We start from the raw sequence: 144179 nt of genomic DNA, 5'->3' as shown, positions 1-144179 counted from the left end.
TTCAAGTAGGTGGGTTAATAAGCTCTCCGCCAACTGATATGCATCTTGCTTGTCAGTAGCATCATTGAACGTTGAAGACACCGCCTTCAGTTGGTGCTCTAGCATGCGCAACAATGGGATAGCTTTGCCCAAAGTACAGTCCTCCCTGCTGACTTCACGCGTGAAGACCTCAAAAGGACGAAGCATGTCTGTCAGGCTTTTAACTAGGTCCCATTTATCCACCTCTAGCCTCATGTCTTTCATAGAAGAACCCCGTGCAAAGACATACTCATTGATTACCAGGCACTGCTCAAACAGTCGCTCAAGCATGTAGAAGGTTGAGTTCCAACGTGTTGCCACCTCCTGGATGAGTCCTCTGACTGGCACTCTACGGACACGTTGAATGATCCTCAGCTGCTTCCAGGCCTTAAAAGAATGGCTGAAATGTGTGCAGATTCCTCAGCAGGTGGTCAGTAACTTGCTGACTTTGTTTTCTTTTTTCAAGATATCTTGAACATCAATGTTAATACTTTGAGCTAAACACGGCACTCTGAAATAGCCACCATCATTCATGGCCCTAACTATATTACTGCCATTATCCAAGGAAACATAACCAATCATGCACTTTCTTGGATGCAGCCATTTAAAGACCTCACTGTTAAACTCCTCAAAAATGTTTACTGCAGTATGAGATTTCTCCATGGCAACCATGGCTACTGTTGCATGTTTCCGACTAGCTTGAAAAATTGTGGCAATGTTAACACCTGCAGATATCTTGTCTCTAACCCCCGCAAAAGAGACCCAGTGTGCAGTGATGCACATGTAATCAAGGGCTTGGTAACTGGTCCACATGTCTGTTGTCAGGTGGATAGTGTGAACAGAACTCTTCTGCAAAGCTGCCCCAATCACCTCCAGCACATCTTGATGTAGTGCTGGAACCGAAACTCTGGCAAAATAGGACCGGCTAGGAACCTTCCATTTAGGGCAGACTGTTGCCACAAATTCTAGAAAACCCACCCCTTCCACGAAAGAAAAGGGGAGAAGGTCCAGCGCTAACAATTTAGCCAGCATTGCATTATAAAGATGTGCCATTGGGTGGTTGCATTCAAATGGCGCCTCCGACCAAAACATACTTTTATTGGTAGTCTGGACTGTTTTCATATGTGATGAGGAGGATCCAGACCTCTTCAACACAGTTAGGCTCATCAATGTACTTTTTCGCATAGGTGACTCTACCAGACTACTGTGCCTCCTTGATGTTGTTGGGGTAGAGGAGGGTGTGGGCGCTACCACTGCAGTGCTGCTTCCAGAGGTACTGTGTGTACCAGAAAAAATGTTTATCTGTTGTTCACCTCCCCCCTGCATGATCAGCTCCTCCTCGTCACCAGATGCAATATCAATTTCTACATTTTGATTTGTACTTTTGGCTTTCCGGATGTTACTTAGGTGCGCCTCCCACTGGATAATGTGGTGTTTTTTGAGATGACCTCTCTGGCCTCCGGTACCATAGTTGGTACAAAGCTTACCCCGACTAACTATTTGTTTACAAATCGAACAAATGACTAGGTTTTCCACCTTTTTGCTAATACTAACGAAGTCTCAAACTGGGGACTGGAGATTTCTGGTGGTGATGGTGGAGGTACTACTTTCAATGCCAGATGAAGTGGAGGATGGGGGTGGCTGAATTTGACTCTGTTGTGCACTTACAGCACCACTACTTGAGGTAATGGAGGTCGAGCTGGATGGAGGTCCCTACCGGCCCTTCTGACGAGAAAATATGGAAGCTCTAGGTCGTGTTGGTGTAGTAGTTACCTGTGTTTGTGGTGGTACCTCCAGTGGTGCCATGCCACACTCATCCTGCACAGCGGCATTTTTGGATAGGGTAAAAATGTCTGTCTGCTGCATGCCCGCTGGGGCTGGAGTGACGACTGTGATGACTGGGTCGTCATCGTCAGACTGTTCATCGGCAGCAGAATACACCACTTCTTCTACTTTTTGTTCGTCGTCATAACCCATAAGTGAAAGCCTTGCGGGAACCTTCCTTTTAGCTACCTTTGTCGGCTCATGGCGTGCCTCCCTCTCAGACTGCATTGGTGGGTTCCAATCAGGATCTAGATCATCAGAAGGAAGGGGCCTTGAAGAAGAATTTGTACTAGCCCTCCTTGACCTTTTTCTTGCTAGGGATCTGGAAGACAATGGATCGTCAGGAGGAGTGGCTTGCTCGGATGCAACCTCCGCTTGAATCTCGATTTCCTGATGTGCTCCTACTTTTGGAGGAAGCATTGTGGGCAGTTGTGCCTCTCCATGCGCCTCTATTTGCGCCTCTACTTGCGCCTCTACTTGCGCCACTCCTTGCGTCACTCCTTGCGCCACTCCTTGCACCACTCCTTGTTGCACCTGTGGTTGTCGTTGCGGCTGTGGTTGAACACTCGTCAGATGAGTTACACCCTGCGTTGATTGGATGCTACTTTGCCATGAGTCAACGCCAACATCACTGGTCGATGGTGAAAGAGCAATTAAAGAGGCTGCCTCTGCGGCACACATGGACTTGGGCCTAACTTGGCGTGGTGGCACTAAGACCAATGAAGCAGAGGTGCTACTCCCCGCTTGGTCCCCGGCGGACACCGCTGCTGCAGGGGTAGTTTATTTTTTCCCAAAAAAAGTGTTGTCGGCACACCGGTCTCCTTGGTAAGTGGCGCCACTTGCTTCTTCTACTCCTTCTGACTGGCAGTGGCACTGGCAACTTTCTTGGTAGAGGAGCTACGCCACCTTTCTTTGGGCCCATCTTCTTCAGATGTCAGAACAGCAGGAAGCTGTTGCACGAGTTGCAGAGTTGTCTGCGGCCACCACACGTGACGTCACGTGACGTTGTGAACACACCGCAGCAGGACTTATTCCTGGCCCTACAGCAAGTGATGATGATGAGGATGATTTTGTCAGTCTTAGTGCACCTAAAGCAAAGGAAGCCAGAGGAACATCAGTTAAATAAACGTTGCATATGTCGTGCTTCAATTCGAATTTGCAACTAGGCATTTATTATTATTAACACAACACACCCAAAAACGGAAAGACCCAAAATAAAAATTGCAATTCTAATCAAAAATGGATGTTTAAATTAATAGAAGAGAGAGAGACCACACAGAGAGAGTTGTTTCATGCACCACTGAGTGAGTACCCCTGGGCATAATGGATGAAAGCAAGGCAGACTGGGTGCAGGCCTATGGCACAACAAGGCACACTGCCTGGCTTCAAAATGGCCCCCCTAGACCCCCACCCACATAGCCAGGCCCTGGACTAGGCCTCAAAATGGCCCCCACCCACATGGCGAGGCCCTGGACCAGGCCCCAACAGCACCCACAAAATCAAAATACACACAAAAATCACCCCAATCCAATGGCATCCATGCCCTAAATGATGTTTAAAATCAAGAGAACACACAGAAGGACTTGGCACATGCACCACTGGCTGCCCCTGGGCATAATGGATAAAAGCAAGGTAGACTGGGTGCAGGCCTATGGCACAACAAAGCACACTGCCTGGCTTCAAAATGCCCCCCCTAGACCCTCACCCACATGGACAGGCCCTGGACCAGCCCTCAAAATGGCCCCACCCACATGGCCAGGCCATGGACCAGTCCCCAACAACACCCAAAAAATCGAAATACACACAAAAATCACCCCAATCCAATGGCATCCACCCCCTAAATGATGTTTAAAATGAAGAGAACACACAGAAAGACTTGGCACATGCACCACTGGCTGCCCCTTGGCATAATGGATGAAAGCAAGGCAGACTGGGTGCAGGCCTATGGCACAACAAAGCACGCTGCCTGGCTTCAAAATGGTCCCCCTAGACTCCTACCCACATGGCCAGGCCCTGGACCAGACCTCAAAATGGCCCCCACCGACATGGCCAGGACCTGGACCAGGCTCCAACAACACCCCAAAAATCTAAATACACACAAAAATCACCTCAATCCAATGGCATCCATGCCCTATATTATGTTTAAATTCAAGAGACCCCACAGAAAGACATGGCCCATGCACCACTGACTACCCCTTGGCCTACTGGCTAGTGTGGCTTTAAGTTAACACACAACCCAAAATAAATTTTAATAAATCCACATATAACAGTGAGTTACTCAATAACATGCCATAAATTATATTTAAGTTCAACAAAACTCACAGAAACAGTTTATCATGCACTCATGACTAACCCTGGGCCTACTGTATACTGTGGGTACCCATAATATATATTTTTTTAAGTTGTGAAAAAGTTTATAAATTGTAGTTGCAGCAACTGCAATGCCCCAAACAAACAACACCAACTTACTTGTAAAATCTCAAATACAAAAGTTATCCCCAAAAAAATCCTCAAATACATATATCCAGAAGCAGCCACAAAGAGTAATTCTTCCAGCTCCAGATCCAAATGAAAAGTGACGAGGACATGGACAAAGCACTGGGAGACTGTGGGGCAACTTCCTCCCTCCCACCCCCTCCCCAAAAATGGACTCCTTGCACAAAAAAAGGCAGCCAAATGTCAATCGGAGGAGTTATTATGATCCAAATCATCAATTTCAGAAGGTTCATGCTGCCAGCGATAGATTTCTTCTGCAGAATTTCAATTTTTGCTATTTCGGGAAAGCGAGCTGTTCAAATCTCCCGCCGGTTGTCAGCTGCGTGGCGCATCTACGTGATCGCGGGCCCTTTTGACGTATTCGCGTTCTGAAAGTCTCCCAGTGCAGGATGTCGGGACGCTATGACGTACTTGCGGTCGAAAAGTCTCGTGCGATCACGCAGCAATATCAAAATTGGCGCAGCTCACGCAAACCGTGAGGAAAACAACTCGGCGAACTCAGAATCACGGTAAGGCAACGCCTCGCGCGCAATATTGTATTTTTGAAGCGCAACCAAGCAAAAAAAATCTGCCAACCTGTGAATTGCAAAATCTTTGACAATTTTGCACGATTCGCTGTCCGCGAAATTGTCAAAAATTTGCAAATTCCGCAAACGGAACGGATTTTCAGCCCATACTCACTTATTACCCTTACCCCAGTACCGTGCAAAATTCTATAGTGCCTGATGATAAAGCCTTATAGTCTAAAGTGCATGACGATAAAGCACAAAATACTTGATAGCAAGAAAATTATATTGGTTCAAGTACTTTTTGATCAAAATGAAGAGGTATTTCCAGTTCAGAAAAACAAGATTTCTGTACCACCTTTGTCTATGGTCCTTTATCAGCACCCCTGAACCATACCTAACACACATTAGAACTAGTTTATTTCAGCATGAAGCTGGGCAATGCTTCCCACAATGCCTCTGGCTCCCTTGAGGCAGATCAGCTCGAATGAATCTTGTTCTGTAACCTAAGTTATGCGCTTGTGGGAGACAAACAAAGGACTGGAGGGGTCCAAACTGACAAGGTCATGACCACAGCCGGCGATGCGCTGTCACTTCTCATCATTAGCAACCCCCTGCTCTTGCAAATGTCTGCCTGGGTCGGAGAGGGGCCAACTCAAACACATTACAGAGCAGCAGAGGCCATCCAAGAAAGCTATTTGAATATCCACCTGCAGGACTGGGACCGCTCTGTTCACAAGGGGAAATCATAGGCTGGTTTATTGCGAATTGTAGCAGGCTGCCAGAAAGCAAACCCGCTGTTTTTCTTTGGTCTCCTCTCCTCCATGGACTTCCTGCAACGAGTCTGTGTTGAAAGAGTGCCTTCCCACGAGGAGCTGGACTGTGAGAGCACGGCTCGTTCTCTGTTTCAGTACTTTATATGCACCCTGCAGCAGTCTTAACCCCACTCTGTGTACACTCCATGCTAAGGAAACAGACATCTGCTCCTTTTCTCTCGTCAGCATGGCATGGATCCCATTACACGGATTTAATGTTAAAACTGGTCCACGACCCCACGTGCCAGCTGCATCCTCGTTCTTGAAACACAGGGGGTGGTAACGTTGGACAATGCACCAAGTCTCCATGTCGTGCACCCACCTTCGATAAAGTAATCGATTGGTTTATTTCTTTTCGGGTTTGTATAAACTGCTGTATCCTGAATTCAGTAAACTGAGAGCACTTTGAGCGCGGACAGACAGGCGTGCAGGATAGCCAATCAGACTAGATGGGAGTGTCCCAATGTTCCAACGGGATGACAAGAAGGCCCAGTATGTTAGCATCTGCGACCTAGAGAACTCTTCCTTGGGTATAATGGATCAATGGGAAAGCCTGCGGGTGTGGGATCCACACTATACACACACTTCTTATGATGTTGGGAGGTGGTAAGGGGCAGTCATTTGCATCTCCCTGCAGCTTGAGCATGCGCAGTGGGGTGGAGAAGCGACAAGGCTGGGGCATGCAGCAAGAGTGGGGCCTTGAGTTTAATAACCACCCCTTGTCTCTCTGGATCTGATGGAAATTAACCTTTAGACTTCAATAGTGAGGTTGGATGTTCCAAAGGTTAAAACCATGTGCTTGAATAGACCCCCTGATCCTTCTCTTCTAGGCCTGCCCGATGAAGAGTAGTGGATGGCGCAGCAGAAACTAAGTTAGGGTGCTGCCAGGTCTAGTACAGGAAATTGAAAGAATGGTGTCACGCTGGGAGAGAAACACAGGGGCCCCCTGAATCATAGGCTCCTCCCAACCCTGAAAAGTGAACGCCGTGATCCATCTTATTACATCTAGGAGTGGGCTGAAAGTTAAAGGGACAATGCAGCAGAGATAGCATGCATGGTGGGAGGTAAACTACCAGGGAGAACATAGATAATATAAAATGAATTAGTATAAATGCCTATGGATGGTTCCACTGTTTCTGTGCATCCAGAACCAGGGTCGGATTGGTAACATGGGCACTCGGGCAATACCCGAGGGGCCGGTGTCCAGTTCCAGCTGTGGGTTGCTTTTTTGAGCAGTCTGGGGGGCCGATTTGGGTGGTTTCTGCATTGTTCGGATACCCCCAGCGGCCCAGTGGGTGCCACAGTGGCCTGAGCAGAAGTGGCCCTACTTGCTTTCAGGTATGTTTCACGAATGTAAACAAATCAGTGCATTTTTTCACCTTCCCCTTTTTTAATAAATTTTAGCAGTGTGTTGCAGAAAGACAATATGCAAATGTGGGCCACTTTCTTTTAGCGTGCCCAGGCCGATTTTTAATCCCAATCCAACCCTGTCAAGTTCAAGTTCAGGAATTTGTATAGCGCACTACTCACCCAGAGGGTCTCAAGGCGCTTGGGGGGTGCATTATTTATCGAATAGCCAGGTTTTAAATTCCTTCCTGAAGGAAATGTGGTTCTGGGTGAGGCGGAGGTGAGTGGGGAGAGAATTCCAGGTCTTGGCCGCCAAGTAGGAGAAGGATCTTCCTCCCATGGTGGATCTTTGGATGCGTGGAACTGCAGCGAGGGCTTGATTGGAGGATCTTAGTTGGCGGGTCGGTGTGTAGAAGGACATTCGTGTGTTGAGGCATTCGGGTCCTAGTTTGTAGAGGGCCTTGTGTGCGTGGGTGAGGAGACGGAACGTTATTCTCTTGTTGACGGGAAGCCAGTGGAGGTCTTTCAGGTGACCGGTAATGTGAGCTTGACGCGGGATGTCCAATATGAGTCTGGCTGATGCATTTTGGATGCGTTGAAGTTTTTCTGTAATTTGGTAATGGTTCCGGCGTAGAGGGTGTTTCCATAGTTTAGTCGGCTAGTGACCAGAGCGTGGGTGACAGTATTTCTTGTTTCGGTGGGGATCCAACGAAAGATTTTCTTGAGCATACGAAGTACGTTGAAGCAGGAGGATGAGACGGCGTTGACTTGTCTGGTCATCGAGAGGGAGGAGTCTAGGATGAAGCCTAGGTTACGAGCGTGGTCTGTGGGTATGGGTGCTGTGCCCAAGGCTGATGGCCACCATGAGTCGTCCCAGGCAGTGGGGGATAATCCTAGGATGAGGACTTCCGTTTTGTCTGAGTTAAGTTTTAGGCGGCTGTTTTTCATCCATTCGGCTACTTCTTTCATGCCTTTATGAAGATTGGTTTTGGCGGTGTTAGGGTCTTTGGTAAGGGAAAGGATCAGCTGGGTGTCGTCAGCGTAGGAGATGATGTTGAGGTTGTGTTGTCGAGCGATGGATGCGAGGGGGCTCATGTAAACGTTGAAGAGGGTGGGACTGAGTGATGATCCTTGTGGTAGTCCGCAGATGACTTCGGTGGCTTCTGATTTGAATGGGGGAGTCGGACTCTCTGGGTTCTCCCGGCGAGGAACGAGATGATCCAGTCGAAGGCTTTTCCTTGTATGCCGATGTTGCTGAGGCGTTGTATGAGGGTGCTATGACAGACCGTGTCCAAGGCGGCGGAGAGGTCGAGTAGGATAAGGGCAACTGTTTCTCCGTTGTCCAGTAGTGTTCGGATGTCGTCTGTCGCTGCAATAAGGGCGGTTTCGGTGCTGTGATTGGTTCGAAAGCCGGACTGTGAAGAGTCAAGGGAGTTGTTGGATTCAAGGAAGGCGGCGAGCTGTCTATTGACGGCTTTCTCAATGACTTTGGCAGGGAATGGGAGGAGGGAGATGGGGCGGTAGTTCATGAGTTCAGAGGGGTCCGCTGTGGGTTTCTTCAAGAGGGCGTTGAGTTCGGCGTGCTTCCAGCTTTCTGGGAAGGTGGAGGTGGAGGGGCAAGGGAGGGTCAGCTGAGAGGCGGGGGGGTTGGTGTACAGACGGGCCAGGAGGCAGAACAACAAACAGCAAAATGGATGCAAAATAAACAAACACCAAAGCAGGACGATATTGGGTTGCGGAGTAACGCTATGGGCAGTAGTGGTACCGGCACGATCGGTCAAAAAGTCGGTGCGAGCCAAACAGTGATGGAAATGGGCAATAGGGCAGTGCGATTGATTCCAGGCGCAGAGAAATTATAGTTACAGCAATGAGCACTGGGAGCAATGAAGCGCTATGACTATATTAAAGCACTGAGGAATATGTTCTACAAAGCGAAGCTTACGATTTTATACAGGCACAGCACATGCGATTATAACATTGAGCACTGATCGCAATGAAGCGCTGTGAATCAGATCAGGCAGAGAGGATTTGAGATTAAAAGCGCCGCTTACGATTTTATCTTAAACACAGGAAATGCAAAAACAAGCAGTGCGCGATGAGAGCAAACAAAAGCACTGATACTTAAGTGGCCAGGGAGCGTGGTGGAGCGACCGCTTCTGAGTGAGTCAGGACACATTTGATGGAGAAGAGAGCCCAACCAGCAGCGTGACTGATTATATATGGGTTTATGTTAAGCACGTTGTGACCTGAGGAGCGAGCTTCCTGGATCTTTGATGGAGAGTACGCATATTTTGCTTCTGGAAGTCAAGTGTGTATGTTGCCGCTGGTGAGACTATCTAGAATGCTCGAGGATCATTGGGAGTGGCAGGCAGTGCAAGGCTTGAGACTCTTCTAGGCTCCTGGAGACCCTACATTTGTGCCCCGTGATCGTGCAAAGGTCCAGAATTTCAATGATAAGTTGGAGTGTCACGGGGAGAAGGCTGAGAAAAGCTAAGCAGGTGATAGGGCAGTGCCTGCAAGGGACCAATGAGCATGGATTATATCTGTTGTATTAAAACCAGTGTGTCCTTTTACTGTGAGGACCACAGGGTTCCTGGTGACAGGATTGGGTCACAGGCCGGACCTAGCATGCCCAAACAAACAGCTGCATTGAACCGAACATGATCAGAGGAAAATGCAGCCCCATTGCAGCCCCCCTTATGGTCTGTGCGCAGCCTTGAAGACAGTTGTGATTGCCAATTTGTGTCAAGCACATGCTTCATTCCTTGAAGGTTACTAGTAAATAGTGACACGTCTGTTGAGACTTGGCTTGGTTGAGGTAATTGTGGAAAAGAACTCCTCACTTGACGCAAATTTTGTGGGACTTGTTCTGGCGGTAAACAACTTAAAAAGGGATCTTGAGTTCAATAGAATAAAGAAACAGAGGGCTTCATTTACAAATAATTGGCACAGGCCCGCACTGCAAGTCATTTTGCTGTTGTGACCTACATCAATTGGAAAGGGCAGGAATGCACCGTATTCACCAGATGTGGTGCATTCCTGTCCTTTTAACCAGTGCCAGTGCACAATTTGTAGCCAAGTGCCAACGCAGGCACCCTTGCACCATGGTTCCAGGGCGTCTGTGTTGTTGTCATGATTGTTTTTGTGTAGGAAGTGGCACCTTCCTGCTCAAAATCAATCAAGAGAGGCATTTTCCTCATTCTACGTGTACTGCAGAATGCAACACATGTGGAAAGAGGAAAAAACGAGAAGTGTAAACATTTCTCCTCATTATGCCTACTCTAGGGAAGCGTACGTTTTTGGCGCTGCCCCAGGTTTACATGATTTGTAAAACAAAACTTTATTAATGTTTCCATTTCTTACACATACAGCATTCACATGCTCTTGTGGATAACTAAAGCAGGTGCGCATCTGTGTATCCCCATGAGATTATAACAAATCATAGTCCAGCTCCATGCTAGATCATCAATCAATCAATCAATCAGGAGTTTGTTAAAGCGCGACTACTCACCCGTAAGGGTCTCAAGGCGCTAGGGGTGGGGGGTGTGGGGGGTGCAGGTTCCATTCCATCAAGGAGGGGATCTGTCGAAGAGCCAGGTTTTGAGGTTTCTTGCAAAGATGGGGAGCGATGTTGTCTGTCTGAGGTGAAGCGGAAGGGCGTTCCATGCTTTGGCCACGAGGAAGAAGAAGGAGCGGCCTCCCGATCTGGTCTTTCTGGTGCGAGGGACCACGGCGTAGGAAAGCTGGGCTGATCGTAGGGTCCTTTGGGGTGCGTGGAATTTGAGTCGGCTGTTCAGGTATGCTGGTCCGGTGCCATGGAGGGCCTTGTGTGCGTGGGTGAGCATCTTAAAGGTGATTCTCGCCTCGACAGGGAGCCAGTGGAGTGTGCGCAGGTGCTGGGAGATGTGGCAGTGTTTTGGCAGGTTGAGGACCAGTCTTGCAGCGGCGTTCTGGATGTTCTGTAGCTTGCGGATGAGGTTTTTGTTTATTCCGGCGTAGAGTGCGTTGCTGTAGTCGAGTCTGCTGGTGACCAGGGCGTGAGTGACTTCTTTCGGTGTTCGAGGGGGATCCATTTGAAGGTCTTACGAAGGAGGCGGAGGGTGTGGAGGCAGGAAGTTGAGACAGAGTTGATCTGGCGGTCCATTCTGAGCTCGGAGTCCAGGTCCAGGATGATTCCCAGGTTGCGTGCGTGGTCTGTGGGGGTTGGCGGGTTTCCGAGGGCGGTGGGCCACCAGGTGTCGCTCCAGGCATCGGGGTTTGGGCCCATGATGAGTACTTCTGTTTTGTTGGTGTTTAGTTATAGGCAGCTGTTTTTCATCCATTTGGCGACGGCTTCCATGCCTTCTCGAAAGTTGCGTCTGGCGGTGTTGTGCTCGTTGGATAGGGAGAGGATGAGCTGGGTGTCGTCTGCGTATGACACGATGTTGAGTCCGTAGGTTCTGACGATGGGGGCAAGTGGAGCCATGTAGACGTTGAAGAGGAGGAGCCCTGGGGGAATCCGCAGGTGGTAGGTGTGGGGTCGGAGAGGAAAGGGGGGAGTCTGACCCGCTGCGTCCTGCCGGAGAGGAAGGAGCAGATCCAGTTGAGGGCCTTGTCTTGGATTCCTGCATCATAGAGTCTGCGTATTAGGGTGCGGTGGGAGACTGTGTCGAACGCCGCTGATAGGTCGAGGAGGATGAGGGCTACTGTTTCTCCTTTGTCCAGTAAGGTGCGGATGTCGTCTGTTGCAGCGAGGAGGGCGGTTTCCGTACTATGGTTTTTTCTGAAGCCGGATTGGGAGGAGTCGAGGATGTTGTGTTCTTCAATGAATGTGGCGAGTTGGCTGTTGATGGCTTTCTCGATGACTTTCGCTGGGAACGGGAGCAGGAAGATGGGTCTGTAGTTTTTGAGGTCGGTGGGATCCGCTGAGGGTTTCTTCAGGAGGGGGTTGACATCAGTGTGTTTCCAGTCGTCGGGGAACGAGGCGGTCGCCAGGGAGCGGTTGATGGTGTGGCAGAGCATGGGTGCGATGGTGTTGGTGGCTCTGTTGAAGATGTGGTGGGGGCAGGGGTCCGTGGGGGCCCCTGAGTGGATTGACTTCATTGTTTTCAGTGTGTCTTCGGTGGTGAGGGCTGTCCAGTCATCAATCGCTGGTTTCCGGGTGTCGGGGGTGGTTGGTGAGGGTTCAGTGTGTTGGTTGTCTTCGTCGAAGTTGTTGTAGATGCTCTTGATTTTGTGGTGGAAAAAGATGCTGAGTTTGTCGCTGAGGTCTTGTGAGGGAGGGATGTCGGTAGACTCGCTGGTGGGTTGGGCGAACTCCTTGATGATGCTGAAGAGTTCCTTGCTGTTGTGTGCGTGGGTGGAGATTCTGTCTTCAATCGCTTTTTTCCTCATTTCTCTGATGAGTTGATGGTGGGCGTTGGTGGCGGCTCTGAAGTTGTTGTGGGCTTCTGTGGATTTGGTGTTTCTCCAGGTCTTTTCGAGGCAGCGGCATGTGCGCCTGGACTCTTGAAGTTCGGTGGTAAACCATCTGGCTTTCTTGGCATGGGTATTGTTGTTTTTCTTGAGGGGGGCTATGGTGTTGGTGCTGTCCGAGATCCATCTATGCAGGTTTCGGGCTGCGGTATTGGGGTCGTCATTTTCCGCTATGGTTGGGGTGGAGTTTGCTGAGTGAGGAGGTGGGCTGGTCGGTGATTTTGGTCCAGTTTCTTTGTGGAAGCAGGTGCTGGTGTCTGTGGATGGTGGGTGTTCTGAAGGTGAAGTGGATGCAAGAGATGGTCGGTCCATGGGAGTTCGGTGGTGTGGCTGAAGGTGATGGAGTTTTGTGTAGTGAAGAGGGGGTCGAGGGTGTGTCCTGCTGAGTGCGTGGGCTCGGTCACTATCTGGCGGAGTCCAATGTTGTGGAGGTTGTCCAGGAGGCATGTGGTGTTGGGGTCCAGTTGATTGTCGAGGTGGAAGTTGAGGTCTCCCAGCAGGGTGTAGTTGATGGATGCGATGGCCTGCGGGGAGATAATGTCCGTGATGGAGTTGGCGAAGGGTCCGCGGGGTCCAGGGGGTCAGTAGATGAGGGTTCCTCAGAGGGCGGAGGTGGGGCTGGCCAGTATCTTGAAGTGAAGGTGTTCCATCAGTTTTGTGGACTCGTCAGGGAGTGTGCTCAGGCGGAGGCTGGATTTGTGGACGATGGCGATTCCTCCTCCTGGGTGGGTGGGGCGGTCCTTCCTGGAGATCTTGTATCCTTGGGGGATGGCGATGGCGATGTCCGGTCCCGAGGTGGTGTTGGTCCATGTTTCGGTGAAGAATGCTACATCTGGGGTGGTGCTGTCGAGGAGGTCCCAGATTTCTGTGGCGTGTTTGTGGAGGGATCGGACGTTGAGGAGGATGCATTACAGGACCTTCGGTTCGGTTGTGTTCTTGTGGACGGGTTGTGCTGGATCCGTGTTTTTGGCGGTGCTGCAGGTGTGCCGGCAGCGGTGACAGCTGAAGGGTCCATGGGTGTCGGCTGGTGATGCTAGCTTGCAGTTGTTGTTGCAGCCTGGGTTGAGTGCGTGGAGTGCTGCTGGGTCGTAGCGTTGGGGGGGCGGAGGTCCAGGGTTCCTGGTGCTGGTCGCAGACGTTTTGCAGACGGGCGCAGACGTGCTTGCCTTTGACGCGCCTTCGGTGCAGCAGCGGCACGCCCGCAGCCCGCGGCCGCGCAGTGGCCGCCATTAAGTAGGGGCCGGGGAGGGCTGGACAGCTGGGAGGCGGGAGCGGGGAGGGGAGCTGGATTGGGCCGGTCGCGCTGGGGGGGAGGGGCCACGGGGGCAGCAGCGGCGGGGAAAGGTAAGGGAGGAAAAAAGGGATAAAGAAAAAAGGGAAAATAAGCAGAAATAAGGCACAAAAGAGTAGAGATGCAGAAAAGAGCAGAAAGGTGAAAGATAGAAAGGGTAGAAAAACGAGTGAAAACGAGTGAAGGAGCAGAGGGAGAGAAAGGGAAAATGGGCAGAAATAAGGCACAAAAGAGCAGAGGTGCAGAAAGGTGAAAGATAGAAAGGGGAGAAAAACGAGTGAAAACGAGTGAAGGAGCAGAAGGAGAGAAAGGGAAAATGGGCAGAAACCTCAGGTTTTTTGAGGAAACCCACACATAATCCCCCGCCTTGTATAGCAGACCCGGCCACCGTCGCTTGTCCGCATACACTTTATAGACCTTCTTGGCTTCCTCCAAACACCTCCTAGTGTGTACGACCGTTTCCTTGATGTGGGACACCCGTCTGTTGGTTTCAGGCATGCCTGTCTTGGTCGAGGGGTGCACCAGCGGGAGGAACCCGGGTTGATGCCCGTAGTTGCTGTAAAACGGTGACACCATCGTGGAGCTATGCGTGGCGTTATTGTACGCGATCTCGGCAAGCCACAACTTATCAACCCATTCTTCCTTGCCCTGTTCAACGAAACAGCGGACATATTGCTTCAGCGTTTGGTGAGGCGTTCGGTTTGGCCGTCCGTTTGGGGGTGATAACTGGTGGATAATGCGGTAGTAACATGTAGAGCCAAACACCAGGTTTTCCAGAAACGCGCAGTGAACTGCGAACCACGGTCCGATACACTTACACTGGGTAGGCCATGGACACGCACCACCTCTTTTAGGAGTGTGATAGCCAATTACCCTGCCAACGGTACTCCCTTGCAGGCGATGAAATGACCCATCTTGGTCAGATAGTCGATTACCACGAGTATGGCTGTACACCCTTGGTCCACGGGCAGTCCTGCTATGAAATCCAAGGAGATGTTGTCCCACGGTCTTGCTGGGGTCGGAAGTGGCTGTAGGAGTCCTTGAGGGTGGCTATGATCCGATTTCATGGCGGCACATACAATGCACGAGGCTATCCATCCACGAACATCAGCCCTCACCGACGGCCACCAGAACTGACGCAAGACGTAGTCGACCGTCTTCTCCAGACCTAAATTCCCCGCACAGGGCGACTTGTGACACCATCTGAAGGCTTGTTTCCTCAGTCGTACGGTGGGCACTAAGATGCAACGGCCATTTACCGGAATCCCGTCTTTAACCTGCCATTCGTCGTGCCGACAAAGCCATGTCTTCCATTCGAAGGTGCGGATGCCTCTTTGTATCGGAGGAAGGCCCCCGGCTGGATCGCTCCCACCACCGCACCGGGAAGGATGATGGACTTGTTGGTCCGCGAAGGATGCTCCGAATCAGTGGACTGTCTCGAAAGAGCATTCGCCTTCCTGTTTTCAGTACCCGGCCTGTATGTGATGGTGAAGTGGAACCCGGAGAAGGACAGCATCCACCTCAGCTGACGGGAAGACAGCTGCCTGGCTGCCGTCATGAACTGGAGGTTCCTGTGATCGGTAAACACCGTTACCACGTGCTTGGCCCCCATCAGCAGATGTCTCCATTCGGTGAAGGCGTCTTTTATGGCCATTAGCTCTTTTTTGCCGACGTGGTAATTCCTCTCCGCCTCGTTCAGCTTCCTAGACATGAAGGCTACAGGATGTAGCAACCCCGACACAGGGTCCCTGTGCCTCGGTGGTCCACAGAAAAGAAGACGATTTCCTCAGAAGATGGGTGATGGGAGCCACCAGTCCAGAAAACCCCTCGATGAACCTCCGGTAAAAGTTGGCAAAGCCAAGAAAGCTCTGCACCTCCTTAATGTTCTTAGGGGCCGGCCAGGCCACAACAGCCTTCACTTTCCTTTCAGCCATCGTTTGTCCTTCAGGACTCAGCATGACCCCCAGGAATTCCACTGTTGTTACGTGGAAGTCGCATTTGCTGAGCTTGCAGTATAATGAGTTCTCCCGTAGGATCTGTAGGACCGTAGACACATGCCTCACATGGTCCTCCAAACTATCCGAGTACACCAGTATATCATCGATATAGACGAACACGTACACGTCCAGGATGTCACGTAGCACGTCGTTCAGGAAGAACTGAAACGCCGCAGGGGCGTTACAAAGCCCGAATGGCATCACTCTGTATTCGAACAAGCCGAACTGCGTTTTAAAGGCCGTTTTCCACTCGTCACCACATTGCATGCAGACAAGGTGGTATGCCCCCTTCAAATCAAGCTTGGTGTACACCTGTGCACTCTTGACTTGTTCCAGGAGCACGTTGATGAGTGGCAAGGGGTACTGGTTCTTGACTGCGATGGCGTTAAGCGCCCTAAAATCCATGCAAGCGTGAAGTTCTCCGTTGGCTTTTGGGATAAAAAACAGAGACGAGGCCGCCGGTGATCTTGATGGCCTTATGAATCCCAGACTCAGCATTTTGTCTAAATAGGAACGGAGGTGGATGTTCTCGGGCTCGAACAAGGCGTACAGCCTCCCGCCAGGTATGTTAGCACCAGGGACCATATCGATCTGACAGTCATAGATCCTATGGGAAGGAAGAGCCTCTGCTTGTTTGTCGTCAAGCACGTCCTTGTATTCTTGATATGCCCCGGGAAGGATCACCTCCTTCGCTACTGCTGTGGCTACCTCATACCGCTGGCTCTCCTTCAAAGCTGGATACTCCGAGGACCACCCGCAGAAACGGGAACAATAAGGGGAGTCCATTCGTATAACCTGGGATTCCCAGTTGATAGAAGGGTTGTGTTTCTTCAGCCACGGCAACCCGAGTATGACACCGTACTGAGGTGCACAGATGATGTTGAAGTACAAGACCTCCTTGTGTTGTTTTACGTAACCCACCTCGATATCACTAGTGTGTTGACTGATGGGTCCTGAAACCAACCTGCACCCATCTACCGCATAGACTTCCTCCGGGACCGAACAAGGCAGGAGCGCAACCCCAATGCGGTGTGCCTCCTTCTCATCCATAAACAGCCCAGTGGCTCCTGAGTCGATCATCGCTGAGACCAAAACCCACTTGTTCCACACCTTTAACCGTAGAGGAATAAACATATGTCTGGGACTAGTCAATGCATGCCGCTGTACTGAAGGGATGTATCCATGACTCCAGGAATCCCCTTCTTTGTTCCGGGAGTTCTTTAGTTTTCCGCCCCCTTTTCCACCGTCGCTGTCGACAATCGGCTGGGGCGAGAACGACCGGTTCTTGGTTTCGCTGGACACTCGCGGACGTAATGCCCCTTCTTTCCGCAGTACAAACAAAGGCCCTGTTTAGTGCGGGACTCCTTCTCTGTTGCCATAAGGCTGGCTCTGACTGCCCCTATGTACATGGGTTCATTCTGAGGAGCAGGTTGTGATTCTGTGGTCACCGGATGGCCAGAAGCGGGCAGTGTTTTGTCCTTCTTTGGACCACCACCACGGCATTCGCTTAATCGATGTTCTAGGCAAAGGGCCAGGCTGATCAAGTCATCGCAATGCACTGGTTGTGTGTCGATCTGTGCTATCACGTCCTTCAGCTCCTCACTCAATCCCTGGTGGAAGAGCTCTGTTTGTTTTGCCTGTGGCCATTTGGTTTCCGCGACAAGGCGCCGGAACGCGTTCAGATACTGGACAAGACCTGAGGTGCCCTGTTTCAGCTCAAGTAGTTCTCTGTCTGCGGTATAGGAGTCAGCTCTCCGGTCAAACACTTTTACGAATTCCTCCTGAAAGGCTTCCCAATCATACAAAAGTGGGTCGTCCCTGCTCACCAAAGGCACAGCCCATTGTGCAGCGTTCCCCGCCAAATAAGAAATCTCTCGCCTGGTTTGTAGGAAAGGATTTTGGCTTGCAGGAGAAGTGGAGGGCCACCTGCGTTATGAAAACCTGGACTGTGGAGGGGTCCCCGCGGTATCTTTCCGGGGTGGCAAGCGGTATTGCCTTTGGCATTTCCACCACTACCGCAGCAGGCTGTCCTGTATTAAGAGCCCCTGCATTAAACGGATTCCTCTGTAGGTTGTCCATCCTAGCCCGTAAGTCCGCTGTTTCTTGACAGGATGCAGCTAGATCATTCTGAACATCGAGCAAGGCTGCCAACACGTCTTCCATCGCGGCCATGGTTCTGTACCCAACCGGGAGGATGATTAGAGTTTGTTTTGAGGTCGGATATTATGTAATCCCCTGTTCCTCAGGATCGGGTAAATACAAACACCACCCTGACAATCCTGTCAGTGCAATGACACTGGACAGACTTGTTGGGTTGCTTAAACCAGATTTAATAAATCAAAGTACTGCCATATGGAAATAATACAGCAATGATCCGTTACAGGGTTCAAAACACACTGTGGTGGTTACAGACCTATCCTTCCAACCGTCCTCTGCACGAATGCCGGTCCCGGCATTCACCAACAGAGGGCACTGTGCTAAGCAGTGGCCGACAATGCCACTCGAGTATTCGTGTGGGGCGTTCACCTTACTCCCGAGCTCATCCTCCGCATTAGTGTCGGTCCCGACACTATCCAACAGAGGGCAAAACAAGTAAACTATGGACAGCTCTGGTCCGGCTTGATTACCCTCGAGCTGGGGCTGTAGCAACAAACGAAAATAGTTAAGGCGTCCAACACGCGCGAGTAACCCTCGAGCGGGGACTGTGAAGCACTCTACAGTGAAGTTCTGCGTCCTATACGCTCGATAACCCTCGAGCGGGGACTGAGGCAGATTGTGCAATGAAGTACGAGTCCAGCACGCTCGATAACCCTCGAGCGGGGACTGCTGCGGCTTGGAAGCAATGAGCGAGAGGCTTGCTCGAATACCCTCGAGCGGGGACTGCGGCTCCGAAACTCCGGGTCTGAACAACGGATAGCGGGACCCTTAACCAAGAGCGTGCGTTCGCTTCCCCTGCTTCTCTAACCGTGGGTTACAAGAAGTAAGTCCAGGAATCAAGTTCTCACCTTGTCAGATACACTGGCGCTGTGTTCCGAAACCACAAACACGGAATATCCGACGCCGTCCTCTGCGTCCATGGTCCATTTTATGTCGGCGCGTACTGCGCATGCTCCGTGCGTTGCCCTCTGGGTAGTGTAGTTCTTAGCGTGGTTGTCCTGGGGGTTGTAGTTCGAATAACGGAACGATCCTAAAAGCGTAGCGTGGACGATCTGGTTTGTGTCCTAACAAGACACCACGGCTTAAAGAGATCTCCTTTCCACCTTCTTGAAGTAACTCATGATCTTGATAACTCGTCCGGGTGTGTTATTTTCTCGCGTAATGTGTATCTGCAATGCCCTTACTTCATCACCACCCCCTTTTGTACCATTTACTTCATGCCTAGCATTTTAACCCATTTTGCATTTGTTTTCTCCCCCTTTCCTCCTTCTATTCCTCCACATGTGTATTATGTAATTGTCATATAGGCAAATGTTGAAACAATCTTAAGACAAACATGACTAACACTTTTGTCCTGATGATGATGCCCTGTATTTAAGTTGTGGCATCGAAACGTCGTCGGCCAATGAGCACCATATGCACTAAATAATGTCATACAATGCCTCTTACAATGGTGTGTTAAAATAGAATCAAGTCTGTCAAACCGAATACAAGTACAGACCGCCTTGTGCGCTTTTGCATAAACCCTCCCTTCTTGTTTTGTCGTGCCCACTTGTTATGTTATTTTATGTTCATTCTATGAGCTATTTCAAAATATTGTAATTATTAAAATCCTGTCCGGCTGGACAAAGGAGATACGTACGATCCTGTGTATGCCTATCATTTCCCTGATCCAGAAAAACTAGGGTTCACTGTTCCTTAAAATAGATTACTGCCCAAGGGCCCTAGTGCAATTCCTTTGGGTTTCCCTTGTTTCTTGTAGCAGCAGCTCCCTGTCTGTCACTTCCTTCAGCCTGGTCAGTACCTCTCCCCAGAACCTGTGAAGTAGTGGGCAATCCCAGACCATGTGCCCAAACGCAGCATTTTCCATTTTTCATCGCAGGCAGGCAGTGTGGAAGCCGAAAGACTCTTTGTGAGGAGTGAGGTACGCCCGTTGAAACACGTAGAATTGTATTCGCTGGAATCGCGCATTCCGGGAGCATTTCCATGCTCGTTCCAGCGGCATCTCTCACGGCTTTGCCTCTATGGGTGTCCCCAAGTCTGCCTCCCATTTAATGCGCAGCCCCTCCAAGGGAGTCCTGGACCCTTGTGTCAATCTCCGATGCAGGCATGTAACCGCCTTAATCTTACCCGCCGAGGTGACCACGTACTGGCAAGGGAGGAAGGTCTGTGGCTCCTCCATTCCTTTTTTCCAGTGTTGACGCACAGCAGCCGTCAACGCCGCATGCAAATGGAAGTCTGAGCTGGCGGTTCATGTCGCTCCATGAGGTAATGAAATGATAAGAGGGTACCATCCTCGTACAGATCCCCAACAGTGGCGATCCCCAGTTCCTACCATTCCCGCAGTCTCTGCCAATCCCCACTTGTGGCAGCTCCTCGCAGAGCCATATTGGAATCTCGGGCGCATTCACAGGGCCCGCCTTGTTTCGTCGTAGGGCCCTATTCCAGCACTGCCACATTACCCAGAGATCTCCGGGCACCTCTCTTTCACGCACAGGTAGCTGGAGCAAAATCCTAGTCAGGTGGCAAAGCCCCAAGTCCCTACCTCTCTGGTCCATCTCTGCTCTCAACTTCCCCGCCATCCTCTGTGTGAACCACTGAAATTGGGACGCGTGATAATATGCCTCAAAATCAGGTGCTGCAAAGCCTCTTTCCTGCCTAGGGCGCATCATAGTAGTCAATGCCACTCTTCACCTCCCTGAGCCCCACAGAAAACTGGTAACCATAGAGCTTAATTGGGCAAAAAATTGCCCAGGCACCCAAAGTGGTAGCGTACCAAAGTAGTAAAGTAGGCGAGGCAGGGTTATCATTTTTAACAGCGTCACTCGTCCCACAACCGATAAAGGCAAAGTCCCCCAAAAATCAAAGTTACTCCTGGTAGTTCTCAGTGCCCTCCCTATGTTGCCCTCAAATAAATCAGCAGTTTTGTGATAAATTCTGACCCCCAAATAAAGCAAGCATCTGCCTTCCCAGAGCAAATCCAGCCCCTCAGGAGGGTCACCTCTGCCCCCTCGTACCGGAAATAGGCAGGTCTTATTCCAATTGACTTTAAGCCCCGCAGCTCGCCCCAGTCTCGCCAGCCTTTCCCGAGCACCACGTAACTCACCGGTAGCATTGGCAAGGAACATTAACAAATCGTCAGCATATAGAGCAATGTATTGCATCTGACCCATCCCCTCTAAACCCCTGTAATGCCTCCCCGTCCATCCGTGGACCGCCAGAGGCTCCATTGCCAGGTCAAATAGGAGGGGAGACAGCGGGCAGCCCTGTGTCGTCCCCCTGCCCACATCACAAGCCTCAGAACCCCCCCCCCGTTCAAACCCTGCCGTCGAGTGATTATACAGAATCTTCGTCCAGGTCACAAATTCTTCACCCAAGCCAAACATCCTCAAGACCTTAAACAGATATGGCCACTCCAAACTATCAAAGGCTTTTTCAATGTCTATCGATAGTACACATGCCTCATCTCCCTCTGCCGCCGTCCCGTGCAGCAATTGGCACATCCGCCATATGTTCATAGCCGTATTCCGGGTAGGAATAAAACCAGCCTGGTCCCCATGCATCAGAGTTGTCATATGTACCATCAGGCGACTGGCCAAAACACTGCTCCAGATCTTATAATCAATATTTAACATCTCCAGAGGGCGATAGGCTGTGCGGTCCCATTCCGGCTTGCCCAGTTTAAGGAGGGGTACGATTACTGCTTCCCTTGTTGAGCTAGGCAAGTATCCATCTTGTTTCAACCTATTGTAAAGGGTCACCAGTTGTTCTATTTCTATGCGGAATTTGTTAAGCGCGCCGACACCCAGGGGTTTCATGGCGCTAGAGAAACAGAGAAGAGGGTTCGGAGGATGTAGAGTTCTAGCAGTACGCTTGTTGAAATAGCCAGGTCTTTAATGCACGTCTGAACTCAATCAGCTTGGAGCAGCTCCTGATGGACAAGGGCAGAGAGTTCCAAGTCTTTGGGGCGAGGTGTGCGAAGCTGGATCCGTCGAGTCTTTTCTTTTTAAAGGTCGGCGCCTTGAGAAGGGATAGGTGGGCGGACCGAAGCTCACGGGTCGGGATATGTTTGATAATAAGTTGGTTGATGAATCTAGGGCTTTTTCCGTGAAGAGCCTTGAAAATTATGCAGCCTGTCTTAAAGATGATCCGATGAGTGATGGGGAGCCAGTGGAGAGAGGCTAACAGAGGTTTGGCTGACTGCCTGCGGTTGCTCCTGAAGATTAATCTGGCCGCTTGATTTTGCACAATCTGCAGGCGTTTAGAGATGGTGAGGGGGAGGCCGAGGTAGGTCGAGTTAGAGAAGTCTAATCACGAGAGGACTAGCGTGAGTACTGCCTGGATGAGGGCGGAATGAGACAACAGATGAGCGATTTTTTAAATTTTTCTCAGTTGAAAGAAGCAGGAGGAGATCACTGTTCCGATCTGGGTTTTCAGAGAGAGATCGGCGCTAAGAGTGACCCCAAGGCTTTTCGCTGTCTGGGATGGTGAGGGGGGAGTGCCCATGGAAGGTGGCCAGAAGTGGGGTCCCCAGCTGAGTGCGCTGTCACAGGGGGGTACTAACTCAGTCTTTCCTGGGTTTAGCTTAAGATGGTTCCGGTCCATCCAGCTCTGGATATGCAGCATGGTCTTTTGGAATTCCTCGACGGAATCCGGGGAGTTGAGGGGGAATATCAGCTGCAAATCGTCTGCGTAGTTAAAAATGATTACTTTTCTGTTTTTCAAGGAGTGCAGGAGGGGTTTAAGATAAAGATTAAAAAGTAGGGGGGACAGTGAGGAGCCCTGTGGGACACCGCAAGTGGTTGGTAGAGTGGGGGCTGTGAAGTTCTCCAGCTTTACTGCCTGATATCTGTCCGTCAGAAAGGATTTAACCCAAGAGAGGGCCGTGCCACTGAGGCCGGCTTGTTCGACACGGTGTAATAGAGTGGTGTGATCCACCGTGTCGAACGCGGCCGAAAGGTCGAGTAGTACGAGGGCCTGGTGGATTCCGTTATCGGCATTGGTCCTTAGGGTGTTCTGCACGGCGAGGATCACCGCCTCGATGGAATGTGCCTGGCGGAAGCCCGCTTGGTTGGGTTCGAAATAGTCAGATAACTCGATGAAGTTGGATAAATGGCTGGTTACATAGACTTCCAATAGTTTTGCGCAGTAGGGGAGGAGGGAGATGGGGCGATAGTTAGCGAGGTTGGAGGGGTCGGCACCTGGTTTTTTTATGAGAGGGACCAGGGTGGCGTTTTTAAAGGAGTCGGGTACCGTACCTTGTGATAGGGAGGTGTTCAGGATGGGGAGTATACTCTGAGGGAGTTTGGTGTAGACCTCTTTCAGGATGTGCGGAGGGCAGGAGTCGTTGGGTGAGCCCGATTTTACTCGGTTCATAAGTTCCAATAGTTTGGGTGGGTCAATGGGGGGGAAGTCTTGTAGGGTGTTGGGATTTCTGCAGATGTCTGACTCGTCTGCAGGGTGGTTGGTTTGGATGCTGTTTTTTATGTTGTCAATCTTCTCCTTGAAGAAGTTGTTGAGTTGGTTACACAGCGTTTGAGATACGGGTTGGGAGGGGGCAGTTCTGGTGTCATTGCAGAGGTCGTTGACGACTCTGAAGATTTCCTGTGATTTGTTTTTGGCGTTGGAAATTTTTTCTGAAAAGAAGGTAGATTTCGCCACTAAGATTGAGTCCTTGTATTTTTTGCGAGCTGTCTTATACAGTGCTCTGTCAGAGGCTAGGTAGCTATGTCTCCACTTCCGTTCGAGTTGGCGGAGTTCTAGTTTCTGTTCTTTTAATTCAGCAGAGAACCATTTGTGAGCGTCCATGCGGCGGGCGCGTGAGAACTTGGTCAGGGGGGCATGTTCATTACATGCGGAGAGGAGCCACTCGGAATGCGTTTTGTCCATCAGATTGATATCTGGTAGCTGGGTGGGGATGGAGTTGGACAGAGAGGAGAGAAAATCTTGGCGGTTTAAAGCTCTCCATTTCCTGACTGAGCCTCCAGGGGGTGCATGGTTTTTTTGATAACCCTGAGTGGTGATAGAGAATTGCAGTAAGTGGTGGTCGGACCATATGCATGGTGAGGCCGTGGGACAGGAGGTGGAGATGTTGTGAGACCAGATATGGTCTAGGGTATGTCCCTTTTCATGGGTGGGGGTCGCGACATATTGGTGAAAGTTTAAGTTGGAGAGGAGTTCAAACAGTTCTGTGGCGTGAGGTCCAGCATCAGCGTTATTATACCAGTAGTTGAAATCTAATAAGACCATAACTTTGTCGTGGTCGACGACTAGGCCTGCTATTTGTTCAGACAGGGAGGCAGGGAAGGAAGGCATGGATGTGGGAGGACGGTATAGCAATACTAGCACCATAGTGCCTGTCTCGGTGTCAGATTTGATAGCTAGGTTATCCGAGTCTGGTAGGTCTAGAGGGGGTAAGGGGGAAAAGGTGTGGTCTTTTTGAATAATAGCGGCCACGCCTCCCTCAGTTTTACCTGGTTTTCTGTTTGCAGACAAGATGTAATAGTCTGACGGTAGGGCCGAAAGTATATCTGGCAGGGAGTCTGTGGTGAGCCATGTCTCAGTGACAAAGAGTATGTCGGGGCTCTCCGTTTTCAAAAGCAGGAATATGTCATGTTGGTGTTTGACCAGGGATCTGGTGTTGAGGTAGAGGCAGCGAAGAGTCCTGAAATTGGGTATAGGGGGAATAAGAGTGTGAGTCGGGTCTTGTGAGTAATGAGGAGCGAGGATGCTACTTGCCTTTAGGCGAGCGTGCGTGGACGGGTCGAGTGGTTGAGGAGCGGGATCTTGCAGAGAGTGTAACTCAGAAGAGGAGTATCTGATGATTTCACCATTCTGCCTGGTCCCTGGGCCCGTCCAGGCGCGGACGGGCGCAGACGGGCTTGCCTTAGGCGCGCCTTCGGCGCGCAAACGGCGCTCCCGCTGCGCTCGTCCGCTGCGCTTCCTGCCCTGGCACATAATAAAAGATAAGGAAGGGGTGTGGCCTCAAGGGGGCGTGGCTAGCGAGCACGCCTGCGATGGCGGCCGCTGGAAATGAAGCAAACAATTACCGCGACAGCGCTCAATCGGCTGCGTGGCAAGAAGGTAGGATGCAAGTTTCAATCAGCTGTTTAGCAGGCTATTAATCAACACAGTAAAAACAAAGTATTACAATTTTAAAATTAGCGCGTACCACCAGAGCCCGGCTTCCGCCTCAGGTCTGGGATCTGATTCTGTGGGTCAGATCCCAGACTGTTGAGCTAGTAAATCTACATAGGTTACATAAAACTCGGATGGTAATCCATCGGTACCTGGCGTTTTGTTCTTGGCTATACGCTTTATGGCTCCCCTGACCTCGCCCAGCTCCACCGGTCAACCCAGGCTCTCCGCGTCCCCCGCCTTAATCTGAGGCAGTGCTATATCTAGGAAATCCCCTTCCTCCAGCTCTCTGGGGTCCAACCTGCTGCGATATAAAGTAGTGTAGTATTCCAGGAACTGCATGTTAATGGCCTGCTGTCCATAGTGTGCTGCCCCCATTCTTCTCGTAGCTCAAGGATCGGTGTATCGGTGTGCCGACACCCAGGGGTTTCATGGCGCTAGAGAAACAGAGAAGAGGGTTCGGAGGATGTAGAGTTCTAGCAGTACGCTTGTTAAAATAGCCAGGTCTTTAATGCACGTCTGAACTCAATCAGCTTGGAGCAGCTCCTGATGGACAAGGGCAGAGAGTTCCAAGTCTTTGGGGCGAGGTGTGCGAAGCTGGATCCGCCGAGTCTTTTCTTTTTAAAGGTCGGCGCCTTGAGAAGGGATAGGTGGGCGGACCGAAGCTCACGGGTCGGGATATGTTTGATAATAAGTTGGTTGATGAATATAGGGCTTTTTCCGTGAAGAGCCCTGAAAATTATGCAGCCTGTCTTAAAGATGATCCGATGAGTGATGGGGAGCCAGTGGAGAGAGGCTAACAGAGGTTTGGCTGACTGCCTGCGGTTGCTCCTGAAGATTAATCTGGCCGCTTGATTTTGCACAATCTGCAGGCGTTTAGAGATGGTGAGGGGGAGGCCGAGGTAGGTCGAGTTAGAGAAGTCTAATCGCGAGAGGACTAGCGCGAGTACTGCCTGGATGAGGGCGGAATGAGACAACAGATGAGCGATTTTTTAAATTTTTCTCAGTTGAAAGAAGCAGGAGGAGATCACTGTTCCGATCTGGGTTTTCAGAGAGAGATCGGCGCTAAGAGTGACCCCAAGGCTTTTCGCTGTCTGGGATGGTGAGGGGGGAGTGCCCATGGAAGGTGGCCAGAAGTGGGGTCCCCAGCTGAGTGCGCTGTCACAGGGGAGTACTAACTCAGTCTTTCCTGGGTTTAGCTTAAGATGGTTCCGGTCCATCCAGCTCTGGATATGCAGCATGGTCTTTTGGAATTCCTCGACGGAATCCGGGGAGTTGAGGGGGAATATCAGCTGCAAATCGTCAGCGTAGTTAAAAATGATTACTTTTCTGTTTTTCAAGGAGTGCAGGAGGGGTTTAAGATAAAGATTAAAAAGTAGGGGGGACAGTGAGGAGCCCTGTGGGACCCCGCAAGTGGTTGGTAGAGTGGGGGCTGTGAAGTTCTCCAGCTTTACTGCCTGATATCTGTCCGTCAGAAAGGATTTAACCCAAGAGAGGGCCGTGCCACTGAGGCCGGCTTGTTCGACACGGTGTAATAGAATGGTGTGGTCCACTGTGTCGAACGCGGCCGAAAGGTCGAGTAGTACGAGGGCCTGGTGGATTCCGTTATCGGCATTGGTCCTTAGGGTGTTCTGCACGGCGAGGATCACCGCCTCGGTGGAATGTGCCTGGCGGAAGCCCGCTTAGTTGGGTTCGAAATAGTCAGATATCTCGATGAAGTTGGATAAATGGCTGGTTACATAGACTTCCAATAGTTTTGCGCAGTAGGGGAGGAGGGAGATGGGGCGATAGTTAGCGAGGTTGGAGGGGTCGGCACCTGGTTTTTTTATGAGAGGGACCAGGGTGGCGTTTTTAAAGGAGTCGGGTACCGTACCTTGTGATAGGGAGGTGTTCAGGATGGGGAGTATACTCTGAGGGAGTTTGGTGTAGACCTCTTTCAGGATGTGCGGAGGGCAGGAGTCGTTGGGTGAGCCCGATTTTACTCGGTTCATAAGTTCCAATAGTTTGGGTGGGTCAATGGGGGGGAAGTCTTGTAGGGTGTTGGGATTTCTGCAGATGTCTGACTCGTCTGCAGGGTGGTTGGTTTGGATGCTGTTTTTTATGTTGTCAATCTTCTCCTTGAAGAAGTTGTTGAGTTGGTTACACAGCGTTTGAGATACGGGTTGGGAGGGGGCAGTTCTGGTGTCATTGCAGAGGTCGTTGACGACTCTGAAGATTTCCCGTGATTTGTTTTTGGCGTTGGAAATTTTTTCTGAAAAGAAGGTAGATTTCGCCACTAAGATTGAGTCCTTGTATTTTTTGCGAGCTGTCTTATACAGTGCTCTGTCAGAGGCTAGGTAGCTATGTCTCCACTTCCGTTCGAGTTGGCGGAGTTCTAGTTTCTGTTCTTTTAATTCAGCAGAGAACCATTTGTGAGCGTCCATGCGGCGGGCGCGGGAGAACTTGGTCAGGGGGGCATGTTCATTACATGCGGAGAGGAGCCACTCGGAATGCGTTTTGTCCATCAGATTGATATCTGGTAGCTATGTGGGGATGGAGTTGGACAGAGAGGAGAGAAAATCTTGGCGGTTTAAAGCTCTCCATTTCCTGACTGAGCCTCCAGGGAGTGCATGGTTTTTTTGATAACCCTGAGTGGTGATAGAGAATTGCAGTAAGTGGTGGTCGGACCATATGCATGGTGAGGCCGTGGGACAGGAGGTGGAGATGTTGTGAGACCAGATATGGTCTAGGGTATGTCCCTTTTCATGGGTGGGGGTCACGACATATTGGTGAAAGTTTAAGTTGGAGAGGAGTTCAAACAGTTCTGTGGCGTGAGGTCCAGCATCAGCGTTATTATACCAGTAGTTGAAATCTAATAAGACCATAACTTTGTCGTGGTCGACGACTAGGCCTGCTATTTGTTCAGACAGAGAGGCAGGGAAGGAAGGCATGGATGTGGGAGGACGGTATAGCAATACTAGCACCATAGTGCCTGTCTCGGTGTCAGATTTGATAGGTAGGTTATCCGAGTCTGGTAGGTCTAGAGGGGGTAAGGGGGAAAAGGTGTGGTCTTTATGAATATTAGCGGCCACGCCTCCCCCAGTTTTACCTGGTTTTCTGTTTGCAGACAAGATGTAATAGTCTGACGGTAGGGCCGAGAGTATATCTGGCAGGGAGTCTGTGGTGAGCCATGTCTCAGTGACAAAGAGTATGTCGGGGCTCTCCGTTTTCAAAAGCAGGAATATGTCATGTTGGTGTTTGACCAGGGATCTGGTGTTGAGGTAGAGGCAGCGAAGAGTCCTGAAATTGGGTATAGGGGGAATAAGAGTGTGAGTCGGGTCTTGTGAGTAATGAGGAGCGAGGATGCTACTTGCCTTTAGGCGAGCGTACGTGGACGGGTCGAGTGGTTGAGGAGCGGGATCTTGCAGAGAGTGTAACTCAGAAGAGGAGTATCTGATGATTTCACCATTCTGCCTGGTCCCTGGGCCCGTCCAGGCGTGGACGGGCGCAGACGGGCTTGCCTTAGGTGCGCCTTCGGCGCGCAAACGGCGCTCCTGCTGCGCTCGTCCGCTGCGCTTCCTGCCCTGGCACATAATAAAAGATAAGGAAGGGGCGTGGCCTCAAGGGGGCGTGGCTAGCGAGCACGCCTGCGATGGCGGCCGCTGGAAATGAAGCAAACAATTACCGCGACAGCGCTCAATCGGCTGCGTGGCAAGAAGGTAGGATGCAAGTTTCAATCAGCTGTTTAGCAGGCTATTAATCAACACAGTAAAAACAAAGTATTACAATTTTAAAATTAGCGCGTACCGCCAGAGCCCGGCTTCCGCCTCAGGTCTGGGATCTGATTCTGTGGGTCAGATCCCAGACTGTTGAACTAGTAAATCTACATAGGTTACATAAAACTCGGATGGTAATCCATCGGTACCTGGCGTTTTGTTCTTGGCTATACGCTTTATGGCTCCCCTGACCTCGCCCAGCTCCACCGGTCAACCCAGGCTCTCCGCGTCCCCCGCCTTAATCTGAGGCAGTTCTATATCTAGGAAATCCCCTTCCTCCAGCTCTCTGGGGTCCAACCTGCTGCGATATAAAGTAGTGTAGTATTCCAGGAACTGCATGTTAATGGCCTGCTGTCCATAGTGTGCTGCCCCCATTCTTCTCGTAGCTCAAGGATCGGTGTACCTCTGCGCGCTGGGTTTGCCAACCAATGTTATGTTATGTTAAAAAGTTTATACCGCGCACGTACACCGAGACGGTTTCTTGGCGCTCATAACAGACATAACAAACTGAGGCAGGGAGCATTACTCAAAGGCTAACTTAAAAAGGTGAGTTTTCAGGGTTTTACGGAACAATTCGTAGGTGGGGCAATGGCGAAAGGAAGAAGGGAGGGAATTCCAAAAAGTGGGACCTAAAAAAGAAAACCGGAGGCCGCCGTGTTTTTTTCGGCGGATCAGTGGAATGCAGAGAAGATTATCGGCAGAAGATCGAAGGTTGCGGGATGGGAGGTATCGCTTGAGTTTAGAAGAGATGAACTCAGGGGCGTGGTTGTGAAGGGATTTGAATAAGGTGCAACCGAGTTTAAAGGAGCACCGTTTGGCCACAGGGAGCCAATGAAGGCTCTTCAGAAGGGGGGAAAAATGCTGGTGTTTGGGTTGACGAAACACCGGGCGAGCAGCCTGGTTCTGAATTAACTGGAGTTTTTGAAGCTGGTAGGCGGGGATCCCCGCATACAGGATGTTAGAGAAATCAACCCTGGAGATGACCAAGGCCAAGATGGTTAGAATGAGTGCCTCTCTGGTTAAGAATCTACAGATCTTGCGAATCCTGCGCAGCTGGAAAAAGCAGGATGATGTAACTGCAGAGATCTGAGGTTTCATAGATAGATCCTCCGAGATGATCACTCCTAGGCTTTTCACGGTACTGACCGGGCGAGGGGGGGCGCCAAGGTAAGGGGGCCAAAAGTTGTTATCCCAAGGGTTGGTGGGGCCGCCCACCAGGACGAGTTCCGTTTTGGACGGATTCAACTTGAGTTGGCTATGAGCCATCCAGTCAGAGATTAGTAGCATTGTGGTTTGGATGTTAAGACGGGAGGTGGGGGAAGTGTCCAGGGGGAAAATCAGTTGCAGATCATCTGCGTAGTTATATATGGTGGCTGGGGAGTGACCAAGCTAGTAGTGCCCCAGATTTGTCTCTTTCAGCGTGGGCATGCGCCGCATAAGCCCTGTAATCAAAGCCCCTCAGACTCTCTACTTGAGTCACCACCTCTTCTTTCGCTCTCAACAGCTCCTCCAGTTTATCCTCCCGACCAGGTCTCTCCCTTTCTGTCTCCCTGAGCCGCCGCTCCGCCTGCTGTACCTCACTCAATAAAGTTCTACGAACTACCACGGCCTCCCCAATACATCGCCCACGTATCATTACCTTGAATGCATCCCACTCATTATGCAGATTAGAGGATGTGTTGATGTTCTGCTGAAAGTATTCCTCAATAGCAGTGCCTATGGTGGTTCGGAAGACCTGGTCTTCTAGTGCTTCCGTTTGGAGACGCCAACTAGGGATCGCCGTTCTAAGTCGAACTCAATGCAGGGACACCAAGAGCGGGTTGTGATCAGAGGTCGTCCTATCCAGGTACTCACTTATCGTGACCATCACATGGACATCAGGGGAGCACAGTATAGCGTCCAGCCAGATGTGCAGCTCATGTACAGCTGAAAAATAAGAATAATCTTGTCCCGGGATGATGAGCCCTCCAGGTGTCCGTCAGTCTCCAGTATTGTTGCCAGTCTTGTCGGGTCTCTGCTACCCTATGAGTGGGGGCATCAGGAAGCTGAGGATGAGAGTGATCCAGGCCTATGTCAGTCACACAGTTAAAGTCCCCCCTAGAAGGACAGGACCAGTCAACTCCCCCACCAGTTTCTTGGATAGGTGTGAAAAAAAGGCAGGCTGTTCAACATTGGGGCATAAATGCTTCCTAATGTAATGTCCCGCCCATCAAGCCGCCCTGTTACCACCGTGACTCTACCTTCTGTATAAATCATCTGTCTAACACATTGGAATGTACCCCTGCCCGCACCCATATTAAGGTTCCCCTGGCTTAGGCCGAATATGTGGTGTAAAACACCTGCCCCCTCCAACGACATTGCAGCGCCAACCCCTTCGGACTTCCTCAGGTGGGTTTCTTGTAGTAGTGCAATTTGCACTCCTCTCCGTACTAGATATGCATGTCTTTTGTGTCGCCGACCCATAGCGTGCATCCTCCTTACATTCCAAGACATAACTTTGAGACCTGCGGAGGAGCTCATGATTCCAATTCGTGTTCGCACTCTTCTAGAATCCCCCTAGCGACATGTCTGACCTTCCACCATCCCTCCCCAACTTCAAACTTTGCCCAGCTCTCACACCCCAAGACAGTTACACAAAGACAGGCACCCATCCAAACCAAGGTATTCATACAAAGAACCATAACAAGCAGGTAGCATGTAACTCACACTCAATGCCCCCCGAACCCCCCTTCCCATACTCCCCCCACCCTTGAGAACTTATACGGCCAACTGGACCCCCGGCATTCCTGTAGGGTCATCTCCCGCCGTGCTACCCTGCATCAAGCTGGCTTCTGGGCTCAGTAGTCACAACAGACATCTTACCAGTTTTCCCGCATACCCTCTGCAGACCCATCACCCAAACATCCCATCTGCTGTCTGCGGAGTGACGTCTGGCAGCTCCACGTCCGAGAGTCCCCGGGCACTACCTGATCTCGGGCTCTCTGTTCCACTCCTCTCAATGTCTGTATCATTACTAGCCAGACTAACCGCTCCCTGGCTGATGGCCTCCACTGCTTGAACTGCACTGTCTCGCTCCTGGCGTCGTTCCATTGGAGAGATAGGCCTCTGCGTTGGCGATGTGTTAACCAGCAGTCCTCGAGGTGAGGCCGCCTGTGGTGTGCGCACAGCCGTGCCACCCCGACTTTCCAACCAGCCCCAAGCTGCCTGCGGTGTAAGAAAGAAGTATGTTTCCGTATATGCAGTCACCCGCAGGCGAGTCGAAAATAGCATGGCGTAGGGGAGATGGAGCTGACGCAGCTTTCGTTTAACAGCAAGAAAGAATGTTCTTTGGCGTTGTACCTCCCTGGTGTAGTCGGGGAATATAAGCACCCTGCTGTTCGCAATCTGCAGATTCTGTTGCTCTTGGGCCCTCTGTACTATAAAGTCCCGGTCACAGTAATGTAGAAGTCCCAACCATATTGGTCGAGGCAGAGCTCCAGGTTAAGGCGGACGAGCCGGGACCCTATGCGCATGTTCCAGCGCATAAAATGGGGAGAGACCCTCCAGAGCTACCTCCGTTTTCAGCCATATCTCCAAGTACTGGACCGCGCCTGCTCCCTCTTCAAGTTCTGGAACTCCCACTATGCGGAGGTTGTTGGCCCCAGGTTTACATGATGTTGTAGATCTAGGGCAGTGTCAAATTCCATGGGTGTTGAGTGGAAACACCCACAGCAACGCACATGGCACACCTCCCTGATGCAGTGTGAGGCAATGCAACGACTTGCTCTGTGTTGCCTTACACCATGTCTACGAGGCCATAAAAAAAAGCCACGGAGAGTGGTTTTGCGTGGCTGCGCTCCACAGGAGCGTCATTAAAAGTTACGCTCAGACAATGCAGGCCTCTTGTAAATGAGGCCCAGAATTTTATGAATACTGGCTCACCCGGCGATAACTTTGGAAATGTATTATTATTGCTACAGTGGATCTGAAATGCACAGTGGCCATGGTAATGAATTGAGATATGCTCGCACTGTGGCACTTACATGTCATATCTTGTGAAGTTGGAATCTCCGGGGTTGCTACACTTGGTGCTAAGGGGACTGTTAGAGGAGACCGAAACAACATGGCAGGCACTTGTGAAGGACTGACCCCTAAAGGAACTAGAGCGCTGGAGTATGGTACAAGTAGAGTTACACACCAGGCGCTGTTATCCTTACTACTGCAAGCGTCTTGGATACCTTAAATGATGTAACAGCCAGAAGACTTATGACATCCATTTCCAAGTGATCAAAAGCAAAAATAAAATGGGGACGCAGACTAGTTAGTTTAGCCCTTTTTTCATATGTGTTTACAAAAAAATAGACTCTCTAATAGCGTAGATAGTTGTGCTCTTTTCATAAACAGTGATTTGTACTAAAGAAATCATTAAGGTTTCCAGTGCTCCTGTCTGATTACTCTATACTTTTGTGAATGTCTACTTTCCTTCCGCTGTGGGTGTATTTCTCTTTTCCTCTCCTTCTGCTGTAGGTCTCTTTCTCTTTCTGCACAGTGCAGCACCGATGCAAAGTTAGAAAATAAAGGAGAAATAAAAACATTTCTCCTCTTAACTCAATTGGAGTTAGCCAAAAATGCTATCCTGCATTACGTGACAGGATGGAAGCAGGAGAGTGCCGTATCTACAGAGATCTGGCTTTATCCCTAACGCCGACGCAGATTTCAGCTGCTGTGCGCCAGACTCACACCTTTGCGCTTTAGTGCAAGGTTGCGTGACTGAGTCTGCCATAGGTTTTCTCCTGGAAGGGTAGTTTTCCAGTACAAAATACTATGCTTAGACACACTTCAAAACGTTTCCTGCTTTAAAGTGTGCTGCACAGAGCAGCACACATTCAAAGTTGGAAAATAAAGTAAAAATGTTTTTCCTCTTAACGCCTCCTTTCAAATACCGTTAACGTTAAGTGCAAATACTTGTCTACTATTGTTTGTAGACAGGGTTTTGCATCAAAGGGCATGGGTGGCAGCATTGAAATGCCCATGTACAACCCATGTAACGCAAGGCAGCGCTTCACATTGATTTGCATTACTTTCGGGGCACTTTCCAGCGCAAAACAAGGTTTGCACTGGAAAGTAAATTAGGAAAACAAGAATTTGTGCTGGTTAGTGTCACTTAGCGTAAAATGTTTGCAAATCTACCCCACATTGTTTTAAATGTTATTCTGGAGTCAGTGGATTACTTGGAGAGCTCCCTTGCTGTGATTGAGTAAATTAAGGTACATTCTGGATGCCTTGATTTGTTTTTGTTGACGCCTAACAGTTTGATTTTTAGGTGGGCTTGTTTAGACTACGTTGTGTACAACACGTCTGCTATGATTCCGTGTATAATCACTGGCTCTGCTGTCATCAGTGCTATAATCAACCAACTTTGTTCTCTATTGGCCCTATATGCTGCCTCCATTCCAGGGGGCCTAATATTTGATATGGGGTGTCAGATGTAGAGTGGCTCAAATAATTAGTTACCTTTTCTGAAGCAGCAGAGGAGGTGCGAGACTATCAGGAACCATTGCAACATTTTCAACAAAGAAGGCAAACACACATGTCAGAAACCACAAAGATACGCTATGTACACTCCAATCCTATGAGTGGCATACATCCAACGTGAGATGCCAAGAAGCTACTGCTCCTATGCAATCATTCACTGACAGTCTCGAAATATGAGTGCAGTAATGTGTACTCAGCACCTTCACGGATGAACAAGCAATTCAACTGAGGATTATGTAGGGCTGTCTTTTCAGCATTTGTGAAAAGCAGGCTCAGAAAGCCTATTCCTTACACAAAAACACACTTGGGTGGGACTGAGACAAATATCCGTCTAAAAGCAAATTAGCAAAATTGAATCCATATAAAAGAGCAATGCAAGAAAACATGGGATCAGAATAACTGCAGAAGATAAAAAGTTAAGAAAGGTTAAAGGCAGGAAAATTGTAATTGTATTTATATAGCGCTTACTACAAATGAGGAGGCGTCAAAGCTCTTTTTGTCGAGCATCATGCTACTCTGGTACCCAAAAGCATTAGTGGTGGATTAGTGTAGCGAAATATGAGTATGGTATTAGTATCAGGAGGTACAAGTTATTTTGAGTAGAGGACTTGTGTGTCTGTTAGTTGGATTTAATAGAGTAATAGAGAGATAGAGAAGGGAAGAAAACTAGAAATGTTAATTGGGAAATCATAGTAGTAAATTGAGGCCTGGGATAACTAAAGGAGAGATGGAGGAGGGAAGAGCCTGTAGGGAGGGATTAGGGAGAAAGAGAAACAGTAGAAGTTTGGGGGGTTTGGGCTGAGTCTTGGTAGAGATAACATGAGATAGAATTTAGTAGAGTTGTTTGTGAGATCATAGTAGTAAACTGATGTTTTGGGTTGAGCCAGCAGGTGTAGAGGAGGGAGGAGTCTAGGGAGGATTATTTTGGAGATCATAGTAGTAGAAATGGTTTGGGATGAGAAGGAGTGAAGATAGAGGATACATTGATAGAGGTGTTGGGTGATGGTAGGACAGTAACGCTTTGGAGAAAGTACTTTTTTTCTTGTACAATAGGACTAAAATAATAAATATATAGATACATAATTACATAAAAAATAAATATATGTGTAAGGAATATAATATATTGAGATTTGGGTGTTGTTTTTATGGAGTAGTGAGAGAAGATATTGATGTAGTGGTTTTCTGTGAATGATTTGTAGGTGTAATACCGGTGGTGAGTAGTATTTGAATAGTTCAGTGGTGGTGATGTGTTTTGGAGAAGAGTATGTGGTGTGTACGGGGGGTTGACAAGAGTAATTTTCTCTTCATTTTATTTTTCACTGTTGCCTCTGCAGGGCAGCTGAGTTACAGGGCGGGTGGGGCGGGTGATCCAGGGCTTTAGGCGGAAGAGTTGTGGGCACTGCTAAGTGCTTATTTCAGTTTGGCTGGCCGTCTTAGGACACTCAAAACTACATGTGCACTTAGCATTTCTCCACCTGGCTGTGTTTCATAGCCATGTGGAGAACAGACACAGGCTCCAAGACCTGGTCTGAGCAGCAAACCAGGCAGCTCAGACCAATCCCAGTGCTTCTCTAATGCTGGGTAATAGTATTCCTAGCATAAGGGTAGCATCCGGATTGGCATCTGGGAAACTGTGCAGTGTGCATTGGTCGAGGATCGGGAGAGGAGGAAGATGGTGGACGGAGCATCAGGTAAGTGGGACCTATCTCCCTACTGCCCTCCCTATGCAAACTCCTAGAAAATCATGTCAACACAGTGCTAACAAACTTTCTAGAGTCCAACACACTTCTGTACCCTTCCCAGACAGGATTCCGCCCCCTCCACGGGACAGAAACCGCTCTGGTCGCAGTGACAGAGGAGGCCAGGAGGATCCTGGATAATGGAGGTTCGGCAACCATCATTCTCCTCGACCTAAGTGCCGCCTTCGACACTGTAAACTATAACATCTTACTGCACTGACTCAGCGGGAAGGGAACCTCAGGATTGGCAATCACCTGGTTTAGGTCCTTTCTCTCCGACCGCTCATTCCAGGTATTCGAGAGTGAATGTACCTCCCCAGCAAACCCCTGAATTGTGGGGTACCGGAGGGCTCTTCTCTAAGCCCTATCCTTTTTAATGTTTACATGAGCCCACTAGCCGAGATCGTCCGCCCCTTCGGAGTAAAAATCGTCACTTATGCGGACGATACTCAGCTAGTGGTGGCTCTAAATCCCCCCTAACTCACCCCATGGCCTAAAAAACTGTCTGGAAGCAGTCACCTAATGGATGACATCCTCCTACCTCAAATTGAATGTGGATAAAACAGAACTCATGTTCCTTGGGAACACCATTAATAAGACCATTGATCCACTCTGGCCCCCCTGTCGGGGACCAACCCTTGCACCCAAAGATTCAATCATAAGCTTGGGCATCTGGCTAGACAAGTCACTCAACTTTAACCACCAGGCGACCAAACTATCAGCCACTTGCTTCGGCCTTCTAAGACTCCTGCGCAAAATCCTCCCTCTCCTACCTTTTCACGCCAGACGGATAATGGTCCAAGGTCTAATTCTGTCCCGCTTAGACTTTGGGAATGCCCTATATGTTGGGGCTCCCCAGGCCACCCTAAACAAGCTAGAGATAATCCAGAACTGTGCCGCTAGAACCCTCCTTCAAATCCCCCGGTGAGTTTCTGTCAAATCCAGACTGAAGGACCTTCACCTTGCTCCCAGTAAGGGCAAGGATAGAATTCAAGGCAATGTGCTTTACACATCGATCCTACTGGGGAACAGGCCCCATCATCAATCGCCCCCTGATAACCGCCTACCATCCCACCAGACAGCTTAGGTCAGGGACCTCCTTTCTTGCCATAATACCCGGGTTCAGGAGAGCTAGGTGTGGATGCCGCTCATTCTCCCATAATCTCGCTAAGCTCTGGAATGCCCTCCCTCTCTCACTTAGATCAGAGCCCAAACTGCTCGCCTTTTGCAAACTCCTAAAAACCCTGCTCTTTAACAAACCAGAGTAGCTCTTATCGGCTCTGTCACAGGTGTGACCTCTGCAACGCTGGGTCGCCTAAGGGTAGCCACAGCGCTTTACAAATGGTCTTTTCGTTTCATTTCATTTCAAGTGGTAATTTATTTATTTTTAAATGTTTTTCTTTGTTTTTGTATTTATGTATTCCCTCTGTACTGCTGTCCTACCATGTGACATTGGTAGCAGCTGCCACTGGAAGTGTTATTCCATCATCCCAATCCACCCGAGTTACAAATGTAGGAAACCCCAGTCACTCTGGGGAGGGGGAGATACCGTGTAAATCTGAAATTCAGAGTTGTGCTCCCAGGATACTGATAAAATAATTATTTGCCAGAAAACTCAGGAATACCCAGGACTCTAAGTGGGATGAAAAAACTGGTGTCGGCGGGGGGAGAGGTCTCCTAGGGGGTGTGATTTAGCTTATGTGTTTAAGGTCATGGCTTAAACATGCAAATTGAAAATCTCTACTACCCATAGTACACTGCCCAACTGGCATTTTGCTGCTTCTCTGTGCTTTCCGTTATTGCATCCAGATATGTAACACGACAACTGGGACTAATAGCTTTGGCAATGGTTGTTAGCTGTATAAGATAAATGAGTAACGAAAATGATTTTGTTGTAAATATAAATGAAAATTTTTCCATTCTGAAACTATTCAACTGTGAATCAAATATTGCTGAGGTCTGGGGAAGGGGTAATGGTCTTCAGAGTTTTTCAATCACTTCGCAGCCACAGAGAACAGCCTTCATGCCTCGTAGGATCCCTGAAAAAACCTTGCCAATTTCTTCCAAGACAAGATCTCCACCATCTACAAAAACCTAAAACCCCAACCCAAACCTACTTCCTCAACCTACACACCCCCACCTCAAACACCACAGACCACCAACTGACCACATAGAACCTGCTCACCCCACAGGAAACCACAGCCTTCATGAACTCCATCTACTCAGTAGCCCACCACCACATCCTCAACCTCGGAAGCAAAAGAATCAGCCACAAAATCATCTCCCTGCTCATTACTTCGATAATCATGGTAACGTTCCCAGAAGATTGGAAACATTCCAAGGTTAAACCCCTGCTCAAGAAGCCATCAGCAGACCCAGAGAACTTAAGAAATACCTTCCCATCTCCTTGCTCCCTTTCCAGGCAAGTGACTGGAGGAAGTCATCAACAAACAACTCACCAAACATCTTGAGCAAAACCATCTCTCAACACCTCCCAGTCAGGACTCTGCAGTAATCACAGCCCTAAGAATGCACTAATCACAGCCAGCGATGACATCTGAACTCTCCTTGATGAAGCATGTCGCAGTGGGCTGTGTGTGAGGGTAGTTTTTAATACCCTTGTGGGTTTCCCCCACCCTTGAACACAGTGATCATCAGTGCACAGCCCCCCTTACATTTTGTGTGAAAATAGTTGTTGCAGGAGGTCAAAGCGGGACGTTCGTTCCTCCTAGCCATTACCTATATGTGAGTTGGTGCCTATAGCCCACCCCTATAACTCAAGGTGAGTGTTCTCAATCGGACACTCATTCAAATAATATAGTCAATTACTGAATTCATAGCACAATGTCCCTCATCCATTACTTCTTGAATAACACTGTTCAGTCCCGCACCGACTATCTGGAATTGCAGTTTGTGCCTGTGCCCTTTCTAGAGTTGCGTTGGAGAAACCAACCGTTACCAGGCCCTGTGGAGTGGTGACTGCAGTGACTGCAGAAGTACAATAAGTCATACAGACCAGTCCTCACATGGCGCAGCCGTTTTCTGCACATTCTTTTGGCAGGGATCTCATCCCCTGTTCCACTCGAGGCTCCTCTCGACCATTACGCTGACTTTGGTGATTCTTCTTGCCGGCTACACGCAAGCCCTCAAGCCAGTCTTATGCCTCTTCAGGAGTGACGAAGAACCAGGCCTTTCTCTCTGATTTCACTCTTTGTTTGGCTGGAACGTGCATGGCATATTTAACAGTCTTATACCGAAGTGCTTTCTTTACTTCTAGGAAGCTACGTCGCTAGCTTTGTACCTTGAGCATGAAATTCGGGAAGAAAGTCACGTTACTATTCTGAAATTCGATTGGAGGTGTTGCACACGCCATTTGTAGAATGAGGTCCCTGTCCCTATAGTTGAAGATTCTTGTCACTATAGGTCTCGGGGGGTTTGCGGTTTTGGTTTGCCCCCCGGTACTCTATGCGCTCTCTCAACAGTAAAGAATTTCTACAGTCTAGTAGGTTTTAGGTAATTCATGACTAGCTCTTCCACAAACAGGTCCGTTGCTTGGGCCTCTGCGCATTCCGGGACCCCCAGGATTTGTACGTTGTTGCACCATGAGCGCCCCTCATATTCATCAAGTTGAGCCTCCAGTCGCTCACTCCAAGACTGCAGATCATCCACCCTCTGTTGAAGGGTGTTGCTATCTTTAACAAGGGAACCCACAGCCGATTCAACGTCTTTAAGTCTAATGTTCATTGATCGCATGTCCGCTCTGATTAAGGATACTTCCGAGGACACAGAGTTGATCCTGGACTCCAGGGACATTCTCACGGATGTGATGGCTGTGAGGATATCCTGTAGGGTCGGTTCCTGTACCCCATCAGCATCCTGCTGTTTCTCGGGCAGGCCATGTGGTTCCTTTTGATTGGGAACAGAACCCTTGTCCCAAGCATACTTGTCCAATTTTGCCTGCATAGAGGCCTTGGTGCTGCGGCCACCCGTCATGCCGAAGCAGCATGAACCTGGGCACAGGTAAGTAGAATCCGGTCGGGTAGCCCTACTAGCTCATTAGGCGGGTGCCTCAGGGTTACGTCCTCTCTCAGGGAGAAGCCACAATCTGTATTGCTTGTTGCCTCCTGTATTATGCCCCTCCGGTAAATCCCCCACTTCTGCGCCCTTAGTGTTCCTAGGAGCAGAACGTCATCAGCGTTGCTGGCTGACAATCACCGGCCAGCACTTGATCTGCAAAGTGTACTCAGAGTTCCCTGCAGAGACACAGGGCCTCCCCGGTCTATCAGCAAGTGTTGGCGATCTTGCGACCGGTGAGTCTCAATTCCTCGTTGTCCCCCTACCGTCGTGGACGCGCAGCCATCTCACCACTGCAGCCGGCGACTGGTCCCAGGCCGGGACGCGAGGCGCCGCAACACCTGTACATGCTCAGGGCAGCACTGCGCAGTGTTGAGCTGCCAACCGGCCCCTCGGACCAACGCACAGAACTTTTTACTGTTAATGTTAATTAGGCCGCTCCCTGCAGCCGAATTTTCACTGTGGGCCCTGTGCCCTCCTTCGGACGCACCCGACTACGATCGGGTGATTAAGACCTATCTGTCCAATGGGGGGAACCACAGGGAGGGGGTGGACACCAGCAGCATTTCTCTCACGCTGCCCCCATGTTCACCTCCTCGGTGGGGGGTAGGAGGGGTAGGTACACTCTGCGGTCGGATCGCTTGCCCCCTCCTTACGTTAGTTAGGCCCCAGCAATGCAGACCCCTCCGCACCGCCTCCACTCAGTCAGTCCATCTCATTGCCGATCTCATTCGGGACCGCTTCCACTCCAGCGCGCTGCTCACCGAATGATACCTTGCTAGGATCTCTGCGCTGACTGTTGTTTCATGGCCTTAAGCTCAGCAATCTCAGCAGGATGCACGACGAGTGGGACAACCAAGACCAGAACCCGCTAAGTGCGTCGTACCTTGCTCACCCCTCCTACACCGCACATGCAAGCACTTCAGCGCAGCCGCGCCGTCGGGCAAATCTCCTGCGTCTCTCCACCAATTTGGTCATTTCACGGCTCAAAATTAGCCCACAGGAGTCATTGACACAGAGTTGATGACCACAGCTCAGCAATATGTGGACGGATGGCCTCATGAACGGGTGTACTCGGGCGGAGCCACCTCAAGGTGCAGCCATTTTCCACAGCAGTTGGTCACACCCTACCACATCAATCTTGTTGTGGCTACTTATGTTGTGAATGTGGTGATCTTGTACTTCCTGTTAGGTGTGTCGTCCAAGAGGCACAGTATCAGTTGCGCGCCTTCAGCGTAAAGGAGGATGTTTATGTTGTGAGTTTCTATGACATCAACCAGCAGGGTCATGTTGAAGAATGTTGGGCGAGCGAGGAGCCCTGCAGGACTCCACAGATAAGGTCTTGTGCTTCAGAGGCGATAGGGTTGGCGTATTGACGTTTTAGGTTCTTCTGGCGAGGAAGCAGCAGATCCATTTGAGGGCTAGACCCTGGACGCCTCTTTATGCAGTCATTGGGTTAAGATGGAGTCGGAGAAGGAGATGGAAGGCTGCTGATAAATCAAGTAGGATTAGGGCTGTGGTTCACCATTGTCGAGGATCATCTGGATGTCATCTGCTATAAGGCCTGTTTCCGTGTCTGAATCAGGATTGTGCATTGCCCATTATAAACAGAAAGAGGCTACCTCAGTTCAAATTACGGATGATACAAGAGTAATATGCTGCACAAAAAAACTACAGAAACACAACCAATCCAAACCAACCAAGAAAAAACAAACACTCCTAGGTAATGGAAGATTAAGTAAATATGAAATATAAACAGAAACTGATTTGCTGGCTTGGATTACCTCAACATGTTTCACATTTATTGTTAAGGAAATTGATCAGTGTTTTTTTGTCTGTAGTGTTAATGGCATGGTTCTAGCGCCAGATAAGGATCCTTTTGAGTGTTTGCTTAAAATTACTTATGGGTCTTAAATCCGGAGGAATCTAGCCAACTTAAAGCCCTGGCTAGACCACAACCAATCCCGGTGATATTTACAATTTTTTTCAGACTTTCATCGGGACATTTTGACTGCTTTCGGCAACCTAGATGTTTGCGTGAAACAACCCGGTTCCGTGGGTTTACTTTAAGGCCAGTCTCCTACTCCCGGTGGGGCCGTTAATCACAGCTACCTGCGCAATCGAAATTAGTGCGCAACTCGTCATGAGGCCCGTTGCTGATCAGTGCAAGGTTCGTCTTTATAAATCTGTCTTCGCCTAGGCGCAGAGCGTTCTCATTTAAGCATAATTGTATTTCATATCCCCAGAGCTCTGCATCTTAGAAATGATAACGGGGTTCGGGGGGTAAAGGATTAATTTTATATGCTATTTTGCAATAATAAACAATAAAATCAGTGTTCCAGGAACCAAACTAAACTCAAAAAAATCCATTATAAAAGAACAACTGAAAAGAGTTTATGAGCAGCAGCTAAAAAGCAGGGCTTCTTGATAGTTCTTTACAACCCAAACAAAGAGGGCCAAGATGTACTTTGAACATTCCACAGAGGAGGGGATGGCTTGCACCCAGGATGTCAAAAAAATGTACTTGTACAGGCCTAAGCAAGATCCCACGCTTGTGGCTGCAGATACAAGGAACCTGGGCTATGGAAACCACTATTTGGGACAGGCATCATAATTCAGGCTCTGCTCGGCTTGGCACACTTGCTGCAACATGTCACTACATGTTAATACTTAAACGCTCACAGGATATGCATTTTTTTTTCTCGAACGTATTTTTATTTATTTTTAGTGTGGTTACCAGCAATATCAGTTACATACAATCTCTTCCCAATAATTCCCACATCTTCCATAGGGTACAGTTGCTTGGTTTGAACGAGAAATTGTTGACTGTTTATCAGTGCGATTAATCATTAGCTGGCATCCCCTTTATTTATGAACTTACAACTTTTCCCCGTTTAAGGCCCTACCTTAAACTTAATGTAACTATAGAATGGAGTAGGATTGCATGCTTATTCAGTATGTTGTCTTACAGGCAATAGGAGGAGAGTATTCTGTTTTCGGCCCTCGTTGACTAGGCCCTATTTGTTCTTGTCATCATGTTCTTTTCTTAAAATTGAAATAAGTGTAGTGATCTAATGGTTAGTGGACATGTTGTTAATGGAAGACCCCACGATAAATAATCCACCAGATGACCCCATAAACATTCAAGGATTTTAAAATTGTCCCTAAAGATGTCTGCCATTCTTTCCTTTACAAGAGCCCTCCATAGGTGAGCATGCCATTGCGTAATAATTGCATAACATAATAGCTTTGTCACCCTTCATCTGATATTGCAGTGAATCTGATCTGAGCCCTTGGAGCGTAAATTCAGGCGTTTCTGGAATTGGATACCCCAAGATTTCTATGATTTGAGCTAGGATTTCCGCCCAGAAGGTGCAAATCCTTGGACAGTCCCACCAAATGTGGCAAAAATCGTCCAGTAGCCCACAGCCCCTCCAGCACCTATCAGAGGACCCCGGGAATATTTGTTTCAGCTTTGTGGGGTAGAGATACCAGTCATAGAGCGTCTTGTAATCGGGCCTCTCTCATACCTGTAGAATAATTATGTTTGGTAATGTCTTTCCAAGCAGTTTTCCATTGTCTTTCGTTAATCTCATGCCCCAAGACCCGCTCCCAAAACTCCATAAGGCAGGGTTTAGATGAGTGCAAAGTTGAATGAAATAATGCATATATAAATGAGATGACCCACCCTCCTCACAAACTTTTCTATGGGTGTCTAATCTCTGGTTGCTGCTTCTCTGATTTCTGGGCTCAATACCCAATGTTCCGAAGGTTGTATGTTAAAATCACGCCAGCAGTGTTCCAAGGTTCCCAGGGAGGCAGAAATCCCACTAGGCAGAGACTTGTTTTTTGCAAAGTGCCTACCTGTGGATTTTAAGCCCTAGCGCGGGCTGCACATAGGGAAACTAGCAAACCGGTACATTTTTTAAAACTAGACACCAAGAGGAATCCAGGATGGGGTGACTTGTGTGCCTCACACCAGGTTCTGTTACCCAGAATCCCTTGCAAACCTCAAACTTAGTTTAAAAAAAAAATGTCCTCATATTTCTGTGATGGAAAGTTCTGGGATCTGCGTGGATCCACAAAATTCCACCCACCCTGCATTATCCAAAGTCTTCCGAGAAAAATGGCACCTCACTTGTGTGGTTAGACCTTGTGCCCTCGATAGGAAACGGCCCAAAACGCAAAGTTGGTGCCGGGAGACCCCCTGTGGGTAGCTGCGCGCCTTATAAATTCAACTACAAATACAAAAATACAAATACCACATTTTCTCAGTGAAAACGGACCCTATTTTTACAAAGTGCCTAGCTGTAGACTTTAAACCCTAGCTCTGCCGGCAACTAGGGAAACCCAGCAAACCTATACATTTTTTAAAACCAGACACCCAAGGGAATACAGGATGGGGTGACTTGTCTGGCTCACACTCAGTTCTATTACCCAGAACCCGTTGTAAACAACAAACTTTGTAAAAAGAAAAACAACACATTCTCCTCACATTTCTGTGATGGAAAGTTCTGGGTTCTGCGTGGATCCATGAGAAAAATTATACCTCACTTGTGTGGGTAGGCCTAGTCCCCGCGACAGGAAGCGGCCAAAAACGCATCATGGACACCACATTTTCACAGTGAAAACTGAAACTTTTTTTGCAAAGTGCCTAGCTGTAGATTTTGAACCCTAACTCTGCCAGCAACTAGGGAAACCTAGCAAACCTATAATTTTTTTGAAATCCAGAATGTATTTATGCATGTAGGGAATTTATAGCGCGCTGGAATCATCCCCAAAGGGGTATCTACGCGCTAACATAGAAACAGGTCGGGCAGGCACAGATTCCCATAGCTCAAGCCTTGAATAATTCCGTCTTCAGGAGTTTTCTAAAGCGGGCAAGACTAGGACATTTACGTAAATCCTCTGGCAGAGAATTCCAGTGTATTGGTGCCAAATAGGCAACAGTTTTACCTCCCGACTGTTTTTTCTTAAACTAAGGACCACCAACAACTTTTTGCCTTCCGATCTGAGAGACCGGTTTGGGCAGTACACTTTGAACTTATCCGCCATGTAACCTGGGCTAGTGCCGTAAAGAGCTCTGTGAGCAAAGCAACAGAGCTTAAGTGTTATTCTCTGGCAGATAGGAAGCCAATGGAGACATTTCAATAATGGCCCGGGGGTGGTGTTAAGATCTAGGCGTGCAGGCACATTCTGGACGATCTGTGGTCTGCTACGAGAAGATTTGTTCGGAGATGCCAATGAAGCATTACAATAGTCCAGACGACCCATAATCAAAGACTGAATTCAACTTCTGCGTACAGTTAGGGGTAGTCACATGAACACTCTGCGCAGCAGGCTCAAAGTATAATAGCAGGTACCAACAGTGATCATAATTTGATCCTTAATCGATAGCTGTACATCCAACAGGACCCCCAGATTTTTTGCCACCAAAATTGGCAGAGGGGCGAGGTCTAACACTGTCGGTCACCATTCAGGGGACCAGGAAGCTAGTGCAGCACCGAACTGCAGGATTTTTGTTTTGGCTGCATTTAACTGAAGAAAGTTTTCAGTCATCCATTCTGCTATGGTAGACATGCCATTAGCAAAGCGCTGATCGACAAACTCCATGTCCTTATCAAAGGACAGGAGTAGTTGTGTGTCGTCCGCGTAAGAGAATGGCTTAAAGCCTTACTGTCGGATGACTTTTGCACGGGGGGTCACATAGATGTTAAACAAAGTAGGGCTCTGACAGGAGACCCGGGGCACCCCCTTACTAAGCTTCACAGTTTGAGATTGAAAAGGGTCTAGATTGACAGTTTACATGCGATGATCTACAAAGCTGACCAACCAATCGAGAGCTAATCCCTGCAGACCGGCCTCTCTCAGTCAAAGTATCACTTTCTGTTGAAGGCCGTGACGAAAGCTGCTGTTAGATCCAACAAAACCAACATCACTCCTTTGTTATCATCCACAGCCATTTTAACATAATCCATGACCTCGATGAGAGTTGTCTCGGTGGAGAAGTTGGATCTAAACCCCGACTATGAAGGATCAAGGATGCCGTTGGCCTCAAGATAGTCTGGTAATTGAGTGGTGACATAGCTCTCCTCCATTTTGCCCATAAGCGGAAGGAGCGAAATGGGGTGGTAATTGGAGAGCACTTCGACCGGTACCTGATCTTTTTTCTTGATAGGTAGTACTTGGGTGACTTTCCAATCTAAAGGCACACTGCCTTCACTCATCTATAAATTCAAGATTTTAGCAATGGGGGAGGCCAGAAGAGCAAATTTGTGGATCCAAAGGAGATCTGGATTTTGCTTTTTTTTAGCATAGCTTCCTCTATAGAGACCTCAATATCCTTAAAGTGAGACAAACGTTCACCTGAGCCTATTAGCGATGCTAAATTGGATTTAGTAAGTGGCACCTGGCTGACGTTTTGAGGGTATTGTTAATAAATCCAGTTGATTTTATCGTCGAAGTATACAGCAATATTGTCACACAGTCCATGAGGGGGGTGACCAGCTGTGAGCATGCTGTTGGCTTGGTAAAGGAGTTCAAAAGTTTTTAGAGATCCTTTGCCGAATTTCCTGCTTGATTGAGTTAAGTTATAACATGATCTTTATGTGCCCTTTTTATATTCTTGTGATAAGTAGTGAGGGCCTGTTTAAATTTAAGTTTTTCTGTTTCCAGCCGGGATTTACAGATGGATTTTTCTAGATGTTTACATCTAGATGTTTCACTACGTACGTCATCCGTTTACCATTCTTCACTTTTTTACGGGAGTTACTGAGTTGATGCATCATGGGAGCCAACCTGTCAATGATATCACACATGGCATCATTAAAAACACTAAGTTTCATGGTACTGTTCATATGCTCATTAAAAGCAGGGGGTACATATATTTTTCTAAGTGATTCGGAGGTGACTCTATGCCAACGCCTTTTGAGCCCATACGAAGGGCGTCCAGCCATTAGGGGTCTAGTACTGCTATTGATCCTAAAAGGAATCATAAAGTGATCTGACCACATCAATGGACAAGCGGGTTCAGCAACAATATATGAGGATGTGGAAAGTATAAAATCCAAAGTGTGACCAGCTGAGGGTGTGGGTCCAGAATTGATCTTGTTTAAGCCTAAGGTGGCCATGTCATCAAAAAAGAGTGAAGCCTCTACATTCTCATTTTCTTCGCTATGGACATTAAAATCTCCAAGTAACAGGAAGTGCTTAGATGTAATTATGTTCGGGCCAATTTTCTCCATCATTTTTAGGTTAAAGTATTTTAAAGACCCTGGCGGGCGATAAATAAGAACGCCCTTTAAAGTTTCTTGGGGTGTCAGCTCGATTTTAAATATGCACATTTCCATCGTATTATCCAAGATGGAATCAATCACTGTGACTTTCGCCGCCTTTCTTCATATTATGCCAACCCTGCTCTGAACATTGTTTTGGGGGCATTGCCTGGCTGCCGTTTCCCGCTGCTGGTCTCCCTACCGCTGCAGCACCCTTCCGTCAGTGCAGCACGGTCGAGGAGGGACTTCAATCCCCAGGTACCTTCGCGGCGGAAGCCGCCGCCGCCTACATCGCGCCCGGAGGCGCTTAAAATCGGAAGAGAGCCCCGGTGGAGCGGGGCTCTGAACATTGTTTTGGGGGCATTACCTGGCTGCCGTGTCCCTCTGCTGGTCTCCCTACCGCTGCAGCACTCTTCCATCAGTGCAGCGCGGTCGAGGAGGGACTTCAATCCGCAGGTGCCTTTGCACCGGAAGCCGCCGCTGCCGACATCGCACCCGGAGGCGCTTAAAATCGGAAGAGAGCCCCGGTGGAGCGGGGCTCTAAACATTGTTTTGGGGGCATTACCTGGCTGCCGTGTCCAGCTGCTGGTCTCCCTACCGCTGCAGCACCCTTCCATCAGTGCAGCGCGGTCGAGGAGGAACTTCAATCCCCAGGTGCCTTTGCGGCGGAAGCCGTCGCCTACACCGCGCCCGGAGGTGCTTAAAATCGGAAGAGAACCCCGGTGGAGCGGGGCTCTGAACATTGTTTTGGTGGCATTACCTGGCTGCCGTGTCCCGCTGCTGGTCTCCCTTCTGCTGCAGCACTCTTCCATCAGTGCAGCGCGGTCGAGGAGGTACTTCAATCCCCAGGTGCCTTTGCGGCGGAAGCCGCCACCGCCTACATCGCGCCCGGAGGTGCTGAAAAAACCGGAAGAGAGCCCCCGTGTCGCGGGTTCGCGCGCGGGCAGCGCCGGGACAAGGGCGGGACCGTCTGTGGCCGTCAGGGGCCAGAAGAGGCCAGACAGGGCCACCCCCCTTCATTTCTGACTTTTGATTGGATGAGTACCTGTTTTTGAGTAATCGTATGCTTCATGAACATCAGACATACTGTTTATAGAGCTACACTTAGAATCGGGCATTAGTGACTGTTATTATACCATTGAATAATTCCCTGATGACTCATAGTGTGATCTGAAATTATACTGGCATAAATTCTATAGCTATTTCATCAAGGATTACATTTTTAGCTTCTTTGTTATATTTTATTTATTTTCTTTTATTGTTAGTTACAGCATCCATTTATACAAAGATACAAACTTATATATAGCTGATCTGTTTATGTTGTGAAGTGAAGTATTGAATAGTTGATTTTCTTTTGAGAGATTAGAACTATATATTGCTACTGATTCGTGAGTACTGGGTCTCTGTGGGAGCTGATAGTGGTTTTTAAATGGCAAGACAGAAAGCTGGTGCTGGCCGTGGGATGGTTGGGACCATAGATGCATATTTGACCAGGGCAGAATCTGCCATTAATAAAGAAATGTTATTGACTGAACGTAGGCTATCCCTTGATCCCACTCTTAGTAGGTTATCCACTACCCCAGTACTTTTAGACACCCTGAACCAAAATACACCTCCCTTGGGACAAGAGAGGTCCCCCCAGAAAGTGGCTGATACATTGCAATTAAATGACAGTACGCTTTCTGGGACCTCAGACTCAATATCTAGTCCAGCTAAATATAAGTTACGGGAAAGAACTCAGAAAAAACAGTTGGCCTCAACTCGCCCAAAGAAACCTAGTGCCATCCCAAAAAAACCAGGGTATGTACACAAGGACGCTCAGGTTTAGGGAACAAAGGAACAGTAACTGTGGACATACATAACGCTGATAAGGAGGAGCATAGGGATCTGCTCAATTAATATATGGGTCGCTTCTTTTCCTCTGCAAAAAAACAAAAAACGAATCCATGTGAAAGAACTTCATGTCACTTTTTTTCTTAATTTTTGTAATATGTTTAGGTTTTTTGTTAGAATTTATTCACTTGGGACACGATTACACTGTTTTGAAATTGTACAAATGTATATAAATGTGTAATTTGTTTACATGTATACCCCCTCTCCCTTTTTTTCTGGTATTTAATATATTCTTCTTGTGCATTTACCACTTGCTTGCCTTTCGTCTCCTTTATATCACCCACATTGCCATTGTGCAGTTATAATATTATAACTTGTTGAGTATTTACCCACAGGAGTCACTCTATTGCTGGTCAGGCCATGCCCCCCCCGTTTCACCCTTTTCAAATTAGAACATTCTACCCTTAGTAGGTAGAATTTTCTAATAGCCTTATAGCTCTTCAGCCTCGGGTTATGCCGGTTGTTAAATGCCGGTACAAAAGGGGGTGGTGATGGACGGAGCATCTGATCAATCAAACACTCACACCCAGTCAAAAGATCTGGGTTTAATCCATCACCGTTCTTTAGCCCTCTCTGCCACCCCAGTTCAGACATGGCTATATGCAAATCAGTCTGACCCTGTGCCTCTTGGGAACAGTCCTGCCCGAACTGCCAAGCCATGTCTTCCCTGGACCGGAAACAAGCTTCCGAGGACCGGTTTCTGGCATTCCATCCGTCTTCAGCCCGGCTTGCTTGAATCCAGTGGCAATGTGAGCAAGGGACTCACGTCTGAGCATACCCTGCCAACTTACGGCGGACAAAAGCGTTACAAAAGGGGGTGGTGATGGACAGAGCATCTGAGTTGTTAAATGCCCTTTCTCTCATTAAAGGCCCTTCGCCTGCGACCCAGGCTGATAACTCGGGGTCAGGGTTTTTAATAACCAGTATAGCCCTCGGAAGCGGGCTATAAGGCAATAAAAATTATGAAAGTAGTTTCCTTTGTCCTGGGGTAAAAACTGTTCACAGTTCACAATTTCTGTACAAAGCCTAACTGAATCTCCTCGTCGTTCGTCAGTGCTATAGTCATTGAGAGCTACTCTTCTCAGTATTAGGTATTGTAAGAGGTGCAACACTGTTATATTGTTATTAGCATTGTGTTACCTTTAAGGTACCTTGGAGTTGTGGGGCAGAGCGAGGCATGGAATGCTCCTGCTGTTCCTTCACGGGTTCCACTCCAGGGAATCAGTTGCTACTGGTGTCCTGGAGGGAAGCTGTGCTGCCTGGCTCTCGCCTGTTCCCTGCTGTAATATTCTGAAATAAATCTATTACCATCTACTACACTATGTCATCATTACAAACACATTCTTGAATCCAGGCATCTCTAAGTGTGTTTTCTTTAGGAAGGTATGGACGGGCCACGGCTGAAACATAATTTTGCTACATATATGTGTTGGGGCACACAGTCACTGTCTTAGACAGATAAATGGTGTATCAGATCTTCCTCACTGCGGCTGCGCAGGCGTTCGCATTAACAGATGCGTGATCACTCCTAATATATTACAGACTGGTCAGCACGCGACCACAGGAGGGATGCTGTTGCCCTGTGATGTTGGAACACTCCTACTCGTAAAAGACAGAGGTAGAAGTGGACGAGTTCCGAGGGGCACGACGTGCCTATATGTTTTTTAATTTGACAAAAACAGTTCCCGTACTTTGTGTTAAAAGGCACCTGGCTCAGAAGGGTTAATTCCGACATTTGAGATGCCTCTGCTGAAGCGGAAGAGAGGGAGTCTCCTGTGCCCCGAAGCCGAGTGAGGGACAGACAGCTGAACAAGAAACAAGTCCTTTTGTCAGGATGTCTGCTGCCTGAAAGAAATGTAAATGTGCACATTTGTTTAATTTGCAAATGTCAAAGCTGCTTGGAAGCTGGTATTGGCTTTAATTGTTAGGGTCACTTGAAGCTTCGTGATGACAGAGACATTCTTTTTAAGACGTATTGTAAGGTGACCAACTCAGCCAGGGAATGCGTACTTTTATTCGACAGTATTAAAAAATATTTGCATTAGGTACAGTATACATATTACTCAGATATATTTTTTGTAAGCACCTTTTTTTTTACCTTAATCTTTTTGAGCACTTTGTGACAGCCTATCATATACCGTGTGTAATGCAAGTTTAACATTTTGTTTGTGTTAAATAAACGGTGCAAAATAATACAGGCAGGTTGTCCTGGGGTAGAAACTTGGGTTGTCTGTATACACTGTAGATACAGTAATGTTCAAAGCTCATCTTAAACCTACATTTTTTACGCACTTTGTGGCAACCTATCATATACTGTGTGTAATGCAAGTTTAAAATAATGACATACATATGACAGTGCTTTCTGTCACAGGATTACAACCCATAAAACTAAAAACACACAAATGACCATTTCCCATCGCACCAACCAGAATTCAATGCAGGGGGAACATCACTTACAACGCATTTTTTACAACGCACTACCATTACATCGCAACCATTACAACGCATACCATTACAACGCATTGCGCTGGGGGGCGCTCTAGGATAGGGAATATATTTAATTTACTATCCAACACCTTCCCTGCTATCCACGGGGACTGGAGTTGGAATAGTAAATTAAATAATTCACTATCCAGCGCCTAAAAGCATTATGCGTTGTAATGGACTGCGTGGTAAAAACCGCGTTGTAAAGGCATGCGATGTAAACGCATGCGTTGTAGTGACACCAATCCAGTTCATCTTTCACTGAAGATTTAAACTGACATGTATTTTTCCTTTAGGCTGTGTATAATTTTATAATTAGGTCAAGACCAACAAAATAGTTGCAGAATATTTTGAACTCAAATTCCCCTCAAGATCACAATTCCCAAACTTCTGTTTAATGCACTTCAGCTGCTGGTAGTAGACATGTGCGCACATGTGGTACTTGCTCAGGCATCAGTACATCTGGAGGCCCCTCGAGAGGCGGGATTGCTTTTTGGCTATAAAAATGGTGTACACTACTGTCTGCAGAAAGTACATACCTTTTGACGCCCAGTCTACCATATGAATGCAGACGCAGTGTGCCTGTACTCTCTCCACCACACGTTGTTCCTCACATTGCTGTGGATGGCCGGCACAATGGTCATACCTCAAAGATACGTAACCAATTTGGCACCAATGAAAGGAAGTCTTTTGGGCGTGGTGAGGTACAATGAACGAAGGTTAGGTTGCAGTCCTATGAGATCATTCATATGAAGTGTGTTTCAGGCACAGGCTGTTCCAGAATGAACAATGAAACATGTCATAGGAAACTGAGACTTAGGTCAAAGCAAATACAAAGTCAGCATCACGTTCACAATGTAGTCCCTAGTCCAAGCCAAGTGAAAGAGACAGGTTAGCAGCATAATTTTCCTGGTAGCACAACCGAACGGTAGAAATGGCCTACACAATATAGGTACCACCCACTCTTAACAGCGGCTTTCTAAGAGTACTTGGGGCCGTATTATCGACTCAAGAACAGGCGATACAATTATCGCCGCTTTATCAGCAGGAAACTGCCGCTAAAGTGGCGATAATGGACTTGATAATATGCCCTTGTGAATTCCCATCGCAGCCCAGGTTAACACCAGATCCTGGGCTGCTATGGGAATTCACAAGGACACATCATCAAACCCATTATCGCCGCTTTAGCGGCAGTTTCCTGCCAATAAAGCGGCGATAATTGTACCGCCTGTTCTTGATACTATGGCCCTAAGTTTTTTGTCACTCACTTTTTTAGCCTTTGATTCCTGTCACCGAGGGCACATAATATGAGGGTACAAGGCCGTCACAAAGGAAGGGCAGCTGGGGTTATTGCCTCAGGCCCTGCTGTTTGCAGGGCCCCCACTTTGCCACTACTTAATCTATTTCTCTATTACAAAAGGACACGTGGCATGGTTTTGTAGTATATTCTCGATAAGGTAGGTAACCGGAGCTGCCACTATGTGTCTCTGTGAAGCCAGAGTAGGGCCCGCATCACGTTTGTGATCGAAGCCGCAAAACAACGCCAGACATCACCGCGAGGAGACGCCTATCTTCCTTTCATGAGAATACATCATTAAGACTGCATGCAACACTGGTTTTGTTCTCTCTAGCTGCTAGCATGTCCATGCAGACTTGTAAACATTTCCAAAATAAGCGGACATCTTTCTTAGTAAATGAAGGAGCATTTTGTACTCGCAGTGACATGAGGTGCATCCTGTACAAAAAAGTTCACCTTAGCTGCGTGGAGACTTCATTTATGAGTACAATATCAAATCCCTGTGCACGTCCTCATAGCTGTTGAGTCTGTCGGGTGAATGGGGTTTCATGTGATAAAACAGGTACATACTGTCAGCAGAATAGTAGTCTTCACACACAAGATATGACACACAGAAATTCACAATTTATCTTACTCAGCTCCACATCCACAGGACTTCTCTCATTCTCCTCTACACGTCTAACTCACCCACATGTGAGCCATGTTCACAAAATCAGAAGTTGTATGAGCATAATGCACAACCATTGGCACAATGTGACCTATGCATCCGATGCCGTAAGGGACTGGCTAAGGATGATCACGGATCCGGATCCACCCAGTCCCTGCTTTTACTCCCTAGCAGAGAGCCCTGTTTCCCTCTCTTTTCTCTATTTCTTTTGCCTTACTCGTGTTTCCTTCTATGAGCTAAATTCATACAGTGCTGTCTCTAGCTTCCTCTTTCTGTCCATCCAGTGCTTCTGTTACCCCTCATTCACACCTGGTGTCTGTCTTCTTCTCCTCACTACTGCAGTCATTGACACTCTATAATTTAAGCTTAGCCTTATCCCTCTTCTCTCTATTCAACATCTCTTCACTCATTTCTCTTCTCTTTCCCTAAATGTAGCCTTCTCAAAACTCTCTCTCTCCTGCCCCTCCTTCCTCCATCGTTCCTCTCTTTTGAGCCCTCCCTTTTTTAGATGAACCTAGACAGCACTTGTGCTGTCAGGTGATCTGTTGTATGTACTTTATGGGTTTTGTCTCTTCCCATCGCTTTGGATTTGTATATTCAGTTGTCTTGTAAAAATACCGGCTTGCCAGGGAGTAATTTGGCTTCCTGGTCCTCCTCTTTTTCAATCAATCAATCAATCAAAGACATTTGTAGAGCGCACTACTTACCCGTAGGGTCTCAAGGCGCTGGGGGGAGGGGGGTGCCGTTACTGCTCGAACAGCCAGGTCTTCAGCTTCTTCCTGAAGGAGAGGTGGTCTTGGGTCAGGCGCAGGTCGGTCGGGAGGGAGTTCCAGGTCTTGGCGGCCAGGTAGGAGAAGGACCTTCCTCCTGTAGTCGCTCTTCGGATGCGGGGGACGGCTGCGAGGGCGTGGTTGGCTGATCGGAGGTGGCGTTTGGGAGCGTAGAAGTTGATTCGGTTGTTGAGGTAGCTCGGGCCTTGGTCGTGTAGGGCTTTGTGTGCCTGGGTGAGGAGGCGGAAGGTGATTCTTTTGTTGACGGGGAGCCAATGCAGGTCTCTCAGATGTCCGGAGATGTGGCTGGTTCGTGGGATGTCGAGGATGAGTTTGGCTGAGGCGTTCTGGATCCGCTGGAGTCTCTTCTGGAGCTTGGCGGTGGTACCGGCGTAGAGGGCGTTGCCGTAGTCCAGTCGACTGGTGACGAGGGCCTGGATGACGGTCTTCCTGGTCTCAGTGGGGATCCACCAGAAGATCTTCCGTAGCATGCGTAGGATGTTGAAGCACGCCGAGGAGACGGCGTTGACTTGCCTGGTCATGGAGAGGGAGGAGTCCAGGATGAAGCCCAGGTTGCGTGCGTGGTCTGTCGGTTTGGGTGCGCTGCCCAGGGCGGGAGGCCACCAGGAGTCGTCCCAGGCGGAGGGGGAAGAGCCCAGGATGAGGACCTCCGTCTTGTCTGAGTTCAGTTTCAGGCGGCTGGTCGTCATCCACTCGGCTACATCTTTCATCCCTTCGTGCAGATTGGCTCTGGCGGCGGCGGGGTCGTTGGTCAGGGAGAGGATCAGCTGGGTGTCGTCGGCGTAGGAGATTATGTTGAGGTTGTGTTGGCGTGCGATGGCCGCGAGGGGGCTCATGTAGACGTTGAAGAGGGTGGGGCTCAGCGAGGATCCTTGAGGGACGCCGCAGATGACTTCGGTGGCCTCTGACTTGTACGGGGGTAGGCGGACTCTCTGTGTTCTTCCGTCGAGGAAGGAGATGATCCATTCCAGTGCCTTCTCCTGGATTTCGACGTTGCTGAGGCGCTGTACTAGGGTGCGGTGGCAGACAGTGTCGAATGCCGCGGAGAGGTCTAGGAGGATGAGGGCCGCTGTGTCTCCGTTGTCCATCAGGGCTCGGATGTCGTCGGTGGCAGCGATGAGGGCGGTCTCGGTGCTGTGGTTGGCTCGGAAGCCAGACTGTGGGTGGTCGAGGGATCCATTCGTCTCGAGGAAGGCGGCCAGCTGCTTGTTGACGGTCTTCTCGATGACTTTGGCTGGAAACGGGAGGAGCGAGATGGGGCGGTAATTCTTGAGTTCGGTGGGGTCCGCTATGGGTTTCTTGAGTAGAGCGCTGAGTTCGGCGTGCTTCCAGCTCTCAGGGAAGGTGGCGGTGTCGAAGGAGGTGTTGATAATGTCCCACAGGTGGGGTGCGATGACAGCGTCGGCCTTGTTGAAGACGTGGTGAGGGCAGGGGTCGGTCGGAGATCCGGAGTGGACGGAGTTCATCATGCGGACGGTGTCTTCGGTGCTGATCGGAGTCCAGGCACGGAGGGTGGTGGTGGTGGGCGGTGGTTCGGTCGTGGTGTGCGTTGGTTGGGTGCTGAAGCTGTTGTGTATGTCCGTGATCTTGTTGTGGAAGTAGGAGGCGAGGGAGTTGCAGAGGTCTTGCGATGGGGTGATGTCGTTGTTTCCTGCGCTGGTGTTGGATAGCTCTTTCACGATGTTGAAGAGTTCCTTGCAGTTGTGTGCGTTGTTGTCCAGCCGGTCCTTGAATGCAGTTTTCTTGGCGGCGCGGATCAGCTGGTGGTGCTTCCGGGTGGCAAGCTTGAAGGTGGTCATGTTGTCCGGTGTTGGTTCCCTTCTCCAGATTTTCTCGAGGGCTCGGAAGTTCTTCTTGGAGCTCTTGAGTTCGTCGGTGAACCATGGGGCTTTCTTGCTGCCGGGTCTGCTGGGCGGGGTCCTCAGCGGGGCGAGTTCGTCCGCGCAGTTGCTGATCCACTTCGTGAGGTTGTCGGCGGCCTGGCTGGGGTTCGCTGAGCTGGTAGGAGGGTGCTGGCTCAGGGAGGTGGCGAGCTGGTCGGCTGTGATCTTGTTCCAGCTTCTGCGGGCAACCTGTTGCTGGTGGTGGTGGGTCGTCGTTCTTTTGAAGGTGAAGTGGACACAGCTGTGGTCTGTCCATTGAAGTTCTGTGGCGTGGCTGAAGGCGATGTCTGTGCTGGATGAGAAGACGGCGTCGAGTGTGTGTCCGGCGAGGTGGGTGGGGGTGGACACCAGCTGGTTGAGTCCAAGATTGGCGAGGTTGTCGAGCAGGGTGCTGGTGTTGCGGTCGTTGTTGTTCTCCAGGTGGAAGTTGAGGTCCCCCAGGAGGATGTAGTCAGCGGAGGGGAGGGCATGCGGGCCGACGAAGTCGGCGATGTCCTCGCTGAATTGAGTGCGTGGTCCCGGAGGTCGGTAGATCAGGGTGCCTCTGAGGGTGGTCTTCGGGTCGGTGTAGATCTGGAAGTGCAGGTGTTCGGCGGTGGTAAGGGTGTTGTCGGTGCTGGTCGTGATACGGATGGTGTTCCTGTGGATGATGGCGATGCCTCCTCCCATCTGGTTGGCGGTCGGTCCCTCCGGGTGATCTTGTAGCCCTCAGGGATGGCGATGGCGATGTCGGGCGCTGAAGAGGCGTTCATCCAGGTCTCCGTGAGGAAAGCAACGTCCGGGGCTGTGGTGTCTAGGAGGTTCCAGAGTTCGATGGCGTGTCTGTGGACGGAGCGGGTGTTGAGGAGGATGCACTTCAGGTGGTTGTTGCTGGTGTTCGGCTTGGCAGGTGCTGGTGGCGGGCAGGTCCGGATGCAGGTGAACTTGCAGGCGTGGCAGCTGAAGGGTCCGTGGGTGCGTCGTGGGGTGGCTCGGTAGCATCCTGGGAGTCGGCCGGTGTTGAGTGCGATGAGGGTGGCGGCGGTGTACGTCAGGCGGGTGGGCAGGGGTCCTCGGGGGCCAGGGGTTCTGGCGCTGGGCACGGTCCAGGCGCGGACGGGCGCAGACGGGCTTACCTTTGGCACGCCTTCGGCGCACAATCGGCGCGCCCGCTGCGCGTGACCGCTGCGCGTTCGCACGGTCGCCATATATGGCGAAGTGCGCGGGGGCGGAGCAGCTGGGAGGCGGGAGCGGGGAGGGTACAGAAAGAAAGAAGGGGCGGGGTTAGCGGCGGTGGCGGGAAGCAGAGAGGGAGGATGAAGGGCAGAAATTAGGCAAACAGGAAGGAAATAACGAGTAACTGAGAATAAAACAGGCAATACAGAAAGACAAAATAACTATACTAAAACGGCAAAAACAACAGGGGCAGGACAGGCGAGCACGGACCACGCCGCTCGAAGGAAGGGGGCGTGGTCACGCGGCGGCAGAGAGGCAGTCAGGCAGGGAAGGCACACGCAGCAGCTGGTGGCCGTGCGGCGCGGGGGTGTCCTACAACTAGGTCACACTCACCTGCGTCGCACGGTCGCCATATATGGCCAAGTGCGCGGGGGGGCGGAGCAGCTGGGAGGCGGGAGCGGGGAGGGTACAGAAGGAAAGAAGGGGCGGGGTTAGCGGCGGTGGCGGGAAGCGGGGAGGGAGGATGAAGGGCAGAAATTAGGCAAACAGGAAGGAAATAACGAGTAACTGAGAATAAAACAGGCAATACAGAAAGACAAAATAACTATACTAAAAAGGCAAAAACAACAGGGGCAGGACAGGCGAGCACGGACCACGCCGCTCGAAGGAAGGGGGCGTGGTCACGCGGCGGCAGCGAGGCAGTCAGGCAGGGAAGGCACACGCAGCAGCTGGTGGCCGTGCGGCGCGGGGTTGTCCTACAACTAGGTTCAAGTTGTTCACATGCATCATGGTCAGGGGTCACTTTTTATACCTAGCATCACACATTCATATGTTGGGAGAGTATGTCTCTTCCATGAAATTCGTTCATCTTATAGCAACGTGCTTTCATAGGGTTTAGGAGAGTTACCTTCTCTACCCTCCTATATCGACCTCGTAAAATTATTATCACTCATTCATGTTCATTGAACCATCCCATTAAATATTGGCTTTACGCTCCTTCACGAGGCAACAAGTTGAAAGGTATGCTCTAATGAGTGACAGTGGGATCCCCTTTTAGTAGCTGCTCAGAAACTTATCATTTCTATCGTTCCTAAACCACAGTGGCTCCTGGTGAGCATGCTTTAACAGAATAAATAATTGCACTGAAGGTGATCGCGATGAGTCAGTCAGTCAGTCAAAAGTACTTTATTCGGTTTAAAACAAGACCATAGAAGTATACTAAGCATTTTAAGTCAAAGCCACAATTATTAACAAAAAAACAATAAAAATACATTACAGAAGTGCAAAACTAAATATATATACACAGAACCTATTCATTCAGTTCATTTACAAAAACATTATATAAAACCAGATAAGCATTTAAACAGAGTATCCTCAGCCACAATTCATTTCATCAAATGTAACACTTTGACTAGTCCCATTTAATTTTCTTCTTTAGTCTTACAGCCACAGTAAGGAAATTAGCATTATTAAAAATCTCCCATACATTGGAAAGTAGCTGCAAGTAATGGAGGGCTGGTTTAACTTGGATAAAACCTTTGTCTTTTAAAAGAGGGATAATAAAACGCTTGCGAATTGGAAATAAAAGCTCACAAAAGAAGATAAAGTGCAAATCCCCAGATCTTCCTCTCTTTTCCACCCCGATGACCCAGCGAGGAGGAGATAGAATTGATTCAACCTGAATCTAGGTAATAAAAAGCGTTGGTTGAAATTAATTACAATGTTCAGGTAAGGTTCAGTAGCCCGTGATGTTTTTATCAACTGATGAGCGCTAACCGTCCGTTTGACAAACTCTCTATCCTCTCTGGCTAAGCTGGTCGTTAAATTGTAGGTGTCCTTAACCCACCTGATATCCCCTTTCACCAACTTATCAGGCGAGTTAAACAGTTCTGGTTGACCCAATTTAACAGCTAACTTATGGACATAACTCAGCCACGGGATACGGTAGCCAAAATCAAGTGCTAGACAGTCTCTGAGGATTTCCTGATTTAATACTAGCTCGGGGTTTAACCAGATAGAGATCCATTTTATGAGTGGGGCGATGGCTATGCGATCTTCCAAAAAACCAACTCCACACTCATGGTGAACTATGAAACCGGATGTGGATTGAGGAACAGATAAAATAGTTTTCAGGAACTTATACTCCACCACTTGAATGGCCTTCATATTCTTAAAATCCCAAAGGTCTGCCCCTTACATTGCTAAAGAAACACATTTAGCATCATATATCTTTAGTAGTGCTTGAAATGGTTTAAATCCCAATTTGCGGGCGAAGCCTAAAACAGCTAAAATGGATCTAACCAATACATTTCGTTTAGCTATTAATTGGGGGAGACCAAGTGCCCTTATCATAAAAAATAACGCCTAGGTATGGAAAAGTGGATACCCTAGACAGCACATTTCCATCACAATGCATGGTTTTTACCCCTTTCACTTTGACGCCAACCATTTTAACGTGTGATTTGGAAAAGTTGACGCTAAGATCAATAGATTTCATAAAAATAGAAAACGAACTTAAAAGGCTTTGCAACCCTACTGCTGTACACGCTAAAAGGGCGGCATCATCCGCATATAACAATGCCGGGATTAATTGTTTACCTACACTGGGTATATCTTTACAAGCCTCGGACAAAACTGAACCAAGATCATTAATGTATAGTGTAAAAAGCAGGAGGCCAAAATGCACCCCTGCCTCACACTATTAATAATGGATATTTACCCTGTACAGTTGCCCCTTCGATCGTATCTCACTGTAGCAAATCAGTCCCTGTGCAGGTCAGCAAGGAAGTACGCAATATTTTTATACACGCCCAGGTGGAGGAGCATTACCCATAATTTGGACCTATTCACACGGTCAAAGGCCGAGGAAAGGTCCATAAAAGCTAAGTATAGGAAACCCTCTTTTGCGATTGTGTACTTTCCAATTAATTGTAGGTTGAGGCTTTGATCTATTGTGCACCGACCTTACCTAAAACCGAATTGCAAGCCCGAAAGGGTGTTAGTTTCCTCCAACCAGCCTGTGAGCTTGTTTAATACCACCGACCTAGCACCTTTACAGCAGAATCGATGAGGGAAATGGGTTGGTAGCAACTAGGATCCCCTCTATTACCCTTTTTAAAAATAGGTACTATTACTGATTCAGACCAGGAATCCGGCAAACCTGATTTGCACGTCTTATTAAAAACCTTACACAGAACTTTTGACCATATCTTGACATCCAATTTAAAAAGATCGTCTGGGACGCCATCTGGTCCGGGAGCCTTGTTACAAGTCATCTGGCGGATGGCCTCTGCCACCTCTAACTCTGTAATTGATAAAGTATAAGAGTCATGCATGGAAAGGGATTTAACCACCCCACCGGGGTCTGCTCCTTCATATACAGATTTAAAATGGGCACACCAAACTTGGATACCACAGTCTAATTGACTGTTACAAGAATCTTGGAAAAAGGTTAATTTACTACTGCCCAAAATTTATAGCTATTTTTAAGAACATCAATAGATGTTAGCTCATCCCATGCTTCTCCTCTGATTTCTTGTCTTCTGTTCTCCAGGGCCAATTTATAGGCTTTCCTTAGGGCTGATATGATTGATTTATCCGCCGGATTTTGCTTCAAAGCCACCAGCAATTTCCGGTGAGCTGTCAAGCAGTTATGATCAAACCATCCCTCCGGCTATGTCTTGCGCCCTACCCGGCCGTTTAAGATCACTAGCAACCTGTGTACAGATTGTGGTATAGGCATCTAAGACCTCCTTACCCCCTGCATGTTCATTCATGCAAGTGGACATTTCATCTCCAACCTTAATTAATAGGTTGGTTTTAAAATCCTCGGGAACTGCTCGGCACCACCTAATTCTGCGAGCCTGGTCTGTGGGCCGGATGTCTGATTTATCTACCTTCTTATTACATGTGGCATGTTTCTTGACCACATCCACCATGGTCAAAACCACTGGAGTATGGTCGCTGAACGTGGACCAAAATGCAGTAAAATCGCATACCTTAGCACCCAACCGGGAGCTGATGAAAATATAATCAATAGTTGAAGGTGTCCCATTCCCTTTAAAAGTAGGTGCAGCCCCTTCCGATTTACAAGGATATATTAATCCATTTTCAGCCATCAGTGATTCCAAAACTTCTCCTTTGGGGGGAATGCTCAAAGTGGTTGTCCCCCTGGTCTGGTGGGCCTAGACTATCCATAACCTGACAGTTTTCAGGGCAACCGTGCACATTAAAATCTCCTAAGACAATAACCGAGTACGGGTCTATGTTATCTTCTCTATATGTATCAAGGAAACAATTCAGGCTGACAAGGTGTTCTGTGGCGGTACCTCTATCAAATGAGTTATAGAAATTAATCATCAGAATAGTGCCCACATAAGTGGAAGCAATTTGTACTGCCAAACAGTATGGTAAACCTGTATCCAATTTAATGTGAGTACCTGTAATAGATGTAGAAATCAGAGTCACTAACCCGCCCTTTGCCCTCCCCATACTGGAGGCAATAGCTGGAGAGAAGTGGGATGTATAGCTGTCTAAGCATAGCGAATTCTCAGTGTCCCATGTTTCTTGCAACCCAATGATATCTGCCCCACATAAAGAATTTCTCCATAATGCATCATCTAATTTGTTTCTTAGGCCTGCGATGTTCCAGGTTAAGATTTTGGTACCCTTAGTGGTTTCATTAAGACCCACCGTCTCAATAGAGGAGATACATGCTGCTAATGGTTTCTTCACCCCATTCAACGGAACGGCATTATTTGGTGTTCCTGGGGACACCAGTCAGTCGATCTCTTCCAGGTTAGAAAGTACATCGAATCTGTTATGGGTGGATACAAAGAAGTCACAAGGACCTCGAGCCTGTGGAAATTGCCTGCGTTCTACCCTTTCGTTCATCATTACAGTGGAGTCTCTATAAAAAAACCCTAAGGGTACAACACCAATACCATCCTCTGAACAAAGCCTAGATCCAGCCCTCTCCAAAATCAATTTCACCATCTGCGGTGAGGCAAAATTCAAGATCACACAGTCCCCTCTACTGGTTTTGACAGAGTTCCCTACCCAGCGGATCCTATATGTCATTTTGAATTCTTTAAATAAGTGTCTTCCTAGACCGGTCAGATTATTAACGTGATGTAACGCCTTATTTCGTAAGGACACCCAATGTTCATCCACACCGCTCGGAACAGGAGGGACATTTGTCAAGATGACAGTATATGGTGTCGCCTCAAGCGGAAGATTAAACCTGTGTGTTATGTGCTGACGTGCACGTTCACCCCACCCTGGGACCTCATTTATCTCACTCCTGTGGACCTCATTTATATCGTTCCTGGGATCATCCCTAGGTCTACCCTTAGAGAGTGTGGTATGCTTGCGACCTGAATTCACCACTGGGGCATTTATAGTTACAATAGACCCCGCCTCTGCCACTACAGGAGTCTTATTAGATTCTACCCCCAGAATCCCAGACTGGGCAATGGAATCACTAGGATCACCAGACAATGTATTCCGGGCAAGAGGGAATAGTTGGTTTTCGATTCTATCCAACCTGGAGTCTATGTCTGAAAGTTTTAAGGAAATAGGTCTCAGTAACTCCATTAACTTCTCCTCAAGTTTAGATACAATTCGATTTTCCAATTCACAGGACACTTGCTCAGACAATGCCTGAGTGCTAATGACCAGCAAGCTATGAACACTCGAACTAGCGGCCTCACGCTCGCTCCCCTTTTTTCCCCATGTGACACTCCCTTTTTTTGACACTTTACTGGCCTGTTGTAGAGCGGCCGGAATACTACCCGCTTTCCTTTTGGTTGAAGTTACATTTGCCCGGTGCTCCCCCATGTTAGCTTTATTCAGGCATTGCTGGCGAGTCTGTACTTTGGGGGATAAGGGGAAAATAAGGGAAGCATTCCTCTCTTTATGAGTGTCAACCTTGGATAGCTCTGGAAAGGACACTGATGGACCCTGTAGGATCGATGCATCCCCTTGGCCTTCTCTACCAGCAATAAATCCAACTGGGTCTAACAACAACAAGGAGCCAGTTGTAGGAACACTGATTGAGCATTGACGGTGTTCCAATGAAAGGCGCCTTTGTGTTAATTCAATTTCCTGGCACACTGCCGATTCTGCTCTTATTAAAAACGCATCAAGGGTGCCCAATACCCATGAGCCCCCGCCCCCTTATCACTGCCTTTGCTCATGGCCTGAGATAACTAATAATTTATGCGACCGTAATAAAACACAAGGTTCAGTGAAAAAACGCCACCAGAACATAAAGTCACTAACCACTTTTAAAGAGGGACCCAAAATGTCAATTTAAAGATGGCTGGCCCAGCCCAGCCTCCTCCTGACTTTGACGGGCGCGGATGGGCCGGCCTTGGCCCGAGCTTTGCCCGGGCAACACCCGGGCCCGCCCGCGCGTGTCCCGCGCTGCGTGTGTTCTCTAGTTAATTTATAAGCCTCCTGGCACTATGCGATGACGTGGACTGCCTGCGCCTTCCAGGGACTGATGGGCAATGAAGTCCCTTCTGGCACGGTCGCGGTAGCAGTATCGGGTGCGGCAACAGCCGCTGGCGCAACAACAGACCCCCACCACGGAAGGACAAGGATCAGGGCAGCAGGTAGAGTGCGGGTTTAAAGCGGGTTCAAGGTTCCACGGCGTTCCGCGTTGCGTGTGTCCTCCGGTTAACGAGTTATAGCTGCAAATTTGAAGCTTTTCCTCTCCAGGATTGTGAGGCTGCTCAGTTTAAACTTGCGGTCAATCCTCAGATGACTTGGTCCAGCCTCTTGATATACCGTCCCCCTGGAAACCCTAATTCATGGGCCACCTCCTACTCTGATGCCATTGCCCCTCTTTTGCTAAGAGCTGCTAACTTCTCTATTCTTTGAGACCTTAATCTGCATTTATACGACCCGCAGTGCATTTTCAGTAAATCTTTTTTATTAGATTCAGAAGCTCTTAATATTTTTCTACGTAACTCAGGACCTACACACACGGCTGGGCACTTATTGGATCCTATTCTTTCCAACCTTCCATTTAACTGACTGTAGTCTTTCTGCTCTCCCCTTGGAGTGGTCTGACCATTTTGCAGTTCAATTCTTTTTGACACCTACATAGGTTATAAATAAAGGCGGTGGAGACACTCATGAGAGCTTCCGACGTTGGGGTAAACTCGACATTGATGAGTTTAACGCTCTCTTATCTAAGAGTTTGCCGGACACCAGCTTGTCATTACCCTCGTTCGATTCGGCTGTCTCGCACTGGCTTAATGCTGCTGTTAATACCCTTCTTCCTCTGGTGCCTAAATACTCCTTGCCACACCGCCCCCCAGTGCCGTGGTTTTCAGAAGATCTAAAGGATATGAAGTCTAAATGTAAGGCCCTTGAGAGGAAATGGAGGCGCTCTTATTCACCTACCCGTAAAGTGGACTACAAAGGCGCCCTTAGAGAATATCATAAACAGTGTAGACTGGCAAGAGCCACCTATACTGCCAACATAGTCACACATGCTCAAAATTGCTCTCGCACACTTTTTTCAGTAGTAAAGAAGTTGGCAGGTTCTGATACTGTCCCTACTCCACCGACTTTAGATGAGGCACAATGCGACTCAATTGCAGAATTCTTTATAGCAAAGGTCGAGCTTATCTATGATTCTCTGGGTTCCCCTGTACCTCCTGGGGAATCTATTCTGCCTCTTGAATCTACTCATAGTAGCTCACCTGACTCTGCAACTAAACTTGCTGTTTGGTCACCCTTCGATGACATATCCTTTGCTCTCTGTTTGGAAAGTATTAAATCGGGCTCCCCGTGTGACCCTTTACTGATTAATATTCTGAAACAACTTGGTCCGGACTCTTGTGGTGTCTTGAAGGAGCTTTTGAACTCTTCCTTGAAAGAAGCTTCTGTCCCACTGGAGTGGAAACATGCAATGATTATTCCTCTCTTGAAGAAGGCTGGAGCCGACCCTTCCAAATTGTCAATCTACAGGCCAATTTCCCTCTTGCCCATCCTTTCCAAGATTTTAGAAAGGCACATTAATACACAGCTTACCCACTTTGTGGAAAGCTCGGGCTTCTTACATCCGTCTCAATCAGGTTTCAGGGCAAATCACTCCACTGAAACAACTCTTTTGGGAGTTACCGAGAGACTGCATCACTGTATTGATCGCGGAGAAACATCTGCACTCATATTACTTGATTTGAGTGCGGCCTTTGATACGGTGCCACATTCCATCCTCCTCGCATCACTTACCTTTCAGGTCTCTTTTGAGGGAGCCTCCTCCAAAATTTGCTCATAAACGTACGGTGTTCCCCAGGAGTCTATCCTGAGTCCTTTACTATTCGATATCTACGTTAGACCCCTGGCCACTATTGTGGAGGAAGCTGGTCTTACTCTATTCTTGTACGCTGACGATACACAAATTATTTTTTCCTTTTCTAATGTGGAAGATGGTAGTATCTTAACCCTTGAACAAGGACTGATTAAGGTTTCTGAGTGGATGCGAAGTAACTTTCTAAAACCTAATGGAGACAAGACCGATGTTGTCATCTTGGGCAAAGGGAGAAACTCATGGGGCCCTCAACATTGGCTGAAAGAAATGGGCTCTACCCCCAAACCTGTTGCCCAGGTCCGCAACCTCGGATTCCTCATTGATGAGAATCTTTCTATGCGGCAGCAGGTGGTAAAGGTGGCTTCTGTCTGCTTTACCATTTTAAGATGGCTCCACAAAATTCTCTGGATGCTCCCCGCTTCGACTCAAAGGACGGTGGTCCAGGCATTGGTTGTTTCCCGCCTGGACTATGGCAATGTTCTTTACTGTGGAGCTGATCAAGGAACCTTAAAAAAACTTCAGGTTGTGCAGAATGCGGATGCACGACTTCTATGTCATGTTCCGCGGAGAGCCTCCATTTCTCAATCACTTTATGATCTCCACTGGCTTAGGATTGCCAGCCGAATCAAGTTTAAGGCTCTCTGCTACATATTTAAGATTAAACAAGGCACGGCCCCTAAATACCTACAAAAACTCATCCAAGCCTACCATCCTACTCGTTCCCTTAGATCTTCAGGTAAAGGTGATTTTGTGATCCCGAGATTTAGGTTGCTGAAGATGGGCGGCCGCTCATTTTCCCACCTTGGTCCTAAGCTCTGGAATGTCCTGCCTGTTGCTTTAAAAACTGAAACAAACCTTTCCCGTTTCCGCAAAGGACTCAAGACCTGGCTCTTTTGGCAATGATCTACGGTTATTCTCCCTTCCCTCTTTTAATCTGTCCCTTGGTGCCAGGAAACCCCTTACGGGTAGCTGTTCGCCTTATAAGTTAAATAAATATAAGTTAAATAAATAATAATAATCTATGCGCCTCCTGGCGCTATGCGATGGCGTGGACTGCCTATGCCTCCCAGGGACTGATGGGCAATGAAGTCCCTTCTGGCGCGGTCGCGGTAGCAGTATCGGGTAAGGCAACAGCTGCGGGCGCAACAACAGACCCCCACCACGGAAGGACAAGGACCAGGGCAGCAGGTAGAATGCGGGTTCAAAGCGGGTTCTAGGATCCACGGCGTCCCGCGCTGCGTGTGTCCTCTGGTTAATTTATGTGCCTCCTGGCGCTATGCGATGACGTGGACTGCCTGCGCCTTCCAGGGGCTGATGGGCAATGAAGTCCCTTCCCGCGCGGTCGCGGTAGCAGTATCGGGTGGGCCAACAGCCGCGGGCGCAACAACAGACCCCCACCACGGAAGGACAAAGACCAGGGCAGCAGGTAGAGTGCGGGTTCAAGGTTCCATGGCGTCCCCATGAGTCAATTGTCTTTCCTATGCGCCCGCGAGATCATTTGGTCAGTGGTGATTATCTTGTGATGTACCATGTAAATGCTGCCTACAATCTTCATTAAAGCCGTAGTAGAAATGTTTGCTTTTATACAGGCTACGCTCGCTATAATACGACACACTGATTTTTTTATATACTAAGACATTCATTTTTTGTAGGCAAGGGATTTGCCCAGAGTCACAGGGTGTTCGCTGACTCTGAGACTCGAACACCATTCCCCAGTTCCACAGTCGGCAGTTCTGGCTTTTACACCACATCCTTTCCTTTATTCTACACCCTTCCTCACAAACCCCACCACCCACCTCCCACTCCACATCTGATACTCCCTCCCTCCTCCCCATTACCTGCCTTGTTTACCCTATGTCCCCATTGACTATAAATACAATGTTTTATTGCAAAAGCATGTTGTATTTTTTTTTACACGATTGCTGGTGAAAGACAGTATTTCTTTTCTGCTCAAAGTTTATTGAAGTTGTCGCGTGAGCCAGTGTTTTTTTGCCAATGTTGTGGTTGCCGTTTGACCCCATTGCTGGTGTGGCTTGCCCTACTATTTGTTGCTGCTTGCCAGTTCTATGTTGTTGCAGCTGGGACTGTCGTGCCCACCCCTCTCGGTGCTTTCACTACTCTGAAAAGCAACCTGAAGGTTTTTTATCAGTCTTGAAAGGATGAGACTCCATGTCAAGGCCTGTGCCCTTTTACATTTCATACATTTGTGCAAAACATGTACTCAGCTTTCATGGGCCCTTTCCTAACTGCAAGCCCTGGTGCTTCTTTCCCGGATTGACAAATAAATTCAAGAGCCACTGGCCACAGAACAACTGAAATTACAGAAATTTTAAATTAGAACAGAGGGATTTCATGCAGGGTTTGATCTTTTGAAGCAACCTTTAAACTCTAACATCTAAACTCTGAGGATGTTGCAAAAAATGTGGATTTTCTCCCAGTAGAGACTAGACGGACGATTATACAGGCTCTTGTTACGTTGCGTCTAGACTATTGCAACATCTTGTACCTGGGGGTGACCCAGAAAAATGTGTACATACTGCAGAAGGTCCAGAATGCAGCAGCCCGCCTATTACTGGACATCCCTAGGCGGGCCCCAGTTGGAGAGGCTCTGAGGAAATTGCACTGGCTGCCCATACAGGCAAGAGTTACTTTTAAGGCCTTGTGTTTCACCTAAAGGATCTTCAACAAACAAGGCCCTAGCTTTCTGCACCCCCTTCTTACAGCCTACAGACCTGAACGCTGCCTTAGGTCCCTGGGCACGGCAAAGCTGATCGTGCCTAGGGTGCGGAAGGTGCGGGCAGGTGGGAGTTCCTTTGGATTCCTTGCGGCCAAAGCTTGGAATAAACTCCCTGTTGACCTAAGGAAGTGTCCTTCAGAGACTGTGTTTCGAAAAAAACGTAAGACATGGCCATTCCGCCTGCCTTTGGATGGCCGGATAGGCCAAAGGTAGCCGTCCCATTATTATTATTATTATTAATGGACATTTATTAAGCGCCTGGTTACGCCACTGGCGTGTCCCCGCGCTATGACAAGTGGAGGGACTGTCCCCCCTCCTCCCAACCAAGCTATCTACTGAAAAGGTGCGTTTTTAGTTTTTTCCTAAACTGGACTTCGGAGGGTTCAAGCCGAAGATCCAGCGGAAGATTATTCCAGCGCTTGGGAGCAAGGTATCTGAAGGATCTGCCTCCCATACGAGCTTTGAATATTCTTGGGACTTTTAACAGCCCGGTCTGCGAAGACCGAAGACTGCGTGCAGGCTCATAATGGGCTACTAGGCTCTGGAGCGGAAGAGGTGCTTTGCTTGGCCTTAAACTCCACTCTCCTCTCTATGGGGAGCCAGTGGAGCGCTCGCAAGGCTGGTTTGGCAGATGACCTCCTAGGGAGTCTAAGGACCAGCCGCGCTGCCGCGTTTTGAAGAACCTGCAGGCGGCCGATGACCCTGCCTGTGGCCCCCAGATAAAACAGGTTCCCATAATCAAGTCGGGAGGTGACCAAGGCATGCACCAGAGTCTGACGAGCAGAAATGGGAAGCAGATCTAATACTTTCCTAAGAGCTCTCAGAACACTGAAGCAGATCCCTGCCACCCGACCGACATGTGGGCCAAAGGTGAGGTCCTTATCCAGCCACACGCCAAGGTTCCTGGCCTCACGGCAGGGAGCAGGAACCTCCCCCAGACAGGGTGGCTACCACGCCGACGACCACGCAGACGGTGCACCCCCCACCACAAGCACCTCGGTCTTGCTCCCGTTTACCTTTAAACAGTTTGCAGACATCCAGGCAGCAAGGTCTTTCATGCAGTTCCTGAAGATGTTCGCCGCAAGTCCGGGCACGCGCGATAGGGAGATGACCAGCTGCGTGTCATCGGCGTAGGACACCAGGCGGAGACCGTACCCCTCCACGATAGCCGCCAGGGGGGAGACGTAGATGTTAAAAAGAGTTGGGCTCAGGGACGAACCCTGAGGTACGCCCTGGCCCAACTCAATCTCCCTGGAATAGCAATCACCCAACCTGACTTGAAACCTGACTTGAAAGCACCTCTCAGAAAGGAAGGACATGATCCAACCAAGTTAGGAGACCCGACTGCAGGCTAGGGCGGTGGTCTGGGGTGCAGCTGCTATGTTCTAACTGGTGTTTTAGCACGGGGACACTCCGTTGGTGTAACCAGGCACTCTATAAGCTGTATAAGAATAATAATAATAAAATAAACCACAACACATTTCTCTTGCACAGACCTTACTGTCAAGCCAGGGGCTTAATAGAGTTTCAGACAAGTGCTGTTAGAAACCTAACTGGAACTCCTTTTGGACTGGCCCAGGAAGGATGAAATGGCGGGTCTAAACCCATACTGGAGATCTAACAGAATGCTATGCTCGTTAGCCCAGTGAGCTAATCTCTCCAATGTGACTGGGTGAAATAATATTTACCTCAACATCAACTGATGAAATAGGTCTATAACAAGGAGGGCCTTTTCTGACTCCCTTCTTAAAAACTGGCACTATCACTAAATGACACCAGGCCTCGGGAATAGAACTAGAAATGTAAAGTAAGAATGGGGTCCCATAGTTCCACCAGGGACTTAAACAGGTCCCCTGGTACCCAATTAGAACCAGGCACCTTACCTACTGGGAGAGACAAGATTGCATTCTTAACTTCATTTCAGTGTATCCTAAACTTTATAACAATTCTAACCCTACCTAGCACACATCTGGCTTTGGTGCTGGTATATTGATGATGTCCTTGTGATATGGAATGGTAAAATGACTTTAGCCGTCGTCAACAAAGAGGGAGTGTGATCAATGGATCAGCCGGGCACCGATTACCACCTCAAAAGGGAGGTGGAAGGTCCAGTTACAGCGTGTGCCCGTGTGTAGTGTACTCAAACAACAAGCGGGGTTGCTGAACCGTTCCTAAATAGGGGAGGGAAGGAGAATGGGCTGTACCATAGGGGTATAATATCACCCTTGGGCATCCATTTGGTTGGACATGTTTGCCTCACACACCCCGAAGGATGTCATGCTTCATCATCGGCGGTTGCTCCTCGTCGGGGAGGCGGTGCAATCCCCGACGGGCTCACCTCAAGGAGGGGCTCTTTAGCGGAGATCTTTTTGTCCACTGGCCTGTTGATGAAGTGTGGGTATGTGGGCTAGGGCAATAGTATCCTAAAAGAAGTAGGTTAAAAGATAGTAGAGGGTCCCGGAAACAACTTTATTCTGGAGGTACTCCTACTATCATTAAAAAGGTGAAGTTTAGTTTGTAAGGTCACGGAGAGTTACGTGCCGTGTTTCAAACTAGACTGTTGTGATGGTCGGTCAACATGTTTCTCGCTTGGGTTCTTCCCGCGATTCTTCAGGACCTAGTGAAAGTGTGAGTGAGAATTTTAAAACAAGGACATGCTAGTGTCATGAACCTAGTGTGTTACCTCAGGGGAATCCTGTGCCTGAAGTATGGAGATATAAAAAGAGACATTAATGCAGGTATCGTTACAATTGTCAACAACTTTTATAAATGGTAACAGCCAATCTAAGCATCTCAGTGCAGTGAAGTGAAGGTGGTGTGTGTGAAATTACACATACGAACATGCCTGTGGTGTATTGAGAGTGTGTAGTGGAGTGAACACTCTCGTACCAATGTCCGTGGTGTTTAAAACAATGGTAAAAACCAGTGGTTAAAAACACAACTGTTATCTCTAAGAGAGAACTCTAATCAGGGAAGGCAATTACTGACGTGATGGATATCAGACTCACCTAAAGGTCTTGGATTACTAACCACCTGAGTACTCGGCGGGTCGGAACAACAGAGGTTGCCTCTAGATCAGGCTAGAGAGGGAGAACTAAGGTTAGGGAAGTTCAGGGTATCAAGTTCTACCGTGTATGGCAACTCTGGGATTGTCAAAACTTACCTCTGGTTATCCGTGTCCGTACTGAGTCACCTACCCATCACCGCCGAGCTTGAATAGGTAATGAACAACCGGGGTGTGAGTTATTTATAGGTGGACTCGTCATGAGTAGGCGTCGGGTCACGCCCTGAGTGTAGGTCACGTGGTAACCAGGGTAAAGGCGGCCATGATGGAGTGGTGTACTCAGTGTTTGAGCAGGTATTGGTTAAATCCATTGGTAACGCATGGTATGTTCATAATGAATGCCAGGGGATATCCTCGTTCAGACCTTGTCTGTCTGTTGAAAGGCGGTGTACCCACCTTTGTTCTTTACGGAACAGAGCGTTTTTAGGGCAATTTGGACTTGCCTCAAGGATCACCCATTGTATGCAGTCGGCGCTATGTTGGTTCTCAAGGAAGTGTTTGCACATCTTGGTGTGTGACTTTTTGCACCGAAAGTTACTGCGGTGTTCGGTGATCCTCGTTTTAATTGTGCGTGTGGTCATCCCGATATACTTAAGACCACACGGGCAAGTTAGCATATAGATGCAGTGAGTGGTATTGCAGTTTGTGTGCCCCTGGATAACCCACTTGAAGGTGTCGGTGAGCTGTATTGTCTTTTGGGGAGTGGTGTATTTGCAAACCCCACAATTACCGCATGGGTAGTGACCGGTGACAGGTGGCATGTTCCATAATGTCTGCTGGGAACTTTTTTTATTAGTAGTCTTCGGTCTCATGTGGATCAATATGTCCTTCACATTCTGTGTCCTCTTGAAAGCAAACCTAGGTTGTTCAAAGGGTATATCCCCGGTATTAAGGATTCCCCAGTGACGTTTTATGGTGTTTTTTATCTTGGTTGACAACGGGGTAAATGTCGTCACACAAGTGATAGGTTGATTTTCAACAGGTGGTTTTTCCTTTCTCTCAAGGATTGCCTCTCTGTTGTTGTTTCTTGCTCGCTTTTGTGCTCTTGTGACCTCTCCTCTAGGGTAACCTCTGTCTAGTAGGTTTCTAGAGAGGATGGTTGATTCCTTCTTGTAATCAGCAATGTTACTACAATTCCGCCTGATACGCAGGAATTGCCCAAAGGGTAGATTATTCCTCAAGGCTTTTGGGTGGTGACTCTCAAAATGTAGGAGGCTGTTACGGTCTGTTGGTTTCCTAAACATTGTTGTCTGGAGTCCACCCTCTCTCAGTTGTACGGTGAGGTCGAGAAAGGCAATCTCTTTAGACGAGGAAGACATTGTGAACCGAAGATATGGATTCAGTGAATTAACCCATACGAAGAATGCCTCGTGTGAGTTGGGACGACCCGACCAAAGGATCAGGATATCGTCAATGAAACGCTTCCACATAATGATGTTTGCTGAAAATGGGTTGGATTGGTGGTGGATGTGTTTGTCCTCAAAATCGGCCATATACAGACATGCCAACGACGGCGCAAAGGTGCTGCCCATCGATGTGCCTTGGGTCTGGTGGAAGAATTGACCCTTGAACTCAAAGAAGTTCTCAGTGAGTGCAAGGGTCGCACATTCCATAATAAATGACACTGGTGTATCAGAATCCCATTCCTCCATCCTCAGGCGTGATTCGATTACCTCTAGAGTAGCCCTCTGTGGGATGTTGGTGTAGAGGGCTTCAACATCTAGGGTAATCAAAAGATCAACTTGGTTGACGTTGCCGATTGAGTTGAGATGCCGTAGGGTGTCGGCAGTGTCCTGAATGTAGGAGGGGATGCGTTTAACCATCGGCTGGAGAAAATGGTCGCAAAACTTCGACAATGGTTCTAATACCGAGTCGATACCGGAAACTATCGGTCTCCCCGGGACTGGTCTTGTCCCTTTATGAATCTTTGGAAGGGTATAGAAGTAGGGAACCCTCGGGTTCTTTTGTTTCAGAAATTCTGCCTCCTTCTTGCTAATCCAAAGTTCACATTCAGCGGTTTCCACCAAGCCTACGATGGTTGTTTGTAGGCGAGGGGTCGGATCACATGGAATGGGGGTGTAGTACCGATTGTCGTTAAGTTGCCTAAGGCACTCGAGCTCGTAGTCTTTGGTGTTCATTAAAACAGTGGCCCGCCCTTATCGGCTTGTTTTATAGTGATGAGAGGATCGTCTGCCAATGTTTTTAGTACCTCCATGTCTTTCCGAGAAATATTGGAGTGGGTCTTTTTCCTGTCAAGGGTCTCGATGTCTTTCAATACCGCCTGTTCAAAGGTCAGGACTTCATTAGGAACCATCCCATTGTGGGGTGTGAATGTCGACGGGTTATGTAAACCTGAGTCTTGTGCAGGTTCTTGGGGTTTACCTTCGAAGAAGGCCTTGAGTCTGACCTTTCTGAAGAAGGATTGCAATTCCCTGGTCTGGTTGAACAGGTCGATTTTCGGTGTTGGGACAAAGCCCAGTCCTTTTTGAAGAACTTGTTCCTCGTTCTCGGTCAGTATGCGATCCGAGAGATTGACCACCAGGCTCATTTTGGCCCTGACCTGTTCGTGTTCCGGGTGTCCATTCCGTGGGGGCGTGTGTCCTCCCACTGCACTTTCTTCTCGGTGGCATTGCCTCGCTTTCGCCCGCGCCCTCTGCCCCAGCCTCTGCCTAAAAAAGGGGGGCGTGCTGACCCTTGGGGCGCAAAGAAAGGGGGATATTGTGGTGCAAATGGTGGCTGAAACGGCTGGAAGTGAGGGTATTGCCAAAACGGGGGACCCATTGGTTGCCCTTGGTTTGGATAGTTCTGGTAATTATGGGGGTTCTGTTGTCCCCGTCCTCTACCTCTTTTAGCCCTTGGTGGGATATTGGTAGTATCGTTGTCGTCACCACTTTCGGAGCCACTGTTCGAACCTCGTCTGGACGAGGTCGTGCTGGAGTCCGAGTTATAGTTTATTCCCGGCGGGACGTAATCGTCCTTAAGGTACGGGTAGACTTTCTCCTTGGAAACAGACAGACAAGGTCTGAACGAGGATATCCCCTGGCATTCATTATGAACATACCATGCGTTACCAATGGATTTAACCAATACCTGCTCAAACACTGAGTACACCACTCCATCATGGCCGCCTTTACCCTGGTTACCACGTGACCTACACTCAGGGCGTGACCCGACGCCTACTCATGACGAGTCCACCTATAAATAACTCACACCCCGGTTGTTCATTACCTATTCGAGCTCGGCGGTGATGGGTAGGTGACTCAGTACGGACACGGATAACCAGAGGTAAGTTTTGACAATCCCAGAGTTGCCATACACGGTAGAACTTGATACCCTGAACTTCCCTAACCTTAGTTCTCCCTCTCTAGCCTGATCTAGAGGCAACCTCTGTTGTTCCGACCCGCCGAGTACTCAGGTGGTTAGTAATCCAAGACCTTTAGGTGAGTCTGATATCCATCACGTCAGTAATTGCCTTCCCTGATTAGAGTTCTCTCTTAGAGATAACAGTTGTGTTTTTAACCACTGGTTTTTACCATTGTTTTAAACACCACGGACATTGGTACGAGAGTGTTCACTCCACTACACACTCTCAATACACCACAGGCATGTTCGTATGTGTAATTTCACACACACCACCTTCACTTCACTGCACTGAGATGCTTAGATTGGCTGTTACCATTTATAAAAGTTGTTGACAATTGTAACGATACCTGCATTAATGTCTCTTTTTATATCTCCATACTTCAGGCACAGGATTCCCCTGAGGTAACACACTAGGTTCATGACACTAGCATGTCCTTGTTTTAAAATTCTCACTCACACTTTCACTAGGTCCTGAAGAATCGCGGGAAGAACCCAAGCGAGAAACATGTTGACCGACCATCACAACAGTCTAGTTTGAAACACGGCACGTAACTCTCCGTGACCTTACAAACTAAACTTCACCTTTTTAATGATAGTAGGAGTACCTCCAGAATAAAGTTGTTTCCGGGACCCTCTACTATCTTTTAACCTACTTCTTTTAGGATACTATTGCCCTAGCCCACATACCCACACTTCATCAACAGGCCAGTGGACAAAAAGATCTCCGCTAAAGAGCCCCTCCTTGAGGTGAGCCCGTCGGGGATTGCACCGCCTCCCCGACGAGGAGCAACCGCCGATGATGAAGCATGACATCCTTCGGGGTGTGTGAGGCAAACATGTCCAACCAAATGGATGCCCAAGGGTGATATTATACCCCTATGGTACAGCCCATTCTCCTTCCCTCCCCTATTTAGGAACGGTTCAGCAACCCCGCTTGTTGTTTGAAAATGACTTTAGCAACAGAATTCTGCACTTGGATCAATACCAGGGATCCTTTCTTGCAATTTACCATTGACAGAGACAATCACCTTTGTGGACCTTAACATCAGCACTGTAGGAGACACAGTGACAATAAAGGTGCATGAAAAACTAACAGACAACAATAGTCTGTTGCTTTTCGATAGCCATTATCCAAAATCCATGAGGTAGAATCTACCATTTGGGAAGTATTTACGTATTCAACGGAACTGCTCTGACATGATCACTTAAAATGAACAAGCAGACAGGCTGGCGGACAAATTTAAGGCACGCAGATACCCATCTAGAGTGGTCTCAAGAGCCAAAAATGGAACCCGCAATAACAACAGAAAGGCTTTTCTATAAACATACCCAAAAGAACCAGATGATAGATTGGAATGTGAAAACATATTCTCTCCTGCATCTAACAAAGTGAAGCAGATAATCTCAAACACTGGGCTTATTTGGAAAAGAAGGGCACCAATTGGAAACATTTTCTTTCTTTAAATGCAGCATGAGAAACTGGAGATGAGAGGCAACACAAGCTGTTTGATAAAAGAATTCAGTTAAGTATACAGTTGGAAAAGCAAAGAATAGACTTGATCATTGTAGACTTTCCAATCCTTTATTTCAAGTGTGCTTGGTCTGCACCATATAAACAGCCAACGCATTTCACCCAATCATGGACTTCTTCAGGGCAGAAGCAATGTTGCAAGGGTCTTGTCAAGTGAAGAGGAACTGTGATCCTAAGATCAGTGTGAAAAATCTGTTTCAGGACGTGAAGTTCAGAGATAACAGTCTCTAGGGCTAGGAACCACCTGTATGTCTGTAAGGTGATGGTCCTAGGTCAGTAGGAGGGTGATATGTCCAGAGAAATCCGATTGTGACGACGAGGGCCGGATCGAGGACAGTACAAACGTATGTGTTAAATGGGACGGTATGAAGGATTCCCTCTCCCGTCTCTTTCTCCAGCAGCCTGAAGTCTGGAAGGACTCAGAATACCACCACTATTCCACGGAAGAAGATAAAGGCCTATGTTACTTTAACTCGGCCGAGTTTTCTCTAAGCCACGACCCCACGGATGAGGAGGACGCCGGAGCTTCAAATCCCGGAAGCGGAGGGAGACCTGTGTGTTCAAACACCGGGGAAGGGGAGGAGTTCGAGAGGGTGGAGAGAACGAAGAATCGTGACGAGAGAAGAAGCACAGATGGAGAGCCGACCAGAGTACCATACCGGAGACTACAGGAGCCAGGAGGTACGATCACGTATCTCGGGTTGGGCGGCAAGAAGAGAAACGCTAGACCGCAGTAATTTTGCACCGGAGTTCCCGTTTTCCCTGCCCTGACCACCACCGTCACCTAGACCTTAGAAGAGTGTGCACAGTGTGTCTCCTCACTATCCGCCCCTCATGCGTATCACCTTTTGAGCCCCTGACTGAACCCAGTCTCTCCTATTTTTCTTTTATCTTCCCCTGGACCCTTGCAAGCCACATACCACGAAAGACGTCATCCTGGAGTGGAAAAGACGGGGGAAGAGCTCCAGAGAAGTCGTGTTTCACCCGGGAAGGACACTGACCCTGCCCTTCCTTACTACAGACTCACCCCACAAAGAAAACTTACCTTAAGACCAATAAAACCCAGTTTAACCCCCTCTGGTCACCCCGCGTTTTCATCCATCCTGCCACAAGTGGTGGAGAATGCTGGCAGCAGCATAACCATCTAAGATGGAGGCATTAATTCAACACCTGGTAAAGGGACAGGAACAGCTCGGGGGGGGGGGGTCGTGGAACAACAGCTAACTTCAGCCCAAGCGGACAGAGACACCTTTAAGAAGACTATATCGGCCCAGTTAGAGGGGATAGAAATCCTGGTCCCGGGCCCTCAGGGATCTCCCTTCAGAAATACGTGTCAGGGGAGGACCCTGACACCTTTCTGCTCAATTTTGAGGGAGCAGCTCTAGCATGTGAGTGGGCGATAGAGAAATAGCCGTTTTTTTTAGCCCCTCTGTTAACCGGAGAGGCTCAGGCCTCCTATCAGGTGGCCAATGCTACAGGAAACACTCCTTATGACGCCATAAAAACTATAATATTGGACCACCTTGGACTCAACGCAGAAGCGTACCGAGTGCGCTTTAGAAAAAAGAGGGGAGCGCCAGGGGAGAATCCGAAGACCTTGTTCTTCCGTTTAAAAATGGCAGCAGACAAGTGGCTCAACCCAGCCTCCAGCTCAAAGGAGGAGATAATGGACAAGCTTTATCTTGAACAGTACTTAGAAGCATTACAGTACAATAATCAGAAGTGGTTACGTCAACACTCACATTTAACCACGGCCCAAGCAATGGAGATGGCGTCAACATACGCCAGGGCCCAACCCGGCAGTATCCCTGGGACGTTGCAAAACCCAGTCGGCCCCTGATAAACAAAGTTGAGAAAAAACCACGACTGAAGCTCTAAACGGAAAAACCAAGACCCTACAAACCAGAGATACCCAGCCTCAAAAGACCCCAATGCTTTGATTGTGGGGCCTGGGGACACATTGGCCGTCTTTGTCAACACCTAAAACAGACCGAAGAACCTATGGAGGTGGGATATGTCCCCAAGTCTGTTCTTTACTCCGCGGAGTTGGGAAGCGCCTATCACGTGAGTGTATGAGTGAATGGGAGAAAGGTCAAGGCCCTCCTAGACTCTGGTTATAGACAGTCGGTTGTACAGGGGGTATTCATAAAGCCCAGTCAAGTAATCCCCAATACCATGGTCTATATTAGATGTGTCCATGGGGATGTTAAGCCGTACCCTGTGGCCAACATACCATTAGAGCTATCCAAAGACAGTACCCATGTCATTAAGGTAGGGGTTTTAGAAAGTCTACCAGAAGAATTAATTATAGGGACCGACAACCCCAAGTTCCTCAAGCTCTTTTCACATACCCTGAATCTCCATGCTCCCACAGAACTCATAGAACGGAGAGAAAACACCCCAGTCCCTGCACTAAAACATCCAGAACCATGGACATCAGATAAAAGGTTTAAGTTCGCCGAATCCAACGACGCCTCCCTGAATAATGCATGGGAACAAGCACACAGTACAAAGGGTGTCCTTAACACCGGGTTTCCCGCTTTCTGATTAAGGATGGCTTACTATATCGACAGGGGAATAAGGGTGACCCCCTCCAACTACTGGTCCCTGTCACTTTTAGAGAGCATATCATGTTCTATTCTCATTCTCACTGGTTAGCAGGCCACATCGGAAGTGAAAAAACCACTCAGAATGTATTAAGGCACTTTTTTTGGCCAGGGATCTATAGGGATATTAAAAACCATTGTCAATCCTGTGAGATATGTCAGAGGAACCGCAATGCCAACCAGATGGGAGGAGGCATCGCCATCATCCACACGAACACCATCCGTCTCACGACCAGCACCGACAACACCCTGACTAGCGCCGAACACCTGCATTTCCAGATCCACACCAACCCGAACACCACCCTCAGAGGCACCCTGATCTACCGACCCCCGGGACCACGCACCCAATTCAGCGAGGACATCGCCGACTTCGTCAGCCCGCATGCCCTCCCCTCCGCTGACTACATCCTCCTGGGGGACCTCAACTTCCATCTGGAGAACAACAACGACCGCAACACCAGCACCCTGCTCGACAACCTCGCCAATCTTGGACTCAAGCAGCTGGTGTCCACCCCCACCCACCTCGCCGGACACACACTCGACGCAGTCTTCTCCTCCAGCACAGACATCGACTTCAGCCACGCCACAGAGCTTCAATGGACGGACCACAGCTGCGTCCACTTCACCTTCAAGAGAACGACGACCCACCACCACCAGCAACAGGCCGCCCGCAGAAGCTGGAACAAGATCACAGCCGACCAGCTCGCCACCTCCCTGAGCCAGCACCCTCCTGCCAGCTCAGCGAACCCCAGCCAGGCCGCCGACAACCTCACGAAGTGGATCAGCATCTGCGCGGACGAGCTCGCCCCGCTGAGGACCCCGCCCAGCAGACCCGGCAGCAAGAAAGCCCCGTGGTTCACCGACGAACTCAAGAGCTCCAAGAAGAACTGCCGAGCCCTCGAGAAAGTCTGGAGAAGGGAACCTACACCGGACAACAGGACCACCCTCAAGCTGGCCACTCGGAAGCACTACCAGATGATCCGCGCCGCCAAGAAAACTGCATTCAAGGACCGGCTGGACAACAACGCACACAACAGCAAGGAACTCTTCAACATCGTGAAAGAGCTATCCAACCCCAGCGCAGGAAACAACGACATCACCCCATCGCAAGACCTCTGCAACTCCCTCGCTTCATACTTCCACAACAAGATCGCGGACATACACAACAGCTTCAACAACCAACCAACGCACACCATGACCAAACAACCACCCCCCACCACCACCCTCCACGCCTGGACCCCGATCAGCACCGAAGACACCATCCGCACGATGAACTCCATCCACTCCGGATCACCGACCGACCCCTGCCCTCACCACGTCTTCAACAAGGCCGACGCTGTCATCGCACCCCACCTGCGAGACATCATCAACACATCCTCCGACACCGCCACCTTCCCTAAGAGCTGGAAGCACGCCGAACTCAGCGCTCTACTCAAGAAACCAACAGCGGACCCCACCGAACTCAAGAACTACCGCCCCATCTCGCTCCTCCCGTTTCCAGCCAAAGTCATCGAGAAGACCGTCAACAAGCAGATGGCCGCCTTCCTCGAGACTAATGAATCCCTCGACCCCTCACAGTCCGGCTTCCGAGCCAATCACAGCACCGAGACCGCCCTCATCGCCGCCACCGATGACATCCGAGCCCTGATGGACAACGGAGAAACAGCGGCCCTCATCCTCCTAGACCTCTCCGCGGCATTCGACACTGTCTGCCACCGCACCCTAGTACAGCGCCTCAGCAACGTTGGAATCCAGGACAAGGCGCTGGAATGGATCATCTCCTTCCTCGGCGGAAGAACACAGAGAGTCCGCCTACCACCATACAAGTCAGAGGCCTCCGAAGTCATCTGCGGCGTCCCTCAAGGATCCTCTCTGAGCCCCACCCTCTTCAACGTCTACATGAGCCCCCTCGCGGCCATCGCACGCCAACACAACCTCAGCATAATCTCCTACGCCGACGACACCCAGCTGATCCTCTCCCTGACCAACGACCCCGCCACCGCCAGAGCCAACCTGCACGAAGGGATGAAAGAGGTAGCCGAGTGGATGATGACCAGCCGCCTGAAACTGAACTCTGACAAGATGGAGGTCCTCATCCTGGGCTCTTCACCCGCCACCTGGGACGACTCCTGGTGGCCTCCCGCCCTGGGCACCGCACCCAAACCGACAGACCATGCACGCAACCTGGGCTTCATCCTGGACTCCTCCCTCTCCATGACCAGGCAAGTCAACAACGTCTCCTCGGCGTGCTTCAACATCCTACGCATGCTACGGAAGATCTTCTGGTGGATCCCCACCGAGACCAGGAAGACCGTCACCCAGGCCCTCGTCACTAGCCGACTGGACTACGGCAACGCTCTCTACGCCGGTACCACCGCCAAGCTCCAGAAGAGACTCCAGCGGATCCAGAACGCCTCAGCCAGACTCATCCTCGACATCCCACGAACCAGCCACATCTCCGGACATCTGAGAGACCTTCACTGGCTCCCCGTCAACAAAAGAATCACCTTCCGCCTCCTCACCCACGCACACAAAGCCCTACACGACCAAGGCCCGAGCTACCTCAACAGCCGGATCAACTTCTACGCTCCCAAACGCCACCTCCGATCAGCCAACCACGCCCTCGCCGCCGTCCCCCGCATCCGAAGAGCGACTACAGGAGGAAGGTCCTTCTCCTACCTGGCCGCCAAGACCTGGAACTCCCTCCCGACCGACCTGCGCCTGACCCAAGACCACCTCTCCTTCAGGAAGAAGCTGAAGACCTGGCTGTTCGAGCAGTAGCGGCACCCCCCCTCCCCCAGCGCCTTGAGACCCTACGGGTATGTAGCGCGCTCTATAAGTGTCATTGATTGATTGATTGATTGAGGAAAAATACCCACCGCCCTCCAGCAGTGCCATTACAACCTCTTCCGATTATAGGGCCGCCCTTCGAAAGAGTGGGGATGGATTTAATAGGACCCCTACCCAAAAGAAGTAGAGGGAACCAATACGCTCTCGTTATAGTGGGCTACGCCACTATGTTTTCCGAAGCCTACCCCCTGAAAGCCCCTACCTTGTGTGTTATCGCTGAGAAGTTTATTGAGTTGTTCTCCCAAGTGGGGTTCCCAAAAGAAATCCTGACAGATCAGGGCACGCCTTTTGTATCCCGCCTGATGCTGGAAGTGTGTAGACTGTTGGATCTCAGGCACATAAGAGCTTCAGTCTACCACCCCCAAATAGACGGTCTTGTTGAACGCTACAATGGGACCCTCAAATCGACACTGAAAAAGATGCTTGCTGTGAATGGGAGAGAAAGTGATTGGATGTTACCTTTGGCACTATACGTAATAGGAGGCCAGACTCAGAGCAACCTCGGTTGTTCATCGTTTGGGATGCTTAATGGACACCAACCCAGAACCCTGCTGGAGTTGACCAAAGAAGCGTGGGAGAAGGAAGAGGCAGGGGAGGAACGCGACATCCTGGAATACACCCAGGCTTTAAAATCCAAATTGGAAAAAATAAGGGAGTTGGCATATTCTAATTTGGAAAAGAACCAAGAAAAACAAAGGACCTGCTATGACAAGGGGAATAAGTGGAGAAGACTCGAAGTTGATGATTGGGTCTTAGTTTTACTACCCTCATCAACCAAGAAATTACAGGCGAAATGGATGGGGCCCTATAAAGTCAACGGAACCTTTGGAAAGACCAGCTACAAGATTCAGATAACACCCCGAAAGACCCAAATCTATCACATAAACATGTTGAAAAAGTGGATCGGTCCTCCCCCTAAGAATGCCCATCTCTTACTACCAACCCGTTCTCCCTTTTCCTCTACCATGGAACACTTGGTGATAAACGAGGACCTCAGAAGTCAAGAGAAGGAAAGCCTACATTAAACCCTGTTGCCATTCTCATCCCTTTTTTCTGACACACCCGGACAAATGACCTTAATAGAACACAGGATTGAGGCTTTAGTCAAGCAACGACCTTATAGGATACCCGCTGCCAAAAGGCTAGCTGTCCATAAAGAAGTACAAGAAATGTTGCGCCTGGGAATTATAAGGCCATCCCGGAGCAATTGGTCTTCACCGATAGTAATGGTCCTAAAACCGGATGGAAGTACAAGGTTCTGCATGGACTTCTGCGCGTTAAACAACCTTTCTTCTTTTGATGCCTATCCCATTCCCAGGATCGATGAACTCATCTAGAAACTCGGAGAGGCAAAGTACATTACCACACTAGACTTGACCAAAGGCTATTGGCAAGTGCCCTTACGCAAGGAAGACCGCAAGAAGACTGCCTTTGTAACCCCAGATGGCCTGTTCGAGTTTAAGGTTCTACCTTTCTGCCTTCATGACGCCCCGGCAACTTTCCAGCGCCTAATGAATGAGGTTTTAAGGGAGTATCAAGCCTTCACATCAGCTTACCTGGATGATATCATCATAGTCAGCCCCAGCTGGAAAAGCCACCTCAAACACCTACAAATCATACTAGGAGCTCTACAGAAGGCAGGCCTGCATGTGAATTCCAAAAAGTCCTGAGTAGGTTAACAGAAAGCGAAGTACCTTGGTTATGTGCTAGGGCATGGAGTCATCGAACCTCAAATAGAGAAGGTTAGGGCAATAGCAGAGAACCCTTTTCCCAAAAACAAAAAATAAATTAGAGCATTCCTAGGACTAATAGGATACTATCGCCGATTCATTCCCCTGTTTTCGGAGATAGCTGCACCCTTAACAGATACTCTAAAAAAGGACTCCAAACTTCAGGTCTATCTCCATCCCACCCCTCTCATGTGGAAAGCCTTTACCTCTTTCAAAAGGGTGATAACCACCAGTCCTGTGTTGTCCTCACCTGACTTCTCCCAGCCATTTATACTACACACTGACGCCTCGGATTATGCGGTGGGAGCGGTCTTATCACAACTTTCCCCAGAAGGCAGAGAGCATCCCATACTCTACATCAGCAGGAAGCTTTTTGCATGAGAGCTTAAGTACCCCACAATCGAAAAGGAGTGCCTTGCAATTAAATGGGCTGTAGATAAGCTCAGGTACTACCTTGAAGGCCACCCATTCACCCTATACACAGATCAAGCTCCACTTCAGTGGATGAGTAGGAACATCTCTCATAATCCCAGGGTCCTTCGGTGGTTCTTATCCCTCCAACCATTCGCCTTTACGGTGAGCCATCGAAAAGGGGTGGAGAACGGCACTGCGGACAACCTCTCAAGGTTTCCTCTCCCAGATCGGGAGAATCCAGGGGGGGTGGTGTGTGACGGGGAGGGCCGAATCGAGGACAGTACAAACGTGCGTGTTAAATGGGACCGTATGAACGATTCCCTCTCCCCTCTCTTTCTCCATCAGCCTGAAGTCTGGAAGGACTCAGAATCCCACCACTATTCCACGGAAGAAGAAAAAGGCCCGTTTTACTTTAACTGGGCCGAGTTTCTCTAAGCCACGCCCCCACGGATGACGAGGAGGACACCGGAGTACCTGTGTGTTCAAACACCGAAGGAGGTGAGTAGTTCGAAAGCGTGGAGAGACCGGAGAATCATGACGAGAAAAGAAGCACAGACGGAGAGCCGACCGGAGTACCATCCCGGAGACTACAGGAGCCAGGAGGCCAATGACCCTGCGACTCGCCCAGTCACGCTTCCGGATAAGTGTGGCTTACACAGGTACGATTGCGTATCTCGGGTTGGGCGGGCAAGAAGGCAAACGCTAGACCGTAGTAATTTTGCACCGGAGTTCCCGTTTTCCCTGCCCTGAGCACCACTGTCACCTAGACCTTAGAAGAGTGTGCACAGTGTGTCTCTTTACTATCCTCCCCTCACGCGTATCACCTTCTGAGCCCCCGACTGAACCCAGTCTCTCCTGTTTTTCTTTTATCTTCCCCTGGACCCTTGTGAGCCACATACCACGAAAGACGACATCCTGGAGTGGAAAAGATGGGGGAAGAGCTCCCAGAGAAGTCGTGCTTCACCCGAGAAGGACGCTGACCCTCCCCTTCCATACTACAGACTCACCCCATGAAGAAAACTTATCTTAACCCCTTCGGTGCTCATGACGGAACGGTTCCATCATGAGCGTCGGTTGGCCTGTGCTCATGACGGAACCGTTCCGTCATGAGTCAGTTGGCTCAATAGAACCTTCAGCACAGCGCGAGAATTTGCGCCGCGCTGAAGGGGTTAAGACCAATAAAACCCAGTTTAACCCCCTCTGGTCTCCCACGTTTTCATCTAGCCCGCCACACCGATGTAATGCCGTAATCAGAAAGCTTTGTGGTGTCGCGTATCTTGCAGCCAAGTCTGGTAACCGTCCAATATCTGGCGAGATGGAGACCGCTCTAAGGCATAAATAAAGGTTGTAGGCAGCATTTACATGGTACCTCTTACTGACCTAGAACCATCACCTTACAGATATACAGGCGGTTCCTTGGCCTAGAGACTGTTATTTCTGAACTTCACCTTCTGAAACTGATGTTGAGCTTACAGGAGCATGAGTTGGATGCAGTGTACACACTGGGAAGGCATAATGTTATCACAAGATATTGGCGATGTCGGCCTAACTTTCATTTGATAATCAAGTGTATAAGTGTCCTGGCGATTACACTTGTATTGTCTCGTTTAAATTATGATTTTTGTAAATTCCTTTTTGTCCTTTTGGTGTCAGTAACATTTGAAATAGATTTTTTCTATGTTTTCTATGTTTTCAATATTTTGCCATAGGACCTATGTTAAGGATGGAAAATATCTAGATTGAGTAGACCACAAATGAGAGATCTGGTATCCTATGCATGTGCACAGAGTGTGTGTGTGCAGATAGAGAAACGCAATAGGGTCTCTTAGTGTCTATTTTTGGTCCTGAAGAAAGCTCCGAACCCCTTAGCGGGCCAAATTAAGGGCTGAAACATGTCAACCTAATAAGAATAGGAGCTCTGTAGTTGAGTCTCATCTGTATTGATTTTATTCATCCCTCTTCCGCCATTTTTACTGGACACTTCCCTTCCTTCAGTTCCCTCCAAAAGAAACAAGCATTGGCATAGCCAATAGGTCTCGCCTTTGGGACCTTATAAGTGTTTAGCCATGCAACAGTTAATGTTGATGCAGTAAGGATATTGTGCTGCATAACTAAATACTTATAAGGTCCCAAAGGCGAGACCTATTGGCTATGCCTATGATTGTTAGCTGGTAGCGGCTGGGCAGAGCACGTGCATGCAGGGCCGGCCCAAGGCATGTGCAAACTGTGCACCTGCACAGGGCCGCCAAACCCCAGGGGCCGCCACGACCAGGATCGGATCGGATCGGAAGTATCACTGGAGTGGCGGCCCCCTGGCAGGATTTGGCGGCCCTGTGCACACAGAAGCCGGTTCCCTCGCCTCTCACGCGCCTGACTGCTGACCTGGTGGTCCGAGGTGAAACAGCTCTTCTTGGTACCTCACGCACGGTCACGTCAGGACTGAGGTTTAATTTGACCAATCCTCATTAGGGCCTGGGCGGGGCCCTGTTTGCAGCTAGGAGCACAAGCGGAAGAACTCAGCTGAGCTCTCAGCACGGGGCCCACCCCCTCCGGAGGGCATCAAGTAGCGGAGTTGGCCCACACAGTTGCTGCGGCTGGGAGAGTGAAATCACCCTCCTGGTCGGACAATCGCGATCCCCAGTGAAGCTTAGACAGGCTAACAGAGGGCGCACCCTGAGTCAAGTAAGTAATCACAACATTTACGAGGCCGGGTAGAATTGTTCTCCTTATGTTTATATTTTGTAGTATGTCTTGACTTGACTTCCGTGTTCTTACGATTCTGTAGAGGATGTACGTAACTTAATTCCAGTGCAGCATGCACTGGAGTAAACTTTCATATTTTAAAAGTTCAGTTGTTCATCGCACTCTCCTCCACGAAGTATGAGATTCGAGCAACAGGCATTTCCGCCTTGTGCTTCACTTAGGATTCCCGGTGTAATCTTAAAAATGCTTCTCTAAATCCCGGGACGTCAGCGTCCCCCATGTCTTTTTTTTTATTTAGAACTTGTGCCCTGATGATATCCACAACATTATACCGGGGCCGGGCCTGTGCCAGGCTCTAGACTTTCCCCTGCTGCACTGCATGAAGGCCCAACCATCCTCATGGGCGGGGGGGGGGGGGGGGGGGGAGGGAGGAGGGGGAGGTGTTTGCTTTGTAAGCCGTCCAGGCAGTGATTTAGATGATACAAATGGGGGTGGGATCTTGATACACTTTTTACGATCCCCTTGCCACTCTCCACAATTGTGGCAGGGGCATCAGCCTCTCTGCACGCCGCACACAGCTGTGCCCTCCAGGCCAGGCTGGTTCCATCATAGGTCCAAGTCAGCTGATCTTTGTGGATAGGCCTCCCCCTCTGTGGTGCTTTCACTGTGGGGGTTCTTGTTTGACTCCATATGCGTTTACAAGGGAGGTACCAGTTTATTTAGCTAATGGTGTTGCGCAAAGCAGAACCATCACGTATATAACTTTCTGATCCTTGCCACATGTAATTTAAATCACGGTGACAGTTTCACATGGGAGCAATGAGGCTGAACATGCCTTACTGGGAACAGGAGCACAAGGACCCTATTTACAAATCTTTTATTAAGCATGTGCTTTCCGAATAAGCAAGTAAAAAAAAAAAATAGTGTTCAAAGTAGCAGCTCATTCCGTTAAATTAATAGCAGTGTCTTGCCAAGCATATGTGATTCACTATAACACACCATATAACAGGTATATTTGTAATGCAAATGTTCACCCCTTCGCCTTTAATGATAGATGTTTATTGATACTCATCTCAATGGTACGTATGCCACCCAATGCAGAGCAAAGAAATACTGAGCTAACTTGCCAATATTTAAACCTGTGACCATGAGATGGATCACAGAATAGTGGATGCATTTGTGCACAGAGCCACCAGGCCCAGCTAGGAGTAGGGATTGCACTTTGCTTGGACCTGGCAATGGGGCTAGCTAGTTGTTGCGGTGCACACATTCACACGCCATCACTGTTCAGTGTCAGACAATGTGTATCTGGAGACTGTTACTCTAAGTCAAAAATACAATGAGCTTTAAGCCTGCCTACTTTTGACCTAAATGAGTCCCTCTCACTCTTAGTTTTCCAATGCTGCGGGGCTTAGTGCTCATATCGTCAGCAGTAGTCGAGGGAGTCTGAGAGTCACTCAGCTGATTATTAATAAATTATGAGGATCGCTTTAACTATTTTCTGCAATTTTGGTTAGAGTCAGATACATGAATGCCGTTAATCAATTATTTCCTGTGCTTTGCAGCAGTTAACTTAGAGTTTCTCCTTGCTCAAATTGGTGTACTTTTTGATATTTATGTATTTCCCTCTTCTTCATTGCTTGATTTTGCTTGTGAGAAAGTGTCACTCAGTCTTTGAAATTTCACTCATATTTACACTGAAATGAGGAAAACGTCACACATAGCATTCTAAAACCTTGGCAGCTATGGGCACTGGTGGCCCGTTGCGCCCACTGAGCAGTCTACATAAAATACAATTCCTGATGTCAAGGTTCACGAGTCTTGTGCAGGAACTTTTATACCCAAGCACACCACCCCGTCTCTCAGCTCAGCCGGAGGTGCAGGTGGACCAAAAGTAAAATAATAATTGCTGTGGCTCAAGCAAAAACCCTCTGAGCTGTCTACATAAAATACAGTTCGCCATGTTGTAATGTTAGGGTACACGTTCTTTTGTGTCTGCACTACTATATGGATAGAGACAACTCATAACTGCCACCCACTGCCGGCATCAAGGGCGCTAGGTGTTTAGCAAAAAAAGAGTCAACCTGAATTAAAAAAATAGCTCTAAGCAGTTTGCCCGGGTCGGTGTGCTGTAACCTACAGTCCAGTTATTCAGCTAGGGTCCCAGATGTGCTGCCTAAGTAATAAGTTAATTCACTAACGCATAATGACAGCTGCGGGCATCGATTAGGGGCGGGCGGTAATTGTTTGTCTGAAGACAAACACTCAGTTTAGTTTGTACACATTGGCCGGTGCCCAATGACCTCTTAAGGATTGACTCACACAGCAGCCCCGCCGCTCGGCCTACATATAATTAAACTGATCTATAAATGCAGATTATATAATCTAGCAGATAACCTCACACTCACTGACTCAGTCTCAGATACCGGTGTATTCAACTGTGTAGCCTTTGACTGTGTCACGTACGTGCATGTAACTTGCATGATCGAGGTAACTATTAGCGGCAATACTATGTGTCTCTCGGACATCTTTCGAATGCTCGCCGTCTTTTTTCTCCAGCACCCCCCCTCTCACCCCTCCAGGGGCGGCAATCTGAGGTATAGCCCCGGGCGCCACAAGCTCTAGCTACGCCTCTGGGTGCCTGCGCCTACCTACCCCGTCTTAATAACCTTTCTCTTACTCGTGCGTTCTCTATGGATCGTACAAAAATAGCTTCAAGTCTTCACAGTGTTTGCTTTTGTTATTAGCCCGTCTTCTGTGTTGATGCATAGATACAAATATTAGATGGCGTATAGTTACCAGCAGTCTCAGTCTCTCTATATCTCTACTTTTACTTATTAGGGGCCTTCTTATGGTCCTCATTTGGGCAATATATAGGTGCTTGAATACTTGGGGCTGGGAGGACTGAAGATTCCTACTGAACCTCTGCACCTAAATTGGGCAATTCCAAGCTTCTAATCTACGGAATGGGGGAATAACTATGCAAATGGTAAATAACAAGTGGAAATCTCAATAGTTTGCCTTGTTCTGAAGAATACTCCACTGACATTTACCTAATGCTGTTTGCAGGTGGAAAATATTTACAAGGGACCGGGCATATCCGTTGTGGGGGCTGCGGCAAGGAAGGTGTTCCAGGCCGTGGTAGGCTGGGGTAGCATTTTCTGCTCCAGCTGAGGTACTGTTGGGTAAAGTATTATGGGCACTAGCCCTTCATTAGGGATAACAAATGAGAAAGAGGCAGAGTGCGGTTAAGCTACTGGAGTCAGGGCACGCACAGAGCAACTCTTTCTTTATTGCCAGTGTTACTTTACTGGTGACACCTGCGGGGGTTTGGTGTAAGAAAGTGTAGGACATTCCTATTAGGAGAGAGGGTCTGCACAGGAAGGTGTACCCCTGGAAACACTATATTCCACCCAAAAAACAAAGAAGGGTCAACACGTTCAACAGTGGAAAACAAAACAAATAAAACAAGTGACCACAATGAGTATATTGACATCAAAGCTCCGCCTCGTCCGGACCCCCTCTTCCGGGGCCCCCACTTACGCTCCCTGCACAGGGCCACCATGAGCCTAGAGCCGGCCCTGGTGCATGTGGTATAAATGGCAGATCGTTGCCGTAGTAACCAACACCATCACACACATGGCTGCCGGAGACATGGCGCACCTAAACGACTACAGAGTCAGACACCGAAGTAACCCCTACAATGATAGTAGTACTCAAGCGGGTACCCACTGGGTCTATGCCATAGGATGCAGACACCGCATTTGATGTGCACTCGCAATGCCTTGTTAGTGACCCGACACGCAGCTCGTCAACGGGCCAGACTTACAAACAAACAAGCACATTCTAACCAAGTTCAAACACATTCTGTAATTAAACCGTTCCATCAAAAAATAAAAATCTATTCATAATGATAAAATAAGGAAACACGTCTCTCTGCACTCACCAAGAGATGTGAACTCTGGGGGCAACCAGCGACGTCTGATTAACCAGCAGCGGCAGCATGAATGTACAGTTGCCAGCAAGTGGGGAGTGGGGAGAGAGAGAGAGAAAGGGAAAGAGTGAGAAAGAGAGAGAGGGGGAGAGAGAGAGCGAGAGAGAGAAAGAGAGAGCAGGAGAGACAGAGAGAGAGAGAGAGAAATCGAGAGGAGAGAAAGAGCGAGAAAGAGAGAGAGCCCGGGAGTGGTGCGTGCATGCACGTGCAGTCTGCTCATTTCCAAGCACTGCACTCGTGCTTGTGGCACGCACCTGCTCGCTCCCGCAAGGTGCATGCCGCCACAAGCACGAGTGTGTGTTTCAAAATTACCAGAGCGACGGCTAAAAGCCCTCCTATGCTGCTTAGGTGAGACCTAAAACCAATCAGCCTCCAACTAGAGGCCCACCCACCTTTAGAGTATGCTTTGGTAAGCACGGGATGGCCGATAATGAAGCATGACACTCTAGGGGTGTGTGAGGCCATTCTGTTACTTTTAACAAATGCCCTTCAAGACATAGTGGTATTGCTCCAGGAAGACATGCCCCACCCATAATAGAGGAATTCCTCTTGGATTAGGTGTTTTAGACTGAAATGTAGTCTTCATTTTAGAGGGCGCACATTTGTTTTTTTGTGTGTTCATATTTAATTGGGAGAGCTCAAACGGTTTGCCCTTCTTATATCTCTCTGCTTCCCCAGCCGTACAACTAGAAAGGGCTATAGTGGAAAACTGTCTGGAAGCTATAGCCTCACTAAAGGTGTTCCAATCCACTGAGTAACTGATCAGGGAAGCTTATAAACCTGCTGATATACAAATGAAATCAATAAAAGATGCTATATCTGGGCGCATAAAAGTTGGGACGCCCTTTTCTAGATCACTAGTTGAATGGAGTGGAATTCCCTTGTGGAAATCCACTCTGCTCATTCATAAGTGGGTCGTTGTACTCAGCCCCAGGTTTATCCGGATCACAGTGGAGCTGATTTTACTTGGCAGAAAATCCAGCCTTTAAAATTGCCTTGTGAATGGATTGCAATGCAACCCACCCTCATTTCCTAGCCCGGCCGAACTCCTGTGAATGCACAAGGGGAGCTGTAACGTTCCCTCTGTATGCATGGTTCTCTTCTTCCTTCTCCCACCCTCCTCCCCCAACCACTTCATGCACCAGCCTCCCTGTGGTAAAGGGATTACTGTGTGGAACTGTTCCCGATAAAACTATGTCTGCACATGAATTCCTTATTTCAAGGGGATTCATTCATAATTTTATGGAACTGGCAGGGTGTTACCATACAGTACCAGTGCTTACAGGTGCGGGTTACCACCACGCCTGTAATATTGGACTCGTAATCTGTGAGGCTTTGTTATCACTTATTACAGAGGCTGGTATGCAGCTTAGTGGCTTCACTGTATGTTTACCGTACCCATGGCCCCTGGTTCAATCCAAGGGGTCTTTGCTTCCTTCACTCTCAATATTTTAACAGTATTTTTTAATACTATTCTTGTATGATTATTGTAACACCTTTATTTACTGTTCTCTGAATAAGAGATACATTTGGCGTCCAGAAGCAACCAAACAACGACAACAGTCATTTTAACCATAACACATTTCTCATTACTCTTTCTATTTAGTCTGTAGTATTTAGATTGACACTTTCCAATGTCCACACCCAATTTCTTTGGATATCTGCAATGGTCATATATACTTCTGTCCTCACTGCACTTCTAGTATTGTTTAACCTTTTCCATGATATTGCTTCCACTGATCCACACCTTTCAGGAGCTCGCCTCAATCTGCGAGCATGCAAACACTTGGGTACTTATTTGTAAGGAACCATCTTAGTGAATATATCACTTCATCCCATATAGCTAGATCATCCTCTGTTCTTTCTTTTGTCCTTAGCTCCCTCATGTGACGTTCTTCAGCAGGGCTCATTCCTATACATATTTTACCTCGGTCAATATGCAGTATCCTGCAGTGGAGCGCAAGTGTATCACTACTCTTCTATTTTGCCAGCAGTAGACCAATTCTGTGAACCTACATTGAACTTTATATTTCTTGGTTGTGGGTATCACACCCACGGTGGAGTGTTTTATCAAGACTTTGAATAATATTTGTCACAGGCCATAATATTAATCTTGCAACAGCTCCAACCCATTAGGTCGCATGTAGAATCATGGCTTCCCATCCTCTACATCACTGACAGGCACGTAATCTGTTCAGTCTCATATGGGTGAGATAGATCTGATGTTGGAAATAAAAATGTGTCAGCTTGATTTTGGCATTGGTTGCTATTGTCTGTACCTGCAAAAAACACAGTTGATGGACAGAATGTAGAACAATGTCATACATTCACCCCAGTACAAGGATCTGGGCCTAAATCCATCGTTTTTTTGCACTCCACACTACCCTGGGTTAGACACTGGCTATATGCAAATCAGCTCTGACCCTGTGCCTCATGGGAACAGTCCAGTCCGAACTACCAAGCCATGTCTTTCCCAGACCGGAATCAAGCATCCAAGGACCGGTTTCTGGCTATCAGCCTTCATCAGCCTGGATAGCTTGACTTCAGTGGTGTGGAGAGCCTGGGACTCACGTCTGAGTATACCCAGCACACTCGGGGTGAAAATTGCAAAAAACACAGTTGATAGACAGAATGTAGAACAATGTCATACATTCACCACAGTACAAGGATCTGGGCCTAAATCCATTGTTTTTTTTCACTCCACACCACCCTGGGTTAGACACTGGCTATATGCAAATCCGCTCTGACCCTGTGCCTCATGGGAACAGTCCAGTTTGAACTGCCAAGCCATGTCTTTCCCAGACCGGAATCAAGCACCCAAGGACCAGTTTCTGGCTATCAGCCTTCATCAGCCTGGATAGCTTGACTCCAGTGGTGTGGAGAGCCTGGGACTCACGTCTGAGTATACCCAGCACACTCGGGGGTGAAAATTGCAAAAAACACAGTTGATGGACAGAATGTAGAACAATGTCATACATTCACCCCAGTACAAGGCTCTAGGCCTAAATCCATCGTTTTTTTGCACTCCACACCACCCTGGGTTAGACACTGGCTATATGCAAATCAGCTCTGACCCTGTGCCTCATGGGAACAGTCCAGTCCGAACTACCAAGCCATGTCTTTCCCAGACCGGATTCAAGCATCCAAGAACCGGTTTCTGGCTATCAGCCTTCATCAGAAAAATGGGGTCTAACCATAGTGTCCTACGCTGATGACACTCAGCTTGCGGTGGCACTAAATGGGGACACCATGATTGAAGCCTCTAAGTTCCAGGCGGCCCTTAAGGACGTGGCTAGTTGGATGACAGATAACTGTCTCCAACTCAATGCTTCTAAAACTGAAGTCTTAATCCTGGGCAAACAGGCTCAACTATGGGGCGACTGTTGGTGGCCAGAGGATTTGGGCCGAGCACCCACTCCGGTGACAGAGGTAAAGAATTTGGGTATCTGGCTGGACTCAAATTTATCATTTACCCCCCACACGAAAAGAGTTGCGGGGACCTGTTTTGGGGCTCTTCGGAGCCTGAGACCTATTTTTAAGTTTTTCGATGCCTCTACTAGGCAACTTATTCTCCAAGCTGTGATTTTGTCCAGATTGGACTATGCCAGCTCCCTTCTTCTAGGTGTCAACCAAGCTGAACTAACTCGGTTACAACGTGTGCAGAACGCGGCAGCCAGAATGTTGATCGGTTTGCCTAAATTTTGCTCTGCCAGGCGTGCCATCTCCGATCTACATTGGCTGCCCGTTGGGCAGAGGATCAAGTTTAAAGCCTTATGCCTGGTGTTTAAGATCCTAAAGGCTGCCTCGCCCCCCATTCTTGCTCAAGCTATCGTCTACTATACCCCGGCCAGAACATTACGCTCTACTGGACAATTTCTGGCTAAGATTCCTCGCTTTAAAAAAGCCAGAATTGGCGGCCGTTCTTTTGGTGTTCTGGCAGCAGAACTATGGAACTCACTTCCTGTTAACATTCGTTCCATTCCTGACCTGCTGCCTTTTAGGAAAGCCGTGAAGACATTTCTTTTCACCTCGGTTAAATAGTCTTTGTTTCTGGTTTGGTCCTTCATTGTGTTGTGTTGTACTGTCCATCATAGCGCTGGGACGCCACTTGGCTGTGGCAGCTACGCGCTTTATAAATAAAATAACATAACATAACATCAGCCTGGATAGCTTGACTCCAGTGGTGTGGAGAGCCTGGGACTCACGTCTGAGTATACCCAGCACACTCGGGGTGAAAATTGCAAAAAACACAGTTGATGGACAGAATGTAGAACAATGTCATACATTCACCCCAGTACAAGGATCTGGGCCTAAATCCATCGTTTTTTTGCACTCCACACCACCCTGGGTTAGACACTGGCTATATGCAAATCAGCTCTGACCCTGTGCCTCATGGGAACAGTCCAGTCCGAACTACCAAGCCATGTCTTTCCCAGACCGGAATCAAGCATCCAAGGACCGGTTTCTCGCTATCAGCCTTCATCAGCCTGGATAGCTTGACTCCAGTGGTGTGGAGAGCCTGGGACTCACGTCTGAGTATACCCAGCACACTCGGGGTGAAATTCCAAAAAACACAGTTGATGGACAGAATGTAGAACAATGTCATACATTCACCCCAGTACAAGGATCTGGGCCTAAATCCATCGTTTTTTTGCACTCCACACCACCCTGGGTTAGACACTGGCTATATGCAAATCAGCTCTGACCCTGTGCCTCATGGGAACAGTCCAGTCCGAACTACCAAGCCATGTCTTTCCCAGACCGGAATTAAGCATCCAAGGACCGGTTTCTGGCTATCAGCCTTCATCAGCCTGGATAGCTTGACTCCAGTGGTGTGGAGAGCCTGGGACTCACTTCTGAGTATACCCGGCACACTCGGGGTGAAAATTGCAAAAAACACAGTTGATGGACAGAATGTAGAACAATGTCATACATTCACCCCAGTACAAGGATCTGGGCCTAAATTCATTGTTTTTTTGCACTCCACACCACCCTGAGTTAGACACTGGCTATATGCAAATCAGCTCTGACCCTGTGCCTCATGGGAACAGTCCAGTCCGATCTACCAAGCTATGTCTTTCCCAGACCGGAATCAAGCATCCAAGGACCGGTTTCTGGCTATCAGCCTTCATCAGCCTGGATAGCTTGACTCCAGTGGTGTGGAGAGCCTGGGACTCACGTCTGAGTATACCCAGCACACTCGGGGTGAAAATTGCAAAAAACACAGTTGATGGACAGAATGTAGAACAATGTCATACATTCACCCCAGTACAAGGATCTGGGCCTAAATCCATCGTTTTTTTGCACTCCACACCACCCTGGGTTAGACACTGGCTATATGCAAATCAGCTCTGACCCTGTGCCTCATGGGAACAGTCCAGTCCGAACTACCAAGCCATGTCTTTCCCAGACCGGAATCAAGCATCCAAGGACCGGTTTCTGGCTATCAGCCTTCATCAGCCTGGATAGCTTGACTCCAGTGGTGTGGAGAGCCTGGGACTCACGTCTGAGTATACCCAGCACACTCGGGGTGAAAATTGCAAAAAGCACAGTTGATGGACAGAATGTAGAACAATGTCATACATTCACCCCAGTACAAGGATCTGGGCCTAAATCCATCGTTTTTTTGCACTCCACACCACCCTGGGTTAGACACTGGCTATATGCAAATCAGCTCTGACCCTGTGCCTCATGGGAACAGTCCAGTCCGATCTACCAAGCTATGTCTTTCCCAGACCGGAATCAAGCATCCAAGGACCGGTTTCTGGCTATCAGCCTTCATCAGCCTGGATAGCTTGACTCCAGTGGTGTGGAGAGCCTGGGACTCACGTCTGAGTATACCCAGCACACTCGGGGTGAAAATTGCAAAAAACACAGTTGATGGACAGAATGTAGAACAATGTCATACATTCACCCCAGTACAAGGATCTGGGCCTAAATCCATCGTTTTTTTGCACTCCACACCACCCTGGGTTAGACACTGGCTATATGCAAATCAGCTCTGACCCTGTGCCTCATGGGAACAGTCCAGTCCGAACTACCAAGCCATGTCTTTCCCAGACCGGAATCAAGCATCCAAGGACCGGTTTCTGGCTATCAGCCTTCATCAGCCTGGATAGCTTGACTCCAGTGGTGTGGAGAGCCTGGGACTCACGTCTGAGTATACCCAGCACACTCGGGGTGAAAATTGCAAAAAGCACAGTTGATGGACAGAATGTAGAACAATGTCATACATTCACCCCAGTACAAGGATCTGGGCCTAAATCCATCGTTTTTTTGCACTCCACACCACCCTGGGTTAGACACTGGCTATATGCAAATCAGCTCTGACCCGGTGCCTCATGGGAACAGTCCAGTCCGAACTACCAAGCCATGTCTTTCCCAGACCGGAATCAAGCATCCAAGGACCGGTTTCTGGCTATCAGCCTTCATCAGCCTGGATAGCTTGACTCCAGTGGTGTGGAGAGCCTGGGACTCACGTCTGAGTATACCCAGCACACTCCGGGTGAAAATTGCAAAAAACACAGTTGATGGACAGAATGTAGAACAATGTCATACATTCACCCCAGTACAAGGATCTGGGCCTAAATTCATCGTTTTTTTGCACTCCACATCACCCTGGGTTAGACACTGGCTATATGCAAATCAGCTCTGACCCTGTGCCTCATGGGAACAGTCTAGTCCGAACTACCAACCCATGTCTTTCCCAGACCGGAATCAAGCATCCAAGGACCGGTTTCTGGCTATCAGCCTTCATCAGCCTGGATAGCTTGACTCCAGTGGTGTGGAGAGCCTGGTACTCACGTCTGAGTATACCCAGCACACTCGGGGTGAAAATTGCAAAAAGCACAGTTGATGGACAGAATGTAGAACAATGTCATACATTCACCCCAGTACAAGGATCTGGGCCTAAATTCATCGTTTTTTTGCACTCCACACCACCCTGGGTTAGACACTGGCTATATGCAAATCAGCTCTGACCCGGTGCCTCATGGGAACAGTCCAGTCCGAACTACCAAGCCATGTCTTTCCCAGACCGGAATCAAGCATCCAAGGACCGGTTTCTGGCTATCAGCCTTCATCAGCCTGGATAGCTTGACTCCAGTGGTGTGGAGAGCCTGGGACTCACGTCTGAGTATAGCCAGCACACTCGGGGTGAAAATTGCAAAAAACACAGTTGATGGACAGAATGTAGAACAATGTCATACATTCACCCCAGTACAAGGATCTGGGCCTAAATCCATCGTTTTTTTGCACTCCACACCACCCTGAGTTAGTCACTGGCTATATGCAAATCAGCTCTGACCCTGTGCCTCATGGGAACAGTCCAGTCCGAACTACCAAGCCATGTCTTTCCCAGACCGGAATCAAGCATCCAAGGACCGGTTTCTGGCTATCAGCCTTCATCAGCCTGGATAGCTTGACTCCAGTGGTGTGGAGAGCCTGGGACTCACGTCTGAGTATACCCAGCACACTCGGGGTGAAAATTGCAAAAAACACAGTTGATGGACAGCATGTAGAACAATGTCATACATTCACCTCAGTACAAGGATCTGGGCCTATATCCATCGTTTTTTTGCACTCCACACCACCCTGGGTTAGACACTGGCTATATGCAAATCAGCTCTGACCCTGTGCCTCATGGTAACAGTCCAGTCCGAACTACCAAGCCATGTCTTTCCCAGACCGGAATCAAGCATCCAAGGACCGGTTTCTGGCTATCAGCCTTCATCAGCCTGGATAGCTTGACTCCAGTGGTGTGGAGAGCCTGGGACTCACGTCTGAGTATACCCGGCACACTCGGGGTGAAACTTGCAAAAAACACAGTTGATGGTCAGAATGTAGAACAATGTCATATATTCACCCCAGTACAAGGATCTGGGCCTAAATCCATCGTTTTTTTGCACTCCACACCACCCTGGGTTAGACACTGGCTATATGCAGTGGCTAAAAAACGGTGTTGGATTAAGCCCTGATCTCTTGACTGGGTGAGAGTATTCTGCTTAAATCAGAAACTCTGTCCATCACCACCCCCTGTTGTTTAATTATTTTGTCCACCATAAGCGTGGTAGGGTATACTCAGACGTGAGTCCCTTGCTCATTGCACCATCAGGATTCAAGCAAGCCGGGCCGAAGACGGCTGAAATGGCAGAAACTGGTCCCCGGTAGCTTGTTTCCTTCCCAGTGAAAGAATTGGCTTGGTAGTTTGGTTTGCCCTGTTCCCATGATACACTGGGCCAGGGACAGACTAATTTGCATATAGCCAGGTTCTGAGCTGGGATGGTGCAGTGAGCTAAAAAAACGGTGTTGGATTAAGCCCTGATCTCTTGACTGGGTGAGAGTATTCTGCTTAATTCAGAAACTCTGTCCATCACCACCCCCTGTTGTTTAATTGTCTGTACTTGGGCACAGGTGCTATCCCATTTACTATTCGCCAGGATCTCCTGCATGATCCCTTCCCATGTATATCTTGCCTTCAGTGAATCTTTTTTCTGTTCTTTATAGATACATTGAATTGAATTGATTTGAATTGAAAAGGTTTTTCTATAGCGCATGGCTACTCGGAAGCATCCCAGCGCTTTGATATTGAACAGAGGAAATATACATCAGAAACCTAAAGTAAAAAGGACCAGCTAATCTACATCTTAGGGAACAGTGCTGTTTTTAACTTCTTGCGAAATGCGAGCAGGTTGGGTTCTTGACGGAGTGGTAAAGGAAGAGCATTCCACAACCTGGCCGCATTTCGCGAGAAGAGTCGGCCCCCTGTTCGAGCCCTGTTGGTTCTAGGGATTATTAGGAGGTTTTGCTGGTTTGAACGGAGATCCCTGGATGGTTTATATGGTCTGACCATGTCATTTAGAATGGGAGGGCCCTTCCCATAGAGAGTTTTATGGACCAGACAAAGGGTCTTGAAGTGGACCCGCTCCTGTATTGGGAGCCAATGCAGGGTCCTTAACGAAGGTGCCGCTGATGTGCGACGGCTGGTACCAGTAAGTAACCTTGCTGCAGAATTCTGGGCAATCTGGAGTTGTCGGGTGACCGAGGTGGGTGCTCCCAGATAGAGCGCATTCCCGTAGTCCAGCCTTGATAGAATAAGGGACTGGACTATGGTTTTCTTGGCGGTCTCTGGTAACTGGGGAAGGATTTTACGGATTGTCTTCAATAGGCCAAAGCAGGTGGCCACTGTCTTTCTTGCCTGGGTTTTAAAAGAAAATTCCGTCTCAAGCCAGAAGCCGAGGCTTTTTATCTCGGATTTTGGGGTGGGCCCGAGCCCCATACAGGGGGTCCACAGGGTTGAGTTATTAAAAGTGGCTTTTTTTCCAAGTAGCATCAGCTCAGTTTTCCCCCCATTCAACTTCAGATGGGACGCATCCATCCACTTCGCAACCGCCTCCAGGCAGCTGCAAAGATTAGACGGAAGGGGCTCCACCTGATTTAAGGAGACCACTAGCTGAGTGTCATCAGCATAGCTTACCAACTGGATTCCAAAGGGAGCTACTACCTCTGCTAAAGGTGCCATGTACACATTGAACAGTGTGGGGCTAAGGGAAGAACCCTGTGGTACCCCACACTGTAATGGTACTGGAAGGGAGCAGCTGGTTTCCGAGAAAACCTTAAAAACTCTGTCGCTGAGGAAAGACCCGAGCCACTTAAGGGCCTTGTCCGTGACTCCGATCCTTTCCAGGCGAGCTAGAAGGACACGGTGGTTAACCGTGTCGAAGGCGGCGCTGAGGTCCAGGAGGATAATGGCCGCGCTGCCACCTGCGTCCAGAATCCTCCTGGAGACCTCAACCACCCTCAACAGAGCTGTTTCGGTTCCCTGTCCCTTCCGGAATCCCGTTTGAGTGGGGTGTAGCAAGTCATGGGTCATAAAGTCATAAAGTCACAAGTCATAAAGTCACAAGCCCGGTCTACTGTCTTCACTAGCAGGCACAACGCCTGGGAGACTGTTACAGCAGTAGGAAAGGCCGTCCACATCTCCCTAATAGTCTGGGTCAATTTACCAAATTGAAGAAACTTTCCTGGTCCTGGGAAGCATTCAAGGTGGTGCTCAGAGGACAGGCTATCTCTGCCATTTCCAGGCACAAAAAAGAACAGCGGGCTACTGTTGAAGCACTGGAAACAGCAGTTAAAACGGCGGAACTGGCCCATGCCTCTGATAGCACAGAAGACACGGCACACGCGCTAAAACTAGCATTACAGGAGTACCAGGCCTATGTAGAGGACGTAACCAAGACGAAACTGACTAATACTTTGCATAGGATCTATGAGCTGGGTTATAAGACTGGAAAGATGCCCGCATGGGTAGAACGTAGGGAAAGGGCCAGTAGATGGATTGCCACAATAGAACGCCCAGATAGTACACACGTGACGGCCCCCCCGCAAATAGTGGAGGAACTGGCCACCTATTATGAAGCTGTTTACACTGCCCGGGGTGGGAAGACAGAGGACGAATGCTCGTAGTACCTGCAAGACATACCCCTACCCACACTATCACAAGAAGAGACACAGTCACTCGAGGGTGCCTTTACAGAGGAAGAAGTGGGGAAGGCTATAGCAGCTCTGCACCCGGGGAAAGCGATGGGGCCAAACGGCTTACCCGTTGAACTTTACAAAACACTAGCTAGACACGTTATCCCCTACATGCTCCCGATGTATAATGACTGCATGTCACAGGGAGAGCTCACACATGACCAACGACTTGCTACCATCGTCGTAATACACAAACCCGGTAAGCCACCCGACCAGACATCTTCTTACAGGCCGATCTCCCTAATGAATGCGAAGGCTAAAGTACTTGCAAAAGTACTGGCGCTACGACCTCAGCCACACCTTACAGAACTAATACACCCGGATCAATCGGGCTTTATGCCTGGTAGAAATACATCACCTAACCTAAGGCGTATTAATGGGGTCCTTCATCGTATTCCCCTCTTGCAAGAAGATGCGGCCATCCTCTCCCTTGACGCGACAATGGCCTTCGACCTAGTAGAATGGCCATTCCTGTTCGCGGTCCTCAGAAGGATAGGCTTTGGCCCTAAATTCTGCAATTGGGTTAAACTGCTTTACGCCAAACCATTGGCACAAGTGGTAGCCAACGGCCACACTTCCCGCACATTCACACTGGGTCGCAGAACGAGACAAGGATGTCCTCTATCCCCACTACTTTTCGCACTCATACTTGAACCTTTGGCGGTGCTGGTACGAGTAGACCCTATAATCAGAGGGATCACATGGGGGACAGGATGGAAAGACCGCATCTCCCTCTACGCAGACAATGTATTGGTTTATTTGATGTCCCCCTCCCAATCACTGACTGCGTTGATGGACCTGCTCAGGGCCTACGGCGAGATGTCGGGATACACCATCAACTGGACCAAATCGCTTCTTTATATTCTGCGAGGCCACACACCGATGCTCCCCCAGACTGTACCCTACAGACGGTCACAAGGGGATTCAAATACCTGGGGATCTACATCACGCCACAAGAGCACTTATTCATGGAAGAAAATTACTGAAACCACTACAGAGGCTTAAATCCGACGTCACTCACTGGCGATCATTACCGCTTACGCTGCTAGGGAGGGCAGCGCTATTTAAGATGCTACCGCTCCCCAGATTCCTTTATGCTTTACAAAACACACCATTTCCAGTCCCTCTCGCCTCTTTCAAGTCCATAGACACAGAAATCTCCACACTCCTGTGGGACGGAAAGCCAGCCCGCATAGTGCAGACCAAATTACTCCGATCCTGGTATGATGCCCCGTGTTAAATTTTATTACTGGGCAGCACAACTAATAGCAATTAATCAGTGGATACACGCCCCACAAATGGACCCGGCATTCCGCCTTGACAGAACAGTACTACCGCCTGACCAACTCATGAGGGCACTATACACAAACAAACATCGCTACACCCTTACAGGCCCAACAGCCCACACGGTCAGGATCTGGCACGCAGCGCAAAGAACCTTGGGATGGTAGGGGGTGCTCACGCTAGCCACGCCACTTTGGGACACACGATGACTAGGTACCCTAGCAAACACAAAGGGCTTCTGACAATGGGACCTAATTGGTATCTCCAAAATCGGGGACTTATGGAAAAAAGGTGAAATAGTACCCTTCACGGCCCTCAAAGACAAATACGGGATGGCAGACACCGAACAGTATCGCTACGCACAAATCAAGCATGCACTACAAGGGGCGATTCCGACAGGCACCCAACTGGTTGAATCCTCCCCCCTGGAGGATTGACTCCTTACCGAATATCTAGACAAAAAGGCAATCTCCCTTACATATTGTAAACTTATTAATAACATGCCTGACCCTACGGCTGTCCTTCGGAGCAAATAGGAGATAGACCTGGGGGACATAGAGGATGAAAATTGGCTATACGCACTGGCATCTCCCAGGGAGGCCTCCATCCCGTCACGCCTCAAGCTAGTACAATTGAAAATATTGCACAGAATATACTACTCCCGCACACTCCTACACCGGTTGGGCTGTATCCCAGAACCTATATGCTTGCGTGTATGCGGTCTTCCGGGCACCTTTTTTCACGTAATATGGGATTGCCCCAAGATCCAAAATTATTAGGACCAAATACTCTCCGAAATCTCAGAGGCAGGAGGGGTTGTATTACCAAGAGAACCTAGATGTTGTTTACTCAATATATGGTCGCCCACTGACATGAATCGGGGAATGCAGACATGGGCCACACTGGGACTAGTCCTTGCTAAACGAAACATTGCCAAGAATTGGGGCTCCGGGATAAGACCCACTTGCACACAATGGGGGAGTGATATGGACGCAGCAATGTTGGCAGAAAAGGCAGTGTATATGCATCGAGGATGCCCCAAGAAATGGACTAGGGTATGGGGAAGGTTGAACGAATACAGAGGTCAATTGTGTGACCCACCTCAGGACCTATCGGATCTTGAAAGTACTCTATGAAGGGGAGGCACTGAACTGTTACCGAACATTACCATGGAGATTCAATCGCCGGAGGGAGGGATAGAGACATTATGTACCCTTAGAGAGGCCTAGTGAAAGGGTAGCAATAGTAGGAGCCTAATGGATAGCGCTCCCCTATGCAGATTTAATGTCAGAAACACCTGTGCCCGACAAGATGGAGAACCTCTCATCCTAGCCAGAACATAGCAAGGACTAATTGATGTATGAAACGGGAAGTTTGTTGCAACGGAGCTATGCGTGTAACCTATAGCTAACAGAAATGCAAAGTGTTCGGCATATTGGTAAGACGAATTTTACACTCATAGCTGCTTATGTCATTTATTCTGTCTGATGCAAGTTCAACAAGTTTGTTTTAAAAAAGAGAAAAACCAAAGACCCATCCAGATTTCTACTTATGCTGTAAATTGTGTACCCACGTGGATACTGAACGCCGCCGTACCCCTGGGTTATCGGCACAAAGGCTGTGTTATACTAATACTGCTGAAGGTTAATGTTCACACCACAGCCGGCCCAGATGACTGTAAGCTGGAAACTGTATACTGTATTAGAGGTGCAATAAAGGTCTTAACATTTTTTTTTTTTTTTAAAGTGAGAAACACCGCTGAGTATAACAATCAGAGACTGGCAACTTCCTTCTCACCATCAGGACATAGTCATGTCCTGATTCATTTGTGGAAATGTCTGCAACCACTAAAATCGCAGGGACTTCAAGGATGGTGGGCTCCCCATGACTCTTATCTGCTGTTCCCCATGCAGCAGCCACTTGCCCTGCCACGTGCAGATAGCGTCTAGCTGATTATCTTCCTCATTAGGAATATTGGGAGTTCTTCTCCCAACGATCCGACAGAAAAGCTGCTTCTCCCAGTTCTTTGCCTCAGTACACGATCCTGCAGCATGTTGTAGCCGTGTGGCTGTGTAGTATAGTTCGAGATCTGGTAATCCCAATCGCCCTCTTTCCTGTCCATTTTCAGGATGCCCTGCATACCCTGTCTCTTTTACCTGCTCACACCAGTGAATTCAGAAGGCCGTCCATTCTTTGAATGTCATTTTTTGGAATTGAACGCACTGGATACAGGCAGTGGGGAAGACGCACCATGTTTGCGTTTGCTATCATGCCAGGACAGGTACCAGCAGTGTGTTCCAAAAGAGGTTTGATGACCTAAGATTTTTCTGTACTCTGTCAATATTATAAACGTATTGATTATCTGCAGTATATGCTATGTGAATTATGAAATAATTAAACTTGTCTTGTTCCAATACTAGGCGGAACCTCAGAAGAGTATCCAGGATCTTTTCCAACCAGCCTCGCCCTAAGGGAAATAGAAGTGTCCTGCCTTTATGTAGAATACATATATAGCCACGAAACTCTCGAGCTCATGCAACAGCTTCGGGAATGAGCTTTGCAGCTGTTATACATATAGTAGCCTATCTTCGGCATGCACAGTGCTTTAAATGGAAAAAATAAGTGCAGGTACTCACCAAAAGGAGCAGTGGGCAGAGTTTATGGCGGGGCTAAGGGGAACAAGGGGCGGGGTTAGCTTTTTGACCGTGCCAAGGTTGTATGCACGAAATCTGCATGCATTTTACCAACCACCTAAGGATTACATGCTGCTTCAGCCTGCCTTAAAGCGAACCGGTGGCCTACAGCCCACTGAGCCATTTGTCCAGTAATGGTACTCTTTTGTAACATGCACACGTCACTTTTCTCTTGTAACATACTGTTTGCTACCTCTTACATTTTGTTTGCTTTCGATACGTGTGCAAGTGCCAGCATTTCCTCATGTAACGTTTGTTCTTGTGCTGTAGTGTCTGCCATTTATTGCAGTACTATACCTCTACTTGTACTTTGTACGCTTTTGTAACCTGCACACATAACTCTTTTTCCTCCTGTAATGTATCGTTTGCTACTTCTTGTATTTTGTTTACTCACAATTGTGAATTTTGCCTCATGTAACTTAACGTTTTCTTTTGTAATTTGTTCACTTGTAATTTTCACCTCATGTATCAGTTCTGTTCTTATTGTGAAGCGCTCTGACACCTTCAGGTAAAGTCCGCGCTATATAAAAACGCATTAAATAAATAAATAAGTCTCTCCTGGAACATTTGTAAACCGGAGTTAGGGCCAGAGCTGACAATGTCTGTACTGAGGAACTAGGTGCCAATCTCCACATTTTTGATTAGTCCTAAGGTCTGTCCAAGGTCGATGAAATAGGAATCAGCGAGTGTGGAAGTGGAAGTGTGCAAGAAAGCAATTCATATGCGTGGCAACTGTAAAAGCCTTCCCATACGGTATTTTGTTATGTCCTGAATAGTGCCTCCCACCGCCACCCATTATATTTTACAGCCCCCTCTTAGCGCCCACTGTGAAAGATATTTGGATAAGCAAATGACTCAGCAGACACACCCTTGCTCTGATTTACAAAGCAGCTCACACTGGGTCCTGGTGACGAGCTCCAATGATTGATTCCTTGCAGTGCTTGAAAGGTGCTGCCGTAGTATAACTTGAGGGATAAAGGGAGCGCGCTGCCTCGGTTAAAGTCAGATCCCCATGAGTACCAGTACTCTCCTTCTTCTAGAAAAAAAAGTGCCGGTACTCAAGGGGAGAAAATGAAGAAGTGACGGTACTCAGTACCGGTGAGCAACGGCCCATTTAAAGCATTGGGCGTACATTAACACCATGTGTGTTACCTCTCCTGTTTTAATACCCCATTCCTGCATAATCTTCCTCAAATGCATCGGCTGAGGTTCAAACACCAGGGTAAAGATAAGAGGGGATACGAGACAGCCCTGCCTAGTCCCTCTCTCTATAGTCCATCTCTCCAACAACAGGCCACTGGAACACACTCGTATAATGGTTTCAGTGTATAGCAATTTTTCCAAGACTAAAAAGTTAAGATCAAAAGTCATCCTATTCAAGACAACCAACATATGTGTAGCTTATGGTTGAACCATCTAAGGTTCATGAAGGTACTACATTCCGCAATAGAGCCAAACTGATCTTCATGCACCAATGTACCAATTACTCAGAGAAGTCTATCTGCCAAAGTCTTGTTTATATTAATCACTGATAAGGGCATTTATGCCTCTGTGGCATCTGGATTCAGCCTCATGGTCTTGGTACTCCACCCAACTGCCTGTCCTCATTATATCATCTAGAAGTCTGTCAGGAAGCTTTGCTGCAAAAGATTCATAAAATTCTAGGAGGAGACTATCAGCTCCCATCATCTTTCTCCTTGGCATTCCCTGTATGGCCTCCTCTAATTCCTTCTTTGGGAGAACCGTCTCCAATTCAGTGATTTGGTTATTAGTAAATATAGGAATCTGTAACCAGAACCAATACTACGCCGCTAATGCGAACCACATCAAAATGCTGCTATCAGTCATTTTTTTTACTGATGTTGTAGGCTTTTGCATTTTAAAAATGTTGTTAGCAAGTTAACTCTGTGTGGAGGGGGGGACTGGTTACGTCTTTTAGAATTAAGCTGCCATTGAACTGTGAATCCTTGACTGCACTTTTGTGTGTTTTGCACATATATGTACGCCACCTTGGTAGGCTTTCTAGTTGTTTATTCTGGGGCGTCCTCCATAAATGAAGGACGCAGCGCAAGTGCGTTATCCAGAACCAACTCTATGCTGCAAACACAAGCCACATCTGTGACTGCACTTTTGCATGTTTTGCAAATCTTGAGATGCCATCTTGGTAGGTGCTTTAGTAGTTTTTTCTGGGCCGGTCCTCCATAAATGAAGGCCACAGTACAAATGTGCAGCAGAGACATGCATTGGGTGCACAGGTAGCACCATTTATGCCTGACTAGGACCATGGGCTGGGCATCCTGCCCCATTCTAATGAAATAAGGTAATTTACACACGCTGCTGGTTAAACCCAAAGACTCCTGCCTCCATTCAGTTGATCTCAATCTCTCGGCACTGTCTTGTAAAACTTTTGTTTTATGTCCCCAGCTCAATTCCAGTCGGACTCGCCCAGATACTGAGCAGGCAGAGTGGCATATGTTTTTGCTTAACTGCCTTTCCTTGATTGACCATAAACTGGATATATTTTCACTTATCCTGGATAATCAGCTGTATGTGTTATTTCTGACTGATACCTGGCTCCAAGAGGGCTACCTACCCGTTATAGTGCAAGCATTACCCTCAGGCTACCTTATAAGTAGGGCGGACCAGCCATCTAAGGGAGGTGGTGGAATAGCTATCATTTACAGAGATTGGTTCAGTTGTACTTTTACTCCTCTCATCCTCCCTAATTGCGCAAGTCTTCTTTTCTCTATCTCACTCAGTTAAACCTTCGCTCTTTCAAGAATACTACTCTATAGGTCCCCCGGTCCATCTGTTTATTTCCTTCAGGCATTTTCTAACATGGCCAGCGATGGCCCCTCCGCTTTGGCAGAGGAGCGTCGCCTCCCCAAAAACAGCAGGAAAGGAAAAATAAAAAAAAGCGGGGTATATTTTTCCTTTCCTGCTGAGTCTTGGGGGCGGGGCCTGGTGGTTACAGGCACTGAGGGGAGTGGTAGTGCACTCTTATCACTGCGCATGATGGTTTGGCCGGCCGTCTCAGGCACAGTAATGACCAGGCAAACTTTTTCCTAAAGAAGATAACTGATACTTATTCATCCTTCTCCGAAAGGCTACATTTGTTAGATCCTCTGTCTGGGAGAAAATCCAAAGTACCCAGAACAAGGCCTCTTCACTTTTTGTCTGATATCACACTGAGTCGTCTTGCGGATCTTTTCAGCAGGGTGAAGCCAGGTTCCCCTCTAGACCTGGCCCCCCTGCATACTCTTAAACAAATGTCCGAAAGTATCTTAGCTGTCCTGCTTGATCTGAAGGACATGTCTTTAACAGTGGGCTGGTTCCAGGGTCGGATTGGGATCACAATTTGGCCCAGGCACTGACGAAAAAAGTGGCCCACGTTCAAGGGGCGTGGCATACATTTAAGGGGCGTGGCCTACAGTTAAGGGGCGTGGCCCACATTCAAGGGGCATGCCCTTTCATGAAACACTATTTGGTTACTCTTTGAGGTCTAATTCGTAGAGAAATATTTAGTAAATTAAGCCTTTTAAAGCTTACAGAGCAAGTAACATTAGTAAAGACTAGGAGCACTGCAGGTCTGATAACTGAATACTTACATGCAGTCTTAACGCCCTGCACAAGGTCGTTAGATACTCTTTCCCAACCAGCTAATCATCACATAAATGAGAAATCTAGTACAAAGTCAAGGAGAAAGGGTAAGACTGGAATCTCTGGGAACAGAACATGTAATAACAAAAGTAAGAATTCACAAATGAGGAAAAGGTAGTCTGGGTTGTAAAGAATGCTGAAAAAATGTATCTGTACAATCTAGTCATACATTTATTTCACAGCCAGCAAGTGATGTCTATATACAAAAAATACAGTTTTATTCACATCTGCTGCTGCCTTCAAGTCTGGGCCATGAGGAGACTGAGGATTACTCTATTAACCATGAAAATGATATAAAATCTGCAAAAAGGAATTCTAACCTGAACATGCTAGAAAAGTAAATTCTTCTGCACAGAGAAAGAAGTGCCAAGTTTTCAAATTTTGCTTAAGCCTCAAACAAGGCCTAGCATAGAATGAGGCTAAACAGCTCTCTTTTGAAAAATCACATTACACAAAGTCTTAGACATGTCCTGAAATCAACACACAAACATGTTGCCACATTCTGGCCTAGGACCTAAAATAGAGTGCAGTCAGACCTACACACTACAAACAAAAACTAACCAAAACTTACTAATTAATATTTTTGGCGTATAATGAAATATGCCCCTTGTCTGCATTTTGGATGAGGCCTTTAAAATAAAGTTACATTATTAACTGGCACACAAATGAATCAGTAAATTGTGCAAAGAAATGGTAAACAAAATGGTTCCTACCGGTTCCTTCTTGCTTCAGAGGAAGGGATCGGCCAGCAACACATTGCATTTCTGGGTGCTGGATGTGGCAAGTCAAGTAAACCTTTCAGGAAGACCTAACTGCACTGAGTCTAGTGCAGTATTTTCTGGATTCGGTGGGATGACAATTGAGGCACACTCGATGTAGCTTTGAGTACTGCTTTACTCAGCCTACTTTGGTCAGCCCTGTGGAGAGTGGGATGCCAAGGGGATTAGATGGCCCCTCTTGAGTTAGAGCTTGGCAGTGTGGTGCATCTGGTTACAAGAGTAACCAAATAGAAAAGGCAGGGTGAACACTCTGTAGTTCTGTATGGGAGTGTCAGGACTAGGGTGACCAACTGGCATGGGTGCAAATTCAGGATGGGGAGTGTAAAAATTCAGGACAAAGGGTTAAAATTCAGAACAAATCTTCTGGACAAAAGGTACGTTTTACAGACCCATCAGAGGAGGTTGCGCATTATTATGTAAAGTAAGTAAATAGACAACCATTTAAGCACTAGTCAAAATAAGTTTATATCAGGTTGAACCAATCGTGTACTTCACGTTTTTCAGTATGCACGCAGCTTTGATCAACTGTGCAGGTCTTTTTGTGATATTTCATATGATAATAATCTATATATATGGTTACAGCACTGGGTTGTCCTGTCTGATATTTTGTTTACAATTCATGGTTCTGAGCAGGCATGTTTGGTGAGAGAAATGGTCGGGAAGATCTGCTTGGATAGTCATTGTGAGATGTAAAGTGGCAAACATAAGATGCCGCTAATCCAGATCCAAACATATTCAACCATTTGCAAACCTATCCATCATGTATTCTTCCATCCATCATTTCACTCATCCATCCCTCCATCCATCCTTTTACTCATCCACACATTATCCACCCATTCATCCACTCTTCCACCCATCCATCCATTCACTCACCCATCCATTTACCCTTTCACCCATCCAGCCACCCTTTCACTTACTCATCCATCCACCCAGTCACTCACCCTTAGACACATTCACCCTTTCAGTCATTCCACACATCCATCCTCACTTTTTCTCTCCATCCACCCTTTCACCCAATCCATCTCTTCACTCATCCATCTAGCCATTTACCCTCTCACCCATCCAGCCATCCTTTCACTTTCTTATCCATCCACCCAGTCACTCATCCTTCCACCTATTCACACTTTCAGCCATCCATTCTCCCTTTCTCTCTCCATCGACCCTTTCACTTAGCCATCCATCCTTCCTTCCATCCACCCAACTATCCATCTACTCATCCTCTCATGCATCCATCCATTGACCCTATCACTCATCCATACTTTCAATCATCCATCCATCTTTTCTCTCATCCATCCTTTCACTCCTTCACTCATCTATCCAATCTTTTGCCCATGTACCCTCTCTTTCACTCACTCATCCATCCTTACGGCCACCCTTTCACACATCTGTTCATCCATTCACACTTTCACTTATCAATTAATCAATCCATCCATCATTTCACTCATCCATCCACCCATTCTCTCTCATCATCCATCCATTCACCCTTTCATTCATCCATTCACCCTTTCACTGCTCCATCCAGCCATCCCTTCACTTACTCTCTCACCCACCTTTTCACAATAATTGTGAGCTGAGCTTTAGTACGCAGAGTTGCAGACAGAAGAGACTCATCAGGAACTCACCCCTCGCTGTAGTTCCTAAAGCAAAGGGAGGCGTTCAAGATGCCCCTGCACATAGTCAATCTGAAACCTTGGAAGTCATGAGTCATGCATGATTCACAGTGCCAGGCCCTGAGGTGTCTGTGACATGGTGTTGTTTCCAGGGCTTTAAGTGGGATGACAAAACTGAGGGGTCTCTCCAAAGGTGGTGTTCAATGTAATTATGGGCGTAGCTTAAAACACCTAAGCTACAAATCTGTGCTTAGCATAGTGTGCCGCCCGACTGGTATTTTACTGCTTCTGTCATTGCGTTCAAATATATAATACAGCAAGTAATGTTACACCTACAACAAGCCAGAACTGTAGGTTTTGTCAATGGTTGTTAGTTGCATAAAATAGAAAAGCTGCAACCATGACTTCCTTGAATGTAATATTGAAAATGCATCAGTTCTAAAATGATGACACCGAGAAAGAACTACAACCCTTTTTTTAAACATCTTGCACGGAGGGGGGGGGGGGGCTAAGGTGAAGATTGTGCGCTTTCAAAACATCACCTGGCCCCCACAGCCAGACCCATTCTTCCTCGCCCACTGTGCCATGAATGTGAGGTGTTAAGACTATCACTGTTTTCTCCGGCTGTGTGGGCCCCAGGGGGGCCATGGTGAAAATGTCTCAAAAGGCCTGAGAAACACCTGGCCCCAAGGGAGGCCGATTCTTGTAAACAATCACCCCCTCCCCAGCCCCACTCAGCGTGATTGCTTTGCAGGGCAGGGTGTGCAGTAGAGGCCACAGCTGATAATCGCTGTATGGCCTGCACAGTGAAGCACTTTCATTTCTGTCTCTGTCTCCGTGCTGTGGGCCGTTTTTTTTCTCACATTTCCCAGTCGACAGAGAGCAGACAGCAAAGAGCACTCTCTGTGGACTGGGAAAGGGGAGAAAAAAAACAGCCCAAATAGGGCACTGAAACAGCGGCCCTTCGGCCGATGCCCGAATGCCCGCAGTGCCAATCCGCCCCTGGCTGGTTCCTCTACAGTGGAAACACGCAGTGGTAAGGCATCTACTAAAAAAGCCCAGTCTGTACCCACTACGTTGGAGAATATGTAAGACTATATCTCTTTTTTTCAAGTTGCAATAGTGGACAAAATCCGTCATGCAGGCGGCACATTGTAATAAAGCAATAACAACAGTAAACAGGTGTGACTGCTTCTACATTGTGAACTAAGTTGGTTGTAGAAGGCCAGTTAGCGCTTACACATTGCAAAGCAATATTTTCACGTTGCAACAGACTCTTCTCTACTCCTCTGATCTGGCGTCACCTTGACTTTTCGATAGAGAAACGAAATAGGGGCTTTTGATTCGCTGTTTGTATTGCAAATCGTCAGTCGTAAGGAAATGTCCATCTGGGAAGATATCATGCATATTTCTAAGGCCCACCTCTTGCAGTGAACGGATTGATCCCGCCTCCTGCATAACTGAAAGTGAGGCATGGTGTGCAATAGGCATAAATTGGGAGTTTCTTCGCAAGTTTGCCTATTGATTGCCAAGCATCTATGGTAGTATCCACTGTGTTTATCTGTATCTTGGGCGTAATCCTATGTAAATGTGTAATAATGCCAGATAGTGGAACTGGATGCGCATCCCCGCCTTCAACAGCGATGTGAGGTGTAAAAGAGTGTGGATTATACCAGCGGAAAGCATTTGTGACTGTGCACATAAATAATAAAGGTAAAAGTCTGATGAACAGAACCCACCCTGTGCATAATCCAGAGTAAGCATGTACCAGCTTATCCGGGCCTGTTTACCATTCCATATGAGTCTAAGCAAACGGGAGCGAAGAGTATGAAAGAGGTGTGCCGGCAACCGTATTGGAATGTTATTAAACAAATAAAGGAATCGTGGCAATATAATCATTTTAATAATAGCAACGCGGTCAGCTAGGGGGAGCAGCAGTGTGGCCCATCTGGCAACCTGTAGTTCAAGTGCTGCACAGGCTGTACCATAATTTTCCCATATCACAACCTTCAGGTCATGGTGAACCCACACTTCTAAGTATTTTACAGGGTCTGTGGACCATATGAGCGGGTATTCCATTTGTGGGGGTGTAGTGTTGGAGGTCAATGGGATGATTACTGACTTGTCCCAGTTTATCAGAAGCCCGGAAAATAAGCCAAAACAAATATATTCTCGTAGAACAAAGAATAAAGAGCACCATGTCGTCCACATACAGAGAAATTCCAACGGACAAGGATTACAACTCAGAGCCGATTCCCTGTGGCGTTGACGGATCAAACAAGCTAGTGGTTCTATCACAATGGCAAATAGAAGCGGCGAGAGCTGGCAGCCCTGCCTTGTGCCTCTGTGGATGTTAAATTGCTCGGTAGTAAGACCCCCCCCACTCGAGCTCTCGCAGACGGGCTATTATATCGCAACTATATCCAGCGTATAAAAATGAGTGGAAACCCCATGTGCTTCAGTATAAAAAACATATATCGCCATTCTATGGGGTAAAATAATTTGGCAGCATCCAACATTACGGTAGCCGCCGGCAGATCTGGATTTAAAATGTGTAACATAGCAAACAGAGTCCTCAAATTATGAGAAGTGGAGCATTCTGGGATAAAGCCGGATTGATCCGTTAGGACCAGGCACAACATCAGTGGTTGGAGTTTAATGGCCAGAATTTTTGCTAGTATTTTGGCATCTAAATTAATAAGCGACAAGGGGCGATAAGAGTCGCAGTGTTTTGGGTCCTTATCTTTTTTCAGTAGTGTGATGATTAGGGCTTGTCGCAATGATGGTGGTAGGATGTCCGTGTCATGAGCCTCTGCATACACCTCTAAGAGGTGGGGTGTTAAAAGATCAGCATATGCCTTATAAAACTCTGCTGTAAGTCCTTCTGGTCCGAGGGCCCTATTGTTAGGTAGGGAACAGATTGCTTCCTTGATGTCAGCTTCGTCAATTGGTTGACTCAAGTATTCGCAATGGCCATCGGCTAACCATGCGATATCTGAAAGATACTCTCTAAGAGTGTCCTCATCCATGCTCCCTTGTGACGTATATAGATCACTATAACAGGATCTAAATTGTTCCACTATCCTGCGAGGTGTGTAGTGCTCCTCCCCAAATGAATCTACTATTTTTACAATGTGTTGGTGCTCGGCACTGTATTTAACCCGGTTGGCCAGCTGTATACCAGGACGACCTCCTTCCCCATATTGTCATGCCACATGGCGACGCGAGTTTCAGATTCTGCCAACGCGTTGTATTCCAGTACCTGCTCATGAATTTGTGCCAATGTACCAGTGTCAGGGACCCGTGTGTAGGCCTGTTCTAAGTCTGTTAGTGTGGCTTCTACTTTGGCAAGTTGTCCCCATATATCCCGTAGTATGCCTGCAGTGGTGCTTATACAAACCCCCCACACTGTTACATTGAAAGCCTCCAACAGAGATGAAGCAGACTCTACCGTCCCTACATTTAACTCAAAGTATTGTGTTATGGCATTCCGTATGGCATCCTTATAAATAGGATCCAGTAATGCTTCAGCCCTGAAACACCAAGTGAACGGTCTGTGTGTAGTGAAGGGAATACTTAAAGACAATTTTACCAGGTTATGGTTTGATAATGTGAGTGGTAGAGTAACAATATCGGTGACCCAGCCATTTGGTTCTTCACTCAGTAGCCAATAATTTAATCGGGACCAACTATTATGTTATGGCATGTGTACCACTTTTGGCAGCTTCATTGCGCACCCTCCAGAAGTCCACCTGCCCTAACTTCAGCATCGCGTCCCGGACACACTGTGACACATTTATGGTACATGCTCCCAGCGGATTCGAGTTGTCCTTAGCTGGATCGAAGTGTGTGTTGAGATCTCCCCCCCATAAAATGGCAGCATCTGGCCAGGACCGTAAGACGGTTAGCATACTAAGAAAGACCTGTGGATCATTAAGTATAGGACCATATATGTTGATGACAGTAATCAATGATACCCCTAGTTTCCCATAGATCATGGCACACTGGCCTTCATCGTCGATGTATGTTTTAATAGGAGTGAGTGGCAATCCCCTCTTAAACAGCGTGAAGACCCCGAGCGTAAGATGAATATGAAGAGGCTACCTTCTGACATGCCCATTTAGACGCTAGCCTAGCTTCGGAGGACTTGGTAAGGTGTGTCTCTTGTAGTAAAGCAATCTGTACTGTGTGCCTGTCCAGGTACGCCAAGACTTGGCAAACTTTCTTGGGAGTGTTGAGCCCTCTGATGTTCCAAGTCAAACAATTATATCTGTCAACCATCACTGAAAAAGATATTCCAAAACTGACATATATATCCAATCAAAGCCCAGAAAGTTGCAATCACAAATAAAAAGTGCGGCCCCTACATGTAGTTGCAATCACAATGAACAATTCCCACTTAAAAATCCTGCTAACCCCCACCCCCACCCACTTTAGCAAGCCCAATTTACCATAGCCATAGCCCACAACCTTAACAAAACCCTCCATGAAATTGAGTCAAACTTGCAGTGAGGTATACCCATTGGGGGACACTGTGGTACAATAACTTCCTGTTGGTCTAGGGAGGTGGCCGCATCACAATAACATAATCCCTAATGCACATGTAGTATGTATAAAATACCCGTCCGTGAGAATGGTCTATCGGCACTTCCAGCAATACAGTCATTTTACGCTACAAGTTACACATTCAGCGATCTCATGTGTGCAACAGCCCTGCGAGTGCGCTCGGCGGTGCACCCGTTCCCTTTTAATCAGTCATCGTTGTCTGACGCATCTGGTGGCGGTTTCTTCCTGCGACACAAAGACTTCGCTAATTCTATAGCTCGTTTGGGATGTAGAATATCTAGGCCTTGTCATCCTTTCCCACATGGAGGCAGGCCGGATACAGCATGGCATATTGAATACTTGCATTCACCAGAAGTTTTTTCACCGCTTGAAATTCCTTGCGCGCTGCTTGAACGTTGGCCGTAAAGTCGGGTTGAAAGATAGAGTATTGCCCTGGTATGAGATATTGCCTTTTTGCAGAGAGATGCGTAGAACTGCGTCACGGTCTCTATAATTGAGCAAGCTTGCAATTATGGGCTGGGCGGTGTGCCAGGAGGTGGGTGTGAAGCCAACGAGCGGTGGATCCTCTCCACCACCAACATGGTGGATAGATTATCCGCACCACATACCTCACATAACGTTTGTTCCACATAGGTCTCCAGTCTACCCACATTTGTGGATTCAGGCAGCCCCAAATGCGCATGTTGTTGTGCCTCGAGTGCACCTCCTAATTCTCGTTCTTGGCTTGGATTACTGCCTGGATCTTTGCCATGTCGGGAGCCTTCACGGTGACCTGTTGCACCCATCTTCATTGGTAGATATCCGCTGTTCAGCTTCACCTATGTGCACTGCACGCCTATCCAACTTGGCAGATATTGAGCTTCAATTTTGTCATCTATAGATTGTAGGCTGGCTTGTATGGCAGAGAGCGTTTTTTCCAAAGCAGTGGGCGGCTCACCAACTGCATCCAGCACCGAATCGAACGCCACAGATTGCCTCCCTCTGCCTATTTTGCGCAGTTCAAAATTGAGCCGTGGCTGGTTTTTGTCCTGCTTGCCCATTGCAAGTTTGTACAGAAATCCGGCCCACGTGCACATCGTCAGAGCCCCCCCTCGTGCTGCGTTACTGGAAGATGTAGAATTTCCGATGATTAAAGTAGCGGCTGCAGTCCAAACAGTCCGAGTGCACCCCTCGTGTACACAAATTTCAAGGAGGGCGGCTCTTTGTCAGCCCAAACACAGGTTCCGCAGTCAGGCCCACATGCAGTGCAGTAGTACTCACTGTTTCGTGGTTGATGCAAGTTCTCCTCAGCTTACCCTCCGACCTCGTCGCATGACCACACGCCAGCAGCAACAGGGATGCAGCACCAAGGCCCCGCGAGCCAGCAAAGAGGGGCGGCCCAGCTCTTCAAGACCCACAGCGCACGGCGGGTGCGTGTCTGCACAGCAGCTCACCGCGTCTGTAGGCTAGACTGCAGGCCAGCGGTGAACGTCCCGAACTCCTGCCGCTCCCGGGCTCTTGCCACCCGAAGCCAGCCGATTCACCGGCAAGCTCTGCTACCGATGCAATCGTGTACATTTCAGTGTGGGAATGCAGCAAGTCCGGGCAGCGTCCGACTTGCCCACGGGGCTGATATTGCCGGCTACAGCGCTGCCACTGTCGCCATCTCTGCAGGGGCCCAGCACTTCGATTAGACGGTCAGATAGCGATCGTATAGCACAGCGGGCCCGCATTTCTTCCCCGCACCTCAGCACGGTAGTGTCAGCGACTCCTCCTCACAATTTGGGGCTCCGATGTCTGCTAGGGAATGCGATTATTGAAGGATAGATAGAACGGCCGGCGAAGCTGCATTACAGTGCGGCCATCTAAGACTATATCTCTGCTGTCAGGAGTGTCCAAACTCCTGGAGAAGCATGTAAATGAGCTGCTCTCCTCCTTTCTGAAGTCAAATAAAGTCCTCCATCCTACCCAAATAGGATTTAGAGCTCAACACAGTACTGAAACTGCACTGTTAGGCATTCTTGAGGAACTTAGACGGCTCCTAGATCAAGGAGGTTCCACAGCAATTATCCTCTTAGACCTCAGTGCAGCCTTCAACACTGTTGATCACACGGTACTCACCCAGGGAATCTCAGATGTAGGTATTGAAGACAAGGCACTGACATGGTAACATCTTTCCTCGAGGGTAGGACCTTCCAAGTGCTGGACCACACCTGTTACTTGGACAACTTCCCGTTGAACTGTGGTGTGGCTCAGAGTTCAGCTTTGAGTCCCATCCTCTTCAACATATTTATGAACTTCTTGGCAAAGAACGTTCATTTCTCTGAGTTGTGAATAATCTCCTACGTGGATGACACCCAAATAGATATATCTATCTCACCAAAACGTTGCTTGAACTCCTATCAACTGGCCCCTTGTTTACAAGAAGAGTCCATTTGAACCCTTCTTAACAGAGACAAGTAGGAGGTCATGTTTCTGGACAACAAGATCAAGAACCAGGCATTGACACTCTAGCTGGACCGCCTCAGGAGCCCTTCCAGCTCCAAAAGCCTGATAAAGAGTCTGGTTGTGTGGCTTAATAACACCCCCACTATGCACTGCCAAGCTATAAAACAAAAAGAACAAATGATGGACGGAATGCTGAACAATGCAAATATTCACCCCAGACACAGAGTTCTGGGTTTAATCCATTATTTCTTTGCTCACCACACCAACCCAGTTCGGACCTAGTCATATGTAATCCGTCTTGACCCTGTTCCGCGTGGGAACAGTCCAGCCTGAACTAGTGACTGGGGGTGAGTGTCTGAAAACTTTTAGCGCTCCATCCATCATCTTATTGTGTTTGCTTTGTTTGCCGTAAGTTGGCAGGGATATGCCCAGATGTTGGTTTCTTTCTCTCTGCACCACTGCATTCAAGCTAGCCTGGCTGATGAGGGGTGTTTCCCCAAAACTGGTCCCAGGATGCTTGTTTCTGATCCATGGAAGACCTGGCTTGGCAGTGCAACTGGACTCTTCCCACGAGGAACAGGGTCAAGACTATTCAATTCAATAATAACTTTATTTGGTAGTTTTGAGAAAAACACCATAAAAGTTCACAATGTGCAAATTACAAGATTTACAAAAGTTAAAAACCATTAAAAATAAATTTGTTAAAAAGCATTTAAAAAAAGAGGAGCAGCATCTCAATTTGTATAAGTCTTTTTGTCCTTATAATAACATACAGTTTTCCTGTTGTCTAGCATTCTTTCATTTGTGCAAAGCTGCGGTATAGTTCGTACTCAAAGAATTGTACGATGGCGTATACAGAATTTGAGAAAAAGAACGATCGCTTTGGCATAATTTTCGTTTTCAAGGTACTGAAGTGCCAGATATGCAGGACGGCACTGTCGGAGGCCCCAAAGTTTCAGGATGGGCAGTATCCAACGTTTACGGGGTTCAGTGAAAAACTTACAGAATAACATTGTATGTATCGTTGTTTGTGGGGACACTAGATCACAAGGGCACATAGAAAATGTGGATGTCCAGACATTTTGCTTTGGAAATGCAACCAGTAAATGGAACAGATCAAATCTAAAGCGGGTGAGCAGCATTTTTTCATACTGTGTTAATTTGAAATTCAGATAGGGTTCAGCGGTAAACACAGTCTGCGCTAGTAAAGTGTGTTGAACAGATGGTTTATGGACCTCGGATAGTAGTCGTAACTGACGTAGGTGAACAAGACACTCCCTTTTCAAGTTCTTTTTTGGGATTTCTCTTATCAGTAGCGGGTGGTCAAAATACTTCCTATAACCTAAATCTGTTAATAACGCTTTTACGTAGGACAACCATTTGATTTTCTTACATTGATCCAATGTTAAGATGTCTTGAATGATCGCCCTGGTCAGTTGGCACTGCTCAGTCACCCATATTCTGCGCCACAACATTATTGGCTGCAATTTTATAGTGTCTGTAATGTAGTCGATGCCCAGCTCTGTGTGGCAGGCATAGGTGGAGCAACTTTTTGGTACCGCCAACAGGTATCTTAAAAAGGAGTTCTCGATTTTTTTTATTGAATCCACATTTGCAAAGCCCCATATCCCTGCCCCATATGTTACCGTACTTATGCATTTTGAGTTATATATTTGCAGCAGTTCTTTGATTGGTCGCTGCCCCAGTCTTTGTGCGAAGATTTTTAGTGAAGATGTCTCTCGGAGAAATGAAAATTTCCTTGCGTTGATAGCTGGGTTCCATTTACATTTTTCATCAATAACAATCCCTAAATAGGGATAGGTTGTGGTCCTATCCAGTGGTTCGCCCTGTACATGCAGTTTCCTGTTTTTTGCGTTTCTTTTCTCCCCCGCGTGCATTGTGTAAGTTTTTTTTGCATTTAGTTTCAAATTCAAACTTGCCATGAAGGGTCAAGACTAATTTGCATATGGTTGGGTCTGAAGTGGAGTGGCGAAGTGAGCAAAAAAACGATGGTGGATTCAACCTAGACCTAATAGTGTCTGGGGGTGAATGTCTGAAGACATTCACCGCTCCGTCCATCGTCCTATTGTGTTTGCTTTGTTTGCCCTAAGTTTGCAGGGTATGCCCAGATGTGGGCTCCTTGCTCTCTTTTCCACTGGATTCAATTTAGCCTGGCTGATGAGGGATGTTACCCCTAAACCGGTCCCCCGATGCTTGTTTCTGGTCAAGGAAAGATCTGCTTGGCAGTTCAGACTGGACTGTTCCCATGAGGAACAGAGTCAAGACTGATTTGCATATGGCTTGGCCTGTAGTGGGGTGGGGAAGTGAGCTAAAGAATGATGAAACTCAGATCTAATAGGGACTGGGGGTGAGTGTCTAAAATCTTTTACCGCTCCATCTATTATCTTATTGTGTTAGCTAAGAAACTTGCCACATGCTGCAATGTAGTCTTGGTGTTAGATCTTCTCTCCTTAATTTCCAGAAGGCTGATCATACAGGCTAGACTATGCGAACTCTCTGTATTTTGGCTCTCCATGTTATGTATTAAAAAGGTTGGAGGTAATTCAAAATGCCGCAGCCCACCTCCTCATGAACATCCCAAGACATCAGTCAGCATAAATAGCACTGACTGGACTTCATTGGCTTCCGGTGGAGCAGTGGGTTCAGTTCAAGGCACTATGTATTGCACATAGAGCCCTTTCCAACCACGGCCCCCGCTTTTCCAACCTTTGGCCATACCCTACACTCCTGGTAGGCTACTCAGAAAATCCAATGAATGCTCATCACCTGAAAGTACCTAAACTTGTCAGATCAAGATGGGGAGGCACTTTGTTTGCTCACCTGGCTCCTGAATGTTGGAATTCCTTACCGTTCGGACTACGTCAAATGGATCTCGAACTATCTTTCATAAAGGCTCTGAAAACCTGGCTGTTTGTAAACCAGCCTTCTCCCAACCCTGATGAAGATTGGGTGGGTGTCATGTTGGTTTCTAGTGCTGTGAAGACCGTGGGTAGCCATGCTATCAACAAGTCCAACAGAATAGAATAGAACAGAACTGCCCAAGAAACGCCCATGTTTTTCCCAATGTCCCTCATGCATAAGCCAAAAATGAGGCGGGAAACAGTTGTCCTCTCCATTTACACAATTCCTTGTTGTCTTCTGTATCCATCAGATATGTCTCTATGCAATGCAAGCCTTAGAACGTGACGCTTAAGGAATGTGTGTACCCTGTCCCTGTTCATGTAGTTATTGAGACCTTGTACCTTCCATGTGGCCATTGTTATGGTCTTGTCCATCCAACCATATGACTTTGTATTGCGTAGACTTTGTACTACACTGCAACAAACCATCTATCAAACTCCACATTCGCCATATTTATACTCCATGTAACTTTGATATAAGGGTCACCATCAGACAGATTCATTTTGTTGCAACTCCCCCTTCACACGAGTAACTACCTGGACAACTAAATAAGTACTGCCTCCATATAGTTTATACTGATGAGTTCTTACTCCACCTTTTCAAACTCCCATGCCTATATCCCCTAATCCTAAGTAACAGTCTAACTCCTACATTAAGTATTCTTTATAAGCAGAAGGACGCAGTCTACCCATGATCCAAGCATCCCTGGTCCACACTTTGCGCCAGGGCAGTCTGTTTCAAGAGGCACACACCCTCGGCAACCCTATATAAAATGGCCTACATGTCCCCCCTTCCCTGAAGTGGGACCAGCTGCAGACCCTCCCTTTTGCGCTTATCGTCCTTGCAGAGACAACCCTCCAGACCCCTAATTAATCATGTTGCGATTTCCCTTTGAGCAGAAAGCCTCCCATTGTGCCTTGTACCAACATAATTGCCCGTATTACATTTCTTAGCTAGCCTTTCACCCATTATGATAATTTCCAGAGGGTCTTGCTGCTTTATCCAAATGAGTTCACCGTTTTCTGAAAAAGTACTCTACCTGTGCTGATTCCATCAGGTCAATTGGTTCTGTCTACCCTAGTGAACAACCCACCATCGATGCCAGGTTGCCCCCAAAATTAAGATATTGGGTGTCTGCTATTAATCGCTGTTCCATTCTAAATATGTCATCTTGTCTTATTGCTATTCTCGTGATTTACAAAGATGGTGTTGCATTCGGCGGCATCTTTTGGCAGATTTACTCATGCGTTCTGCATCTGACAGCTGCCCCTATCATTCCGCTCCTGTTACTCGACTTCGACAAATTCCACATTTCCTCTGGGCTTGTAAAAAAGTGGGATTTTCCCTTGGGTATTATTATGGGCTTCATAGGAAATAGGAGCACATATTCTAAATTAATGGCTTTGGATTTCGGTTTCACAACAACAGATTATTTTCTAATCTTCTGTACTTTTTGTGTTTAGTTAGGAAAGATCCTTATGGCCTGGCCTTCGTAATTCAGGTCAACTTCTTTCCTGACAGCTTATAGCATAATGACTCTGTCACAATAGTTGGGAATTTTGCCTACCAGAGCACTGTGTGAAGCACCCGGTGTCCCCTCGCTATAACAAAGAATCTGGATAATTGTGTGTGTTTCAGTGTCCCTTTAATTCAATGCTCCAGGCAGAGTTCAGGGGCGCCTCCGTTGGACTCAGGAAATCCAACAGAATGGAGGTTACTTCAGCCGGATCTAACCTCTGCATCTTCCAGCCTATCATTCAGCTGGCATGTCAGATCGGAGAGTTAGTGGACTGTAGATTTAAGGCCATCAACCTCCTTCAGATTGTCAACATTTTCCCAACATTCTTTCATTGACCTTGCAGAGATCTACTGGAAGGTGTTTCACCTTCAGAGAGATAGCATCCATCTTGGTATCCAATTTTTATTTAGATCTCTCGATGGTCGCTAGGATCTGATGTCAAGAGGGATCTTGAGTGTACCAAGGGACTCTGCATGTCACTGGCCTCCTCTGCCCCCCAGTTTTCTCTAACCCATCCAGTATAGTGTAAAATTATCGTTTGTTAAGTTTTTTCCAGGGTCTTTCTCTTCCCATAATTCTAGCACTATGTGAGCATTCACTGAGTGCCCCACCTGCTGTATCTGCCAGACTTCCCTTGGATATTTTGTTGTTCCACAAGGCGGCTCCTCAGGGGACAGAGAGGGATGGCTCACTATCCAGGTCACAATTAAATCATCAAACAAATACCCCTATGCAAACTGGACTTATCACTGAGACCCATCTGTCTGTGCCACACTGCCTTCTTTTGCTGCACTGCATCATCCAGGTCTCAATCAGGTGGTTAACCTCACCACATCGTTTTCCTTGTAATCAGACTCATCATCTATTTAACTTTGTTCCTCTATCCAGTTTCTCCTACATCTGTGAAATTTGCCTGTACTCTCTCAGCAGTTGGCTCTTACTTTTATCTTCCTTTCATTATATTCAGTGTGTTACATAAGTCCTGTCAAGTCCTTGTTCATTGATTTCAGAGTCATTGATGTCCCATCAGATACGTATTCATTGACGAACGCTGCCTCCCACACTATTGTTGGTGTATTTGCAATACGTAACTGCTACCTCACACGATGCATCATGCATGGTGCTTGTAGGTAGGTAGCTCCAAGAGCCCCAGTTTATCAGGTCAGGAACAAAACCTCAGGCCTTGCACAACCCGGGGCAGGTGTCAGGGAAGAGTTGTGGCGCCACGGCCAGGGCGACTGACACTGGCCGCTGGGGCTCACGGTTCGATCCCTGGCTCCGGCGGCAGGGATCTGACCAGCTCCATGTGACTCTGGGCAATAGCTCGCTTAATCTTCCCAACAGCTCCCAGCGCCGGGATGCCTACGGGTAGCTGTGCTTACTAATACTGGATTTACATTTACATTTACTAGCCACAGAAGGACTTCTTCCCTGAAATAGGTGTAGACCACCCACAATTTGCTGCATCAGTTCGGACAATTGGTCTCATATGGCTGTCTAGACAAGGCGGACCTCACCTAGCCTCATGGAGTTCATGCTGAGCCTAATGTGGAATGTCAAAAGGCTGTTTCAAAGGTTCTTTACTTCCATGAATCCCTGCACTCCACAATCCCTTAAGGTGCTCTGTGGCTTCTTTATGTTTGAGAGGGCACAAGATGTTCATGGCTTGATTAGGGTCTCCAGGAGCCTCAGAATAATATTTGCGGCCAGCAGTTTTGCCAGGCCACACTGACATCCTTGTATGATTTAGAAACATTGTATGATTTGAAATATTTATAAATAAGTGTTGATTTAAAATGAGCAGGTCGTAATTAATGCTATATGGTAAACAACTATCTGAAAGAAACATGTTTGTTATAGATTCCTTAACCTAGAATTACCTCCAGGTGTCAGACTGGATCTGGAAAGTTTTTTCGTCAGCAGTACCTCTGCACGTCGAAAGGTGCATCGACTCTGAGTCCGTCGTTGACGTCGTGGTCGCCAGGATGACGTTGCCGCAGCTGCTTAGACGCCCCCTTGCGCGCTGACATCAGTTCTTTCTTTTTCCGCGTCAGCCAGCGCAGATTCGGAGAGAGCAATACCTCCAGTCACTTTTTGACTGAACTTTTTGAGCGATTTTTGTCGATGTCTTTTTGAGTCTATGACTCCTGGTGCACGTAGTATGCCCGGCTTCAAGGCATGCGGTTCCTGTAGCTGACTGATGTCGGTTACGGATGCGCACCATGTGCGCCTCTTTTGCCTGGAGCGCAACCATGACCCCAAGTCATGCTCCGAAGGCTTTGTGGGTGCAGTACTGAAAGCTTCTTGAGCTCCGTCAGTCGGCTACCCGCCGTTCGAGGTCCCGGTCGTGAAGGAGGTCGAACGACTGGTTGCGGAGCCATCATCATCACTCTTCCTAGTCTTCAAAGTCTTCGTACTTGGGGTCGAGTAAGTTGAAGCATAAGAAGAAGTCAAAGAAGCATTGACGCTTTTCCCCGTCAGTCGGCTGACGCAATGAGGATTTCCGGGCTTCCCTCACTTCCCGGGACCCAGGGCGACTCCTGTCCAGCTTCGTTAATTTTACGAGGTGACGGCACACCATCTTTGGGCAGCCCGAACCAGCTGGTGTGCCTTCGGGCCCTGCAGACTCGGTAGGGGGAACTAGGCCTTCTCCTCCGGCTGCTCTGGGCGCAGGCCCGCCTTGGATCCAGGCATCAGCTGCGGTAGTGGTGCCGGGGGAAGCGACATCGGTGCAGGTATTATAAGGTCAACCGGCGCTGCTTCCTCCGGCACCGCTACCGCAGCTGACGCCGGTTGTGCCCCCGGCCGCGTTCAAGCCCGGCCTCCATCCTGATGTGGACCCAGAGCCGGCATTGAGAGGCGTTTTTGTGCCCCTGTTCCCTCCTGAGGTCTCTTTTCAGCCAGATTGGCACCCAGAGGATGAGGAGGAGGACTGATGAGGGGTTAGATGTGGACATGTGGACATGATCAAGAAGGGTGTTAATCTTGACAATATCAAGAAAGTAGGACTTTTTGTTTGTATATACATAAAACAAGTGACGATCAAGAAAATGTGTAATTTTGCAAACCTTAGTTAAGCAAAATTTTGTGTTCGTATATACAAGTGTTGATTTCATATTTTAACAGAAACAAAAAATGAATGTAGATATATGTACAGTATGACGAATATGATGTAAATATTGTTGATGTATTATATATAAAATGAATAATTGGTGTGTGAATATAAAAAAATATGCACACAAAAAAGTAGAGAAATAGATTTTGAATACACAGAGTCAATAAAAAGGACCTCTGTAAGTAAGTCAATTGTGTAATCTATGGTGTCAGGGGTATCTCTCTTTGAAATACTGAAGTGGAAATCAGGCAGGGTGATTCAGGTTAGTTTGCACATTTTTTCTCGTCATTATTTCAAGTGTGCCAGTACTAAACTTACTTTTTATACATGTAATTGTGATGTATTACAGATTATACTTAGCAGCTAGGGATCAAGAACCTTAAGTCCCATAATGCTTTGAAGATCACCACAACCCTGTTACATGTGGATGTGATCTGCCTTGCCAGTCACATTGAGACATAGCATGAGAAGGGAATCCAGCAAGGGGAGTTTCAGCCATTCCTTTTATATATGGCTATTGCATTCCCTGAAGGAGAGTTTCAACCATGAAGCTTTGTGTCACAGGCACTGCTTGAGATGCCCGTCTAGAGACTGAGCATAATAGATGACTTGTGTAAACGTATGATGCAGCCATTGCCACTGCTATCAGTGATGGAGTGCCATAATGAATCAGGGTTGTTTTGACACGTACTTCAATACAACACTTTCAGACTTCCATAAATGTTTCTGTTGGATTGAACTTTTCCTGGCAAGTTGGATTAAAACTATCCATCACATATCCAGCACTGTGAGTGTCGTTGGTGCTGTGTAAAGTTTGTATCCCATCCACAGTTGTTTTCTCTATATTGAACCCCCATACTTGATGGGTTCTCAGATTTCCCTGAAGATTATATTTTTCAGATAGTACAGATTTTTTTTAATCATAATTCTTTTTTTAAATTAATTCTTAAAATGTTTGTGTACCTACTCAATTACTTTACTGGTATGATGAATTAGTATTTGCATCAGCGGAAGTGCACCAATGCTGAATAGTTACGCATTTGCAATGTCATAAAGTTTACATATATCACCTGAGATTGCTCTACTGGCCAATCCTATGAGCCTCTACTTTGATGGTAGTTTACCACTGAAGGTTGGTCTAGCTTAGAATGCACCCTGCAAATATCTCACTCAGGGGTGTAGCTTAGTCTGTGAGATTTTGGGGTTGTAAATCTCAAATTTCCCAACAGAAAAAACAGTGTGGTGATGGGATTGTAATGCCAGGGTTTGGGATGGACTGTTTCCATGAGGGACAGATGACTACAGATTTGCGTTAGGTGGACCTCTGTCTGGAGTAGCATAGTGGGTGAAAAGCGAAGGGTTGGAATGCTACAGTGAGCGATTGCCATTTGTTAGACTATTTGTAAGCATTCATCCCTTTACCTTTTGGGTGTTTGATTGCCAGTAGTATGCCTGGAAACCTTAGATTGGTGCAGCTTTCCAAGCCTACTACCGCCAATGTTTATGAATTCCTAAAATTAGTAAATTTCTACCCATTCAAGAAGTACTTTTATGGGCGAGATTTAATATTGTTGGGGGTAAACTGGCCACTATATACTTAAGATCCTGATACATATAATTAAAAATGCTAAAAGCTGTTTGTGACATGAGAATGACAAGAAAAACCGACAGAGGCATAGCAAACCAGACTCAGGGCCCCAGACCCAACTATCAAGTCAAGAATGGATTAACACCCCAAAACCCACCCAGAACCCATGAAGCTATGCACCTGGGCCTTGTAGTTGTCCTTCAGAAATCCTGACTGTAGTTATGTACAACGCAAGTCAGGAGTCCCTGCCCTGTGTCAGGTACCCCAAAAGTTACCTGTTTCTTGCAGAGAGATCTCGCAGAGACGACATGTGCTATCGCCCCCACGTCCACCTTACCCCACTCTAGATCTGACAACAAACTAGGATGAAGATGGGAGTGGGGAAGGTAGTTAGAAATGGCAGTATGATGTCAGGAAAGTAGTAGAGGGCGTCTCTCTGTCCAGATAAACCATGGCATCAGCTGGACAGGGAGACAAGGGAACACCAGTTACCATCAGTACAAACAAACCTGTTACCAATCACTAACATACACTCATGCGGGAGCCAGCGGTTACCTCCTGCATGGACATCATAAGGTCTGCTACCATCGTTAAGAAAAAGGACAGAAAGTCTTGCCACGGTAACTAGCGCTCCTGCGCTATGTACAACAAATCAATAAGCGCTCCTGCACTATATATGTAAAGAATACAAAACAATAAGCTCTCCAGCGCGGTGAGGTAATGTAAAGGAAAGAAACACAAGAAGTGCTCCTGCGCAATGTATAGCAAATCAATAAGCGCTACCGCGCAATGTGGCAAGGTAAAAGGCAGAGGATAGAACAAGCTCCCCAGCGCTTCAGGGTCAGGCAGCAAGTACTGGTGATATAGTGAGACCAGACAGAGTTACCGGCATCAACACAGGCGCTACAGCATTATGATGCAGGCAAAAAGACGAGCGCTCTAGCCCGGGCACACAAGTCACGGGCAGAATCAATAGGCGCTACAGCGCTACAGGCAGAAATACCTGTGGAAGCGTTCTGAAGCAATGGCAGTCACCTGGCATTGGGACTGGTGTCAATACGAAGCGCTGAACCAGGGGAAAACTGCAGCTGATATGCGGATTCCCCCGGAAGCGCTAGTGACGTCATGGCGGTTCCGGCAAGGAAGGCTGGACCGCTAACCGGCATGAAACCAGAAGTGATGAAATTTTGTCCCGCAAGAGCTGAGGTTCAATCACACACAGGTACCCAGGTGACAAAAGAAGGGGGGCAACAGACGAACCATGACAGCACCCCCGCCCAAAACAGAACCCCCGCCCGCAACAGCAGAATCATACAGGGGTGGCAGGGCTAAGGGCTGAGTGGGTGACGGACATGGAACACGCGAAACAACCGGGAAGCGTGGCGAACATGGGACAGGGGCTCCCAGGACCTCTCCTCTGGTCCATAACCCTTCAAGTCAACCAGGTAAAAGAGCCTCCCCCGGGTATGGCGGGAACCAAGAATAGCCCTGACCTCGTACTCAATGTGATCATCCCTAAGAACTGGAGCAGGAGGGGAGGACACATTGCACTCAGGGTGAACGGGACGTAGAAGGGAGACATGGAAGAAGGGGTGTATTTTCATCTGAGGAGGCAGCAAGAGCTTCCTGGACACACGGTTGATCACCTTCTCAATCACATAAGGACCCACAAAATGGGGCAACAGTTTCTTGGGGCCGTGCACATTGAGGTTTCGAATGGAAAGCCACACCCTGTCACCCTTCTTGTAGCTGGGTTCTGTCTTCCTGCTGTCGTCCGCGTACTGTTTATAGTACTCCTTGGCTTTGGCTAGTTTAAACCAGGTGTGCTGCCAGAGTGTGCAAAGCTTGGAGTGGTACACCTGAACCGTGGGCAAGGGATTGATCTGTGGTTCTTCCCATGGCATAGTTCTGGGATGTTTGCCCTGGAGGCAGTAGAAGGGAGACATACCGATGGCAGAATGCTTGTTGTTATTATAAGCGAATTCCACCATCCACAGCACTTCTGTCCATTCCTTTTCTGTTGATAGAAGTAAGCAATGGAGATTCTGCTCCATGGTGTGGTTCGTTCTCTCGGCTTGACCGTCAGTCTGAGGGTGAAATGCTGATGACAAACAAACGTCGAAATCCATGGCAGCACACACCTCATTCCAGAAACGAGACACGAACATCGTACTCTGGTCTGTTATCACCACAGACGGTATGCCATGCAGTCTAACCACGTTTTGCAGGAAAATCACTGCCAATTCGGCTGCCGAAGGTAATTTCTTCAGTGGAACAAAATGAGCCCTATTCTTGAGGTGGTCCACTATGGTAAGGACAGTAGTGTATCCTAACGTGGTGGCTGGTAGTTCCACTACAAAATCCATGGAGATGGTGTGGCAAGGGTTAGAAGGAACAGGAATGGGGTGTAACAGTCCAACGGATCGTCCAGACATGTTCTTTCCCTGGGCACATATGGCACAATGCGCAATATGGACCCTGGTGTCTTCTTCCAATGTGGGCCACCAGAAGTGTTTCATAGAAGGTCCACGGTCTTGTGATATCCTGGATGGTTGGACAGACCATGGTCGTGACTAGGGGTGGGCGGAAGTCGTGGAAGGGACTATCGCGAAGAGGCACGGAGATTGAACAAATCTCCGTGGCTCTTTGCGATATTTCTGTTTTGCGAGCCGACCGCCCACCTCCCATGTCCCGCCCTCCTCCCACCCACCTTATCAAATTAGATTTACAGGCTACAAATAAAGACAAATAAAACTTACCTTATTGACCTGCAAACTTCCCCATCGCGGCTATGATGCAGGCAAAAAGACAAGCGCTCCTGCGCGGGCACACAGGTTACAGGCAGAAACAATAAGTGCTCCAGCTCTAGCACACAAGTCACGGGCAGAAACAATAAGCGCTCCAGCGCTAGCACACAAGTCATAGGGCAGAAACAATTAGCGCTCCAGCGCTACAGGCAGAAATACCTGTGGAAGCGTCCTGAAGCACTGGCAGTCACCTGGCACCGGGACTGGCGTCAATACGAAGCGCCGAACCGAGGGAAAACTGCAGCTGATATGCGGATTCCCCCGGAAGCGCTAGTGACGTCATTGCGGTTCCGGTAAGGAAGGCTGGACCGCTAACCGGCATGAAACCGGAAGTTAGGAGATTGCGTCCCACATGAGCAAGGTTCAATCGCACCAGGCACCCGGGTGACAAAGGAAGGGCTGGGGCAACAGACGAACCATGACATCCTGGCATCACTTATTTTAAAGGAATTTGCCCTGAAACGCTCTTCTTTATCTCTGCTTTGTAAAGCCTTGGTGTTAGAGTGGCCAAATCGGTGCTTGTAGGCAGGGATGCATGCTTCTAATTTTTCAACTTTTCCAAACCATTTTATCAAGTGACTGACTAATCCCAAGTTGCAAATAGAGGTGGGCGCACATGCAAATGAACATAATCAGCCGTGCAGAGCCAAGCCAAAGGGCCTAGCTTAGCTATAAGTGACCATACACAAGCCTAGTCATAAACATGTTTGTCCTGTAACTCATGCTGCAAGCCTTATGTAAAAATATGATACAGCCTCTTCAAACTTCAAAAAGTGTATTTCTTTAAGAAGCGCAAGTGCTTCACCTTAGTACATCAGATTCTATCACTTAATAGACAGATTTTCATTAAAAGTGAAACACCCAAATGCATCAATCCCATATTCTGCGAATTATAAATTGCAAACAATTTCCGAATCGCAATTTAGAATTCCCAGAATGGGATGCATCAACAAAAGCGATTTCAAAAAGGGTATCACAATCGGCCACAATTGCCGATAGCGATTACCGCTAAATCGCAGAAAAATCACAGAATCGTCCGTTGACCATGTTGAAATTGCGAACTCACAATTACCGAAATCGCAATTTGCAATCTCGCTAACTGCGAGATCGCAAAAAATGGGAAGTCGCATTTCGAGTCCAATGATGACATCACAACCAGGAAGTAGGCTGTTCCCGCCCTCATTCTGGTCACTGAGCCTGAAAGTGGAAGCAGTACTGGCCAGAGCTCCACTACAGACAACTTGCAGCACCACACCAGGACACCAACAACTCTCAAAATGTCCCAGGAAGCAGTAGGGAGCAGTGCCCCAGGAAGAAAGAGGAAGTTAAAATTCTCTGAGCAGGAACTTGAGTTCCTCATTGAGGGAGTCTGTAAGTACCATGCTCGCCTTTTTGGTAAGGACTCCCAGAGGGTGCCTGAGGTTGACAAGCGCCGCATCTGGCTGCGCATCCGCGCAAAGGTCAATTCAGTCGGGGTGACCCAGCGCTCGATTGACGAATTAAAAAAGAGGTGGTACGACCTCAGAGGGCGTGCCAAAGAGTGAATCGCTGAGAGGCTGGGGGAGTGACTTGCCACCGGTGGAGGAAAGTCCACTGTCACACCCAACACTTCACTGGAAGACCTTGTGGAGGACACCCTGAATCCTGAAGCCTGCATGGGGGTTACCCAGCTGGACTCCTCCCGACCCATCCAACAATCCCAAGGTAAGTGCCATGAGACTGCGACCCCGTCCACTAACAATGCCCATTACTCCAGAGCTAGGTGTTTCATAACCCCAGTAATGCAGGCCATGCACACCTGAAATGCCCTATTGCATTGTGGGACTTGTAGTGTGACCAAAAATCCCGGATAGCCCCACACAGCCAGACCTGTCAATTCAAAGTAATTCCTAAAGCCAGTCAGGGAATGCAAGCTTGCATGCACGTAGCAACATCTCATGTGCAAGATACATATCATTAATCATGCACCCATTTACATCACAGGTGCGTCTGAACAACCCAGCACCGACAGTGAGACCCTACACATAGGGGAGAACCCGGAGGACACCGAGGGTGAGGGCCAACCTGCCACACGACCAGGACCATCTCAGCCACCAGCAGCAGTACCACCACCTCCCCATGTGGACAGGGCCACCCCTGCAGCCACAGGTGCTCAGCAACCAACCCAAGTGACACCCACGGCAGTGGTACGGGCCACACCACCACCAGCCAGGAGGCAGACAAGGAGCACAGCCACAGTAAGATCACAGTCCAGTGGACTGACGTGCCAGCAGCGTGATGCCTCAACAGGCGCGGGCAGGGGTGTACATGTACATGATCCTGGCCAGGCCATTGAACGCCGCATGCTCGCAGTACATCAGAAGCAGGCGCGTCACTTGGCAGCCATCCACCTGCAGCTGCCTAAGACAGCGCAAAATGTGGGCCAGCTCACAGAACGCATGCAGGGCATGACCGCAGCTGTTCGTGAGAACAGCCAGATCCTGGTATCCCAGCAGGATATCACCTGCCGCCACCACCGCCAGCTGCTGACCCGCTGTCAGCCTACACCAGGTAAAATCACATAATTGGAAATGCCACCTTACAACTTTCCCGCCGCTCCCTTGCAATGCAGGTGCAGATGGTCCAATGTTGCCAGGACGTCGCCAGGGCCATTGAACAGGTGACAGCAGCTGTGCAGAGTCTTCAGCCGACTGGCTATGGTGAAGCAGATGGGGGGGATGATGCCAGCGAGGGCACATCCAGCCACAGCAACATGTCCTTGTCGCTGGTAACGGAATGCCGCCGCAGCAGCAGACCCACTGCAGCATCACGGGCCAACAGTGTGGTGGAGGACACGGGGAGGCGACTGGGTGCGTCCGGCCGGAGGCGCCAGTGACACATTTAACTCTGCCTGCAGGGCCATGCTGATTCACCAAGCAAGCCCTCTACCCCTTCATGGGGCTCTATGATGAAATACAGTTCGCATGTGATATCAATGAAAACAAAGGCCACATTATTGTGAATAAACAATAAGAATTCATGGTCTCACATAAATCCGACTCATGTCATTATTACATTTGTCATGCATGAGTGCAGTGTTGTGTGAGGGGAATGGGTGCACTAGAAACAGTTCATTGTGAATTGGTTGCGGCGCCTGTGTCCTTCAGCAGGATTCTCCCCGTGTGCATGATGCACATTGCAGGTTGGCGGTTGTCCCCTTTCGACTCACTACCAGAGATATCCACAGGTATCATCCGCTTGGTAGTAATGTTGTGGAGTATTGTACACACGGCCACGATGCGGCAGCAGACCTCAGGCTGGTATTTGAGGGCCCCAGCATTTTTGTGTAGGATGCGGAATCTGCTCCTTAAAAGTCCAAATGTCTGTTCAATGCAATTCCGAGTGCGAATGTGTGCAGCATTGTAACACCGTTGCTGTGGTGTGGCAGGGCTGAAGTATGGGGTGAGGAGGTACTCACGGAGGCCATAGGGGCTGTCACCTGAAGGAAAGGAGCAGAGGGTGAGTGCCTGTCATGCGCAGCAACATGGTCTCGATGTACTGTTTGTTGGCATGTGTACTTACCTAGAAGGTGTCCTTCGCCATAGTCTCCCCTGGCCTGTCGTGTGTGCATGCCGCTGTGCCGGAATATGAAGGAGTCATGCTTGCTCCCCGGGTATTGTGCCACTATGTCAGTGATGATTGTCTTAGCCTTGCACACCATCTGGATGTTCAGTGAGTGTTAGGACTTGCGGTTCCGGTACATGTATTCTGTCTCTTAAGTGGGCAGATGTGGATGTGGGTACAGTCAATGCTTCCAATTACATGAGGGAATTGTGCTAAGTTGTAAAATTCTAGCTTGGTTTGATTCAAGTCCTGTTGGGTGGTTGGGAATTTTATGTAATGGTGTAGGCGGTTCAACATGGCATCCAAGAAACTCCTCAGGTAGCGGGACCTGGTGCTCTGGGAGATCCCCCCTGCAACGGAAACTATCCTTTGGAAGCTTCCGGAAGCCAGGAGGTGCAGGCTGCACAGGACCAGGACATGGGTGGGCACGGCATTGGTCCTCCTCATTGGGTGCTGCATCAGGGGGTCAAGGTCCCGGATGAGCTTTGTAATCATTGCCCCATTCAGCCGGTTCTTTGAGTAGACTTCCTCCTCAGTTTGGCCCAGTAGTGTGGCCTGCTGGCGGAAAATTCGCTCCTGGATCCTGCGTCTGTTCCTTGCTGCAACCTGGAGCCTTTGCCTCCTAACCACCATGTAGAGTCCTGGCATTGTGATTGTCCTCATGCTCCTTCTGTGTCTCCTTAAGTGTGTTTGGTTAGCCCCGCACCTGTGTCTCATTGCTAAATTTTTTTGATTTTTTTTTTACTTCATGGTTACGACCTTGTTTGGGTTCTCCTTAATTTGCGCCTCGCAAATAGCGATTTTGAGTTTTTTTCGCAATATGCGATATTTCATGCATTTGGTTTGCGATTACTTTGCAAATTCGCAATTTGAATCGCAGAATCATTGGGAACTCGCAATTTCCGATTCACAAAGGGGGTTCCACTTGATTCTGCGATTAGCTTTGCGAATTCGCAAATAATGTTTTGCGATTTCGCATTTGGGTCAGGTTTTGTTTCATCAATTGCGATTCTTGGTATAGCGATTGCAATAGCTATTTTGCATCTATTGCGATCGCAATTTGGGTTGATGAATCTGGCTGAAAGTCTTTAAATAGGAACTTTGGAACAGTAGTGTGGTCGTTCCACATCGACAATGGCAGTAGAGAACTAAGAAGCAAGCAAGTCATTATGTAAAACCTAATTGTGGCCTAGATATTTATTATAGATGGAACAACATTATAATCTGTTAAATAAAATTTAAGAGGTGTTCTACAGCGCACATCCTGAGCTGCAGTATTTAAAAGTGCTCGCACATATTATCATAATGAAAAAGGAGAAATAAAATGTTGGTCTAGGATCATACAATTTAATTTAGACAAGCAAGGAGATCGTTTTCTTTTTTAAACAATTCTGCTACCAGATCTCTCTCTCTCTCTCCTGTTTTACGTCAAAGCATCAAATGTCTTTTGTTTTTGGTGCATGACGAGAAAAACCGACAGAGATATAGTAATCCCAATTTACGTATCGGAAACCCAACTACCTAGTCATGTATGCATCCCCTGAAGCTTCGCCCTTTTACAGTGGCAGGGATAGCTTCCCCTCTAGCAAGGAATCTGGACATTCTCAGGTCTATGTTTTATAGTTTGAAACTGCACAAAAAGTGCACATTAGTATTTCAGGACAGAAGAAAACAATGCATTAGTGAGCAGTACGACGACGGCATAATTCTATACACAATGGAATTTGTAAATGGGTGAATATGAAACTATGGGGCATATTAACAAGGGCTTTATCTCTGCCTTTTTAGCTTTAAAAGCCAAAAAAGTGGAGATAAAACTATTGCCCTATTTACAAGACAGTGCTAACATGCATAATTGCATGTTAGCACCCTTTTTTCCCGACTCCTCCCTTTGCATTTCTAATGAGATGCAAAGTGGGCGTTCCTCACCAAAATAAAGTGAGAAATGTCACTAACCCACATTTCTCTAATTATCGCTAACCTGCACAGCGATAAGAAAAGTAGCGCTAACTGCGCTTATCGCTACTTTCCTTTCGGCTGCTTTCAATCTGACTTAGCCATTACATCCAATAGAAGGTGGATATTATGGCTAAGTCTGCCCTGCCCTATCATCAAGCTATCGCCTATTGCTGTGCAATTATCGCTGGATTTCTAGCGATAACCGTACATTTAGCAGCTATCGTTTGGATTTTTATCGCTTTGGAGATTAGCGTTGCTGATAGCGCTCTATCTCATCGATAAAATCCAGCGATAGCCGGAGATATTTATCCTCGTGCTAAGCGCGCTTAGCGCTAATTATCGCCGGCTGTTGCTGATATGCCCCTTTGTATTTTAATTGGAAAATATGCTGGTTATGTGTTCTTATTGGAATCATATATATTTTTTTAAACTAGTTGTTATTGCAGGTGTCCAGGGAGTAACGCGATGTACGCTTACTTTTTTACTTTACTACTTCAATGATGTGGGGTGGCAGCTGACTATCCAGGGCTGGCTCTAGGGCGGTCTGACCGGTGAGGCCTTACTGGGTGCTGGCCTGCAGGGGGCCACTATCCGAGGGGGGGGGGGTCACTGTGTTTAGCAATAACTTACGATTTAAAGCACCTGCTTCACAGTTCCTTGTGTGTCCAGCTTTCCGAAAGAAATACAATTGTCAGGATAATTCTTGTGATTAATGTTCCTGCTAGAGAGAGAAAGAGATCGAGTTTTGTCTATTGGCAGGCTTGACTCCCCTTAAAATAGTGCCTTTACCAGCACTTTAAAACAAATGAAATGTATTTGAGAGATGGACTACGGAGAGATGATGGGCACTTTTGCCAGGTGGTAGTGAGGGTTTTCGCGGAGGAGGTCATGGAGGGTGGGTGCCTACGCCCAATAAGATTGTCGCACCAGGGCACCACCAGCGCTAAAGCCAGCCCTGTGTCTATCCATCACGTAAGCACACAAATATGGAGAAGAAGTGGTAAGCAGGGGCATCTTGGTGCAGTGGCATAAGGGCCCAGACGCAAAAGGGACTCACTGTACCAGCTGCTACTACTTTTGGGGTTTGCGGGATTCCTTGGGTTGACCTTCTATAAAGGGGTGGCGACACTTCACCTTTGAATGGACCTCTGTGTACGTAGAGTGCTTCATCCAGGGCAGCTTTATACAGCTACAACTTTATTGGGACCCGAAGTGCAGATTATGCATTAACCTTCTGCACTTAATGCTCAGCAGCCTATATCAATGTAAATAAAAATAGAAACTACCTTTCCCATGAACCTTATAGGAAACGATCAAACAAAGCCGTCCACCAAGAATGGCCATCTGCAGTCCATAGACATCCAAGTATCTTCTTGCTCCTGCTCCTAATTATTTACTGCTCTGCAGACAGGATAAGTTGTTCTACTTTGTTTAATTGATGGCTGAGATTGATATTTATCGATCAGTTTGATAATGGCAAACTATTATTGCTTCGTTATGGCATCAAGTGCTGGCACTAAGAAGTCCAATCAAGTGTAAAGACAATTGCCCATTAGGCATCCACAGTGCAGAAACCCGGAGCAGACAACAGCAGGTTATCATCCCATAAAAAGAGTTGGCAGAAGGCAAAGGGAGCCCGGGGAAGCCAACAGGGCTGTGGACCTTCCTTCTTCTGTGTAGGTGCGTGATACTCCAGGATGTCCAATCACGCAATGTGCATGGGCGGATTCTGACACGCCTTGCTCTCTACGCCCTCGGTCTGTTGCAGACTATTGAACTCCATTGCTTGCTCCAAGAGATTAAATCTGATTTCTCTGTGGCAGTCTGATGTCTGATGCTCACTGCACTTGTAGGACAGTTTGGGAGGGATTAATTTACCCCAATAAATAATCTCAATGGCATGAAGCTTCAGGTTACCCATAAATTAAGGAATAGGGGTATATCTTGCTGTGCTTAGACTTCCTAATTACCCATGTCAACAGACAATGACCATCAGTACTCCCGCTATGAAGAAGGAGAGGAAGAATAGTGGTCTTTATGGGACCTTGGGCTAAGGAGATCATACATCTTTCTCGGTCACAAGCAGTAAATGAAGCCCTAAAACCACTCAACTGCAGCGACTCATGCTAGTGGCTCACTTACCTAAACCCCTTCCGGAAAGGGAAGAAGGGTTTCCAGGCCACGAGCCCCCCCCCACGCCGAGTGGTCACCATGGTTCCCCCTTCCAGAGAAAGCACCCAAAAACCAGGACTTAAGCTTCCTGTTTGACTGTGAAAATCTGTGAATCTACGGACAAAGAAGTACAGGCATGCCTCAGGGCAGAATACCCTTAGCGTATGCTTAAGGACAAAGTTACCCTCACACAAAAGAGTGGAACAAAAGTGTCAGAGTTTTTGGCAAAGATTATTAGGGATCCCAAAAAAGGGGTGGACAGGTTTTCGAACTCCTGCCAGGACCCGCTATTGTATATAGTGGGTCCCCACACCTAAATTTTAGAACTGGCTGAAGACAATAAGGCTTAAGGTGGCACGGTGAATCTGGATATAGTTTTGAGATGGGCACAAAGTGCCACCTACCTACTAGGAAATACAAAATGTGCCCTCTTGACAAAGAGAAGTAGGTCTCTGTGTATGAAGGTGGACCAGATGTTCTGAGAACTGGCACCCTCAGAGGAAGGAACAGTGGCACAGGGCAGCCTATTCGAGGTCCCATTAATTAAAGAGCTGGTGAAGGTTGTTGCAGTGTTTGTCTCTCCGGACATAGTGCCAGTCTCTATTAAATAGTTATTTTGAGGGAAAATTTGTGTCCGGCTGGCTGAGACATGGGAAACTTTGGACCCAAGAGAAAACAGGGGCTGGACGTGAATACGGATAGTGATGCAGCCCTACTCCGGAAATGTTTTCTAACACCATATCACCTTGGAGCGTCTAAATCAAAACTAAATAGTTATACTATTTACACCTGCAGTTTAAATGAGTTTTACCATGGTTTTATTTAACACAACATTTATTTAGACATGCCATCATTATGGTCGACGAATCCGCTAGTAAAAATTAGGTAGGAAAATATAAGACCAGCTCAATTCTCCATTTTGCTAATTTTTATTAAAATCAAAACTTAGCATGTCTAACAGACCTTCTACACTTTGTGTAATTCTTTATTCAAAATTTAACTTTAAAGAAGAAAGTTTTTATCTCAAAAAGATATATTTATTTTATTTCAAAGACTCAGAAAATAGACTTTATTATTTAGATTTCGGAATACAAATATTAGCGAAAGACAGTTCCCAAAATTCATTTACTCCTGACTTCCCTAACTAATAACCTCAACTAAAGATTCAGTCCTCATTCAAAATAATACGAAAATTATTAAAGCATCTTACATCACAGGAAAATCAGCATTCCAACAGCATCTCAGGAGGAAATCGAAAAGGAGTTTTTTCCTAAGTAAAATCGGGTTTTTTTTATACACTATTTCACTAACTTTATCTATCTAAAAAGTAACTGTCAGTATAAACTCATTTCCTGATTGGACAAATTCGAGGGTGGATGAGCATCACCTCATCATTCTAATATCCAGTATATGTAGTTTCTGCAGAAATTTTTGGGCCCGATTCACAGAACTAACTTAAGACAAAATCCTAAACTTACTACTTTTGGTATTCACAGAAGTTAGGATTTTGACTTAAGTTTTTCTTAAGACAGACTTAAGACAAAATCCTAACTTAAGTCTGTCTTAAGTCTGTCTTAAGACAAACTTAAGACAAAGGGCCAGATGTAGGTAGCCCTTTACCAATCGGAATCGGCCGAAAATACCGATTTTCGGCCGTTTCCGATCGGTAAAGGGCTAGGGAGATGTAGGTGCACATATTCTGTAATTTTACTGAATCGTTATTATTACCGAATCGGTAATATTTACCGATTTGGTAATATGTACCGATTCGGTAAAATTACCGAAAATGATATGTGGGTAGCCAATTTTACATTGGCACATGGCTTACAGAATCGGTATTTTACCATGGAATACAAATCCATGGTAAAATACCGATTCCTGTGTACATGCACATCTGTGCATGTACACATGTGCCATGTGACAGACAGACGTGCCCTTAGGGCATGTCTGTGTGCCACATTGCACACATGCCCGTTTTGGGGGTGCTAGAGGGTGTCAAAGTGACACCCCCTGCACCCTTGTGAATTCATTAATTACGGATTCGGTAAATACCGAATCGGTAATGCCTAATCATTCCTATGGGCTTCAAAGCCCATAGGAATGAATGGGCATTACCGATTCGGTATTTACAGAATCGGTAATTAATGAATTGTTAAGGATTCGGTAACGAATCCAGATGTTGGGACCTACATCCCATTTACCGAATTTGAAATACCGAATCGGTAAAATTCGGTATTTCAAAATCGGTAAATGGGATTTACCTACATCGGGCCCCAAATCCTAACTTCTGTGAATACCAAAAGTAGTAAGTTTAGGATTTTTTCTTAAATTAGTTCTGTGAATCAGGCCCAAAGAGTCTATTGTCTTTATTAGCATCCGGCGCAGTCATGTCCGCAATTTGCAAGTTCAGACTTGATTCCCACGTTATACAATAGAGACATCCATCTCCTTTTGGCAGTCATCTGTATTTTCAGGGCATGTTGTCCTTGAACCTCTTTCGTTCCTGCACAGGCAGCTCACATTCAATCTCGGCCTTGGACTGCGCAGGCTCAGTTCATTTTCCATTCACAGTTAATAAAGCAGCCATCTTTTTACTAGGCCTTACGGATCAGAATAGGGACTATCATAGAAACAAACACAAATAAATGTTAAATTATTGAAATATAACCCTTCTGTTTACCTCCCCCCATACTAAGGTTTTCCTGTTAGTTATTACCTAGCAAATAAGCAACACATATGCAAATTATACTCACTTATCCTTCGGTTTCTGCCACAAACACATGTACAAAAAGCAAATTTTTGCCGCTTTTGATTAATTTAAAGCTTGTGCGTTATTACATATCACGACAACAACATTAATTAGTCAGTTATATTTTTGCCATACAAGCAGATTAGTATTCTCACGTGTATTTGTGTGTGCATACTATACTATGTTGGTTAATTTTCCAAACTCACACAATTAATAAAGGTTACAGTTATGAGGAAATTACTTCACGAGAGGTATACAACATTTTGTTTCTCCAGCTCGCTCCATCTACTCCCTCCTTTGGTGATCTTATCACCAAATATCTCCCAAAATTTAGCAAATGTTATCCAAACATGTTTCAAGCTCTTCTTATCAGTATAGTTTATACTCTAGTATCTCCTTCTCTGTTTTCTTTATAACTCCTTTCTTGAAGTACCTCCATCTCTATATCACCGACCTCCCTTTCTCTTTCTCGTTTTTCTTTGATTGCTTTCTTTAAAGACTTTCTAACATTCCTTCTTTGTCTGCATATACAACACAATCTTATTACAAAAATTGCAATACTATTACTGTTACTGGAATTAGTATCTTACCTATAATTGAAATACCTATTTCTTGAAACCAATGCTTAACAGCTGAAAAACATCTACCTAATTGCTCAAGAACACCATCAACCTCCAGTAGTACAATTTCCTTATGCAACTCTGTAATGTTCGTAATGTACTTTTCAATATTCTGACTTTCATCTAGAATGTAGGTACTACAGTGTTGCACCTTCAAAATTCCACAAACTCCTCCTTCTTTTGCCAAAATTATATCAAGTGCAAGACAATTTTGCATCACCATAGCTCTCATAGCAAGCATTTAGGTATTTACCATTAGGAATCCTCCTGCTGTGTCTGTTGGCAATCGGTCTACTATTGTTGACAGTTTTCTAATTCTATTTGCATTAAAAGATATTCCCACTGCTGGTATCAGTGTTCCAAAAAGATCACCTATTAGCTCTAGTACACTCTCTCTTTTTCTATGACTTAATTGTTTGCCTATCTCACACATTCCATTTGTACCTCTGTCTCTTAAAGATTTTTGGAAAGACCAGACCCACGTAGCAGGTCCCGTACCAATGGTCCGGTAACTTATAGTAAGCCTTGTTCCCGCATATAAAATAGATTCCAGGAAAAACTGGATATTTTCCTCCTTTAAATCCCCATCCCCCTATTATACGATAGGTGTCTTTACATTGACTTGCTCCCACAAAATAATTGTCATAAACAGTGTAGTCTCTTCTTATACAAAATTTCCCTAACAATGGAGTATATATTTCATCCTCAGACTCCCAATATTTTGATTTTGAATGCTTCACTTTTTCCGCTCGTTTGTAAGCAATCCTTCTTTCATCAACTATATCTAAAAATGCTTTCTCTTCACTCCTCATTTTACAGGTCAAATTGTTTTTAAAGGCATATTTGTGTGACAATTCATCAATTTCTAAGAAAAATTCTCCCATCACCTTTGCAGGCTTTACTTTATTCATAAATTTACAACTTTCAATCTTGCAATTGTATCGTCTGAATTTGAGTAATAATACTCAAGTTTTCCTGTCTCATAAAACAAATTTGCAATTACACTACACGTAACTCCATATGTAAGTGGAAGATAGTGATATGCACCCCTTCTGAAACAGATGCAGGCAACTTTTTTTTTTTTCCTTTTTAGTCCTCATTGTGCATCACTTATAGTAAGGAGTTATCAGGGTTACCCCCTTTTCCCTTCGAACGTGTCCTGTACCTGTCACTGTGTATAAAACCATGCTGGAAAATTAGGGGACCCTTTACTTCCAATTACTATTATAGAAGGTTACTTTTCGGGTTGGGTTGAGCTAGCCATCATGGCTACTCTAATAGGCCTTCGATCCTATTTAGTGTTGCTAATCATAGGACGTATGTGTAAAAGAAAAGAAAACAAAGAGGAAGAACACAATAAACCATCAGACATTCAAACATTATATAACCCGATAATGATTTTCCCACAATTCCCAAAAGCTGAATTTTTTAGAAAAAGGTTTCTTTTTTTTATCTAAATTATAAATTCTAAGCACTGAAGTGAGCCACTCCTCCTGTAGCGGAGCTATTGGTGTGATCCATTTTACACATATCTCTCTTCTGGCTAATACGATTAAAAGAAACACTAGATTTTTTTCCCGTTTTGTTAGTCTGTCTGCTGATGGAGACCCCGACATCCCGAAAAAGACCAAGTCCATACTCACTGTTAGCTGTTTTCCCAAAACCTCTTCTATGGTCTTACCCACCGCCTTCCAGAAACCCTCGCGATGGAGGCACTGCCAGAACATATGCAGGTCATTGGCCTTCGGTAAACCGCATTTCGGGCAGGACTTCTCCACAGATCCGCTAAAATTTGATAGTTTTTCCGGCATCCAATAAGCCCTGTAGCTTGTATATAAGTGATTTCTTTTTAATGCCGCAGATGTTAATATTGACCAGCATTTGCTCATAGATACTTGCCATAAAAGGTTTGTATCCAGCGTTGGCAGATCTTTCCCCCAGATTCTCTCCGGTATCCGAAATTCTTCCTCCCCTGATGTTATGAGGGCCCAATACCAGAATGATACCTCTTTCTTGAAAGGCTTCTCCAACATTTTGCTTTCTAGTGTTGTATTGCCTGTTTTGGTTTCCTTAACTGATTTTGCCCAACTTAAGAGATGATAATGTTTAAACTTAGCTAGAGAAGAGTTTGTGATTTAATTTAAAATTTCCCACTCTAAGATTTTATTCTGATGTAGTAATTGCCTCCATACTGCAATACCCGCTGATTTTAGAGGGAGCGACAAAGAGTCTTTAAGACATTCTGGGGTACAAGGTGAGTCCCAAATAGGAGCTTTATCGCTGCAAAGGGGGATATTCACAGTAGACCTGATGCAATACCATGATTTAGCAGCTGCTCTTAGAGTCTTCAGCTTGACTTTTTTGAAAAATTTCGGGTGACCGAATTTAAAAAGGAAGTTACTGGTGTTCTTTGTCCTTATCTGCATATATAATGGGTAATTTTCATATGAGCCTAACAAGATTCTACTATTTCTAAATTGGAATGCTCTACAGTATTCTAAAATGTCTGGGGTGGCTAACCCACCCTGGTTTTTTCTTCTCCTTATTTTAGTCCAAGCAATTCTGGGTTTTTTCGATGACCAAATAAAACTTGATAACTCTCCCTGGATTTTCTTAATAGACTCCCTATTGAACTCGAGCGGAATGGCTCCAAAGATGAACGTAAACTTCAGTAGGACTGACATTTT

The sequence above is a fragment of the Lissotriton vulgaris genome, chromosome 2_1, assembly GCF_964263255.1.
Source record: "Lissotriton vulgaris chromosome 2_1, aLisVul1.2, whole genome shotgun sequence".
NCBI classification, from domain to species: domain Eukaryota; kingdom Metazoa; phylum Chordata; class Amphibia; order Caudata; family Salamandridae; genus Lissotriton; species Lissotriton vulgaris.
Note: the sequence above shows the minus strand (reverse complement) of the source record.